Below are 144,179 nucleotides of genomic sequence, written 5' to 3' on the forward strand. Positions count from 1 at the left end.
GAGATATTGAATTAAGAACGGCAACCATATTCCATCTCCTCCCTCCCTCTAAAGGCAGATAAGCAACCAGGGATATACAACAAAACAAGACTCTGTTCAGGAGAGTTGCCTTAGGCACGAGAAAGGAATTTATCACTGGCAGAATAACAGTCATGTGAACTGGAAAAGCAATATGTTTAGTGTTAAGCTGAAACAAATTAAGCACTGCCCCACCCTGACTTTCCACTCTATTAGACCAAAGATTGGCTAAGCAGCATTCAACAGAATGAGTCACCCTCATTTCTTGACTCACAGAGATTCACGGCAAAATTTTGTGCAGGATAAGGCTGAACATGGTCTCACCAGTTCACTTTTGCCAGGTCACAAGGCGTTGCGACCATTTATTAAATTAGAATCGATGCAGACCACAATGCTCGAATCATTGCAGTGACTTTGAAACCTGCAGCTTTTTATCATGAGGGCAAATCTTTAATTCTTCCTGCTTGTAGGAAGGAAGCCATCGGTGACTCATCAGTGAAGTTGTACTGTGAGGCTACCCCAGCGGGGTGTTGCAGCTTGTGTCGTTTAAACATCTGTGACTGGTTAAGACTTCTTACGTCTGAGAACCGGAGCCAGGCTGACATAGAATTGACTTACAGCACAGAAGTTGGCACAACGTGACTGCGAGTGTTTATGCACCACACAAATCTCCTCTCGTCCAACATCACCGAATCTAGGGATTGGCAAATTTATTGACTAGGGCCATTTTCTTTTGCAAGAAATGTAACCAAAGGCAGACTGGGTGGGATATTCCAGCCCCACCGAAAGCGACCTCCCGCGGTGGTTCCCAGGCAACGGGGCAGGCGAGCCCCGTAAAAGACCATAGACCGAAGCTCCCATCGGCGGCCAGTGATGAGCCGTGCCCGCTGCCAGTAAACACGCCGCCACGGCTGGGCTGGAAAACCCTGCCCATCGTTATCTTATCTCAGACAGAGGGCGCGATCTGACGGGAAAGTTTCAAAGTGTGGTAGCGAGCGGAAATTGCCGGGTGTTTAACAACAGCCAACCCAGCGAGGCCGTCACTGGTATCTAATGTTAATTATGGTGCTCGGGCTTCACACCGGAAATGACTGTCCCGCTAGCTAATTCGCCTGGACAGCATTCATAGAATTATCATAGAATTTACAGTGCAGAAGGAGGCCATTCAGCCCATCGAGTCTGCACCGGCTCTTGGAAAGAGCACCCTACCCAAGGTTAACACTTCCACCCTATCCCCATAACCCAGTAACCCCACCCAACACTAAGGGCAATTTTGGACACTAAGGGCAATTTAGCATGGCCAATCCACCTAACCTGCACATCTTTGGACTGTGGGAGGGAATCGGAGCACCCGGAGGAAACCCACGCACACACGGGGAGGATGTGCAGACTCCGCACAGACAGTGCCCCAAGCCGGAATCGAACCTGGGACCCTGGAGATGTGAAGCGATTGTGCTATCCACAATGCCACCGTGCTGCTCCCTGCTAACAATTGGGAGGATGCACATTCTCCCCATGTTGGCGTGGGTTTCACCCGCACAACCCAAAGATGTGCAGGTTAGGTGGACTGGCCACGCTAAATAGCCCCTTACCCAGACAGCACGCACCCATGGCGCTGGTGCAGACCAGAACCACGTTTCGGTGATGCTGACCCAGCCCGATTGTTGGATGCAGTAATGTCCGTTTCCCCCAAGGGGGTTGGATAGTCAGCCACAGGGCAGTGTGCAGCCTGGGAGGCAGTGGCAGCAACCGCAGTACGGAGAGTGTCACAAGGAGGACCACCACCCAGTGCCGCATGAAGCTCAACAACCTCAACTGGGCCGCATGGGTAAGTTGGCATTGGACCCCTGACATCAGTCCTACCTGATACTCCCGGCTACCCCCTCCCCCCACCGCTAGAACGACGGCCCTGCGGTTGGCACCACACCACAGCCCCCGCCATAATACCGCGCCTGTGCCCTGGCACACATCTGCACACCCCACCCATGCCCAACGGTGTTGGCCACGCCAAATCCCCCTCCCCATCCCACCTATGTATGCCTTTACGGGGCTAGCCGAGGACAGATCGGTCACCGACATAGATCTTGGCCTGCGCCGCAGAGGTGAGTACCGACCAGCCCCCGTTACACCTGTGGTGTTCATGCCAGACATAATGATCCGTCCCTTCCACTGACCACATGTACATTCTGCCGCAGGATCTCCATCCAATGGTGCCGGTGCATCTGGCGTGCCCATCCCCTCCCCCGGCCCCCCAAGAGAATTCCAAGGGTGCCATTGTTGAGGCATCGCAGCTGTCTTCCCGAACATCCACCAGTGCAGAGACACAGGTTTCGGGTGGTGGAACCTCCATGGGTCCAACCCTCATCTGCTCCATAAAGATGTTCAATTCTCGTGCCATCCTGAGCAGTTACCTGTTGGATCTGTCCAATGTTGGGTTCTGAACACAGTTAAAGTTTCCCCCCCCCCATGATCAGTCGGTCAGTGTCCAAGTCCGGGATTTCAGCCAACATTTTCTTGACGAACTCTGCATCCTCCCAGTCTGGGGTGTATAGTTTTACCAAGACTACCGGGTCACGTCCAGGGTCCCGCTTTTGTGAGGGCCACGAAGAATCCAGAACGAGTTTTCAGGATACAAAGAAATAACATTTATTTACAATAACATATATATGCAGCAGCAGCAGCAACTTCCCTTGCTGCTCACTCCTCTCTCTCTGCTGGTTCCAAACTGGCCAGCTCTATTTATGCAGGGAGTCTGCTAATGATTTCTCCGCCCCCCTCATTGGGGAAGCTCATACTCCCATAGGATTGTGGGATTGTCATTAGTCCACAGCCAATGGTAAGCAGGCAGGTTATAACATCCCTCCCCCCCCAAAGTCCAAGGAATCCACCGAAGACCCTGCAAAGGAGGGCGTCGGACTTGTTTTGCCGCAGGCCGGACACCATTTGCACGAGGCGCTGGATCGGGCGGCGTGTAACGAGATGGAGACCGGCGCTTACATGATGAGCGGCGTAACGGTTGTACATCCATGGCCCGTGGGCCCAAGGATTCCCCCTCTGAGGTGTCTTGTGTCTCCATCTCGGAGTCAGAGTCTGCTACCTCCGTCATCTCGGCGTTTTTATCTCCATGCGGTTCTGTCACGACCTGCGCAGGCTTTGAGTGAGGCACCAGAGGAAGAATGTGAGGAATACGTTCCATTGTGTCTGGTCTCTGTGGTTGTAGAAATGAGCTCCTGGGGCGGGGAATCTTTGGAAGGGATAGTCTTCTGGACCGAACATGGTCTACATGTTTGCGGTGGAGACGACCCTGGGCTTGCCCTGGTAAGAGATAGGGCCCGTTTGGCGAACGATTACGCCAGGGACCCACTGGGCACCACCAGCAAAATTACGAACGAACACTGAGTCACCGGGCGCAAACTGCCGAATCGGCCGATGCCAAGAAAAACCATGTCCATACCGTTCTTGTGTGTGGCTTACTTTTGCGCCAATGTCCGGGAAAACCATGCTAAGGCGGGTGCGAAGTCTCCGGCCCATTAGGAGTTCTGCGGGAGCTACCTAAGTCACAGCATGGGGGGAGGTCTTATATGAAAACAAAAAACGAGCCAGTCTCGTGTCCATTGACCCGGAAGACTGCTTCTTTAGGCCTTGTTTGAATGTCTGCACTGCGCGCTCCGCCAACCCATTTGAAGCTATCGGCCGCTCGGCCCCGTTCTCCATCTTGTGGGACAGGACGGCCCCAATACCATACAGGGATGCATCACATGTGACGAGCAAAGGCTTTCCAGGATCATAGTGGGTTAGTAACCCAGACGACGACAATTGTTGTTTTACCCGCCGGAAAGCGGTTTCTTGCAGCTGACCCCAAACCCAGGTGTGATTCTTCTTTTGCAGAAGGTGCAACGGGGCCAGTGTAGTTGCCAGATTGGGGAGGAAGTTTCTGTAATAGTTTACGAGGCCGAGAAACGAACGACGATGCAAAGTGTCAGTCGGGGCAGGGACCTGTTGAATCGCGCGCACCTTCTCTGCGACGGGGTGCAAACCTTCGCGGTCCACCCAATAATCCAGGTAGACTACTTCCTTCGCCTGAAAGATGCACTTTGTGCGACGTAAATGGACTTCAACCTCCGAAAAGCGTCTAAGGACAGCCTCCAAATTTTCCAAATGTTCCTGCTCCAACGTCCCTGTGATCAAAACGTCATCTAAGTAGACAACAACACGCGGTAAACCTCTCAATATGCCCTCCATAACGTGTTGAAAATTAGCGCAGGCAGAGGATACTCCAAAGGGCAAACGTGTATATTCATACAGGCCCCGGTGTGTATTAATCATTACATATGGCCGGGAGGCATGGTCCAGCTCCAGCTGTAGGTAGGCGTGACTCATATCTAATTTTGTGAACGAGAGTCCGCCTGCAGCTTCACTTGGAGATCCTCTATGCGAGGCACTGGGTATCGGTCGAGTCGAGAAGCCATATTCACTGTAAGTTTATAGTCGCCGCACAAGCGAACTGTGGCATCTGGCTTCATTACAGGTACAATTGGTGCTGCCCAGTCAGCGAAACGGATGGTGATACCCAAAGTCTCCAAATGAGTGAGCTCCCCTTCTACCTTCTCGAGCAAGGCGTAAGGCACCGGGTGCGCCCGGAAATGGCGCGGCGTGGCTCCTGGTTCGACTTGGACACAGGCTACGGCCCCTTTTATTTTCCCCAAACCGGGTTGGAATACATCTGGGTATCGTCCTAGCACCTCAGTCAACCCTCCAGAAACTGTTTGGAGGATGTGCTGCCACTGCAAACGCAAATGGCACAACCAGTCCCGACCCAACAGGCTGGACCCATGGCCGCGCACCACGATAAGTAGGAATCGCCCCTCCTGGCGTCCCTAAACAACAAGGCTCATCGTAGTTCCTGCAATGTCCAATGGTTCCCCCGTGTAGGTGGCCAACCTGGCCTGTGTGTCTGTTAATGTAAGGGTATGTATACCCTACTTGATGCGGTCGAATGTCCTCTGGGCGATCACGGAGATCGCTGCGCCAGTGTCTAACTCCATCTCAAGCGGTGACCAATGAAATGAAAATGAAATGAAAATCGCTTATTGTCATGAGTAGGCTTCAATTAAGTTACTGTGAAAAGCCCCTAGTCGCCACATTCCGGCGCCTGTCCGGGGAGGTTGGTACGGGAATCGAACCGTGCTGCTGGCCTGCTTGGTCTGCTTTAAAAGCCAGCAATTTAGCCTGGTGAGCTAAACCAGCCCCTACTGACCCGTACTGTCACTTTAATGGGGGCCACATGGGGAGCTGCCACACAATGCAGCTGCAGGCAGTCATCCTCCGTCTCCACGTCCTCGGGAGTAGTCGCCGCAGGTTCATCCAAATGAAAGGTACTGGCCCCAGTTTCGGTCGGAACGACGGCCCCTCTGGCGCTCCCAGGACCGGCGTCCGCGACGGGGTCGGCACCTACAAGTCTGACACGGACATGGCTCCTCGTCCATTGGTTCTGGAGAAGGCTCCCTTTGGGGAGGAATGTCCGTCGGCCACGGGCGTCGATCGGACGTCGCCTCGCCCAAGATACCGCAGGGGGACGCTTTTGGACGGAAGGGGTTGCGCCCCAAGGCATACACCTCCATTCCTTGTAGCTCCTGCACTCCTCGTTCTGCGCTCTCTCGGGACAATACTATTTGAATGGCCTGTTGAAAAGTCAATGTTGGCTCGGCTAACAGTTTCTCTGGGTGGCCGCATTGTTAATACCGCAAACCAAATGGTCGTGTAACATTTCTGACAAGGTCTCACCATAGTCACAGTACTCCACAATCCTGCGTAGTCTGGATAGAAAGTCGGCAAGGGATTCTCCTGGGGTCCTCTCAGCGGTATTAAACCGGTAACGTTGGACTATCGTGGATGGGGTTAGGTTAAAATGTTGCCCCACTAATTTCATCAAACGTTTTGGTGTCCGGCGCAGCTCGGTAGGTAAGGCTCCTAATCACCCCAAACGTATGCGGGCCGCAGGCGGTGAGCAATATGACCACCTGGCGCTCGTTTTCGGTGATGTTGTTTACCCGGAAATAGTAACGCATCTGTTGTGTGTACTGGTTCCAGCTTTCCTGCGCAGGATCAAAAACATCCATACAGAGGCATGGTGTGATAGAAAACAACTTCCAACCTGTATCCAACAAAAATCCAGGGAGGCGGCTTCAGCAGTGCAGACAGCTATTCACTTTAACCCTTGTCGCCAGTTTTGTGAGGGCCGCGAAGAATCCAGCACGAGTTTTGAAGGATACAAAGAAATAACATTTATTTAGAATAACATAAATATATATATGTATATATATATACAGCAGCAGCAACTTCCCTTGCTGCTCACTTCTCTCTCTCTGCTGGTTCCAAACTGGCCAGCTCTATTTATGCAGGGAGTCTGCTCATGATTTCTCCGCCCCCCTCATTGGGGAAGCTCATACTCCTATAGGATTGTGGGATTATCATTAGTCCCCAGCCAATGGTAAGCAGGCAGGTTATAACACATACCACCCCCTGGGTCCAGCACAGTGACACTTGCCGTAAATGAGACTGTTCTGTTAGTTAATATAGCCAGCCCCTTGTCCTAGTGTCGAAACATGAGTGAAACACCCCATCCCGCCATGTCCGCATCTCTGCCTGCGTACATTCCTGCCCCTCCTGGCTCTCACAACTCGCCGTGCGTCGCTATTATTGCCTACCCAGACCATTATTCTGGACAAATTTGTTGGTGTCCTCTGGGGCGTCAAAATAATACTCTTTCCCCTGGTTTATGACCCAGGTGCCAAGCCGCATCTTGGTTTTGTTTCAGGAAGATTTTGCGCTGTTAAAATTGACTCGGTGGGTTAGCCCAGCTGCCTCACGGCGCCGAGGTCCCAGGTTCGATCCCGGCTCTGGGTCACTGTCCGTGTGGAGTTTGCACATTCTCCCCATGTTTGCGTGGGTTTCGCCCCCACAACCCAAAGCTGTGCAGGCTAGGTGGATTGGCCACGCTAAATTGCCCCTTAATTGGAAAAAATGAATTGGGTACTCTAAATGTAAAAAGGAAATTTGACTCGGCGCGTGGCCAGGTCTGCCCCAATGACTTGGTAGAAGTGGATGGAATGTACTTCCCTCTTGCACTATTCGCCCACCTCAGAATCCGCTCTTTCTCCTGATGCTTGTGGAACTTTACAATGATCATCCGTGGAGGTGCCCTGCCTGGGTCGCTGCCAAAGTGACCTGTGGGCACAATCCACCTCCGGAGGCTTGGCGAAGCCCTCCTCGCCGCCCAGTTTTCTGAGCATCGCCAATATGTATTCCGTGGGGTTCCTCCCGTCCTACCTTCTGGCAGCCCCACAATTCTTAGGTTTTGGCATCGAGACCAGTTCTCCTGGTCGTCTGTTTTTTCTTTTAGGCCCTTCTCAGTTGTGGTCAGGCTCGCCACCTCGGCTTTGAGTGCTGCGATCTAATTCCTTGGTCGGTGGTGACCATCTCCATTTTGGCCATAGTTTCCCATACGGAGGCCGTTGCCGCCTCCACTGCTGTCTCGGCCACTGCCAGGAGGCCTCTCTTCAGGATCCGCCCTGAGTCTTTGGAGCTCGGTGGTGATGAAGCCCATGAGTTTGTCCATCAGCGCTTGAGTCTGCGCTGAGAGCTCCGTGGAGTTAGTCCTTCCCGGTTCCGTGCCACCTCGTGTGGCTGCCGGTGTTCCCTCCCCTCGTCCTTGCTGGCTTTTCTGCTGGGCTGTTTTCGTGGATTCCATAAGAGAGCCACCTTACATGCGACCGCTCAGCTCATGGCTGCCACCGGAAGTCCCCACAAGCAGCAATTCTAGCTGATGATTTCGCCCACTGAGCGGACAGGGTCCGAGATTTAATACTCTTTAAAAATTCCACCAATTCCACGCGTCCTGGGTGGCACCACCACCACCTTCTCAAGGGTAATTAGGGATGGACAATAAATGTCGGCCTCACCAGCGAACCCCACATCTTATAGTAAAAAACCTTGACCAGTATACCAGCCTTAACCACTGTATAGGGCACAGAAAACGCATCTCCTCCACAACAAGCTCCACACTCCCAAAATGTCTTAATTTTCAACTCCAAATAACTAGGGTGCCAGCTAGTTACCAGCAACAGTAATTTATAGACTCTCTAAGAAAAAAAAAGAAAGTAAAAATTCAGCCTAATGGTGAATCGGAAAAATGGAGTTATTCCTTTCTGAGAGTTACCAAAGCAATGACTCTGTTTTATTGAAGCGTATCCATGTTAGATTGTGGGAGAGCACGGCTATTTTGGGCCCTCTCCTCTGGCACCGAGAAAGGCTCCACCTCACCTGGGTGCGGTCTGGCCGCCGTCCCGCCCAGTGAGCCACGCCAGCAACGGAGAAGGTTGAAGCAGGATTTTCCTGTTCTGCTTTTACTAAAACCGGGCGTCGGCTCTCCGAGTTTTAAACGGTAAGAGGCGACAGGGGAGGCTTTCCAATTGCAGGAGGGAGCTGTCACTCAGGCTGATTGACAGGGCTCTGGGTCAATCAGTGGGAAAATAAAAGTCCCTCAGAGGAAGTTTTTACATTGAGCATTTCTGCGCCTCGTATTTTGCGGGTTAAATAGTTGCACTTTTTAAAAAATCTTGTTGCAGAATGTTGCTTTTGAGGAGTTTCGTCTTTGTCTGCCTGACATTTGTTCCGGTGAGAGCGAACGGTAAGGATTTTTTAATCTCTCCCCTCCCTGCCATGTATGTAGACGTGTTGCTTTTTTTAAAGAAGTTTTTTTTACAAAGTATTTTCAGTGGCAGGGGTGGAAAAAAAAGTTTTATTCTATTACTTCCCCACCCCCGGAGCTTTAAGTTGTCAAAAGGAAAATCTGTCCTTCAGACAGAGCCGAGAGAGAAAGGGGGGGAGGATTCCGAATTGGGACATTCGCCAACAACTGCTGAACCGAATTTCGGGTCTGCAGCTCTGGTCATGCCATCTGTCAGGCAATTGGGTTTTCAGTCAGAACTGTCGCGACGGGCCGAATGGCCTCCTTCGCTGCTGTCAGCTCCTGAGGTCCTCCTCACCTGAGGGAGAATGAAGAGTTACTGCTTCAGTGGAAGCTGGGCAGGTTGAAAGGCTAAATTGCCTGAGGCAGAAAAGTGAGCGTGGTGGATAAAGAGCTTTCATCAAAAAGAGCTTTTGTCAAAGCTGGCAAAAGTTAAAGATGTGACTGGTTTAAGTAGGCGGGTGGAGGGGAAGGGGGGAAGGGGGGCGGGTGGAGGGGAAGGGGGGCGGGTGGAGGAGAAGGGCTTCACCGCGCCAGAAGCCCGGGTTCGATTACCGGCTTGGGTCACTGTGCAGAGTCTGCACGTTCTCCCCGTGTCTGCGTGGGTTTCTTCCGGGTGCTCCGGTTTCCCCCCACAAGTCCCAAATGACGTGTTTGTGAGGTGAATTGGACATTCTGAATTCTCCCTCTATGTACCCGAACAGGGGCCGGAATGTGGCAACTAGGGGATTTTCACAGTAACTTCATTGCAGTGTTAATGTAAACCCACTTGTGACAATAATGAAGATTATTATTATTATGAGAAGGAACTAAAGTGGAGGGAATGGGTTTCGTCATCTGCAGGTGAGGGATTTTGTGTGAAGGCAGGTTTCGACCTCACCGCCACAGGGGATACAGGATAAGGTAATTTCTAGATCCCCGCTGGTTTTGGAAATCTATAAAAAAACTTATGAGTGGGAGAGAACTCAGATAGGGGAGTTAAAATGTAATTGGGAGGATGTGTTCGGAAAGGAGTGAGAGGTGGGTCTGTGGGAGGATGCTCTGAGCAGAGTCAACATGTCCTCATCATGTGCCAGGCTCAACCTGATACAATTCAAAGTGGTCCACCGGGCACACATGATGGTGGCCCGGATGAGCAGGTTCTTTGCAGTAGAGGACAAGTATGTGAGGTGTGCAGGGGGGGCGCAAATCATGTCCACATGTAGAACATAGAACATAGAACATAGAACAGTACAGCACAGAACAGGCCCTTCGGCCCTCGATGTTGTGCCGAGCAATGATCACCCTACTTAAACCCCCGTAACCCAACAATCCCCCCATTAACCTTACACTATGGGCAATTTAGCATGGCCAATCCACCTAACCCGCACATCTTTGGACTGTGGGAGGAAACCGGAGCACCCGGAGGAAACCCACGCACACACGGGGAGGACGTGCAGACTCCACACAGACAGTGACCCAGCCGGGAATCGAACTTGGGACCCTGGAGCTGTGAAGCATTGATGCTAACCACCATGCTACCGTGAGGCCCCTATGTTTTGGACATGTCTGAAGCTTAGGGGATTTTGGCGGGGATTTGTCGATTCATGTCTACGATACCAAAAACGAGGGTGGCGCCTATCCGGAGATGGCGATGTTTGGAGTGTCGGAAGACCCGGAGTCCAGGGGGTGTGAGAGGCTGACGTTTTGGCCTTTGCCTCCTTGGTAGCCCAGAGACGGATCCTATTAGCGTGGAGGGACGCGAGTCCTCGAAAATGGGGGCAATGGTTAGCGACATGGCTGGGTTTTTCAGGCTTGAGAAAATTAAATTTACTCTGAGAGGATCAGTGTTCATTCAGAGGTGGCAGACGTTTATCGACTTCTTCGGGGAAAACTAAACTGCTAGCAGATACAATAAGTTCGGAGTGTTAGGGAATAAGGGGGGCAGGTGGAGTTAGTTTAGTTAGCTTAGTTTAGTTTTGGCGATAATGGTGAGAAGAGATGGAGGGACTTGGGGAGTTTTGTGTATAAGCCAAGTTGGCAGGGTATGGAGTTGGTTGGGGGAGTGTTACGCACTGAATTATGTTTACATTGTATTTGTATCTTTTGCTGTTTTGAAACAATAAATGCCTTCATAAAATGTTTGTTTTAAAAAAAAAGAAGGAACTGAAGGGAAGATCAGTGATCGGGTGGAAGCGTGGGAGAGGTTGCATAACAAAATGGGTTGTGGTAGTAAAAACAGAAAGTGCTGAAAAATCTCCAGAGGGAGACAGAGTTAATGGACGGAATTTACCCAGCAACTCGCCAGGTGTTTCGCAGAGGCGGAAGGTGGACCACCATTGGCCAGTTGCGGAATTGTCTGGTCCAGCCGTTGCCCCTTGAAGCCGGGAAACCCGCGACAAGGGGGTGGGTGTGCCATTATTGGAATCTTCCAGTCCCGCTGACATGAACTGCCGGAAAATCTCACCCAATGTTTCACGTCCAATGTAACCTCTTCTTCGGAACTGGATCAAAAATAGAAAATGCTAGAAAAACTCAACTTAAAAGCTCAGAAGAAGTTACATTGAACTTGACGCTTTAACTCCGCTTCTCTCTCCACAGACCCTGCCGGACCTGTTGAGTGTACCCAGCACTTTCCATTTTTATTTCAGCTCTGCAGTATTTTGCTTTTATTAAAGGGATGGTGATGCAAAGGGGAAAGACAAACTAAAGATGGCTCTAGAGAAGAAGTAAATGGGAGTAGCAGAATCTCCCGCTGACTGAAGGTTAGGACATGGAAATTATTGAACTCGATGTGGAGTCTGGAAGGTTGTGAAGTAGTCAATGCTATTGGGAGGATCCGAATGGTGGAGGGTTGTAGGATGTACATGCTGGGCTGTGTGGTTAGAGGAGATCACGGGTGGATTTGAAAGGCTGGATGAAAAGTGTGGGAAGAGGATCTGTTGAATCAAATAGAGTCAGTAGGCCATGAGGGCCCATGGTGTTCGAGGTGAGCTACTGGCATGGGTTGAGGATTGGCTGTCTGACAGAAGGCAGAGAGTTGGGATAAAAGGTTCTTTTTCGGAATGGCAGCCGGTGACCAGCGGTGTCCCACAGGGTTCAGTGTTGGGGCCACAGCTGTTCACCATATATATTAATGATCTGGATGAAGGGACTGGGGGCATTCTAGCGAAGTTTGCCGATGATACGAAGTTAGGTGGTCAGGCAGGTAGTGCTGAGGAAGTGGGGAGGCTGCAGAAGGATCTAGACAGTTTGGGAGAGTGGTGCAGGAAATGGCTGATGCAATTCAACGTGAGAAAATGTGAGGTCTTGCACTTTGGAAAAAAGAATCCAAGCATAGACTATTTTCTAAACGGTGAGAAAATTCATAATGCCAAAGTTCAAAGGGATCTGGGAGTGCTAGTCGAGGATTCCCTAAAGGTAAACATGCAGGTTGAATCTGTGATTAAGAAAGCGAATGCAATGTTGTCATTTATCTCAAGAGGGTTGGAATATAAAAGCAGCGATGTGCTACTGAGCCTTTATAAGGCTCTGGTTAGGCCCCATTTGGAGTACTGTGTCCAGTTTTGGGCCCCACATCTCAGGAAGGACATACTGGCACTGGAGCGTGTCCAGCGGAGATTCACACGGATGATCCCTGGAATGGCGGGTCTAACATATGATGAACGGCTGAGGATCCTGGGATTGTATTCATTGGAGTTTAGAAGGTTAAGGGGAGATCTAATAGAAACTTACAAGATAATACATGGCTTAGAAAGGGTGAACGCAAAGAAACTGTTTCCGTTAGGCAAGGAGACAAGGACCCGTGGGCACAGCCTTAGAATTAGAGGGGGTAAATTCAGAACAGAAATGCGGAGACATTTCTTCAGCCAGAGAGTGGTGGGCCTGTGGAATTCATTGCCGCGGAGTGCAGTGGAGGCCGGGACGCTAAATGGCTTCAAGGCAGAGATAGATAAATTCTTGATGTCGCGAGGAATTAAGGGCTACGGGGAGAATGCTGGTAGGTGGAGTTGAAATGCCCATCAGCCATGATTGAATGGCGGAGTGGACTCGATGGGCCGAATGGCCTTACTTCCACTCCTATGTCTTATGGTCTTATAGTAACCCTCGAGGGTGGCAGTGAGGTTAGGGGTGCCAACCCTCCCAGGAATTGCAGATCATTTTCTGGATAAACTTGAAGAAAAAAATCATAAGGGATTTTGTTTTGTCATTCTCCTTGAACACATTTCTTTACCAGAGTCAAAATCTTTGAAAATGGGCAGGGAGGGATATGGAGGCTGATAGTCTAATTTTTAAAAGTGCTCTCATGGGATAAGGGCATAATTGGCAAGGTCAGCTTTTTATTGCCCATCCCTAATTGCCCTTGAACCCAGCGGCTTACCAGGCCTCTTCAGAGGGCAATTAAAGTGCCGTGTGTCTGGAGTCACATGTAGGCCAGACCAGGTAATGAGGACAGATTTCCTTTCCTAAAGGATATGAATGAACCAGATGGATTTTTAATCAATGATAATTTTATGCTCAGCATTGCTGAGACTAGCTTTATATTCCAGATTTATCAATCCAATTTATATTTCACCAGCTGCAGTGGTAGGATTTGAACCCATGTCCTCGCAGTATTAGCTTCGGTCACCGGATTACTGAATCCATGAACATGACCACTCTTGCCATCATCTCCCCAATGAGACAGAATTGGGTAATGAGTCTTTTTGCTTTCCCATTGGTGTAGCAAAACAGTGCAAGGCTGGATGTGTTTTCTAAATGGGGAAAGGATTTGGAAATCTGTAGCACAAAGAGACTTGGGAGTCCTAGATCAGGATTCTCTTAAGATTAACAGGCAGGCTCAGTTGGTAGTTCGGAAGGCAATGTTAGCATTCATGTCGAGAGGGCTGCACTACAAGACCAGGGATGTACTGCTGAGGCTGTATAAGGCTCTGGTCAGACCCCATTGTGAGCAGTTTTGGACCCCGTAGCTAAGGAAGGATGTGTTAACCTTGGTCCAGGGGTGGTCCACACGAATGATCCCGGGAATAAAGGGCTTGTCATTTGAGGACTCTGGGTCTCTACTCGATGGAGTTTAGAAGGATGATGGGGAATCTCATTGAAACCTACAGAATACTAGGAGACCTAAATAGAGTGGATGTGGAGAGGATGTTTCTAATAGTAGGAGAGACTAGAACCCAAGGGCACAGCCTCAGACTGAGAGATAGCTGTGGGCCCAACACTGAAAACACCTTGTTGATATGCGAATAATGTAATGTTGCAAGATCCACCTGAAAAATGCAGCTGATGCCTCGGGTTGTAGTCTTTCCAAAAAGGCAGCACTGTACTGGAGAATCAATTCTAGAGTGGAGTTTAAATCCACACCCTTTTTGTTTATGGAATAAAGAAGGTTACCATTAAGTCAAGCTTCCTGCTAAAGCCTATCCAATCCCTTCAGATGGCTTCGACCAACGTTAATGTTTTAATAATGAAGAGCAAGGACTGAACAGTGACATCTGGGCTACACTGGATGTGACTGGATGAGGAATGAGTTTTAGGCATTTTTTGTGGCAGGTATAGAGAGGGATGGCCTGTAGGGTATCCTATACCCTCAATGTTAATGTATTCATTACCTCAGCTCTGGTGAAGGGGATGAATCTGGAAGGTGAATTAACACCTTCGCAGATACAGATGAATCTTCAATGGGTTTCCATATTTCCAGCGCTTGTAATATTTACCATTTAAAAAAAAAATAAAAAAATTTAGAGTACCCAATTCATTTTTTCTAATTAAGGAGCAGTTTAGCGTGGCCAATCCACCTACCCTGCACATCTTTGTGTTGTGGGGGCAAAATCTATGCACACATGGGGAGAATGTGCAAACTCCACACGGACAGTGACCCAGAGCCGGGATCGAATCTGGGACCTCGGCACTGGGAGGCAGCTGTGCTAACCACTGCGCTTCTGCGCTGCCTTATAATGTTTTCCATTTTATCCCATTTCATTGGAGGTGCTGGTAAACCTGCTCTGTGTATCCAGCATTCCTTATATTTTTAATGTTTACCCTATGTTCTACTTTTTAATGTACGGCTTTCTTTTTTTTTTTTCTTTTTTTTTATAAATTTAGAGTACCCAATTAATTTTTTCCAATTAAGGGGCAATTTAGCGTGGCCAATCCACCTACTCTGCACATCTTTGGGTTGTGGGGGCGAAACCCACGCAAACACGGGGAGAATGTGCAAACTCCACACAGACAGTGACCCAGAGCCGGGATCGAACCTGGGACCTCGGCGCCGTGAGGCAACAGGGCTAACCCACTGCGCCACCGTGCTGCCCAATGTACGGCTTTCTAATTGTGTGATTTATACTTGTTCTGGAGCTGTGATAACTAATCAGATAACTCTTTCAAAGGGCTGGTTTGAACACAGTGGGCAGAATGGCTCGATGATTCTATTTTCTGGGAAATGAAACTATTTTAAACAGAAATTTGTAGTCTTTATTTTGGTGGCGTGCTATTTCTTGAGATTCACTCACGTCAGTAAATATTGTAATGAGCAAGGTGCACAATATCTACTTCTTGAGGCTGGTTTGGTACATAGTTGGGGCAGGAATTCGGTGCCGATATGAGGGGGGTGGAAACAGTCGGGCCAGGAATTTCCCAATGCTGGTGGTTGTGCTATTACCCTGCCTCAGTCCTGACTCTCGGTCGTTTTCCTGAAGGGTTAGAGCATCCCTGAGGGCTAGAATTGTCCAGTTGACCAGTGGGAAGCTTCTTTCACTGCCTCTCCACCCCTCCCCCTGCCTCTGTGGCACCAGGAGCACAGCAGAGGCTAAGATTTGGCCAGCAGGCCGGGGAGAAGACGATCACTCCAGGACCACTTTGTTCAGGCCACGATTCCTACCTGGCCTCCACAATGGTGGTCCCACATCTGTAGCCATTTCATTTTGCAGAAAGCTCCGAGAGGTTACCTCGAGACAGAGGCACCAACCATCTCTTTCCCACCTGTATTGGAAGGCTTCCTATTGGCTCTCCAGGCTCGAAAGCCTGCTTGTCATCTTTTTCCCCCCTCCCCCCCCCCCCCCCCCCTCCAATTAAGGGACAATTTTAGCCCTCTTGTCCATTCATGGGCCTGCAAAAAGGTTGTCGGCTGACCATTGCTGACATGGCATGGGGTTGGGACCTAATGTCAGGGCAGCACGGTGGCACAGTGCTTTGCACTGCTGCCTCACAGTGCCAGGGACCCGGATTCGATTCTGGCCCTCGGTGATTGTGTGGAGTTTGCACTTTCTCCCCGTGTTTCCGGGTGGTCCGGTTTCCTCCCACAGTCCAAACATGTGTAGGTTAGGTGGGGTACGGCGATAGGGGCCGAATGGCCCCCCCTTCTGCACTGTAGGCATTCTACAGTTCCGATCCAAAAGGGAAGCCTTGTTCTCAGTTACAGTTAGTATTTTCTCTGATGTTGCGAGCAATAACATGGCACCAATTGAAACCGGTGTCTTTTCATTTCAACTTAACCCTCAAATACTTGTCGAGTACCTTTGTGTCAGAAAGTATCCTTTTTTTATTGCACTTTTTTTAGATAAAATATTACCTTTTTTAACAAGTTGGTTTGGTTGTCTCTCAGTATTCTGCCAATATTTGAAACCACAAGAGGAAACGCATGACAAGTTTGAGCTACAGTCGATTCTTTATTTTCTCCTCCTTTCTGTCTATGACTCAGTTCCCCACCCACCTCGCTTTCAACTTTGACCTATTTTGTGCGGCTCAATGTGTTCGGCGTGGCCGTAAGTGCTTAAATTGAGATACGTACTTCTGTGCAGTGCTGCAGTGCGGCGTTGTATCATCCCAGCTGCACTGGGGAATGTAGACTTACCAGCCCACATAGAGAGCCCGAGTGGCCCAGTTGGGAGTGCTTCAGCCTGCCTTTGAGCTGGAAGGTCCTGCTTTCAAGACCCCTCCCAGTTTTGTTGGCCATAAAATGAGCATTCATTCAAAGTGGGTTGTCAATCAGCCTACAAAATGCATCCAGCAATCTGTACCATTTTCCAAGGGGGTAAAGTATATGAAGGAGCATGGGGAACGTCGTGGGAAATTGCAAACGGAATGTCGCCTCAGTTGTAGTCAATCAATTGGTGAGACCACATATGGGCCTCATTTCTTCGCCCGTCAGGCGTGAGAAGCATTCCCGCCCGTGGTCGGCCCCGAGCCCGATTTCACGCTGGCTGGCCAGTTAAGGTTCAGTGCTGCCAGTGAGGATGGGTAGCAGGTGGACACCGCGAAAAAGGGGCACATGGGCCACGTTAAATTGAGTTCAATTGGTCCCTTTAATGGGCTATGTTGTCTGCTTGGCCACTCCGACACTTCCGACACTCGTGTGCGCCCACTGACTAAAATACTGTGTGTGTGTACGCGATGACGTCGAAGCACGGGCCCGAGTGATTTCACATGCATCGGGCAATCGCCCACCCAAGCAAAGCAAAATGCCCTTCGAATACTGTGCAATTTTGGTCTCCATGTTTAAGGAAGGATAGACTTGCACTAGAGGCTGCACAGTGAAGGTTTGCTGCATTGGTTGCTTGGACGAGAGGGTTGCCCTGTGTGGAAAACTGGTCCCATATTGCCTGGACTTTAGAAGAATGCTGTGGACTAGTCAAAACTTATGTGGGGCTTTACATTAGAGATACCGGGGGGCATCTAAAACCTGGCAAAATCCCAAAATAAGGGCCCCATCGTTTAGGACTGAGATGAGGAGAAAGTTCCTCACCAAAAAACTTGTGAATGTTTGGAATTCTCTACCGCTGAGAGTTGCGGATGCTCCATCATTGAATTTATTTAACGTTGAGACAGACTTTGGTCGCAGGATATGGGGAGTGAGATGAAAAACGACGTTGAATCAACCATAATCATATTGAATGGCGGAACAGGGTCTACTCCTGCTCATGCTCTTGTATTCCATAAAATTCCTACAGCACGGAAGGAAGGTATTCGGCCCATCAAGTCTGCGTCAACCCTCTGAAAGAGCGGGCTGTCTAGGCCCACTCCCCCACCAAAACTACACATCCTTGGACACTATGGGTAAATTTAGCATGGCTAATCCACCTAACCTGCACACCGTTGGACATTTCTATGGATTCTTCCACCAGACTGCCCCTGATTTTCAATCTGCAGCATCTTTTAACGTGCTGGCATTCTACGTTTCAGTCAGTCTACAGGTGAAGAAGGAGTACTGAAACAGTGGCCATACAGTCCGTTGATACGCTGATGCGCGATCAATAAGCATAGAAATGAAGGAGTAGTCCGAATCGAAGGCTTTAATCTACAAGAAGTGTGCCCAGCAGCGTGAGTACAGAAAGAACGATTCTTATACTCCGCCTCATGGGCGGAGCTAGCTTCATCTCGACCAATGGGAAAGCAACACTTGGGCCAATGGGCAGCGAGCCTACTCCACCAATAGCAGCTCACACTCCCAGGTACTGTAGTACCTCTAGTCATACTCCACATTCACCCCTTGTTGAGAAAGGAACCGGGGACGGCGTGTGCTTGTTGAGAAGCCGGGGGGGTGCATCCAGTGCGGGTGGGACAAGATACTGGTAGTATGGCTAGTGATATGGGATTATATCTCTCCAACGGTGGTTGCCCACTGGCCCGTAACTATATACAGAGATGTGTTATCACACGGCAAGTTATTTACAGAGTCGGGAAAACAAAGGTCCATTTAAAAAGTCATATTGACTCGATCAGACAATCAGGGGCCTTGGACATCCTCTGCGACCTGCGGAGCTTCATCGGAGATGTTGGAGATGCGGGCGTCCATGACTCCGGGAGCGATGATCCGGTCCTCGTGGAGGTTTCCACACCCCTAGACGGAGCTGGTGAGGGCCGGGCCGTGGGGGGGGGGGGGGGGGGGGGCGGCTAGTCCTCTAGGCGGTGCGGGTGAGGGGGTTGGTGGGCCAGGGAGGGGAGCGCCTGCGGGGAGCAGTTGCGGTTGGAGGGGGGTGGGTGCGGCTGGTGCTGGGGGCGATGGCGGGGATCCGACGGGCGCCAGGTTCCGTAGGGAGACCGTGTCCTGTTGGCCGTCGGGGTACTCCACATACACGTATTGCGGGTTAGCGTGGAGCAGCTGGACCCTCTCGACCAACAGTTCCGATTTATGCGCCCGCACCGGTTTCCGGAGCAGGATGGGCCCGGGGGCAGCCAGCCAGGTCGGGAGCAGGGTCCCTGAGGAAGACTTCCTGGAGAAGACTAGAAGGCGTTCAAAAGGTGTTTGATTGGTAGACGTGCAAAGCAGCGACCGGATGGAGTGGAGGGCGTCTGGGAGGACCTCCTGCCAGCGGGAGACTGGGAGATTTCTGGACCATAGGGCCAGCAGGACGGTCTTCCAGACCGTACCGTTCTTCCTCTCGCCTTGTCCGTTACCCCGGGGGCTATAACTGGTCGTCCTGCTTGAGGCAATGCCCTTGCTGAGCAGGAATTGACGCAGTTCGTCGGTTATAAAGGAGGACCCCCTATCGTGGAAAATGTAAGCGGGGAATTCGAAAAGGGAGAAAATGCTGTGGACGGCTTTTGTGATGGTGGGTGTGGTCATGTCGGGGCAGGGGATGGCGAACGGGAAGCGGGAGTACTCGTCAATCACATTGAGGAAGTACGTGTTGCGGTTGATAGAGGGGAGGGGACCTTTGAAGTCCATGCTGAGGCGTTCAAAGGGACGGGAAGCCTTTGTCAGATGCGCTTTTCCGGGGCGGCTTGCACTCCGCTCAGATGTGGCAGTTCCTAGTGACTGTCCTGACCTCCTCGATGGAGTAGGGCAGGTTGCGGGTCTTTACAAAATGAAAGAAGCGGATGACCCCCGGGTGGCAGAGGTCCATGTGGAGGGCTCGGAGGCGGTCCACTTGTGCGTTGGCACAGGTGCCGCGGGACAGGGCATCGGGAGGCTCGTTCAGCTTCCCAGGACGATACAAGATGTCGTAGTTGTAGGTGGATAACTCGATCCTCCACCTCAAAGATCTTGTCATTTTTTATCTTGCCCTTCTGTGCGTTGTCAAACATGAAAGCCACCGACCATTGGTCTGTGAGGAGCGTGAACCTCCTGCCGGCCAGATAATGCCTCCAGTGTCGCACAGCTTCTACTATGGCCTGAGCTTCCTTCTCGACCGATGAGTGGCGGATTTCGGAAGCATGGAGGGTATGGGAGAAGAAGGCCACGGGCCTGCCCGTTTGGTTGAAGGTGGCTACCAGAGCTACGTCGGACGCGTTGATCTGGAAGGGGAGGGACTCGTCGATAGCGCGGATTGTGGCCTTTGCGATATCCACATTGATGCGGCTGAAGGCCTGGCGGGCCTCCGCCGACAGGGGGAACTTGGCTGTTTGGATGAGCGGACGGGCTTTGTCGGCGTAGTTGGGGACCCACTGGGCGTAATATTGAGAAGAAGCCGAGGCAGCGCTTTAGGGTCTTGGGGAAGTGGGCAAGGGGGAGCTCCATCAGGGGGCGCATGCGTTCCGGGTCGGGGCCTATCACTCCATTTCACACTACGTAGCCGAGGATGGCTAGACGGTTGGTGCTAAACACGCATTTGTCCTTGCTGTAAGTCAGATTCAGGAGCTTTGAGGTTTGGAGGAATTTGCGGAGATTGGTGTCGTGGTCCTGCTGATCGTGGCCGCAGATGGTGACATTATCGAGATACGGGAAGGGTGCCCGTAAACCGTATCGGTCGACCATTCGGTCCATCTCCCTTTGGAAGATCGAGACCCTGTTTGTGACACCGAAGGGAACCCTTAAAATGTGGTAGAGCCGCCCGTCCGCTTTGAATGCAGTGTACTTGCGATCGCTCGCGCGGATGGGGAGCTGGTGGTAGGCGGACTTGAGGTCCACCATGGAGAAGACCTTGTACTGTGCGATCCTATTGACCAGGTCGGATATACGGGGGAGAGGGTACGCGTCCAGCTGTGTAAATCTGTTGATGGTCTGACTGTAGTCTATGACCATCCTATTCTTCTCCCCGGTCTTTACCACCAGAACTTGTGCTAGCCAGGGGCTGTTACTAGCCTTGATGACCCCTTCCTTCAGAAGCCGCTGGACCTCTGAACTGATGAAGATCCAGTCCTGGGCACTGTACCGTCAGCTCCTGGTGGCAATAGGTTTGCAATCCGGGGTGAGGTTTGCAAACAAGGACAGGGGATCGACCTCGAGGGTCGCGAGGCTGCAGACAGTGAGGGGAGGCATCGGGCCGCCAAATTTAAATGTTAGGCTCTGGAGGTTACACTGGAAGTCTAACCCCAGGAGTACGGCCGCGTAGAGGTGGGAGAGGACGCAGAGTCTGTAATTTTTATACTCCTTCCCCTGGACTGTGAGGTCCGCTATATAACACCCCGTGATCTCCACTGAATGGGAGCCAGAGGCCAGGGCGATTTTTTTTTTTTGCTTGACCAGGTAGACGGAGAGCGCAGCGTCTTACCGTGGTAGGGTGTACGAAACTCTGTGCTCCCGGAGTCCAGTAGGCAGGTCGTTTCGTGCCTGTTGAGCAGGACCTTAGTTGTTGACGTAGAGAGGGTGCGGGGTTGAGACTGGTCCACAGTGATTGAAGCGAGTCGTGGCAGATAGTCGGAATCTTCATCGGGCGGTGCGTAGTCACCCGCAGGGTCCTCGGAGCCGATCCAAGATGGCAGCGCCCATCGGTCGCACATTGTGGGGGGTGGACAAAATGGCGTCGAAGGCACCAAATGGCGGTGCCTGGAGGTCGAGCTTGGCGTTGGGGGATGGGAGCAGCGAGGTTCGGGGGCCGCACGGGGCCCCTGGAGAGAGAGAGAGAAGGGGGAGTCCCGCGGTCGCTGCCCGGGACAGCAGCGCCCGCCTTGGCAGACGGACACAAAGTGGCATTTCTTCCCGCAGCCCTTGCAGGTTGCAGATCGGGCTTGGCAACGTTGTCGGGGGTGTTTTGCCTGGCCGCAAAAATAGCAGCGGGGCCCCGCGGGTTTTTCAGGGCGTCCTGCGGCGCAGGCCTGGGGGGAGTCCGAGTCCGTGGGGGGAGAGAGGCTGAATTCCACGCTGCCCAGGGGGCCGCCGCACGGTCGGGGGCGTATGAGCGGGTGTTTCTGTTTGCGACATTCAGGGAGGTAGCGAGGGACCGTGCCTCCTTTCTTTTTTTAAAATAAATTTAGATTACCCAATTATTTTTTCCAATTAAGGGGCAATTTAGCGTGGCCAATCTACCTACTGTGCACATTTTTTGGGTTGTGGGGGCGAAACCCACGCAGACACGGGGAGAATGTGCAAACTCCACACGGACAGTGACCCAGAGCCGGGTCGAACCTGGGACCTCAGCGCCGTGAGGCGGTTGTGCTAACCACTAGGCCACCGTGCTGCCCGAGGTTTCCCTTTCTAATAGTCTCTGGTGGATCTGTGGGGACTGCATGCCTGCAATAAAGGCGTCTCGGATGAGGAGTTCAGTGTGCTCACTAGCCGACACTTGCGGGCAACCGCAGTTCCTCCCCAGTACGAGGAGGGCACGGTAAAAATCGTCCAACGACTCACCAGGGATCTGCTGCCTTCTGGCCAGTAAGTGCCGAGCGTAGACCTGATTCACCGGCCGGATGAAGTGGCCTTTGAGCAGTTCCATGGCCGCGTCATAGTCGGTCGTGTCCTCAATGAGCGTGTAGATGCCGGTGCCGACGCACGAGTGGAGGATGTGTAGCTTCTGCTCCCTCGTCGGTACGTTTTCCGCCGTGCTAAGGTAGCTGTTGAAACAAGCCAGCCAGTGCTTAAATGTGGCTGTTGCATTTGCTGCGTGGGGGCTGAGTCGTAGACACTCCAGCTTGATGCGGAGCTCCATCCTTTAAAAAGATTAAATTGATGCGCGATCAATAAGCACAGAAAGAAGGAATAGTCTGAATCGAAGGCTTTAATCTTAAAGAAGTGTGCCCAGCAGCTTGAGTACAGAAAGAACGATGGCTGCTGGGAAACACAGGTTCTTATACTCCGCTTCGTGGGCGGAGCTACCTTCATCTCGACCAATGGGAAAGCAACACTTGGGCTAATGGGCAGCGAGCCTTCTCCACCAATAGCAGCTCACACTCCCAGGTACCGTAGTGGTTATGACCTCCAGTCATACTACCAGATATGCTTTAAACTTAAACGGTGCCTTACACTTGGCAGCAGTGAAAGCTGCTTCGAGAGTAACCAGCAAGTGACTCGCTTCACCCTCAAAGGAAGAACTTGCGTTTGCACAATGTGCCTCACATCTTTAGGATGCCCCAAAGCGCTACACAGCCCAGAAAATACCTTTGACGTGTGGTCACCGTTGTGATGTTGGCAAAGCAGGACGTCCGGTTGTGCACAGCAGGTTCCTGCTAACCACAACGTGATAATGACCAGATAATCAGGTTCTTTAGCACTCGTTGGTTGAGGGATAGGGGAAAATTCTCCTGGTCTTCTTCGAAATAATGCCACGGGATAATTTATGTCCACCTGTGAACACAGCCGAGACCTCCGTTTAACGTCTCCTCCTAAGGTGGCACTTCCGGTAGTGCACCACTGAAGCCTGTTTGGGGCTGAAGCCTCCAGAGTAAGACTTAAAGCCACAACCTTCTGACCCAGAGGCACAGAACATAACCACTGAGGTACAAGCAAATTACTTCTGGATGCTCCAGTCTGAAACCAAAAGAGAAAATGCTGGAAAATCTGAGCTTTGACAAAGGGTCATCTGGACTCAAAGTTAGCCCTTTTCTCTCCCTACAGATGCTGCCAGACCTGCTGAGATTTTCCAGCATTTTCTCTTTTGATAACCACTGAGGCACCAGTTTCCATCATTTTTAAAAAATAAATTTAGAGTACCCAATTATTTTTTTCAATTAAGGGGCAATTTAGCGTGGCCAATCCACCTATCCTGCACATCTTTGGGTTGTGGGGGTGAAACCCACACAGACACGGGGAGAATGTGCAAACACCTCACGGACAGTGACCCAGAGCCGGGATTTGAACCCGGGCCCTCAGCGCCGTAGGCAGCAATGCTAACCACTGCGCCACCGTGCTGCCCACCAGTTTCCATCATGTTGGATGTTTGTAATCTCCGGCTGTAATTACGTTTAGCAGGCGTGTCCCTTTTAAGGCTGTTGCCAAGGCACTCGCAAAGGGTTTGTGATCTAAACAGAGACATGGTGAGTTTAAGTATTGCACTATTTGCTCATTGCCGCTTCTGTAGATTTGCAGATGTCCCTGGCTCCTGCCCCGAGGGATAGGTTATCAAGGTCAGAAAAATGACAGCAGGAACTGTCTCTCTAGTGTTTTTGATGTGACACCTGACGCAGAGAGCATGATCATCACAAACTGTGAAATAATTATAAAATTATATAGTTCTATTATTTCCTGCTGCACAGAATCATAAATATTTATGTAATTATGAGATCTAATGCTTCAAACCAGCAATCAAAGACTTTTTATCTGCAATGTATTCCACAATGTTATGGAAGCACATTGTTTGGAACACTGACCATACATCAGCATATCCAGAAAAAAAAGCCCCTTTGAACTGTAATTGCCCAATTACAGGTTGTTACAGTGCAGAAGGAGGCCATTCGGTCCATCGTGTCTGCTCCAGCTCTCCAAATGAGGATTTCACCCAGTGCCAATCTACTGCGTTCTGTCCATAACCCTGTTAATTGTCTCTTCAAATAATCATCCCATGCTCTCTTGAATGCCTCAATTGAACCTCCATCCACCGCCCTCTCGGACTGTGCATTCCAGACACCAACCACTCAGAGTGAAACCATTTGTTCTCGTATTGCTTTTGCTTCTTTTGCCAATGCACATACAAATGTACAAATTAGGAGCTGGACTAGGTCCCTCGAGCCTGCTCCACCATTCAATAATATCGTGGCTGATCAGATTGTAACCTCAACCCCACATTCTTGCCTACCCCCCATAATCTTTTGTTAATCAAGAATCCAACCTATCACCCCTTTGTTAATCAAGAATCCAACCTTTCGCCCTTTGTTAATCAAGAATCTGACCTTTCGTCTCCTTGTTAATCAAGAATCCAACCTTTCGGCCTTTGTTAATCAAGAATCTAACCTTTCGCCTCCTTGTTAATCAAGAATCCAACCTTTCGCCCTTTGTTAATCAAGAATCTAACCTTACACCTCCTTGTTAATCAAGAATCCAACCTTTCACCCCATTGTTAATCAAAAATCCAACCTTTCGCCCCCTTGTTAATCAAGAATCTAATCTTTCGCCCCCTTGCTAATCAAGAATCTGACCTTTCGTGTCCTTGTTAATCAAGAATCCAACCTTTCGGCCTTTGTTAATCAAGAATTTAACCTTTCGCCTCCTTGTTAATCAAGAATCCAACCTTTCGCCCTTTGTTAATCAAGAATCTAACCTTACACCTCCTTGTTAATCAAGAATCCAACCTTTCACCCCATTGTTAATCAAAAATCCAACCTTTCGCCCCCTTGTTAATCAAGAATCCAGCCTTTCGCCCCCTTGCTGATCAAGAATCCAACCTTTCGTCCACTTGTTAATTAATATTCCAACCTTTCGCCTCCTTGTTAATCTAGAATCTATCTGTCTTTGCCTGAAAAATGTTCAAACACTCTGCTTCCACTGCCTTTTGAGGAAGAGAGTTCCAGAGACTCACCACCCTCTGAGAGAAAGAAAAATCCTTATCTTTATTTTAAATGGGTGACCCCATATTTTTAAACTGTGACTCCTAGATCTAGATTCTCCCACACGAGGAAGCATCCTCCTCAAATCCGCCCTGTCCAGACCCTTCAGGATCTTATAGGTTTCAATCGAATCGCCTCTGACTCTTCCAAACACTCAGGGGTAGATTGGGTTGTATTTGTTTATTGTCACTTGTACCAAGGTACAGTGAAAAGTATTTTTCTGCGAGAAGCTCAACAGATCATTCGGTACATGGAGATCTTCCATTCCCGGGGGGAGGGCGGTCATACTTCAGAGGTTCCTGAGAAGATGTGCGGGGGGATTCCTCTGAAGTCCCCAGGCAAGGACTGCCTGGGAAATTTCAACTCTCTGGCAACTAACCTGTGTCTGGAATACCCCAATGTAAAGTCAGTACCTTTTAGATGGTTAGGACTTGCTTAGCAGAATAGTTATCCAGGAAAAGTTAGTTACCCAGGAGTTAGAAGTTGTTTTGTGGTACTGGCCCCTCCACCAAACTTCTCACTTAACTTGCACTCTTTTAAAAAATAAATTTAGAGTACCCAATTCATTTTTTCCAATTAAGGGGCAATTTTGCATGGCCACTCCACCTACCATGCACATCTTTGGGTTGTGGGGGCGAAACCTACACAAACACGGGAAGAATGTGCAACCTCCATACAGACAGTGACCCAGAGCAGGAATCGAACCCGGGACCTCGGCGTCGTAAGGCAGCAATGCTAACCACTGCGCCACCGTGCTGCCCTTAACTTGGACTCTTGCCTTCTCTCCTAACTTCTCAAAGTGACTGGGGCATTTAAACTTCCCGAAATGCAGCAGCTAGTGCTGTAAAAGGGGACAATAGAGTCAGAGGTTTACAGCATGGAAACAGGCCCTTCGGTCCAACTTGTCCATGCCGCCCAGTTTTTACCAGTAAGCTAGCCCCAATTGCCCGTATTTGGCCCATATCCTTCTCGACCCATCCTACCCATAAAACTGTCTAAATGCTTTTTAAAAGACAAAATTGTACCCGCCCCTACTACTGCCTTTGTCAGCTCATTTCAGACTCCAGGAGCCATTACGCTTCACATTTCCGAGCAGCCTCAGGCCAGAGGTCCAGGTAGCGTTCCAGTCGGGACGTGGGAAAATGGGAATGGAATGGCAATCCACAAAAGATTCAACCCCTATCAGTCATGCCCCAATCCCATGAGTGGTAAATAAAACACACTTAACAAAACCCCTCATGATTGTCAACAGTAAGAAATCTGCCTGTAATATTTTCTGATGTGCAAGAGAATGGCGCCAGCTTCTCTAATCTCTGCACAGAACTGAAGTCTTTCATCTCTGGTGCCATTCCAACAAACCTCATCCTGCGCCACCTCGAAAGGTCTTGACATCCTTCTCAAAGTGTGGGGCCCAAAAGTAGCCCAGGTTTGGGAAGAGGGAGAAAATGTATCCACGTTTGCAAACAAGAAACAAACGAAATGAATTGTGTAGAACAAAACAAATTGCAAAAGGCCCTTGGTTGTGGGAATGGATGAAACAGTGATCGATGCAGTGTGGAGGATACCGGACCAGACCTCAACATTTGTTAGGATGCCAGACAAGAACCCCAAATTTGTAAAACTGTGAGGAAAGGATACTTCACCCCAGATAGGTGTCTTTTATGTTAATACAAACTTTGATACTAACACCGAATTAACCATATTAACAGGAAAGAAAACAGCGTTATAATTATCAGTTAAACAGTTCTTAAACAAAAGGAAAAACATAAACTTACAATCCATACCTGCTACTCACTCCAATTAAGCGACCTAATACAGTTCAAATGCAACTTATAAATAAAGTTTTTAAAAAACGGATTACTTGCTTACCTGTGTAGAGACCTTTTGGAGAGAGAGAGACTCTTTCAGGAGCGGAACCAGTACACTTCTGCGCAACCTCGCAGCGTTTGGTGAAACTGCTGTTCAACTTGAATACCTCTGTCCTGTCAGACTTGAGTCCTATGGCAAACTGGAAAACTACAAACAGACCTGGCTCTTCCCATTAATTACATCATCTGTATCCCCTCTAAGATGTCACATGACCTGCTTAGCTAGGACTAAATATATGTTTTAAAAAAATATTTTTATTCTCCTTTTTCACATTTTCTTCCAAATTTACACCCACTAACAAGTAATAAACAGTAATGAATGCAATGTCAATCCTCTTATCAACACCAACAATTCCATCCTCCCACCAAACTCCCAAACAGCATCCCGCATGTTGACATCAACAAAAAACAAGAAGGAATCAGGAAACACCCATCGTCACCATTATCACATACAGTCCCCCTTACCCTAATCCTCTTAATCACCCCCCCCCCCAATGTTCGATGTAATCCAATTCTTAGTGCATAATGAATAACGCCCATGAATTGTACAACTCCTCCATCCTTCCCCTCAGTTCAAACTTAACCTTCTCAGGAGATAAGAATTCCAGCGAGTCCCCCTGCCACGCCAGGGCACAGGGTGGAGAGGTTGATTTCCATTCCAACAGAATCTGCCTTTGGGCGATCAACGAGGCGAAGGCTATAACATCTGCCTCCGCACCCGTTTCCAACCCCGGCTGGTTCGATACCCCAAATATGGCTTCCCGAGGGCACGGATCCAGTTTCTTAAAAACCTCATTCCATTAATCCTCCAGCTTTGGACAGGACCAAAACATATGAACGTGGTTTGCAGCCCCCCCCCCCCCCCCCCCCCCCCCCCCGCTTCCGGAACATTCACACACATCTACGACCCCCTCAAAGAGCCGGCTCATCCTCGCCCTTGTGAGGTGCGCTCTATAAACCATCTTCAGCTGTATCGGCCCCAACCTCGCGCACGATGTGGAGGCATTCACTCTCTGGAGCATCTCACACCAGAACCCCAACTCCATATCCTCTCCCAACTCTTCCTCCCACTTTGCTTTTATCCCTTCCAGCAGTGCCTTCCTCTCTCCCAAATTAGCCCCGTAAATCACCAACACTACCCCCTTCTCCAATCCCCCTGTAGCTAGGACTAAATATAACCCCTCATAAATTATCTACTCTCCAGGGAATCTCCAGAAATCATAACAATATCCCATTAGCCCTTTATCGGTACCAATTAACTAGTTGGAATGAACCATGACCTCATCTTTTACAGCTGCAGCAGACACACAGTCTGGATACCTTAACCTAGGTTCTTTAATAATATTACTGCCATAAATATTAAATGTGACATGTAACATTTTCTACATTCATCACAAGAGGAATGTAATAAAAAATATGAAGCTGAGCAGGAATTATTAATTGAGCTGGTTAAAATAAGGAGAGTTGGGAGGTAAATCGGGAGTGCGTCTCAGGTAAAGGCATCTTTAAATTCAATCGAACATGGTTAAAAGCAAAGGTTTGTTAGAACATTAAATCTGTTGGCCCGTAATGCTTTAAGTACCGAACAAACTGAAGTGTTTATAAAAGGAGATGGGGGTGTGGGTTTGTGGCGAAAGTAATAAATCTGATTTAACAAGATTGAGCTTTCAGGGTGAGCAGAATGGGTTGAATAGTCGACCCATGGTGTGGCTAACAACAGTGCTCTGTTGTGGTGAACATGACAAATGTAAGTCCTCTGCAAACGAGTATTGGTTTGTGAAGGAAAGGTCTGCAATACAAAAGGAAGTGAAATCGGAGAGATTTGCACTTACTCTGCTGTAATCACGCATTCTGCTGACTGTCATACAGAGACAAGCGCCTGACAATATTGCAGGCAACGCCACACTCGGTCAGGTGTAAGGAACAGTCACCAAAACACACGCAGGCTGGCTCACTCGATGTTTTGGTGCACATTATTCCAAAGTTTCATTCTATTGTCTTTTGCGCCATACAGTGGTGTGCATATGTCGCGTTTGATATTGAACTATTGATGCCATTAAGTTGTTGGCAGGTTGCTGATGGTGAGTATAAAAGCAGCAGACTGCTCAAAGGTATCGATAGGCACGAGTGGGCAGAAAAGTGGCAAATTGTGTTCAAAACCGAGAATAATGTGACAATGCGTTTGGGGAGATTAAGTGGACTAATTGTGGACTATAATGAGAACTCCACATGTAAAATGATGGTTTCAATGTTCCAACACTCCACGGTCTCAGTGAAGTGATTAAATGCTCACGGTGGCTCCTGTGCGTTACAAAAAGCTCCTGGGATATTGAAATAATTCCCGTTGACTGAGGCCACCAATGAGTTGGGAGGTTCTAGGCGGGCAGCTTAATGGGCTCAAAGCAATCAGAGTTCGACCCCGGACCGCTGTACGTCACGGCCCACTCCGGGTTAAATTTGTGAAGTGTTGGTCCTGAACCGAAGTGTGTCCTTGAAAAGAGGGATTTTTTTTCTCCAGATCGGAGACAACCCAATTAGATGCACGCATTCCAAAAAGGGAATAAACAATCATCTTCACAGCTGCAGGCATAGTGCAAGAATTCCCCCACGCATCAGAACTTGGGTGGAAGCCAGAGTGTGACCGGAGGCCTCATCCACATTGGCTTTCTGCACCGGGGACTTCAATGCTGAATCTGTTTTCAATGTGCATAGTTGGCATATATAAACCCACAATCAGCCCACTTGGGTGTTCCTGCAGCTTCCAATGAAAATCTGACAACTTGAGGAAATTGAAATGTTAAAGGCTTAAATAAAAATAAAGACAGTTGGACAACACTTTACCTGCCTTTTGGATGCGGTTTACAGTTCAGCAAGTACTGTTTAAAGGGCGGTGGTCCGGCCGAATACATTGGAGCCAAACGTTGGCAGGGAAAACAGTGGTTCAACAATGGGCAACCTTCAATGAAGAGATAATTCGGGCATGGGCAAGGTATAATCCCTCAAAAGGGAAAGGTCGGGCAAACTAATCCAGAGCTCCCTGGGTGAGGAGATCGAAAGGAGATAGAAATTAAAATAAAGAGAAGGTCGGCTTATGACTGGTAGAAAATACAATTGAAAACCATGCTGAATGTAAAAGTTTCAGCGGGCAGGTGAAGATGCAAATAAAAGAAGCAAAATAAAATAGGTGGCTAACATAAAAGCGAAACCCAAATCCCAAAGTCTTCTGTAGACATCTTGTTACAACCTGCACAAGACCTACAGGGATGGACCTATTCAGCTCCCCGTGAACCTCGTAGAATATGAACTTCCCCGTTGAGGGGCAGGGGCCCCTGTTGTGGACGGTGTCGGAAAAGCTGGCCACTAAACTGGCGACGAGAATACGCTTCAGGTCCTGACTTGGGCTATGCTGGCTTCCTATTTTAAGACCGAGCCCGTTACTCCGCTGCTGCCTCTGCCCCTCCGTGAGGAAGTTTGTTTTCTACGAGGTTCAGGGGGAAGCTAATTGGTCCATCACTGTAGGTCTTGTGCAGGTTATATCATGCATCAATAGTCAACGGAGGGGTAGAGCTGATTAGGGTCCAAAACAAGGATTTACACATGGAGGCAGGGGGCATTAAATGAGTACATTTGGCTTTACTAAGGAAGAAGATGCTACCCAGACCTTGGTAAAAGAAAAAGTAATCCAGATACGAGAAGGGTTTGTCATTGAAAAGTTGGAAGTACTGGAAAGGTTATCTGTACTTAAAGGTGATAAGGCACATGGACCAGATGAGATGTATCTAAGGATACTGTGGGATGTGAGAGTGAAAATTACAGAGGTACTGGCCAGAGTTTTTCAGTCTTCCTTAGACTCTGGGATGGTGCCAGAGGACTGGAGAATTGCAAATGTTACGCTTGTTCAAAAAAAGGGGGCTAATAATAAACTCAACAGCCACATGCCAGTCAGCTTGACTTTGATGGAGACTTATAGAAACAATAATTCATGTCGAAATTAATAGTCACGTGGACAAATGCAGGTTAATTAAGGGATGGATTTTTAAAGGGAGAATAATGTTGAATTAACTGACTGGAGTTTTTTTGAAGAGAGGAGAGGGTTGATGAGGGTACTATTGTGGATGTGATGGATATGGACTTCCAAAAGATACAGTGCCATACATTAGACTTGTGAACAAACCTACAGCTTTAAAATAGAATGGACAGTAGCAATGAGGATGGGGAATTGACTGAATAACAAGAATCAAAGAATAGTGGTCAATGGATGTTTTTTGAGCTGGAAGAAAGTTTGTAGTGGAGATCCCCTGGGGTCAGTGTTGGGCTCCTTGCTTTGTTTGATATATATTGGTGACACCGACCTTGGAGTACAGGCACAATTTCAAAGATTGCAGGTGGTGCAGAACTTGGAAGCACTGTGAACTGTGAGGAGAATAGTGCAGAACTTCAAAAGGACTCCGACAAATTGGTGCAATTGGCGGCAGGTGGCAGATGAAGTTCAGTGCAGACAAATACAAAGCGATTCATTTTGGCAGGAAGAACATGGGGACACAATGTAAAATAAAGGGTACAGAGAGACCTGGGTGTTTATGTGCACAGATCACTGAAGAGAGTGTTTTATCATCACATTGATATTGTAAGTTAAAGTAATAGTAAATGTTATCTATCAGAGAATGAGGACGGGTTCGATCTGAATGATGCTTTGAAAGATGATCCCACTGGTTTGTGATTTAGTGAGGGTTTGATTGGAATTTGCCAGTTCCAACAATATTTGACCAACATAGACCAGACTCGGGGTGGTTTCTGGGTGATCAAGGAAGCCATGGCCGCAGAACACATACATAACAAAGTGAATGCCACCGTCAACCCATTTTCCTCTCTCGATACTTTTCACCTCCCTAAATCTTGCCTTTGTTAGTCAAATAATAGTGGAGGTGTTACGCTCCCACTTGATGTTGTAACTAGATGGGAAGATCCCAGAATGGAACCATGGCTCAAAAGACTGTGGGCGGGATTCTCCGCCGTGCAGTGCGCCCCTAGGATTCTCCGTCTCGCCAGCTGGCCAATGGTGTTTCCCATTGTGGGTAGCCCCACGCTTTCGGGAATCCCACGGGCTGCTGCCGCAATGGAGAATCCCAACAGCGGAGAATCTAGCCCCGTAACTTTTTTTTAAATGTGGAGGAACAAGGTCGTGAGGTTGAACAAAAAAAGCATTTATTAATATGTAACAATTGGATTATGGTACACTACGCGTTTACTCCCCCCTTAACTTAAAAAAAAAATTTCCAATTAAGGGACAATTTAGCATGGCCAATCCACTTCCCCTGTATATATTTGGGTTGTGGGGGTGAGACTCATGCAGACTCTGGTAGAATGTGCAAACTCCACATGGACAGTGACCCAGGGTCAGGATTGAACCCGGGTCCTCAGCGCCGAGAGGCAAAAGTGCGAACCATTGTGCCACAACGCCGCCCCACTCCCCCCTTAACTTGATAGTTCACAGGTTTTAGGATTAACATGGATTACAAAGTACACCTTCATTGACAATGATCTCATTAATACAAAGTTCCATTTAAGCACACAAGGTGACTGTGGGCAAATACACTCCACTCTGAATCCCAAATGAAAGTTTGTGGATATCGAGTTTCCAAACACCACACCCAAAAACACGCTGTAAAACTTTCTTTCTCAATTATGCTTTTCCTTAACGGTTTGAATTCTGAATATCAGAACGGGTTTTCCAAATTACACCTTTAAATAAAGCTCCTATTCCACATTGAACAACGAATCAAGTCCAGGATTTTTCACCAACCCATTTAGGATCTCTTTCTATTGCCTGCTATGCAAATTGCTCACAATGGCTTTAACTCTCGAATCCCAGACTGTATTAAAATGGCATCTGATGGTTGCTTTACCTTTGAAGGCTGCTGTTCCACTTTAAATATGTTTGCTGCAATTGACTCTTTAAATCATCAATTTGTTTACTCTTTGAATTCTTCTGGATAATGTCTTGGCCTTTGTTCACTTGACTCCAGTAATTTTAAACATTCTTTCTGTCCCAATTTCCTGGTTATCTGAATTGAATCTTAGAATTGATAGAATCAGGGCAGCACGGTGGCCTAGTGGTTAGCACAACCGCCTCACGGCGCTGAGGTCCCAGGTTCGATCCCGGCTCTGGGTCACTGTCTGTGTGGAGTTTGTACATTCTCCCCGTGTCTGCGTGGGTTTCGCCCCCACAACCCAAAAAAAATGTGCAAGGTAGGTGGATTGGCCACGCTAAATTGCCCCTTAATTGGAAAAAATAATTGGGTAATCTAAATTTAAAAAAAAAAAAAAAAAAAGAATTGATAGAATCCCTCCAGTGCAGAAGGAGGCCATTTGGCCCATTGAGTCTGCACGACCCTCCAAAAGAGCTCTCTATCAAGGCCCGTTCCCCCACCGTATCCCTGTAACCCCTTGCATTGATCATGGCCAATCCTCCTAACGTGCACATCTTTGGACTGAGGGAGGAAACTAAAGCACAAGAGGAAACCCACGCAAACATGGGGAGAACATGCAAATTCCACGCAAGCAGTCACCCAAGACTAGAATCAAACCCGGGTCCCTGGCGCAGTGAGGAAGCAGTGCTAACCACTTGTTCGTTTCGAAGCTTGCATCTTTACAGCTCCCTTATCCTATCCAGATTCTCTTGCCAGTGTTGAGAGCCATTCACTCCCCAGTGTCCTGTCTCCCACTGCTCCCCAAACCCCCCACATGCTTATGCCTTTTATTTATCTTCACGCTGTAGCCCTCTCTAAACACAATTGTAACTTAACCATTTGGGGGCCTCACGGTAGCATGGTGGTTAGCATCAATGCTTCACAGCTCCAGGGTCCCAGGTTCGATTCCTGGCTGGGCCACTGTCTGTGTGGAGTCTGCACGTCCTCCCCGTGTGCGCGTGGGTTTCCTCCGGGTGCTCCGGTTTCCTCCCACAGTCCAAAGATGTGCGGGTTAGGTTGATTGGCCATGCTAAATTGCCCGTAGTGTAAGGTTAATGGGGGGGATTGTTGGGTTACGGGTATACGGGTTACGTGGGTTTAAGTGGGGTGATCATTGTTCGGCACAACATCGAGGGCCGAAGGGCCTGTTCTGTGCTGTACTGTTCTATGTTCTATTCCCATTTGTCCAGCATGAATATAACTGTAGGTATTAACCTTCCCGACACAGAAACAATAAAGTAAACACACCTTATTTACAATGTTTACCAATACAAATATAAATCCCTTAAAACGACTTTTGATTTCCTAACTGAAGTATGGACTTTAAATTGAAAGTATTTTGCCAGTTGGTTGGAAAGTGAACATTTGACTTGCGTTCTCCAGTGCTGAGGGCGCTGGTTAGCTCAGATGGCTAGCTGGCTACTGTGTGGTTCAGAATAATGCCAAAAACATGGGTTTGATTCCCATTACTGCTGTGGTAGACTTGGGATCTGTCTCCCTGCCCTACTCCTGAGAGTGAAAGGCAATGGCAGGACAGGTTGCAAGCACGGTTAATAAATCCCGGTGTTGAACAAGGAGGTTATTCACTAGTCTAGCCTTGGCTGGAATGCTGCGTCCAGTTCTGGGGGCTGCACTTTATGAAGGACATGAAGGCATTAGCGAGGGTTCAGAAAAGATTCACGCAAATGGTTCCAGGGATCAGGAGCTTCCGATATGAAGATGGTTTGGAGTAGTTAGGACTGTTTCTTTGAAGAAAATAAGACTGAGAGGGGATTTGGCTGAGATGTTCAAAGTCACGAGGTATCTGGACAGAGTAGATAGGTAGAAACTGTTCTCACTGGTGAAAGTATCGAGAACCTGAGGGCACAGATTTAAATTAATTAATAAAAGAAGCAAAAGTGATACGAGGAAAATGTTTCTCACGCAGAAGATGGTTAGGGTTTGGAATGCTCTTCCTGAAAGTATGGTGAAAAGAGATTCAATCGGAGTATTCAAAGAGGAATTAGACTCTTACCTGACGAGGAAGAATGTGTAGGATTACGGGGAAAATGATACTGGGTGAGTTGTTCAGTTGGGCAACCGGTGCAGATACATTGGGCCAAATGGCCTCCTTCTTTGCTAACAACACTTCTGTGATTCTGTAATGTGGGAACATAACACTCCATATACGCTCTGTAAACTCCCACAAACAAACAATGTGATAATGACCAGATTGACTGCTTTTTGTGAAGTTGATTGAGAGACGCGTACCTCCCAAGTTGCACCTGAAAGTTAAGTACGTTTTATTTTTGTCTTATTGCAATCATGTGAATGTCTTGGGGATGTTTTATTACATCAAAGGCACTATATAAAAGCATATTGTTGTCCGCTAACGTGACTGTAAATTTTATCTTTCAGCGAATGAGGACGAATTTGATCTGAATGATGCTTTGAATGATGACACCGCTGAACCCAGGGGTATGTAATGATGGGAAGGGATTTATTGAGGGTTTGTTTGGAATTTGCCAGTTCCATCAATATTTGACCAACATAGACCAGATTCAGGATGGCTTCTGGGTGATCAAGGAAGCCATGGCTTGCAGGGTATCAGCAGAACGCATACATAATGAAGTGAATGCCACCACTCAACTCATTTTCCCCTCTCAACAATTTCCACCGCCCTAAATCTTGCCTTGGTTGGTCAAATATTAGTGGAAGATTTAAATTGGAGGCATCCTGTCAGCTGGTTGGAAAGTAAACATTCGACTTTCATTGTCCACTGCTAAGGGGGCTGGTTAGCTCAGTTGGCTAGCTGGTTTAGAATAATGCCGACAGCACGGGTTTGATTCCCATTTTGGCCGTGGTAGACTTGGGAGCTGTCTCCTTGCCCTGTTCTCGAGATTGCTCCCTGCAATCTTCTGACTTCCTCGTAGCACAATATAATCAATTGGGTTCAAACAAGACATGACCAGAAGGCAAGGTGGACTCTTGAGTGGCAGATTAAAATAGAAAGTAGGATAAAGTATATTTAACAACACACAATAGACATATAGCTTCAAGCGAGCGATCAGGTCGCTGAAGAGTGAGGTTGTCCTCCTGTTCCTTCGTTGACAGCCATTCTTTTAAATTCACCCTCAGAAGCATCTAGTAAAGCAAAGATGTCATTTAAAACCTTTACTTTTTTATCCCCTTGTTGCTAATTGTGTGCTTTTACTTAATTGCTCTGTTTAATAACCTTTGCTCTAGAGTCGCCAGGTATCTTTCTGATACCACCACGAGGTTCAAAGCCAAGTGCTGATCAATAACTCAATACACCAGTTAGTAAGTTTCAAATCAAAACACATTTATTATACACACAGTCAATCACTACTCTCGCATAAAACTTTACTTACTAAACTATCACTACAGCTAAAGGCCTATACTTAGCTTTCAAATGGCCCATCAGGTCAGAGGAACAATGGCCTTTGTCCGGGTCTGAATCTGCTGGCTTCAAGCTGGTATAGAATAGTAGCTAGGAGCGACTATCTCGTAGCGTGCGTTGACTGGAGACTTACTTGGTTGGTGCAGCTGCTAGGCAGGTCTCTCCTTGCTAAGAGTCACGGTCAAGAGTTCTTCGAGAACTGCCAAGAGAGCGAACTGAACTTGTGGACTCTACTTTATAGTCCCCAGGGGTTTCGCCCTCGCGGGCGGACCCCAGACTTGATCCCAATCGATTGGGCCATGTCCCAATCGTTTTTATCGATTACCTCCAATACTGGAGTCGTTGGGCGGGCCCTATATGTCCGTTGGCCTGCCTTTGTCCTGGCTCCCGCTGGCGCCGGGGAGTCTGGTTTGGTCCCGATTGCTTCAATGTTTCTAATTGTTTCTGGGGATTGCTCATTAGTATGTAGATGGCTATTGGTTTCGGTTCTGTCTGGGTTCTGCAAATCTTAATACACAGGAAACCTTGCACCTGCTTGTTTTTCCTGTGGCTGGCCAATTTTCCCTGTATTCTTTGCGGGCATCCATTTTGGAATCGGGAAGTGGCCGCCCCAGGTGACTACACCCTAAATTATCAATACCTCATCTCGGACGTCTGCATAATTGGTTAATTTAATTGTTGGTTTGTTTTAATTGGACTTTGACTTCCTACATACGTCGTCTCGTGAAAGGACAATGTTTCTTTTGCAGTGTCTTGTTATTTGACTTTGCACAATTGTCTATTGTCCCTTTGGTCATGCCTTCTGTTGAGCTTAGCACAGCATATCTGATTGATACTCATCCAAAGCAGACATATCAAAACAGTGTTTCAACTTATAAAGTCTGAAATCCAGCTTTAATGGAGAAATTTGATTGAATCATTAATTGTTCCGATATAATTGAGGTACACTTTTGGTTGCCATCTGTTCCTGGATGGTTCTTAATTATGCAATAACCCTTAATTGCTACATTTTGAGCGATTTATAACGTCCAGAACACAAACTGGCTTCTTATCTGCTACCGCAAAAGGGTGTTTTAACTTTGTTAGCTTATTACAATGAATATAACTTGAAACTAATCGAAAAATGGTTGAGTTAAATTAAAACCTAGTACTGTATCACAGCTGAGCAATGCATGAATCCCCGGGCCTTCTGAAATCAAACCACTCATTAGAAATCAAACTATTATCATGTTGCTGTCAGTCATTGGGTGAAGCAAGTCAAGCACTGCTCCTTACTTTAGACACCTCTGCATTACAAATTGGCTAATATCACCAGTGGCACTTGGGTATCATTTTGACATGTCATAGTTACGGCATATTGGGTGCAGCAACCAGCAATGTGGTACTTTATGAGCAAGTTTGGCTGTGGGCCATGTTGCAGCTTGTGGCACAGCTCTTTCATAGTCTCGCTGATGAACCGTGCCCTTTGCAAGTCTTGCTTCTCTTAACAAGTTTATATACCCGTGGTGAATTATAAACACTAATAATCCACACTGTTTGTACAACATGTGTTGAGCCTGTACCTTGTACTAAATCATGTGTAGTTGCGTGGCTCTACCCATAGGGGAGATGAGGAGCTTGTACTGGGCTCCACCCTTGGCTCCGCCCATGGCTCCGCCCATGGCTCCTCCCCCTAACCGGAAGTATAAAGATTGCTGTTGTGAGCCTGTCTGCCAGTTCATCTAGAGTTCATCTCGTCACAGGCAGGCTCTGTTGTAAGACGATTAAAACCACTGTTCGCTTCTAACCACGTGTCGTGTGAATTGATGGTCTCATCAATTTAATCGTTTTAAGAAACAGTAAGGAATGACCATGGAATCAGCCCTCAAACCTGATCGACTGGAACTAGACCCACAGGATGCAGAGGCGAAAGAAATCCTTTCACACTGGCTCCGATGTTTTAAGGCCTACCTGGCTGAAGCAAGCACTACAGAAACTACGGAGGAGCAGAAACTCAGCCTACTGCACGCAAGGGTGAGCCATCATATATCTACTCAACATAATTGTACAGGCTCATATACAGAGGCCCTGGCCCTACTCGCCAGAATGTACGTGAGGCCCGTCAATGAGGTCTACGCGCGACACGTTTTTACTACTTGCCACCAGCGCCCCATAGAATAACTAGAAGAATTCCTAAGAGACTTAAAAACCTTATCCCGGGACTGTAATTATCAAGCTGTAAATGCTGCAGAACATAGGGAACTCGCTGTCCGCGATGTATTTGTTGCAGGCCTCAGATCCAATTACGTGCGTCAGCGGTTGCTTGAGAAGGGGTCCCAAAACTTAGAAGACACTGTAGAACTCGCCACTACTATGGAGGTCTTGTTCCGCATCCTCACCCCGTTCCCCGTGGACTCCGCGACCCCGTCCTGGGCCCCCGACCAGCGACTACCCCAGGCCTGCGCCGCGCGGCCACCCAGCCACTATGCTACTCCAGCCTGCCAGTTTTGTGGCCAGCCCCAGCACCCGCTGGGTAGCAGCACTACCCGACCTGACCTGCAACGCGACCTGCAGCAGCTGCGGTTGCAAAGGACACTATGCCAGAGTATGTCTGGCGAAGAGAGCTCCAGCCTCAAACCCTCCCGCAGCCCAGAGCACTCGCTCCCTGAATTCGCAGGCCCCGTAACGCTGCGGCCTATACTCCGACTTCACCCCCAACCGCCAGGTACGACCCATGGGGGCCGCCATCTTGGCAACCCCCCACCATGCGGCTGGCCACGTGCGACTCATGAGGGCCGCCATCTTGGACGCCATCTTCCTCGCCGCTCACCACGTGCGATCCACGGGGGCAACCATCTTGGGCTCCATCCTCTCCAAACTCAGCAACCCAGATCCAAGACTGCGACCTCAGCGGTCATTCATCATGGGGCCACTCCAGCACAGCTGATCGAGCCGCCGACTACCCACAACTCAGCGCAGTCACGTTGGACCAGTCGCGTCCGAAACACCTCCGCAACTCCACGATGGCCGTTAAAATCAACGGGTACAGTACACCGTGCCTCTTCGACTCTGGGAGCACCGAGAGCTTCGTACACCCAGATCTGGTAAGACGCCGTTCGCTCCCTGTTTTTCCTGCACGGCAAACTACCTCCCTCGCATCGGGTTCCTACTCTGTCCATATCCAAGGGTATACCGTCGCGACCCTAACGATCCAAGGCGCTAGCTACTCTAATTTTCAACTATACGTCCTGCCCGAACTCTGCGCCCCACTCTTACTGGGACTCGACTTCCAGTGTAACCTCAAAAGTCTCACCCTCAGCTTCGGCGGACCCCTACCCCCACTCACCATCTGCAGCCTAGCCATGCTGCGAATCTCCCCCCCTCCACTCTTTGCCAATCTCACTCCGGACTGTAAACCCGTAGCCACTTGCAGCAGGCGGTACAGCCTGCATGACAGGGTGTTTATCAGAACCGAGGTCCGGAGGTCCGAGGTCCAAGGTCCGGAGGCTCCTACGTGAGGGGATCATAGAGGCCAGTAACAGCCCCTGGAGAGCTCAGGTGGTGGTTGTCAAGACCGGGGAAAAATTCCACATGGTCGTGGACTATAGTCAGACCATTAATCGGTTAACGCCTCTCGAAGCGTACCCACTCCCCAGGATTGCAGACATGGTGAATCAGATCGGCCAGTATCGTATTTTCTCCACTGTGGATCTGAAGTCTGCATACCACCAGCTCCCAACCCGCCCGGAGGACCGCCACTTCACGGCGTTCGAGGCCGATGGCCGCCTCTTCCATTTCCTCCGGGTTTCCTTTGGCGTCACGAACGGGGTCTCGGTGTTCCAACGAGCAATGGACCGAATGGTGGACCAGTACGGGCTGCGGGCCACGGTTCCGTACTTGTATAACGTCACCATCTGCAGCTATGACCAGCAGGACCACGATGCCAACCTCCATCGATTTCTCCAGATGGCCCAGAAACTCAACCTCACTCACAACATGGAGAAATGCGTTTTCCCGCACGACCAGGCTAGCCATCCTCGGCTATGTTGTGGAAAACGGAGTCCTGGGCCCCGACCCGGACTCCCTCTCCCTCATATGCCCAGTGGGTCCCTCAATATGGGGACAAAGCCCGCCCACTATTTAAGGCCACACTTTTCCCCCTGTTAGCTGAGGCTCGCCAGGCCTTCAACTGCATCAAGGAGGACATCGCCAAAGTGGCCATGCGGGCAGTGGATGAATCCATCCCTTTTCAGGTTGAGAGCGATGCCTCAGAGGTCGCTCTTGCAGCCACATTGAATCAGGCAGGGAGACCAGTCGCATTTTTCTCCCGAACCCCCTCTGCTTCAGAACTTCGACACTCCCCGGTCGAAAAGGAAGCACAAGACATTGTGGAGGCTGTACGTCACTGAAGGCACTACCTCACAGGTAGAAGGTTCACCCTTATCAACGACCAAAGATCGGTTACCTTCATGTTTGACAACTCGCAAAGGGGCAAAATTAAAAATGATAAAATCCTGAGGTGGAGGATCGAACTCTCCACCTACAAATATGATATCATGTATCGACCGGGGAAGCTCAACGAGCCCCCAGATGCCCTGTCCCGCGGCACGTGCGCCAGTACGCAGAGCGACCGCCTGAAAGCCATCCACAATAACCTCTGCCACCCGGCTCGCCCAGTACGTCAAAGCCCGAAATCTACCTATCTCCACTGAGGATGTAAAAGCCATCACCAGGGACTGCCCGATCTTTGCGGAATGCAAACCGCACTTCTATAGACCAGACAGGGCCCACCTGGTCAAGGCTTCTCGGCCCTTTGAACGCCTCGCCATCGATTTCAAAGGGCCACTTCCCTCGAATAATCGGAATGTGTACTTCCTGAATGTCATCAACGAGTTCTCCCGCTTCCCTTTTGCTATCCCGTGCCCCGATATGACCTCCCACACAGTCATTAAGGCCCTGCATAGTATCTTCACCCTGTTTAGTTTCCCCAGCTACGTACACAGCGACCGGGGTTTGTCCTTCATGAGCAACGAGCTGCATCAGTACCTGCTCGACAAGGGCATCGCCTTGAGCAGGACTACCAGCTACAACCCCAGGGGGAACGGGCAGGTGGAGAGGGAGAATGCGACGGTCTGGAAGACCGTCCTACTGACCCTCCAGTCCAGGAATCTCCCGGTTTCCCATTGGCAGGATGTCCTCCCCGACGTGCTCCACGCGATTAGGTCCCTCCAAAGTACCGCCACCAACCAGACCCCTCACGAGCGGCTCTTTGTTTTTTCCAGGGGCACTACCATGGGGGCTTCGCTCCCAGCGTGGTTGAAGACGCCGGGCCCAGTACTCCTCCGGAAGCACGTCAGGGCACACAAAACTGACCCACTCGTAGAGAAAGTGCTTCTACTACACTCAAACCCCCACTACGCCTTCATAGAGTACCCTGACGGCCGTCAGGACACTGTATCCCTCCGGGACCTAGCGCCGGCAGGATCGAATCCCACCACTACCACCGCCAAGGTACCCCTCACACGACACCCCACCCAACTCGTCACGCCCCACGCCCCCGCACCTACCGGGTCACTACACATGTTCCGTGCACCCGCGCCCACAAGCTTCCAGCGCCCCCAGTCCCCAGTCGAACCAGATGGGTACGAAGCTCGGACAGAATCACCCCCGGAGTCCGCCATCGTACCCCAACCAACCGTGATCGTCCAGCCACCAGAAGAGGATGCAACCCCGGTGCTCCGCCGATCACAACGGACAACTCGACCACCGGACAGACTCAATTTGTAAGCCATCACTCCCGCCGGACTTTATTTTTTCACAGGGTGTGAATGTGGTGAATTATAAACACTAATAATCCATACTGTATTGTACAACATGTGTTGAGCCTATACCTTGCACTTGATCATGTGTAGTTGTGCGACTCTACCCATAGGGCGGGATGAGGAGCTTGTACTGGGCTTCACCCTTGGCTCCGCCCATGGCTCCGCCCATAGCTCCTCCCCCTAACCTTCCAGGGTCGGTGGGGGGTGAGCGGTGAAATAATTCAGGCCAGCAACAGCAACGTATTACTCAGTAAAAGTTGTTGAAACGTTTTTTTCAAAGTATCGTCTTGCCCGACTCCAAATAAATTTCAAATAGTCCCCAGCGACCCTGGAAGATTATTGTATATAGTTGGGTGGATGATTCAGTATTAAAAACGATAAACATTAGGGAAATTGTTTTGATGTCGTCAAAATAATGACATTAAGATCGTATAAACACATTGAACTGACACTCGTAGTTGAAATAGCTTCCTGTGCCCATTTAAGTTTCAAGAAATGGGACATGAGCATCATTTTCTGAGGAAGTAAGAGTGTGATTGGTTGTTGATGCTGTTGTTTGGTTACTTGTTGTTGGGTGGGTGAGTTTCAGTGGATGGCTGCTGATGGTAACTTTTTGAAATACTTTATCATGGGATGTGGTTCGACCAGCATTTTTGCCCACCCTTAATTGCATTTGAGAAAGGGGCTGTGAGTTGCCTTCTTGAACTGCTTTGTCTACATGGTTGTAACTACAGCCACAGCGCTGTTGGGGAAGGATTAAAGGGATTTTGACCCAGTGACAGTGAAAGAACAGCAATTATAGTTCCAAGTTAAAATGGTGTGTGCCTTGGAGGGAAACTTGCGGTTGGTGGTGTTCCCATGTTTCTGCTGCCCTTGCCCTTCCAGGTGGTAGAGGTTTGGGAGGCGCTGGCGCCTTGGCGAGTTGCTGGTGTACAAACATTGCGACCACTATGTGTGGGTGGCAAAGGCCATCAAGGAAAAACTCAACATGGTCCGGGGAAACCACATCATCTCGGGAATGTCAGAACCCTGGTGTCGGAAGTGCTGGTGTATCTTCATGGCTGGACAATCAGCTGTAGCATCATCCAGATGGCGTATTTATGGCTGATTTACCATTATTATAGAATTATAGAACAGTACAGCACAGAACAGGCCCTTCGGCCCTCGATGTTGTGCCGAGCAATGATCACCCTACTTAAACCCACGTAACCCGTATACCCGTAACCCAACAATCCCCCCATTAACCTTACACTACGGGCAATTTAGCATGGCCAATCCACCTAACCCGCACATCTTTGGACTGTGGGAGGAAACCGGAGCACCCGGAGGAAACCCACGCACACACGGGGAGGACGTGCAGACTCCACACAGACAGTGACCCAGCCGGGAATCGAACCTGGGACCCTGGAGCTGTGAAGCATTGATGCTAACCACCATGCTACCGTGAGGCCCCTATTGATTAGTATATTGTTTTTTTTAATAAACAATTTTATTGAGGTAGTTTTTGGCTTTGTGAACAGTTACAGACATCAATAGAAAGAAAGCAAAAAAGGCAAAAATGTGCAAACATCCATTTACTTTCAATACTTCAATCGTAACATACTGCACAAGCCCGCTCCTCTCCCACCGGTACTACCCACCAATTTATCCCTCCTACTCTACTCTACTCTACCCCCCCCCCCCCCCCCCCCCCCCCCCCCGCTGACGCTCTCTCTCCCGCAAAGAAGTCAATAAATGGTTGCCACCTCCGGGCGAACCCCTGTACAGATCCCCCTCAAGGCGAACTTAATTTTTTCCATACCCAGGAAACTCGACATGTCCGCAAGCCACAACTCAGTCTTCGGGGGCTTTGAGTCCCTCCACGCCAATAGTATTCGTCGTCGGGCTATCAGGGAAGCAAAGGCCAAAACATCGGCCTCGTTCTCCCCCTGGACTCCCGGGTCTTCCGAAACCCCAAAAATTGCCACCCCTGGACCCATCGCCACCCTTGTTTTTAGCAGCCGGGACATGACGCCCGCAAATCCCTCCCAGTACCCCCTAAGCTTAGGGCTTATGACATGTGAACGTGGTTCGCTGGTCCTCCCGCGCACCTAGCGCATTTGTCCTCTATCCCAAAGAATTTGCTCATCCAAGCCACCATCATATGGGCCCGGTGAACGACCTTAAATTGAATCAGCCCAAGCCTGGCACATGTCGCGGTCGAATTTACCCTACTCAGGGCCTCTGCCCACAGCCCGTCCTCCATTTCCCCGCCTAGCTCCTCCTCCCATTTAAGTTTCAGTTCCTCCGTCTGGGACCCTTCCTCCCTCATGAGCACCTTATAAATACCAGAGATTCTACCCTCCCCTTCTTCCCCCCTAGAGACTATTCTGTCTTGGATCCCCATTGGCGGGAGGCGTGGGAAAGATGGGACCTGTCTACGAACAAAGTTCCGCAACTGTAGGTACCTAAAATTTATTTCCCCTTACCAGCCCAAATTTCTCCTCCAAGCTCCTCAAACTCGCAAAGCTCCCTTTCAGGAACATATCGCCCACACTTCCCACCCCCGCCCGCCGCCATACTCCAAACCCCCCATCCATACTCCCGGGGGCAAACCGACGGTTGTCGCAGATTGGCGCCCAAACCGACGCCCCCGTCTCCCCTACATGCCTCCTCCACTGGCCCCATATCTGCAGGGTCGCCACCACTACCGGGCTGGTGGAGTACTTGGCCGGCGGCAGCGGTAGAGGAGCCGTGACCAGGGCTGCCAAGCTGGAGCCCCTGCACGAAGCCGCCTCCACCCGCTCCCAGATAGACCACGTACCCACCATCCACTTCCTTATCATAGCGATGTTGGCCGCCCAGTAATAATTAATCAGACTCGGCAAAGCCAGCCCTCCCTCGCTGCGGTTCCTCTCCAGCATCGCCTTCTTCACCCGCGGGGATTTTCCCGCCCAGACAAAGCTCATGATCATCCTGTTAACTCTTTTGAAGAAGGACTGTGGGACAAAGATCGGGAGGCACTGAAAAAGAAACAGAAATCTAGGGAGGATTGTCATCTTTACAGTCTGCACACTCCCTGCCAGCGACAGCGGGAGTGCATCCCATCTCCGAAACTCTCCCTTCATTTGTCCAGCACCCTGGCCAAAATTAACTTGTGCAGCCTAGCCCAGTCTCGTGCCACCTGGATTCCCAAATACCGGAAATTTTCCTCAACCAGCCTAAACGGTAGCCCTCTCAATCTGGTCTCCTGGCCCCTTGCCTGTACCACAAACATTTCCCTCTTGGCCGTATTTAATTTGTATCCTGAAAACTGGCCGAACTTCCTCAACATTCCCAGTATACTTCCCATCCCGGCCACTGGGTCCGACACGTACAGGAGCAGGTCATCTGCGTAACGAGAGACCCTATGTTCTATCCCGCCCCTCACCATCCCCTTCCATCCCTCTGCGGCTCTCAGCGCAATCGCCAGCGGCTCTATGGCCAGCGCAAACAGCAGCGGGGAGAGCGGGCAGCCCTGTCTGGTCCCTCGGTACAGCCTAAAGTACTCCGACACTTCTCTGTTGGTCCTAACGCTGGCCCTCGGGGCCTGATATAATAATTTGATCCAATCCACCAGTCCCTCCCCGAACCCAAACCGTCCGAGCACCTCCCATAGATAGTCCCACTCCACCCGGTCAAAGGCCTTCTCGGCGTCCATCGCCACCACTACATCCACCTCCCTGCCCACCGGGGGCATCATTATCCCATTAAGTAATCTTCTCAGGTTGGCCGCCAGCTGCCTACCTTTCACGAACCCAGTTTGGTCCTCCCCAATCACCTCCGGTACGCAGTCCTCCATTCTAACCGCCAGTACCTTTGCCAGGAGCTTGGCGTCAACATTAGTCAGGGAGATTGGCCGGTAGGGCCCGCACTCCTCCTCCGGGTCTTTACCCCGCTTCAATATCAGTGATGTAGTGGCTTGCGACATTGTCGGCGGCAGGGTCCATCTGCCCCTTACCTCATTGAAAACCCTCGCCAAGACCGGGCCCACCAGCTCAGAAAACTTCCTATAGACCTCTACTGGGTATCCATCCGGCCCCGGGGCTTTCCCCGACTGCATGGCCTTTAGGCCCCCCAATACCTCCTCCACTCTAATCGGGGCCCCCAGCTCTTCCACTCGCCCCCCACTTACTGTTGGGAATGTTAACCCATCCAGAAACCTTTTCATCTCCTCCGGTTCTTCCGGCGGCTCCGAAGTATACAGCTTGCGATAGAAGTCCCGGAATACCTTATTCAATCCTGCCGGGTCCTCCACTTTGCCCCCCTCCCCATCCATCACTCTACCTATTTCCCTGGCCGCCTCCCTCCTCCTGAGTTGCTGCGCTAACAGTCTGCTAGCCTTTTCCCCATGCTCATACACCACTCCCCTCACCTTCCTAAGCTGTTCCACGGCCCTACTCGTGGCTAGTGCCCCCAGTTCCGCCTGTAGTCTCTGCCTCTCCCTGAGTAAAACCTCCCCCGGGGACTCCGCGTGCTCTTCATCTATCCGACCCATTTCCCTGACCAATCTATCCATCTCTGCCCTGTCTGCCTTGGCTCTGTGGGCCCCAATTGAAATCAGCTCCCCCCCGCACTACTGCCTTTAGCGCCTCCCACAGGGTCGCAGCTGAGACCTCCCCCGTGTCATTCACCTGCAGGTAATTTTGCATACACCTCCGAAGCCTCTCACAGATCCCCTCCTCCGACAGCAGTCCCACGTCTAGCCTCCATTGCGGGCGTTGGTAGCTCGCCCCCCCCGATCTGCAGGTCTACCCAGTGCGGGGCATGGTCTGAGATAGTAATTGCCGAATATTCCGTGTTCTTTCCCTCCCCTATACAATCCCTGCTTAGTACGAAGAAATCTATCCTAGAATATACTTTATGGATGTGCGAGTAAAACGAGTAGCCCCTTCCTGTCGGCTGTCTATCTCTCCAGGGGTCCACTGCCCCCATTTGCTCCATAAACCCTTTCAGCTCCCTTGCCATTGCTGAGAGTCTACCCGTCCTGGGACACGGCGATCCAAAGTCGGGTCAAGGACCATGTCAAAGTCCCCCCCCCCCATTATTAGCCTGCGAGAGTCCAGGTCCGGGATCTTCCCCAGCACTCTTTTAATGAAGTCCACGTCATCCCAGTTCGGGGCATATATATTCACCAGCACCACTCTTCTCCCCTCCAGTCTGCCCCGTACCATCAGGTATCTGCCCCCCCTGTCTGCGGCTATGCCCTCCACCTCAAATTGCACCCGCTGCTTGATCATGATTGCCACCCCCCTGGACTTTGAGTCCAAGTCCGAGTGGAAGACCTGGCTAATCCAGCCCTTCCTTAGCCTGGTCTGGTCAGACACTTTCAGATGTGTCTCCTGCAACATAATTACATCTGCCCTCAGAGCCCGCAAGTGCGCGAACACCCACGCCGCCTTAACCGGCCCATTCAGTCCCCTGACGTTCCAGGTGATCAGCCTGGTCGGGGGGCACAACCCACCCCCCCCACCAGGCTGGTCAGCCATAGCCTTTCTCGGGCCGGCCCCCGGCCCGTGCGTTGCGCCATTCCTGGCCCGCCCGTTGGCTGCCTCCACCCTTAACCTCCTTTCGAGTGCCTATTTCAAGTCCCTCCCACGCCAGCAGAATACCCCCCCCCCCCCCCCCCCCCCCCCCCCCCCCCCCGGTGACTCAACACTCCGGCGCCTTCCTGTCTCATTCCCATTGTTTCCCCGTCCTCCTCCCCACACCCCGGCGCCCCATCCCCCTCTCCAACCCACTGGAGCAAACTCACTGGCACAGGAAAGCATGCACATCAACAAAACAAACAAAAAAAAAACCCCAAGAAAAACCCCCCCAACCCACGTCCTTGGCCCCCCTTGCTGACCGGCCCCCCTTCGTTACCGTGCCGGCTCCAGTGTCCTCTGCGAGCTGCACAAAAAGTACAAATCCGCCCAAAAATGAAAAAACAGAAAAAAGAGGAAAAAACAAAAACATAAGAGAAAAAACAAACAATAAAAAAACAAAAAAACCCCCAAACCAATGTCCATGAAACAAAGGAAAGAGTCCCAAATGTTCCGCTTGGCACCTTTGACCCAGCAAACCGTTGAACAGCAGTCCAGGCCCATTCGGCGTACCTTCCCACGGTAGTCCTCGGGCCCTAATTCGCGTCCGTGGGGCCTCTTTTTAGGACCAGCCCCTGATCCCTCGCAAAGTCCATCGCTTCTTCAGGCTCGGAGAAGTAGTGGTGTTGACCCTGGTGCGTAACCCATAGGCGAGCCGGGAACAGCAGACCAAACTTCATGTGCTACTTGAACAGCACCTCCTTGACTGTTTAAAGGCTGCTCGCCGCCGAACCACCTCCTGGCTTAGGTCCTGGTAAATGCGAAGGACACTGTTGTTCCACGTGCTGCTCCTGGCGCTCTTTGCCCACCGCAGCTTGTCCACGAACCTGTGGAACCTAATCACCATCGGCGGGGGAGGTCCGCCCGGCCGCCCCTGCCTAGCCTGCACTCTGTATGCCCCCTCCAGCTCCGGCGGTCGGTGAAAGGCTTCGGCCCCCATCAGCTGCATCAATAGGTCTGCTACAAACGCTGCGGCATCAGCTCCCTCAGCCCCCTCCGGGAGGCCGACCATCCTCAGGTTGTTCCTGTGGGCTCTATTCTCCAGCTCCTCCACTCTGTCCAGCAGTCTTCTCTGCCGCTCCTTCAGCCCGTCAACTTTTAGCGCCGCATCCGCCTGCTCTTCCACCGCCTCTCCCAGCTCCTTAACTTTAACATCTTGCGCATCCAGTCTCTGGTTCAGCTGATCCACCCCTCTCTGGATTGGGTCCAAGCTGTCCTGCTTCAGCGCTTCAAAACTGGACTTCATTACCTGTAACATGTTATCCAGCGCCTGCTGGATTGCTGAGTCTGGGGTCCGTGTGTCCGCCATCTTAGGTTCCAGGTAAGTTTCTTCAGGTCCTTGCCTCTGTCCCTTTTTCTCTCTTTTCTTCTGCCTCCTGGACTCTCGCTGTTCCATGTGCCGCAGCCCGCTCCTCAGCACTTTCACTGCCGCCTTCCTTCAGGTCCGTGGTCCCGCTATCGTGGGCAATCAGCCCCTAAACGCCCGCCGGAGTGAGAGCCGGCCGAATGTGCGGCTCACTCGGACATCGCCGCCACCGGAAGTGATTAGTATATTGTTGTTGCTACTCTACATCTTTGTGACAATTGGCACATGGGTGTTTTCGCCCAGGTCCACCCATTAGGTATGGATGGAGTGCCAATTAAGCAGATGTGCTGCTGGTTTATGGTTTACCCGTCAGGTACTTGTGGATGAATATATGAAGCTGAGGGCAAGCCTGACTAACGTTCGAAGGCCTTATCTATAATTGCTGCTGTTCTACTGGGTAATTAAATCAGTAAATTGAAAGAACTCTACCCATTTATTTTCCAGATCACAATGATGGGTTTGATCTCAATGATGCTCTCAAAGACCATTCCACTAAACGCTCTGGTATGTATTCATGAGGATTGCTTTTATAGAAGGATTTGATTGCACATAGATGATGACTAATACTCATTTGTTGAAGGTTGTTTTATGGTCAAACATATCTTTTTTTATAAATTTAGAATACCCAATTCATTTTTTCCAATTAAGGGGCAATTTAGGGCAGCACGGTGGCCTAGTGGTTAGCACAACCGCCTCACGGCGCTGAGGTCCCAGGTTCAATCCCGGCTCTGGGTCACTGTCCGTGTGGAGTTTGCACATTCTCCCCGTGTCTGCGTGGGTTTCGCCCCCACAACCCAAAAATGTGCAGAGTAGGTGGATTGGCCATGCTAAATTGCCCCTTAATTGGAAAAAATAATTGGGTAATCTAAATTTTTAAAAAAAAACACAAAAAAAAAAAAAAAAAAAAATTAAGGGGCAATTTAGCATGGCCAATCCACCTACTCTGCACATCTTTGGGTCGTGGAGGCGAAACCCACGCAGACACGGTGAGAATGTGCAAACTCCACACGGACAGTGGCCCAGATCTGGGACCGAACCTGGGACCTTGGCGCTGTGAGGCAGCAATGCTAACCACTGCGCCACTGTGCTGCCTCATGGTCCAACATATCTAACCTGGGGCGACATTCTCCCCTACCCAGCGTGACGGAGGGTCCCGGAGGAGGGGAGTGGCGCCAACCACTCGGGTCGCGCCTCCCCAAAGGTGGGGAATTCTCCCCACTATTGGGGGCCAGCCCCGCGCCGGAGCGGTTAGCACCAGAAGACCGGCGCAAAAAACCGGCGCCCTTGGTGCGGAGCTGGCCGAAAGGCTTTCGCCGGTCCACGCATGCGCCGGCAGTGACGTCAGCGGCAGCTGGCCGCTGACGTCACTGCCGGCGCATGCGCGATGTGGGGTTCTCTTCCGCTTCCGCCATGGCGGAGGCCGTGGCGGCGCGGAAGGAGAAAGAGTGCAGCCAAGGCACTGGCCCGCAGTCTGAGCGGGGGGCCCCGATCGCGGTCCAGGCCACCGTGGGGGCACCCCCCGTGGTTCGATCGCCCCCCCGCCCCCCCCAGGACCCTGGGGGCCTGCTCGTGCCGCTGATCCTGCTGTTCCAGAGGTCGTTTAAACCTCGGCGGCGGGAGAGGCCTCCCAGCGGCGGGACTTCGGCCCATCCGGGCCGGAGAATCGCCGCAGGGGCGTCTCCGATCGGCGGGGCGAGATTCCTGCCCCCGCCACTTCCCGGGTGGCGGAGAATCTCTGCCACGGCGGGGGCGGGATTTTAGGCGCCCCCAGGCGATTCTCCGACCCTGCGTGGGGTTGGAGAATATCGCCCCTGTTTTGCACATTAAGCTAATTTTTGAAGTTCTGTCGGCGGAATTCTCTCTCCCCACCCCCACGCCGGGTGGGAGAATCTCTGGGGCACCGGGCGAGTCCCGCCGTCCCGGCACCCACACACGATTCTCCCAACACCCCCAAACTGGCGCGGTGAGATTTACGGCTGGCCGCTCGGAGAATCGCCCCTCGCCGTTTATAACGGGCGAGCGTCGATTCTCCGGCCCGGATGGCCGAGCGGCCTGCCCATTACGACGGGTTCCCGCCGCCGCCGTCCACACCTGGTCGCTGCCGGTGGGAACAGCGCGGGCGGGAATGCTGGGGGGGGGGGGGGGGCCTGTTTCAGGAGGGGTGGAATCCAGCACTTGGCGGGGGGCCTCAAAAGGGGTCTGGCCCGCGATCGGTGCCCACCGATCGGCGGGCTGGCCTCTCTGAAGGACGAACTCCTTTCCTCTGCCGCCCCGCAAGATCCATCCGACATTTCTTGCGGGGCGGCCGCGGGGAGGACGACAACCGCGCATGCGTAATTTACGCGGCGCAGCTTTTACGCGGCCGCAAGGCCTGGCACACATAAATGATGCAGCGCCGCTCCTGGCCCCCTGAGGGTGAGCGAATAGGGGGCGAGGAGCGGCCTCCGGCGCTGGAGTGAAACACTCTGGTTTTCACTCCGGCGCCGGGACTGTGGCCGAGATTTTCCACAAATGCGGAGAATCGTAAAGGCTGCCGTGGGACAGGCTGTGACCCACGGCAGCCTTCACGCCCACTTCCTGGGCCGATTCTCCCCCCCGGGCGGGGCTAGGAGCGCGGCCCCGTGCGTCACGGGGGCGCGGCCTTGACGACGGTCGTCAAGGCCGCACGTCAAGCGTCACGCCAGCTGACGCGGCCGATGACGTTAGCCGCACATGCGCAGGTTGGACAACGCCAACCCGCACATGCGCAGTTGCCGTCTTTTCCCTCAGCCGCCCCGCAAGACGTTAAAATTAAAAAGAATAAAATCCTGAGGTGGAGGATCGAACTCTCCACCTACAAATACGATATCATGTATCGACCGGGGAAGCTCAACGAGCCCCCCAGATGCCCTGTCCCCGCGGCACGTGCGCCAGCGCGCAGATCGACCGCCTGAAAGCCATCCACAATGACCTCTGCCACCCGGACACCCGGCTCGCCCACTACGTCAAAGCCCGAAATCTACCTTTCTCCACTGAGGATGTAAAAGCCATCACCAGGGATTGCCTGATCTGTGCAGAGTGCAAACCGCACTTCTATAGACCAGACAGGGCCCACCTGGTCAAGGCTTCTCGGCCCTTTGAACGCCTCGCCATCGATTTCAAAGGGCCACTTCCCTCGAATAATCGGAATGTGTACTTCCTGAATGTCATCGACGAGCTCTCCCGCTTCCCTTTTGCTATCCCGTGCCCCAATATGACGTCCCACATAGTCATTAGGGCCCTGCACAGTATCTTCACCCTGTTTGGTGTCCCTAGCTACGTACACAGCAACCGGGGTTCGTCCTTCATGAGCGACGAGCTGCATCAATACCTGCTCGACAAGGGCATCGCCTTGAGCAGGACTACCAGCTATAACCCCAGGGGGAACGGGCAGGTGGAGAGGGAGAATGCGACGGTCTGGAAGACCGTCCTACTGACTCTCCAGTCCAGGAATCTCCCGGTTTCCCATTGGCAGGATGTCCTCCCCGACGTGCTCCACGCTATTAGGTCCCTCCAAAGTACCGCCACCAACCAGACCCCTCATGAGCGGCTCTTTGTTTTTTCCAGGGGCACTACCATGGGGGCTTCACTCCCAGCATGGTTGAAGACGCCGGGCTCGGTACTCCTCTGGAAGCACGTCAGGGCACACAAAACTGACCCACTCGTAGAGAAAGTGCTTCTACTACACTCAAACCCCCAATACGCCTTCATAGAGTACCCTGATGGCCGTCAGGACACTGTATCCCTCCGGGACCTAGCGCCGGCAGGATCGAATCCCACCACTACCACCGCCGAGGTACCCCTCACACTACACGCCACCCAACTTGTCGCGCCCCACGCCCCCGCACCTACTCGATCGCTACACATGTCCCGCGCACCCGCGCCCACAAGCTTCCAGCGCCCCCAGTCGATCAAGATGGGTACGAAGCTCGGACAGAATCATTCCCGGAGTCCGCCATCGTACCCCAACCAACTGTGATCGTCCAGCCACCAGAAGAGGCTGCAACCCCGGTGCTCCGCCGATCACAACGGACAACTCGACCACCGGACAGACTCAATTTGTAAGCCATCACTCCCGCCGGACTTTATTTTTTCACAGGGTGTGAATGTGGTGAATTATAAACACTAATAATCCACACTGTATTGTACAACATGTGTTGAGCCTATACCTTGTACTAGATCATGTGTAGTTGCGCGGCTCTACCCATAGGGGGAGATGAGGAGCTTGTATTGGGCTCCACCATGGCTCCGCCGATGGCTCCGCCCATAGCTCCTCCCCCTAACCGGAAGTATAAAGGTTACTGTTGTGAGCCTGCCTGCCAGTTCATCTGGAGTTCATCTCGTCACAGGCAGGCTCAGTTGTAAGACGATTAAAACGACTGTTCGCTTCTAACCACGTGTCGCGTGAATTGATGGTCTCATCAATGCCTCTGCATGGAAATATGGCTACGGAGTTCTCAGAAGCTGTACCTCCTCTGCTCCACAACCAGCTTTCCCACCTATCCCAACAACTTCCTCCCCCCTTCCTCCAAAGAAACCCTATGTTGATTGAATTCTCACAAATGATGGCATTATTGTAACTACTTGTGGGTCGGTGGGGGGTGAGCGGTGAAATAATTCAGGCCAGCAACAGCAACGTATTACTCAGTAAAAGTTGTTGAAACGTGTTTTTCAAAGGATCGTCTTGCCCGACTCCAAATAAATTTCAAATAGTCCCCAGCGACCCTGGAAGATTATTGTATATAGTTGGGTGGATGATTCAATATTAAAAACGATAAACATTAGGGAAATTTTTTGGATGTCGTCAAAATAATGACATTAAGATAGTATAAACACATTGAACTGACACTCGTAGTTGAAATAGCTTCCTGTGCCCATTTAAGTTTCAAGAAATGGGACATGTGCATCATTTTCTAAGGAAGCAAGAGTGTGATTGGTTGTTGATGCTGTTGTTTGGTTACTTGTTGTTGGGTGGGTGAGTTTCAGTGGATGGCTGCTGATGGTAACTTTTTGAAATACTTTATCATGGGATGTGGTTCGGCCAGCATTTTTGCCCATCCTTAATTGCATTTGAGAAAGGGGCTATGAGTCGCCTTCTTGAACTGCTTTGTCTGCATGGTTGTAACTACAGCCACAGCGCTGTTGGGGAAGGATTAAAGGGATTTTGACCCAGTGACAGTGAAAGAACAGCAATTATAGTTCCAAGTCAAAATGGTGTATGCCTTGAAGGGAAACTTGCGTTTGGTGGTGTTCCCATGTTTCTGCTGCCCTTGCCCTTCCAGGTGGTAGAGGTTTGGGAGGTGCTGGCACCTTGGCGAGTTGCTGGTGTACAAACACTGCGACCACTATGCGTGGGTGGCGAAGGCCATCAAGGAAAAACTCAACATGGTCCAGGGAAACCACATCATCTCGGGAATGTCAGAACCCTAGTGTCGGAAGTGCTGGTGTATCTTCATGGCAACACCATCAATCAGCTGTAGCATCATCCAGATGGAGTATTTATGGCTGATTTACCATTATTGATTAGTTTCTTGTTGTTGCTACTCTACATCTTTGTGACAATTGGCACATGGGTGTTTTCGCCCAGGTCCACCCATTAGGTATGGATGGAGTGCCAATCAAGCAGATGTGCTGCTGGTTTATGGTTTACCCTTCAGGTACTTGTGGATGAATATATGAAGCTGAGGGCAAGCCTGACTAACGTTCGAAGGCCTTATCTATAATTGCTGCTGTTCTACTGGGTAATTAAATCAGTAAATTGAAAGAACTCTACCCATTTATTTTCCAGATCACAATGATGGGTTTGATCTCAATGATGCTCTCAAAGACCATTCCACTAAACGCTCTGGTACGCATTCATGAGGATTGCTTTTATAGAAGGATTTGATTGCACATAGATGATGACTAATACTCATTTGTTGAAGGTTGTTTTATGGTCAAACATATCTTTTTTTATAAATTTAGAATACCCAATTCATTTTTTCAATTAAGGGGCAATTTATCGTGGCCAATCCACCTACTCTGTACACCTTTGGGTCGTGGGGATGAAACCCACGCAAACACGGTGAGAATGTGCAAACTCCACACGGACAGTGGCCCAGAGCTGGGGATCGAACCTGGGACCTTGGTGCTGTTAGGCAGCAATGCTAACCACTGCGCCACCGTGCTGCCTCATGGTCAAACATATCTTTTAAAAAAAAAAAAATTTTTTTTAGAGTACTCAATTCATTTTTCCAATTAAGGGAAATTTAGCGTAGCCAATCAACCTACCCTGCACATCTTTGGGTTGTGGGGGTGAAACCCACGCAAACACGGGGAGAATGTGCAAACTCCACACGGACATGACTCAGAGCCGGGATCGAACCTGGGACCTCAGCGCCGTGAGGCGGCAGGGGTAACCACTGTGCCACCGTGCTGCCCTGGTCAAACATATCTAACCTGTTTTGCACATTAAGCTAATTTTGAAGTTCTGCCGGCGGAATTCTCCCCCCACCCCCCACGCCGGGTGGGAGAATCGCTGGGGCACCGGGTGAATCCAGCCACGCCGCCCCGGCACCCGCATGCGATTCTCCCGCCCCCCCCCCCCCCACCCCAAACCGGCGTGGCGAGATTTACGGCTGGCCGCTCGGAGAATCGCCCGTCGCCGTTTGTAAAGGGGGAGCACACCTGGTCGCTGCCGGTGGGAACAGCGCGGGAATGCTGGGGGGCGGAGGGGGCATCCAGCACTGGGGGGGGGGGGGGGGGGTCTGGCCCGCGATCGGTGCCAACCGATCGGCGGGCTGGCCTCTCTGAAGGATGAACTCCTTCCCTCTGCCACCCCGCAAGATCCATCCGACATTTCTTGTGGGGCGGCCGCGGGGAGGACGGCAATCGCGCATGCGTAATTTACGCGGCGCTGCTTTTACGCGGCTCCAAGGCCCGGCGCGCGTAAATGACGCGGCGCCGCTCCTGACCCCCTATGGGGGGGAGAATAGGGGGCAAGGAGCGGCCTCCGACGCCGGAGTGAAACACTCCGGTTTTCACTCCGGCGTCGGGACTTCGTCTCCCGATGGGAGAATCTCGTCCTGTGCCTTTTATGGAAAAGTATTTCGAAATTAATGAGTAGACAACGGGGAATGTTTGATGGAGATTTTATTCCGAAGCATTCATGCTTGCTGACCGACCCTGTTGAAGTTTTATTCAGAGGTCAAGCCAAAAAGGGAAAGACTTCTAGGAATGCCCTATCCGGAAAATTACATTTCTGCATCAAAGATTGAAAGTCAAAGTAACTGTCTTGATATTTCAAAAGGCATACAGAAAGTTGTGAGGAGCTCATTGGAATATTTATTTTCCAGGTAACGATGATGGGTTTGACCTTCGCGATGCTCTCAATGATGATCCCATTAAGCCCGCAGGTGTGTATTGAGGAGCCATCTTTTTATTAGAAGGATTTGTTTACGTATGGAAATACTGTGATGCACCATCAATTGGACATGAGACGAGGATGAGATTCAAACGATAGGCTTTAATGCACAAGCTATGTGCCCGGCAGCAGACTTACAGAAGAAAGGCCGACTGCAGGACAGTACGGGTTCTTATACCCCGCCTTGTAGGCGGAGCTACCTACCTCTCAGCCAATCGGCTGAGAGGCACATGACTTCCCCAACCAATCGGCAGAGAGGCACATGACTTACCCGGGCCAATGGGCAGCGAGTCTTCTGCACCAATAGCAGCTCGCTTCCAAGGTACCGTAATATCCCTAGTCATACTACCACATACTGCGTGTGGGTATTTTGCACAAAGGAGGACAAATGGAAATTTCGAATGAGCAGTTACTGCGGATAGTATTTCACCACTGAGATGGGAAGCTCGAGTCTGGGATGTCTGTACACACAAACATATGAATTAAGGGCAGCAGTTGGCCATTTAGCTCCTCGAACCTGCTTCACCATTTCAACAAGATCATGGCCTCAACCCCACATTCCCACCTCCACATGATAACCTTTGACTCCCTTGTTAGTCAAGAAGCTATCAACTCTACCTTAAAAATATTCAGTAACTCCTCCTCCACTGACTTTTGCGTTACGGAAGACTCAGGAGCTTTTGCGGGAAAAACATTTCTCTGCATCACCAATTTAAATGGGAGACCCCTTATTTAAGGGATTGCCTAGTTTGAGTCTGCCCCAAAAGGGGAAACATCCTCACCCACATCCACTCGTCAAGTTCCCTCAGGATCTTATATGTTTCAATTCGATCACCTCTCATTTTCCTAAACACTAATGGATAAAGGTCCAACTTGATTAACCTTCCCACATAAGATACCTCAGAGCCTCCCTCCTCGCGGGACAGGATATACCCAGGGATGGTGATGATCGTGTCCGGGACATTATCTGTAAAGTATGATTCAGCGAGTATGACTCCGTGAGTATGACTATGTCAGGCTGTTGCTTGACTAACCTGTGGAACAGCGCTTCCAATTTTGCCTCAAGCTCCCAGGTGTTAAGGAGGGCTTTGCAGGGCCATTCGGGTTGGGGTGTGCCGTTGTCGTTTCTGGTAGCCAGATCCACGACAGGTGCTCCATTTGGTTTCATTCCTTTTCGACTAAGTAGTGGTTTGATACAACTGAGTGGCATGCGGGCTATTTTCAAAAGGTGTTTTAAGAGTCAACCACATTTGCTGTGTGGGGTCTGGAGTCACATATAGGCCAGACCAGGTAAGGATGGCAGATTTCCTTCCCAAAGGAGATTGATGAACCAGATGGGTTTTTACAACAACCGACAATGGTTTTGTGGTCACCAGTAGACTAGGTTTTAATTCCAGATGTATCAATTGAATTTGATTTCCACCAGCTGCTGTAAATACTTGAAGGGAACACGTTTACTGAGTTGTGGGGATTGATCAGCAATTGGAAATACTTTGGTTACATTCTCAGAGTCAGCACAGGTACGGTAGGTTGAATGGCCTTCTCCTAGATACTATCTTTTTCTTCAACATTCGCTCCCACTTTGTTGCAGACACATTTACACCAATGGTAGCAATTCAATAACAACTGGAGCCAAAGTTAGTCAAATCAGCTGAGAGCTGGGATCTCTTATCCATCGAATCCATCCATCCATAGAATCCCGACAGTGCAGAAGAAGGCCATTTGGCCCATTGAGTCGGCACCAACCCCTCCCAGAAGAGCACCTTACCTAGGTTCACGATCCCACCCTATCCCCGTAACCGCACCTACTCTTTTGGACACTCAGGAGCAATTTAGAATGGCCACTTCATTTATCCCACGCATCTTTGAACTGTGGGAGGAGACTAGAGCACCCGCAGGAAACCCATGCAGACATGGGAAGAATGTGCAAACTCCAGACAGGTAGTCACCCAAGGTCGGAATCGAACCTGAGTCCTTGGCGCTGTGAGGGAGCAGTGTTAATCGTCGTGCCGCCACCGTACTGCCCTATCTTGCTGGCGTAGAAACTGTGTCTTCATACCAGATTGCTCATGCGGGATGGTAGCATAGCGGTGATGTTACTGGACGAGTAATCCCGAGACCCTAATGCCCCAGACGCACCAGTTCAAATCCTATCAAGGCAGGTGGGGGAATTTAAATTCAATTAATTAATAAGTCTGGAACGAAATGCTTGTCTCGTTAATAATGGCCATTGTATAACCAGATTGTCGTTTCTTAAAAAAATCGAAACACCTGGGCTACTTGTGTCCTTCGGGGCGGAAATCTGCCACCGTTACCCGGTCTGGCCTACGTTAACTTAAGACTCACTGTAATATGGTTGACTCTTAACCGTTTAGAAAATGGCCCATTTGAGGCACACCATTGTAGAAAATCACTACAGAAAGATTTGGCCTTCTACAGGGCAATTACGAATAGTCCAAAGATGTACAGGTTAGGTGGATTGACTATGATCAATACGAGGGGTCTCGTGGGTGTGGGGGGGTGGGAGGGGTAGGTAGGGTGCTCGTTCGAAGGGTCGGTGCAGACTCGATGGAGAGAATGGATTTTGTGGGAAAACTGGGCAGGGGTTAAGTTTCTACATCAAAGATTGAAAGTGTACGTAACTCTCTCTTAATATTTCAAAGGGCATGCAGAAAGTTGTGAGGAGCTCATTGGAATAACTATAAATATTTACATTCCAGGTAACGATGATGATTTTGATCTTAGCGATGCTCTCAATGGTGATCCCATTAAGCCCGCAGGTGTGTATTGAGGGGCCATTTTTTAAATAGAAGAATTTGTTCACGTATGGAAACACTGCGTGCGGCTATTTTGCACAAAGGAAGATGAATGGAAATTTCAAATGAGCAGTTACTGTGGACAATATTTCACCACTGAGATGGGAAGCTCGAGTCTGGAAATCTCCACATGTCTGATTTTTGTTACGAGGGGTGGTGCGGCCAGGGGTGTGATCGATTTTGGACCTTCTGCCTCACACCATAGTTCACAGAAGCAAATAAATGCTGAGGTGGGCTGGTTAGGAGGCTCATTTCAGTTCTCTGAGATTTCCTAAAAGTCCCTCATCCCACCTCCATAGCCATTTATCCAGTATCCATTATGGGCAGACCTCAGGAGCAATGTGGAGGTGAAAAGAAAATACTTCTAACAATCAAAGAGAACTCTCATGCACACTGAAAAAGTAAAAATAAGAGGGCGGCACGGTGATGCAGTGGTTAGCACTGCTGCCTCACGGCGCCAAAAACCTAGGTCCAATCCCCCGCCCGGGTTACTGCCCATATCTGTGTGGGTCTCACCCCCACAACCCAAAAATGTGCAGGGTCAGTGAATTGGGCACACTAATTTGCCCTTTAATTGGAAAAAAATAAATTGGGTAGTCTAAATCTATTTTTTTTAAAGTAAAAACAAATTTTGACTTACTAACCAGATCAAAGACCGCTCATCCTTTAATAGCCTCTTAAAACGGTCAAAATTTGAACTCTACCCTTCTGTTGAGATAATGATTTTGGGAGCTTTTGAAACTCAGCACAGCATTCATAATGGCACTCCAGCAACAGGTATCTTTTTTTACTTCAACTGAAAGCTGCAGTCTCCTGTTTCATTTATAGAGCTAGGGAATTAGACAACTTCAGATCAGAACCTTCAACAGACATTCTCCGCCCTTCGTGAGTATTTATGACTCTTCCATACATTTGTGATCCCCACACCAGTCAAGGCCCTTGGAACAGTGAAAATAGTGTCCGTTTGAACTTAGATAATTGTGGTTTCCAGCCTGTGTGTTTCACACAGCTGGTAAAAATGGAAAATGTGCCTGCAAGGGTCTCATCCCCACAACCCAAAAAGATATGCAAGCTACTTGGATTGATTACGTCCCTTAATTGTAAAAAAAAAAGAATTAGGTACTTTAAATAGTTTTTTAAACAGGAAAAAAAAATAACACTGCGGGAAATGGGAAATGCTGGAATTAGGGGTGGGACATCCATATCGGGGTCCCAGTCACCATCTTTAAAGGCCTCCAGAGTTGGCCCAATTGCAGGTGTATATTTTAGCTGCATTGGTTGAAAATGAATGTTGGCCAGAACACTCCCTGTGTTCTTTCAAAGTAATATCCATAGATCTTGCTTTGGTTTAATGTTTTCTCTATGAATAGTGGTCTGTTCTGACACATCAGCAGTTCCTTAGTGTTGTACTGGAGCGCCAGTCCAGATTATGAGCTCAAGACTTGTAGTGGCACTGTCAAAAGCTACCGACTCTGAACATGGAACATTGAACATACAGTGCAGAAGGAGGCCATTCAGCCCATTGAGTCTGCACCGACCCACTTAAGCCCTCACTTCCACACTATCCCCGTAACCCAATAACCCCATCTAACCTTTTTGGTCACTAAGGGGAATTTATCATGGCCAATCCACCTAATCTGCACGTCTCTGGACTATGGGAGGAAACGGGAGCACCCGGAGGAAACCCACGCAGACACGGGAGAACGTGCAGACTCCGCACAGTTAATGATCCAGTGGGGAATCGAACCTGGGACCCTGGCGCTATGAAGCCACAGTGCTATCCACTTGTGCTACCGTGCTGCCCAATGTTGTTATGATATGAGTGTTATCAATGAGCCAGGCTTAGGTTTTCCTACTGAGTATAAGTTCGACCCTGAACATTTCATGGACTCCATACCTGCACTGATCCAATAGAAATTTCCTAAAAGCTTTCAGGAGACTCTGACTATGGCCGCAGAGGTACTTGAAGGCGGACAGGCCCTGGCCACCCACGGTCCAACTACTGCGAACTCTCGAACCCAAGAGGCGCGTGCGTGCACACGCGCACACAGCAGCCAGCCACCCCATGGATTCCCATTGTTGAGGTAATGCTTGAAAAAAAAAACATCAGACTATTGATAGGAGTGCATTTAACGGGGAAGCAAAACAATGAGCCTGGCTTTCTGTTCATTTGCTGAACTTACTTCAGAACAACTGGATGTTGAGCAGGCAACGGCTCACTCTAATCATAGGAAGTGATGACTCATTTCAGGTCTTACATTACATTCACCCACAGGATATGAGTGTCACTGGCATGCCAGCAATTATTGTCAATGCCAGTCACCCTTGAGAAGATGGGGATGAGCAGTCTTCTTGAATACAACTGATTAGCTTGCCAGGCCATTTCAGATGGGGCAGTTAAAAATCAACCACACAGGGCAGCACAGTGGGTTAGCCCTGCTGCCTCACGGCGCCGAGGTCCCAGGTTCGATCCTGGCTCTGGGTCACTGTCCGTGTGGAGTTTGCACATTCTCCCCGTGTCTGCGTGGGTTTCGTCCCCACCACCCAAAGATGTGCAGGGTAGGTGGTTTGAACACGCTAAATTGCCCCTTAATTGGAAAATAAATGAATTGGGTACTCTAAATTTAAAAAAAAATCAACCACACTGCTGTGGGCCTGGAGTCACATGTAGGCCAGACTGGGTAAGGACGGTAGATTTCCCTTTAGGGAATAAAGGACATCAGTGAACCGATGGTGGGCGGCACGGTAGCACCATGGTTAGCACTGTTGCCTCATAGTGCCAGGGACCCGGGATCGATTCCTGGCCTGGTGTCACTGTCTGTGTGGAGTCTGCAGGTTCTCCCCGTGTCTGCATGGGTTTCCTCTGGGTGCTCCAGTTTCCTCCCACAAGTCACGAAAGATGTGCTGTTAGGTGAATTGGACATTCTGAATTCTCCCTCTGTGTACCCAAACAGGCACCGGAGTGTGGCGACTAGGGGGTTTTCACAGTAACCTCATTGCAATGTTAATGAAAGCCTACTTGTGACACTAATAAAGATAATAATTATTATTATAATTTTACAACCGTCTGCTAGTTTCATGGGCACTGTTCTTTCTCGCTCTTTATTCAATCAAAATTAAATTTCCCAGTTGCTGTGATGGGATTATTAGTTCACATTTCCACGTAGGCGCTGGATTAATTCAGTATTTTAACCATTAAGCTACTGTACCTTAAACACTGGTCTGAAACTCCAAGTTAGAGAAGAAATATTTGCACTAGTAGCTCAAAATTGTAGAACTTAATTTAATCCCTTTTACTCCAGTAATGTTCAAATTTTTTATATTTTAATGTGGCAGCTGGCGGTTTTGATGATTCGGATCTTCAGGATGTTGTAAATGGTGACTATAAACCTGACAAGACCAATTCTAAAGGTAAGCCTTTATTTCAGCACTTTATCTTCTCATGGTCGCAAAGGAGCCAAACAGCATGTCAGAATGTGTTATTGAAGAAATGGTAATGAGTGGGCGGCACAGGGACCCTGGTTAAATTCCGGCCTTGTGTGACTGTCTGTGTGGAATTTGCATTTACTCCCCGTGTCTGCGTGGGTTTGTAAAGTGGATGCCAATGCTTCATAAAAAAAACACTTTCCTCCAGGTGCTCCGATTTCCTTGCACAGTCCAGATATGCGAAGGTTGGGTGGATTGGCCATGCTAAATTGTCCCTTAAGTGTTCAGGGTGACGGGAATAGGTCGGGGGAGTGGGCCAAGGTCGGGTGCTCTTTCGGAGGGTTGGTGCAGACTTGATGCGCAGAATGGCTTCCTTCTGCACTGTAGGGCTTCTATGGATCTATGGAAGTTTCCACTCTTGATGAGAGGCCAGCTGATACAATTTTAAAAAATAAATAAATTTAGTGTACCAATTAACTTTTTTCCAATTAAGGGGCAATTTAGCGTGTACAATCCACCTACCTTGCACATCTTTGGGTTGTGGCAGCCAAACCCACGCAAACCCACACAGACAATGACCCAGAGCCGGGATTGAACCTGGGACCTTGGCGCCGTGAGGCAGCAGGGCTAACCCACTGCGCCACCGTGCTGCCCTCAGCTGATACAATTTAATATTCGCCTCACCAAGGCCTTCTTCTGGCCATTGGGCTGGTTTAGCTCACTGGGCTAAATCGCTGGCTTTTAAAGCAGACCCAGGCAGACCAGCAGCACGGTTCGATTCCCGTACCAGCCTCCCCGAACAGGTGCCGGAATGTGGCGACTAGAGGCTTTTCACAGTAACTTCATTGAAGCCTACTCGTTACAATAAGCGATTTTCATTTTCATCTTTTGAACTTGGAAGTTGTAATTTGGCCAATTTTTAGCAAGCACGCATTTTGTTCCACATGAAGGAGTTAAACCCCCCCCCCCCATTAATTCCTTTCCGAACCTTAGCAGAAAGTAAAATCGGTAGCATCTGTAGAGGGTACAGCAACCTAGGTATTGTTTTCATCTTAATCAGAGCTATCCTGTCCACCCATGATATAGGCTGAGAAGACCAGCGAATTGGTCCCATTTTATAGATTAAAGTAACGGTGTAAGTTTGCTTTATACAACTGATGGAATGAAGGGCTGGTTTAGCTCACTGGGCTAAATCGCTGGCTTTTAAAGCAGACCAAGCAGGCCAGCAGCACGGCTCAATTCTCGTACCAGCCTCCCCGAACAGGCGCCGGACTGTGGAGACTAGGGGCTTTTCACAGTAACTTAATTGAAGCCTACTCGTGACAATAAGCGATTTTCATTTTTCATTAATAGAAACACCAATAGGTAACTAGGTAAACCCTGAAAGGGACCACCTGAAGAGGAAGGGAACAAGGAGAGGAGGTCTCCCTCTAAACCTTCTCAATAGCACAGCCTCACATGTAGCAAAAGTTTATTTTATAGCCTGAAAATGAACCAAACTGACCCACATCATCCGGAACAGAGATTTCTGGCTTGGACAGAAATAATAACACTTTTATGCGCATTTAAAGTCATCTTAATCTGCTTTCGACCACCAGCTAAGCTGAATGCCGAAGCGTTATGCCAAATTGCCTTGGCTAAGGACTTGATAACAATTGCAAACAACAACAGGGACAGCGGACACCACTGCCGGGTGTCCACTCAAGTCTAAAATTGTTGGATCTTTAATCATCAGTGAGAACTGATGCAAATGGGTTTTTAAAACCCATTTGTATCCACTTTACAAACTCCTCTCAATCTCAAATTTCTGTAGAATAAATATTTCCACTCAACCCGATCAAATGCTCTCTCTCCATCTAATGAGATCGGTAAGCTGTCCATCGCTTGTTTTTGAGAAACCGGAAGAATATTTAATAATCTCCTGACACTGTTACATGAATTTCGGCCTTTTATAACCCACACTGGATGATCAAGGGAAGATTTTTCTTTCCAGATGCAATGCCAGTATTTTAGATGATCATTTCAAATCTACGTTTAAGAGTGAGATTGATCCAGAGGATGCCGACTCCTCTGGACCCTTGTGTGCTTCGTAAATCAAAGAGAAAGTCGCTTCTCTAAGCACCCTGATCTGTTCAAGCTCGGCAGCAGGAAATCTCTCTAAATGCAACCTCGGTGGAGAGAATCCCCCCCCCCGGTGGAGAGAACCCCCCCCCCGAGGCCAAAACAAATCGCTGAGTGTTTCTCGGTGCTGCTAAACGTTCCGTTCAGCGGACTAACTCCAGTCTGCTGAATCGCGGCCATTATATAGTTGTTTGAGTAAATTAGACTTGTTCGTAACCTTACAGAAACACCAGTTACCAACTAACGATTCTTTTTCAAAACATTTAGAGTACCCAACTGTTTTTCCAATTAAGGGGCAATTTAGCGTGGTCAGTCCACCTACGCTGCACATCTTTTTGGGTTGTGGGGGGTGAGACCCGTGCAGATGCGAGGAGAATGTGCAAACGCCACATGAACAGTGACGCATGGCCGGGATTGAACCCGGGTCCTTGGCGCTGTGAGGCAGCAGTGCTAACCACTGTGCCGTCTACTAACCATTCTTTCAATCCAAAGTAAAACAACACTCAAGAACCATTCCCAACCAGAAAGAGAAAGCAAATGATCCTAAGCCAATAACGCTTGGGGTTTTTCTCACCAAATGTGAGGCCTATTTGTACTGTGCAAACACATCTTCCATAACTATGCCAAGGAGCCTTTCTCTTCAAGAGGAGCAAACTGCAATATGAGGAGGAAGAGAACATGTTCTCTGTAGTCTAACCTCGTCTATTGAGACTGAGGTCACACACCCACCATCTAGCAGTGGCGCACTCCTGATTATCGAGATAAGAACGAAGGATACCATAAGACGTAGACAGTTTTGTAAGTGTATTTATAAAAAGGAAAGAAGGATATTTCTCATACAGCCCCAGTGTCGTACGGCCTGTAACAAGTATTCCTTAACTCAAAAGAACATGCTGACGAATATTATTTATCAAAGGCAAGTACAATTCTTTTTTTAAAAATAAATTTAGAGTACCCAATTATTTTTTCCAATTAAGGGGCAATTTAGACTGGCCAATCTACCTATCCTGCACATCTTTGGGTTGTGTGGGTGAAACCCACGCAGACTCGGGGAGAATGTGCAAACTCCACACGGACAGTGACCCAGGGCCAGGATTCGAACCCGGGTCCTCAGCGCCGTAGGCAGCAATGCTAACCACTGTGCCACCATGCTGCCCGCAAGTGCAATTCTTGTCGTAGTGCTCAGTTACTGGGCTAACCCTATCAGAGTGATAAGTACCAACCGAGAACAAAAGAAAGTTAGAATAAAAAGGGACAAAATCCAGACTTTATAATCAACTGCAATCTGTTACCAATGATATTTAGCTGAGGGATCGGAGTTGGTGCCTTCCGCGGAGTTCACGAAAGTCATGGCTTTAGTAGGGGTATCAAATGTTTTTATAGAATTGTTGAATGTCACCCTCAATATCTCAGAATACAATAGGGCATATTGTACTCCTTTGGCCTTCAGTCATCTTCTAACTTCATCACAACTCCTGCACCCTTGCTGTATCGCCTCTGAAAAGTCTTGAAAGAAAGAGGCCTTCACTCCATCAAAGAGCCAGACCCCACTACGTCCAGCTGCCTCCCATCACATTTTGGCGATTATTGAAGGTATGACAATGGATAATTAAGGGTTGGGGCCATTTTTTATCTCGAAGCTTCAAAGCAAGCGGACGGTGCGCCCTTTCTTCTTTAATGTGCCCGGCTTTCATTTCTATGTTGAGAAAACGTGGCAGCAGTTCTCAAAACAGACCGAGTTTCTCATCAATGACTTAGCTAATATTAGCAGTCGTCAGTTGTAACTCATTTGAAAGTGCCGGATCGAGGTCTGGCTCACTCACCCAGTCGCCATGTCGAGGCGTCGACTCCGCCCCAGTTGCCTCCGACAACCCTTTCTTGTCGTTGGTTTTCTTTATATTTCCCGGCATTTTGTCAGCAAAGTTTGACCAGTCTGAAGTCTTTGTTCTTTGTCCTTTCCCTGCTCTTCATTTTCCAGTTGTTATTAGGACTTCCTTATTTCCAATCTTCAATTTATGATTAAGACTCTGTCCCCAAAACCTTTCTCTTTTCAGATGCCAAGAGACCAGTGAAAGTTTTCCTTATCCCTTCAGTGCAGACGTTTTAAAATTAGGAAAACATTTTTTTAATAGTTATGATACAGAGAAACCCATCCCTCTGCAGCAGCAATCTTAAAATGAGACGTCGGCCATTTAACGCGAAAACACAAATGGTAGTGGAAATATGGTGTTCTCTTTCCCCGAGAAAGATTGATATGATTTTGCTAGACAAGGATGTACAGGAATAGGGAGCAAAGGATTGTAAATAGGATTGAAATGCCAATCGGCCGTTATCTAATTCAACGGCAGAACAGAACAGATGGGCAGAATGGCCCATTCCTATGCTTCTTTGTTCCTAGTTCTGATGCTTTCTTCTCTCCCTCTGCCAGTTGTACATGTAGGGCCTGGGCAGCGTGGTGGCACAGTGGTTAGCATTGCTGCCTACGGCGCTGAGGACCCGGGTTCGAATCCCGGCCCTGGGTCATTGTCCGTGTGGAGTTTGCACATTCTCCCCGTGTCTGCGTGGGTTTCACCCCCACAACCCAAAGATGTGCAGGATAGGTAGATTGGCCTATCTAAATTGCCCCTTAATTGGAAAAAATAATTGGGTACTCTAAATTTATTAGAAAAAAAAAAGTACATGTAGGGCCTGCTGCTGTCATCTCGTTATTTCGCTGACAATATATATCGAATGCATTCTATGCTGTCGTGTATGTGACAGTAAATTCTGGGGCTGGATTCTCCGGTTCCCCCGACAGCGTGTTCCTTGGTGGCGCACTATTCACTGGTGGCGGGATTCTCTGTTCCTGCCACTTGTCAGTGGGATTTCCCATGAAGTCACCCCACTCAGCCGGGAATCCCGCGGGCGGGGGTGCACTGCCGACAGGAAGAGAGAATACCAACGGCCGGAGGTACAAAAGGTGAAGTCACACAGGATCAGGGGTGAGCTGGCAAGATGGACACAGAACTGAATCGGTCACAGAAGGCAGAGAGCAGCAATGGAAGGGTGCTTTTCTGATTGGAGGGCTATGACTAGTGGTGTTCCGCAGGGATCTGTGCTGGGACCTTTGCTGTTCGTAGTATATCTTAATGATTTGGAGGAAAATGTAACTGGTCTGATTAGTAAGTTTGCAGACGACACAAAGGTTGGTGGAATTGTGGATAGTGATGAGGACTGTCAGAGAATACAGCAAGATTTAGATCGTTTGTAGACTTGGGCGGAGAGATGGCAGATGGAGTTTAATCCGGACAAATGTGAGGTAATACATTTTGGAAGCTCTAAAACAGGTATTGAATATACAGTGAATAGTAGAACTCTCAAGAGTATTGACAGTTAGAGAGATCTAGGTGTACAGGTCCACAGGTCACTGAAAGAGGCAACACAGATGGAGAAGGTAGTCAAGAAGGCATATGGCATGCTTGCCTTCATTGGCTGGGGAATTGAGTATAAAAATTGGCAAGTCATGTTGCAGCTGTATAGAACCTTAGTTAGGCTACACTTGGAGTATAGTGTTCAATTCTGGTTGCCACACTACCAGAAGGATGTGGAGGCTTTAGAGAGGGTGCACAAGAGATTTGCCAGGATGTTGCCTGGTATGGAGGGCATTAGCTATGAGGAGAGGTTGTATAAACTTGGTTCGTTCTCACTGGAACGAAGGAGGTTGAGGGGCAACCTGATAGAGGTCTACAAAATTATGAGGGGCATAAACAGATGATGTGTTGGGTATGCTGGGACTGCGAGGACTGCATTTACCATAGCAATGAGAGAGACAGGCTTCCAACACTTGGGAAATGCAACTCTATTTTATTGAACTACTAACTATTAAACGTACTTTAACTGTGGGTTGACACTATGCTGAGTTGACTGGAGACCTGAGGCTAACCTGACCAGACTATCTTACTACCACATGGTGGAAGTTCAAGTTGTTGCTCACAGGCTCTGACTGTCTTAGAGGCTGGATCCAGAGAGAGCGGGAAAACTAGTGCCCTCTGGCTTTATAGTGGCCGTGTCCAGTCTGGTAATTGGCTGCTGTGTTTTGTGTATTCATTGGTCATCCTGTGTGTCAACCAATGTCTGTCTGTGCACCATCATATACTTGTGTGTATATTATGACAACAGAGTGGATAGTCAGAGACTTTTTCCCAGGGTAGAGGAGTCAATTACTAGGGGGCATAAGTTTAAGGTGAGAGGGGCAAGGTTTAGAGGAGATGTATGAGGGAAGTGGGTGCCTGGAACTTGCTGCCGGCGGAGGTGGTGGAAGCAGGGACGTGATGGAACCATCAATTCACCAGACACGTGTTTCCGATGTGAATCTAGGCTTTAATCGACTTACTTCAGAGCCAGCCTGTTATCTGTCGATGAACTCTTAGTGACACAGGCTGACTCTGGACACGGGTACTTATACAGCTGCACCAGGGGGAGGAGTCGTGGGCGGAACCAAGGGTGGAGCCCATTTCTCCTTGTTGTACGTGAGATTCAGTTTCTGTGCCGTCTGGAGAAAACGGTGGAGGTTGGCGTCGTGGTCCTGCTGGTCATAGCCGCAGATGGTGACATTGTCCAAGTATGGAAACGTGGCCCACAGCCCGTACTGGTCCACCATTCGGTCCATTGCTCGTTGGAATACCGAGACCCCATTAGTGACGCCGAAAGGGACCCGGAGGAAATGGAAGAGGCGGCCATCGGCCTCGAATGCCGTGTCCGGGCGGATTGGGAGCTGGTGGTATGCAGACTTCAGATCCACCGTGGAAAAGAACCGGTACTGGGCGATCTGGTTTACCATGTCTGCAATCCTGGGGAGGGAATACGTGTTGAGGAGCGTAAATCTATTTATAGTCTGACTGTAGTCGACCACCATACGGAATTTTTCCCCAGTCTTAACGACCACCACCTGAGCTCTCCAGGGACTATTGCTGGCCTCTATAACCCCCTCACTGAGTAGCCTTCGGACCTCTGCTCTGCCAAATACCCTATCCTGCAGGCTATACCGCCTGCTACGAGTGGCTACGTGTTTACAGTCCTTAGTGAGATTGGCAAAGAGAGTAGGGGGAGAATTCGCAGCGTAGCGAGGCTGCAGATCGTGAGTGGGGGCAGGGTCCCTCCGAAGCTGAGGGTGAGGCTCTTGAGGTTGCATTGGAAGTCCAGGCCTAATAAGAGTGGCGTGCAGAGTTCGGGCAAAACGTAGAGTTTGAATTTCGAGTAACTAGCGCCTCGGATTGTGAGTGTCGCGGCGGTGCACCCCTGGATCTGGACTGAGTGGGAGCCTGAAGCGAGCGAGATAGTTTGCTGCACGGGGAAAACGGAGAGCGAACAGCATCTTACCAGGTCTGGATGTATGAAGCTCTCTGTGCTCCCGGAGTCGAAGAGGCATGGCGTGCTGTACCCGTTGATATGGACCTCTGCCATAGAGTTTCATAGATTCTTTGGTCGTGATTGGTCCAGGGTGACTGCGCTGAGTTGCGGGTAGACGGTGGCTCGATCAGCTGTGCTGGAGTGGCCCCGTGATGACTGCCGTCTGAGTTCATTGTTTAGTTCGAATTCCTCCGCTGAGTTGTCCGAGCGCGGAGATGCCGATCGGGCCCGTGGATCGCACGTGGCGGGCGGCGAGGAAGATAGCATCCAAGATGGCGGCCCCCATGAGTCGCACGTGGTCGGCCGCATGGTGGAGGTTTTCCAAGATGGCGGCCCCCATGGATCGCACGTGGCTGGAGGGGGCGGAGTCGGGGCATTGGCCGCAGCGTTTCGGGCCCCGCGGGGCTGCGAGTGAGGGGAGCGGTTACTGTGAGTCGCTGGGGAGTTGGAAGCTGGGGCCCTTTTAGCGAGGCACACTCTTGCGTAATGCCCTTTTCGCCCGCAGCTGCTGCAGGTCGCGTTGCGGGGCGGGCAGTGCTGCCGCGGGTGCTGATTCTGGCCGCAGAAATGGCAGCCTGGAGCAGCATAGTGGCTGGCTGGGGCAGCATGGTGGCTGGGCAGCCGCGTAGCACAGGCCTGGGGGAGTCGCTGGTCGGGGGCCCATGATTGGGTCGCGGGATCCGTGGGGAACGAGTTAAGGCTGCGGAAGGAGACCTCCATCGTGGTCGCAGCTTCCACAATCGTTTCTAAGTCCTGGGCCCCCTTTTCCAGCAGTCGTTGGCACACATAGTTAGACCTGAGGCCCGCTACAAAAACATTGCGTACCGCCAATTCCCTGTGTTCAGCCGCGGTAACCGCTTGGTAATTACAGTCATTGGACAAATTGTTAAGTTCTCTTAGGAATTCGGCGAGTGATTCCGTAGGCCGCTGACGGCGAGTCGTAAACACATGGCGAGCGTAAACTTCATTAATGGGCCTTACATACATTTTTTTGAGAACTGCTAGCGCCGCAGTATATGAACTGGCCGAGTTTTGTTGCGTCGAGATTCTATGGCTCACCCTCGCGTGCAGTAGACTTAGCTTCTGATCCTCTGTAGTTTCGGCTGTGCTCGCTTCAGCCAGGTAGGCCATGAAGCACCGGATCCAGTGGGAGAAGATTTCTTTAGCCTCTGCATCCTGCGGGTTGAGTTCCAGGCGTCCAGGCTTGAGGGCCAATTCCATAATCGATCTTTTACTGTTCTTAAGTCGATTAAATTGATGGAACCATCAATTCACCAGACACGTGTTTCCGATGTGAATCTTGGCTTTAATCGACTTACTTCAGAGCCAGCCTGTTACCTGTCGATGAACTCATAGTGACCCAGGCTGACTCTGGACACGGGTACTTATACAGCTGCACCAGGGGGAGGAGTCGTGGGCGGAACCAAGGGTGGAGCCCAGTACAAGTTCCTAGGTGCTCCCAGCTCTACTCCCCCTGGTGGTAGGACAGCGCTACTGCGCTTACAACAACAGTGTGAATTAACATATATATTAACATATATTACATTCACCACAGGACGATAGTGACGTTTCAGGGGCATCTTGACAAATACATGAAAAGGATGGGAATAGAGGGATACGGACCCCCGGAACTGTAGAAGATTTTAGTTTAGACGGGCAGCATGATGGGCGCAGGCTTGGAGGGCCGAAGGGCCTGTTCCTGGGCTGTACTTTTCTTCGTTCTCTTTGTTCTTTGTTGTCGTGACAATATGTGACATCGTTCAAATCTTTTCCAGGTCAGGACCCTCGCTCAGCGATTGACCTCGTCAGTGAACTGGTGGTGGCTTTAATAGGTGGAACAACTGAACAAGTGAAGAGATTGTGCTTCAGTTTGCTGGGTAAGATTATTGCGGGTTTCCCGACGGCGTGGGGGCGGCCACAATGGGAAACCCCATTGGCCGGCTGCGGGAGCTGAGAATCCTGCTGCTGGCAGGAGTGCGCCGCGTTGGAAAACGCGGCTGGTGGACCGGACAATCCGGCCCGTTGTGTTGCTTGTTCATAAGTAGGACTTTATTCCAGTGTCTGACAAGAAAGTGACACATTTTGTCAGGCGACATTAATATGGTGCGGTGAATGTCAATACCGTACCAGCGTACAGTATGATAACGTACCCGATGATATTAACATGTAACAATTCAGGGGGAGGATAACTGATGAAAAAGTTACAGGGATGTAAAATTCTGGGCGGGATTCCACCCCCCCCCCCCCCCCCCCCCCTCACCCCCACAGCCGGTTTCCGGTGAAGGCTCCCCATCGGCCACCAACAGGAAATTTCTGTCCTGCCGATGTATATCGCATCCCACCCACTTGCAAACTCACCTCGGGGAACACCTTCTGTGGGATCGGAAGATCCCGCCGGCAGGAAGGGCGCGTAAACCCCGCTCCTTATTTCATTGAATGGCCTATGGGGAATGGGCGGCACGGTAGCACAGTGGTTAGCACAGTTGCTTCACAGTGCCAGGGTGCAAGGTTCAATTCCCAGCTTGGGTCACTCTGTGCGGAGTTTGCACGCTCTCCCCGTGTCAGCGTGGGCTTCCTCCAGGTGCTCCGCTTTCCTCCCCCAAGTCCCGAAAGATGTGCTTGTTAAGCAAATTGGACATTCTGAATTCTCCCTCCGTGTACCCGAACAGGCGCCGGAATGTTGCAACTCGGGGCTTTTCACAGTAACTTCATTGCAGTGTTAATGTAAGCCAACTTGTGACAATAAAGATTATAAAAACAGGAAGTGCACTGACTGAGTCATTAATTGGTTTTCTCTTTGTTATCAGACATGTTCACCGACCAGTACAGCAACGCAAAGGAGCTGTGAGAGGGTGCTCAATGGTATGTATAGAGTCTCAAACGTAACAGGCTTTTTCCAACAGAATTGCTTTCAGATTAAGCACGATCCCAAAAACCCTATTTGACGTTAAAAACACGAAATGCTGGAAACACTCGTCAGGTCAGGCAGCGTCTGTGGAGAGCGAAAGAGTGAATGTTTCAGGCCGATGACCTTTCATCGACGGTGGAAAATGTTAGAGAGGAAGCTATGGATGTATGCTGCGGCTCTCACACACCAGCCACTCCCAGTTCAGAGTTTTAGACCTGAAAGACTTGGGAGTATTTATTTATTTATTGGGATGTGAGCGTCACTGGCAAGTGCAGGCACCTTGAAGTGCTGATGTCGGTGCACCCATTGTGCTGTTAGAGTGAGTTCCAGTACTTTGACCCAGCGACAGCACGGTAGCATAGTGGTTAGCACAGTTGTTTCACAGCTTAAGGGTCCCAGGTTCGATTCCCCGCTGGGTCACTGTCTGTGCGGAATCTGCACATTCTCCCCGTGTCTGCGTGGGTTTCCTCCGGGTGCTCCGGTTTCCTCCCACAGTCCAAAGATATGCGGGTTAGATAGATTGGCCATGCTAAATTGCCATTAGTGTCCAAAAATTGTTAAGTGGTGATTACTGCGTTACGGGGATAGGGTAGATTCGTGGGCTTCAGTAGGGTGCTCTTTGTAAGGGCTGGTGCAGACTCGATGGGCCGATTGGCCTCCTTCTGCACTGTAAATTCTGTGATTCCATGACCGTGAAGGATGCTGAGTAACTTGGAGGGGGAACTTGCAGGTGGCGGTGTTCCCATGTTTCTGTTGGCCTTGTTCTTCTAGGAGGTAGAGGACGTGAGTTAGGAATGTGCTGCCTTGGTGAGTTGCTGCTTTGCAGATAGTAAATACCGCTGCCCTTGTGCGCTGGTGATGGAGGGAATGAATGTTAAACGTGGTGGATGGGGTTCTGATCAAACAAGCTGCTTTACCCTGGTTGGTGCCGAGCTTCTTGACTGTTGCTGGGGCTGCGCTTGCCCAAGCAAGTGGGGAGTATTCCATCTCACTCCTCCCTCTTGCTTAATGGACAGAGTTTGGGGAGTCAGGTGGTGAGTTACTTGCTGCAGGATTCCCAGCCTCTGGCCTGCTCTAGTATTAATACAACAGCAGCAGTTCGTCAATGGTAACCTGGAGGATATGATGGTGGGAGATTCAACAATGGTAATATTGTTGACCGCCAAGGGAGACTGAAAAATGCTCCTTCTGTAACCAGAGGAGAGCGCTATTCTACAATCCTGCGACCTCTGAGGAGGTGCCTCACTGGTAGAGGCATGAATCTGAGATAGGACCACAATAGGGGTAGTCGTGGCTCTGACCACGGGACTGCAGAGATTGCAGGATTTGATCGCTAATCCTGGTGTGCTATAAACAGTTCATTTATTTTCTGTTATGCAACTGTTCCTGCTCAATTTCCCCCTTGAGGAATTTGCTTGGCATTAGAAAGAAAGATCTATATTTATTGAGCGCCTTTCACAATCATAGAATCCATACAGTGCAGGAGGCCATTCAGCCCATCGAGTGCAACGATCCTCTGAAAGAGCACTCTTCCCAGGTCAGTGCCCTGCCCACCCCACCCTATCCACATAACCGATCCTGCACATCCCTGGACACTAAAGGGCATTTTAGCATGGTCAATCACAGCGTCTGACGGTGCGGCATTCCCTCAGTGTCTGACGGTGCGACATTCCCTCAGCTTCTGACGGTGCGACATTCCCTCAGCCCCTGACGGTGCGGCATTCCCTCAGCCCCTGACGGTGCAGCATTCCCTCAGCCTCTGACGGTATGTCATTACCTCAGTACAGCCAGCTGATCCTGACTGTAGCCAGCCACATTAAGGAATGGGTAACAGACCAAGAATTTGCAGGAGGTGCTTGTTTGAACTGTAAATGCCTCCTGAGCCAACTAGCATTAGTCCCGGGCTGTGGGACGTCTTGTGATTTACCTTGGCAGATTTTAAATTCTGGAGGACCAATCCTAACGATGAAAACCCATCAACCTGGGCTGTGAGACCAGGAACTCTGGCTGGAGTCCCCCATCCCGCTGCCCACCTAGCCCAAGATTGCTTCTGGCCAATCATAATGCTGTGTTCTTTGCAATGGCCTGTTGCACAATGTGGGTCAAAGACTATCAATGGTTTCTCATTTCTGTGTGTTCTTCACCCCTGCCCCTCTTCCAGCTTGCCGTACTCTCCTGCCAATAGACCTGTCCGGTGGAACTAGGAACGATCGTCGTAAAGAGACTGGAAGCAGATGGTTGCTGTTCAACTTGAGACATTTTGGATCCTGCTTCAGGTTTCTTTCCTTGGGCACTCGTTATGGTTCACACCTGTTTTTAACTTCTTGTCAAACCTGTTTTTGTTGGTTTGGGAACCATTGGGAGACCTGTCTTGATGAGGATTTTCCTGTATGTCTTCGTTTTTGAAAACTTTAATTTTCAAACTATATTCTTCACAAAGAAATGATGGAACAGTAGCTGTAAGTAGTCCCAAATAGAAATTCAGAATTGTGCACAACCACTGTACTCCCGTTAACGGCTGTATACATGATACATATTAATGTACTTGGGAGAGCTTTACAGAAATGTTGAATCTTGAAATACCTGTGTTTAATTATTTTCGCTCCTACAGGAAGTACTCAGTGTGTGGTGAATGTTGCTGAACACCACAGAATAGATGACAGTGAATAGTTGATGAAATGCGTTGAACACGTTGAACAAGGCTTTCAAAGTTCATCATGCACAGCTACTGGCTGTCCAAAGAATCAAACTTTAGGGGAGGGAGGCTGCTCATTATCCTCGTGTGTGGACAATTATTTCAATTGTATCACTTTTGCTCTATCAGTGGAGGTGTTTTTTCAACAGCAACAACTTATACGCTGCCTTTTAACACTGTCAAATCTTACCACGGCGCTTCACAAGACTGCTTCACAGGTGCTGGAAAGTGGGATGAAAGTGAGCAGCTAGTTTCTTTTGTCTCTCTTTTATTTGTGACCGCCGCAGACACGGTAGGTTGAATGGCCTCGTCCCGCACCGTGATTTTTCTGTGGTTCAAAGATAATGTGGCAGACAAAATTTGACCCTGAGCCATGTGGGCTATCAGGACCGGTAACCTCCAAAGCTTTGTAAGGACATCCCTTAAACCTCTTTTACCGAGAGGGGTGAGAGTGGAATGACCGAGTTGGGGCCTTGGGCAGCTGCAGGCATGGTCACCGAAGGTGGTGCGAAGGGAGTTGGGTTCCACCAAGGAACAGAATCCGTTAAATCCATTACTTCTTCTGCGAACAGAACAGACCAAAGAATGTCAAGTGGTTTAAGTGTTTATATAATGGCAGGAAGACCTCTGACAGGTCCTTGGTGTTTTTAAATTGTGAACATTTATAAATCTCATTCAAACTGTTTCCATAAGGTTTCACGAGACTTACAGCGGCACATCTTTTGATGTAGCAATAGAGTAGAAATGTTTTGGGGGAATTAGGTGTGTTTGTTTTTTTTTGAGGATTAAAGACTTATTTTCTCCTTCGTAAAGTTCGATGAGGTTTGCTTACTCATTAGAGAGGGGGAGAAATGTGGGGCGTATTCTGGCTCTTTCTGCAGTGTGAGGGGGAAGGGCAAGAGGAGTTCTTATTAAATGACATGAACGTATTAGGAGATAGGGTAAATTGATGGAATCCATCCAGCTTCCATAAGTTAAGAGCTTTTTTTAGTTTTTAAAAACCCTCCTAATTCCCTCCTGTCATTTGATTTGGAAGAATAAGTGTCTTGAGGGAGGAATGCTGTCAGATTTTATTGCATTACTGGTTTAATTTGCCACAAATGCCGGCAGCCTTGGGGCCCAGTCATTGCACTAGTCCCTAATTCACAGGATGTAACTCGTGTGATGGTCACGTTTCAATTCACAAAAACAAAACATGTTTCGATATTTATTGATGCCATTTTTAGAACCGGGAATTATTGTTATTACTTAAATATGAGTTTACACTGAGCACAGCCTGTCGAACTTGTCTGAATGGCTTGAAACCATGCAAATAAAGTGGCTTTGAATTTTTATTCTTTTCGGGTGCCATTAATTTTAAAGAAATATCTAACAGGTAGGTAGTTTAATTACACTTGTGTCAGAAAGAGAGAGAGAAGCCATAATCAGTTCCATGCAGTGAGGGGAAACCGCACGAGTGGCCCTCCTACATGTCGGCGGGGCACGTGATCAAAGTGGGACATGTGCACCAACCATGACCCGATTAAACACATTTAATACATGCCGAATATTTCATAATGAGTTACAGAAACGCTTACTCATTCATATATTAAAAGAACTTCAAATGGTAAGAAAAAACAAAATAAATATTTAATGCTCACCGTATACGCTCCAGAGGATAATTGTTAATGGATCAGCACGGGTCAACAATAAAGGATCATTGCTTTAATCGGGGAGACAATAGGCTCAGTACCACAGCAGTGAGGGATGCCCGAGTGACAGACAGTGTCACCTACCCCAGCTCTGTGAGCCACAGTATTACAAAAAGACGGATCTGCTGTTTTGGAGTACCGATATTGCGAGTGGCGGGGCCATAATAATGGAAAATGTAATAATCCTTATGAGGTCCAAGGGGAAAATCGCTGATTGATCGTAGAATCCCTACAGTGCCGAAGGAGGCCATTCGGCCCATCGGGTCTTCACCAACCCACTGAAAGACCACCCTACCTAGGCCTAATCCCCCATCCTATTCCTGCCACCCCACCCTGAGGGGGAATTTAGCACGGCCAATCCACCTAACGTTCACATCTTTGGACTGTGGGAGGAAACAGGAGCACCTGGAGGAAACCCACGCAAACACGGGGTGAATGTGCAGACACCGCACAGTCACCTGAGGTCGGAATTGAACCCGGGTCCCTGAAGTTATGAGGCAACAGTGCTAACCACTGTGCCCACATGCTGCCCACTATGGGGATGCAGGAATTCTGAACGGTGCCACCATGCTGCCCTGATCTTCCTGTGGGCTTCGTAGAATACGTGTTCCCGTGGTGAGGGGGCGGAGGCCGACCCAGCTGGAGCTCGTCAGCAGGACCTTTAACTGCAGCTCGCAGAACCGGACCGGCCGTTCCTGATAGTCTCGGACTGGGACGTTTGTTATAGGTCGCGTGGTAACGGCTTTATTTTCAGTTTGAAATAAACCAGTTTGGCCTTTCACTCCGCGCCTCCTGAAATTATTACGGAAAACTAGAGCGACTGAGCTCAAAATACAAAATGTCTCGTGGGTTGAACTCCGAACCATCAGGCAGAGGGTACAGAAGTCTGAAGACTCCCAGACATAGGAACAGCTTCTTCCCCACAGCTAGAAGACTCCTCAACGACTCCCCCTCGGACTGATCTGTTCCCTGTAAGAACACTATTCATGACACCCTATGCCACTCTTGCTCATGTGTTTGCTTTGTTTGGCCCCTTGTTCCGCACATTAACCAATCACTGTTTGTCGATATACCATTTGTTGATGACTCTTTTGTCGTCTACTATGTATGTACTGTGTACGTTCCCTTGAACGCAGAAAAATACTTTTCATTGTACTTTGATTTGGTTTATTGTCACATGTACCAATCAATCAATCAATCCAAAAAGGTGTTTATCCATTTATTTTTAGAACGATCTGGAAAGAGACCCAATCCATGGAAGTCCACTGATATATTTCTCTGGTCAATATTTGCATGAACCATTTTCTAAGTTGTCGAGCGACTCGGGCTGACTTGAAATTCAGAGCCAGACTTGCCTATCGGGCTAGGCTTGGTGTTGGGTAAAGAAAGCCTATCTTGAGAAGTCTGAGTTGGGTTTGTTGATAAAGTGTTGATAAAGTGAGGCAAACACCATTCATCTCTTTATTTCTATATATAGCTAAATTATGAATAAGGGAAAAAAATGTTTTCTGTAAAGAATGTTATATAAAAAGGTCAAATGTTTAACTTTTGACACGTAGATTTGCAAGTGTAAAAAAAATCTAGCACGTTTTAACCCCAACGCATCCGGAGATAAAAATGTTCCAGAGATGAAATGGGGTAGAAATTCCACAAATGTTCTCCTGGTGACTCGCCATAACGTGAGCGGAAACCTGGAACCGATGAACAAAGCCATTTACAGTTTTCCCGCCGAGCTTAGACCATGGGCGGGATTCTCCGGTCCGAGTTCGCTCTGCCATCGCTGCCACCGAGAACAGAGAATTTGGGCAAATCCATTCACTGCAGCGGAACCGGAGAATCCCACCTGCGTGAACCAACGGAGAAGTCCAGCCCATATTCAGAGTACCATGACTAGTTCTGAGGCGGGATTCTCCGGAATCGGCGCAATAGCCCGCGCTGGCGTCATAAAAGGCGTGAAATTGGCGTCGGGCCGACCGGAAGGAGCGGAATCCTCCGTACTTAGGTGGACGCTGGAGGGTCCGCGCGAGTCCGACGTATTCTGGCACATGCGCAAGGGGGTGTCTTCTCCACGCTGGACATGGTGGAGCCCTACAGGGGCCGGCGCGGAAAGGAGTGCCCCCACAGCACAAGCCCGCCCGCAGATCGGTGGGGCCCAATCAAGGGCCAGGCCACCGTGGGTTACCCCCCCCTCCCGGGGTCGGATCCCCCCGAGGACCACCCCAGTCGACTTACACGCCAGGTACGCCATGTGGGACGATGTCTAACCTACGCCAGCGGGACTGGCCAAAAACCGGCTGCCAATGGCCCCCGTCAGGCTTGAACCCTGCCCGAAAACTGGCGCCGGAGAATACGGCGGCGGGGCGGGATTCGTGCCGTCCCCCAGGGATTCTCCCGCCCAATTTCCACCTTATAAGCCAATGTAGAGGAACTGGTGAAGATGCAAAATTATTTGAGAGGGATGATACCAGAACTAAGAGATTATACCGGCAAGAAAGATTGAACATTCTGGGGCTTTATTTTTCTCTGCAAAAGAGATGTTAGGGGTGATCAAAAAGGGAATCTTTAATATCATAAAAAGGTTTGACTAGGTTAGATGGAGAGAAGAGGTGGCGGTGTGGTGGCGCAGTGGCCGCCGAGGACCCAGGTTTGATCTCAGCCCTGGGTCACTATCTGTGTGGAGTTTGCACATTCTCCCCGGGTCTGTGTGGGTCTCACCCACACAACCCCAAATGATGTGCAGGGTAGGTGGATTGGCCACACTAAATTGGGCCTTAATTGGGAAAAAAAAGAATTGGGTACTCTAAAGTAATTTTTAAAAATGTAGGGAAGAGGGAAAGGAAATCTGAAACTCTGAGTCTTCAATATACAATAGTGACTGATAAATCCATTAAGAATTCAGCAAGGGCAGCACGGTGACGCAGTGGGTTAGCCCTGCAGCCTCACGGCGCCGAGGTCCCAGGTTCGATCCCGGCTCTGGGTCACTGTGTGGAGTTTGCACATTCTCCCCGTGTTTGCGTGGGTTTCGCCCCCACACCCAAAAGACGTGCAGGGTAGGTGGATTGGCCACGCTAAATGAAATGAAAATCGCTTATTGTCACGAGTAGGCTTCAATGAAGTTACTGTGAAAAGCCCCTAGTCGCCACATTCCGGCGCCTGTTCGGGGAGGCTGTTACAGGAATCGAACCGTGCTGCTGGCCTACCTTGGTCTGCTTTCAAAGCCAGTGATTTAGCCCAGTGTGCTAAACAGCCCCTGTGCTAAATTGCCCCTTAATTGGAAAAAATGAATTGGATACTCTGCTGAATTATTTTTAAAAATAGATTTAGAGAGTGGTTGGAATGTGGAACTCGCCGTAGTTAAAGCGAATGGCATATATGTATTTAAGGAAGGCGAAATGGACACAGGAGTGAGAAATGAATAGAAGGATATGCTGATGGGGTTCGATGAAGAGGAGTGCGAAGGCACAGATGGGTGCAGTAGTGCAGTGGCTGTGTAACAAATCTAGTAATCCATGACAATTGGTTGGAAAAATCAGTGCAACCTCAAGTGATGTGTCAAAGTAGCCATTCCTCACACGGCATTCTCAACAGTCAGTGTCGACATTCTATTTAACTGCAGGGGATTGCAGTCCAGTCCAACTTTGTCCTCACCAGATAATTATCTCTCGTTCACCTGCGAACAACTTCATTGCAGACCATCAGGAATAAAATTAGGAGATGATTTAACCTTCTTTATTTCAACAGCTCACTGCACAACAGGAATGGGATCTTCCTGGTATCCGTATCCAAATGCATTGTTATTAAAGAAAGATTTCATTGACATCACAGCCGAAACATCGCTTCTGTAAAATAGCAAACAATGTAATCCCCATAATATTATGGGCTTGCTCACTGCCAAACACCCACTGAGATGAATGACCAGAAAATCTGCTTTAAAGAAAATAGGCTTGGCAACACATAATCACACTTTCTTCCTTTCTAATCTTTTCATCCTTGTTTAATGACTTGCACTCTTGGCACTAAACCTTCACTTTATTTGTATTGCTCAGTTTGTGTTGTCAGAGACTGCTGGAGTTTGCCAAAGCCGAACGAGTGATTCCATCAAACTGTAAACTTGGATAAATCTGTCTTGCTATATTTTCCTCAGTGTGAAAACACTCAAGGAATTATACTGGACCCACGCTTTCCTGCAGTAAGGAGCACCAGAATACTGTAGCGGTGCGTTCTTTCTGTAAAATTTCATGTCACGTCATGTAAGTACTGTTTCATTTTACATTGATACAGCCAATTGCACGAGCAAGGTGTTGAAGCCTTGTTTTTGACAAAAAATGCTTTGAAGGGGTTGCAATTTTTCTTTTTTTTTACAGATACATTTAAAGTACCCAATTCATTTTTTTTTCCCGATTTAAGGTGCAATTTAGCATGGCCGATCCACCTACCCTGCACATCTTTGGGTTGTGGGGGTGAGACTCAAGCAGACAATGGGAGAACATGCAAACTCCAGAGAGACAGTGACTCGGGCCGGGATCGAACCCGGGTCCATGGCGCCGTGAGGCAGCAATGCTAACCACTTTTACATTCACATTGCAGAAGCAACAGAAGATCGCACTTTCCTTGGGTTTTACAAAATGTTCTTCTCTCCCTTCCTTCCCTGAAGTGCCTTGCCCATTAGGCTGTGGTACGATAACCACAGGTGGCAGACACCATCTGCTACCTCAGCCAGCTTGACAGACTTGGCATGGGAGCCTGGCCAGAGAACATCGCTCACAGGAGCAATACAGCTGAACCTGGAAGCTAATACAGCACCAACCATTGAACAGCTCGCAAAGAAGGGGAACACTTGACGATCTTTCTTTCTACTGTCGAAGGCTGCTGAGAATAAACGCAGTGCCTAAGCTGCTGCTGCTTTAGTTAATGGAGGCCTAGTACCTTATCTCCTCACACCCACACTGACTGAGTGGTGCCCCTCCAGCTATATATAACAAATAGTCTCTCTATAATGGAGATGCCTTTGTTCCTTTGTGGACTATGGCCACTTATCCTAAAAATCATCTGTTTTGCCACAATCAAATTAATTCAGCTGTAGATCTGGAATTAAACTTGGCTCCTTCCTGCCTGCAAAGCTTAATCACCAGAGCCTGAGTTCAAACTGAACTAGAAATGTAGCTAGAAATATAAAATCAGTTCTAACTTTTTTTAAACTGGAAAGAAAAAGCCTGCATATTGCTGAAAAGAGGCAGGTTGCTGAAGTTTTATTTCTTGCACTCATTAGCACAAATGCAAGAATGCCAAATTTCAAACAATCACCACAATTCATACCACAGGCGTAAAGGGTGGTGGTTGGTTGGTAGTGATTGGCTGAGGAATTGCCTTGGAGAAAGTAATGGAGGACTGACTATAGGCTCCCAAGCCCCCAGGCAAGCCGTGAACATATTCCTATTGTTTGCAAAGAACGGGTCTCTGTGTATGAATGTACGTCACTGCGAGTAAGTGTAAATGAGCTACATTTGCAAATTTGACTGATTAACTTAAATTGGTTGTTAGTGTAGCTATTAATGCACTCATTGTTCAATAAAGAGTGCAAGAGGACATGCCAGGAGCAGCACCAGGCTTCCCTGTAAATGAGGGGTCAAGCTGATAAGGTTCCAACAGAGGACTGCGATAGACACAGCTACGGGATTCTACAACTAATGAATCAGATCCAAATTCTGCAGTCCTGCCACATCCAGTCATGAATGTTGGTTGACAATTAAGCACTTTGCTGCAGGAGGAGGCTCCACAAACATCGCCATCCTCAATGAAGGGGGAACCTACAACTGTGTAAAAGATAAGGCTGAAACATTTGTGACAATCTTCAGCCAGAAGTGCCAAGTGGACGATCCATCTTGGCCTCCCCCAAGGTCTACATCACAGATTCTAGTCTTCAACCAATTTGATTCATTCCACATGATACCAAGAAACTACTGAAAGCAATGGGTATTGTAAAGACTATGGGCTGGATTCTCCGCCAGTGGGATGCTCCATTTTGCCGGCAGCCCAGGGGTTTCCCGACAGCGTGGGGCTGCCCCACACCAGGGGCTGGTTTAGCACAGGGCTAAATAGCTGGCTTTTAAAGCAGACCAAGGCAGGCCAGCAGGGGGGGGTTCAATTCCCGTACTAGCCTCCCCGAAGAGACGCTGGAATGTGGTGACTAGGGCCTTTTCACAGTAACTTCATTTGAAGCCTATTTGTGACGATAAGCGATTTTCTTTTCATTTTTTCACAATGGGAAACCCCATTGACCAACTGGCATAACGGAGCATCCCACGGGGGGGGGGGGGGGGGGGGGAGACAGAAACGTGGCGTGGCAGAGAATCTAGTCCTATGTGCCTTGACAACATTCCAGCAGTAGTACTGAAGGCTTGTTCTCCAGATCTAGCCAAGCTATTCTAGTACAGCTATAATAGTGACATCTACCTGGCAATGTGGATATTACCCAGGTATGTCCTGTGCACAAGAAGGAGGATTAATCCAACCCAGCCAATTATTGCCCCATCAGTCTACTCTCAACCATCAGTAAAGTGAAGGAAGGTACTGTTGAAAGTGCTACCAGCAGCATTTGTCCAGCAATGACCTGCTCATGATGCTCAATTTGGGCTTCACCAAAGCAACTTGACACCTGACCAAACATGGAGAAAATTCAAGAGGTAAGGTGACAGTGACGGCCCTTGACATCAACACAGCATTTGGCCAAGTGTGACATCAAGGACCGTCAGCAAAACTGGAGTCAATGGGAATCAGGGGGGAAATTCTCCATTGGTTTGGGTCGCACCTGGCACAAAGGAAGATGGTTGTGGTTTTTGGAGATCCATTATCTCAGTTCCAGGGCATCACTGCAGGAGATCCTCAGGGAAGTGTCCAACCAGGCCCAACCATCTTCCGCTGCTTCATCAAAGATCTCCTTTCCAACATAAAGTCAGGAGTGGGGATGTTCATAGGTGACTGCACAATGTTCACCATTCTCAATTCCTCAGGTACTGAAGTAGTCCATGTCAGCATTCATCTAATAGGTGGCAAGTAACATTAGTGTCACACAAGTGCCAACAATAAAAATCTCCACCAAGAGAGAATCCAATCATCTCCCCATGGCATTCAATGTTATTACCATTTCTGAATTCCCCACTATCAACATCCTGGATGTTGGCATTGACCAGAAACTGAACTGGACCATCCATTTAAATGCGACAAGAGCAAGTTAGAGGCCAGGAATCCTGAGGTGAGTAATTCACCGTCTGGCTCTCCAAAACCTATCCACCATCTGCGAGACACAAATCAAGAGAGTGATGGAATAATCTCCACTGCCTGTTTGCCCGCAACTCCAACATCACTCAAAAATCTCAACACCATTGAGGACAAAGCAGCCTCCTGCATGGCTGGCACCCCATCCACCACCTTCAACATTTGTCCCATCCACCACCAACACACAAAACACCATCTACAAAATTCACTGCAGAAACTCGTTGAGGTTCGTACAACAGCATCTTCCTAACCAGAGACCTCTTCTATCCTAGATTAATTTGTTCTTAATCTAGGACAAATGTTTGGCACAACATCGTGGGCCGAAGGGCCTGTTGTGTGCTGTATTTTTCTATGTTCTATGTTTGAAGAAAAAGAGCAGCGGATGCCTGCGTGTTCCCCATCAAGCCACACACCATCCCGACTTCAAAATATCACCATTCCTTCGCCGACACTGGGTCAGCACACCCCCATCCCATGAAAGAATATTTTAAAAAATCATCAGGACTGTTCAGCATGTGCTCCCAATCATGGAATCTCATTGAACAGTGACATTTTGATTTGGGGTTTTGCAAGCGCAGGCTGATTGAGTACAGCATGTATCCTGCCTAACATGAATAATTGAAGCAACATGCTCTTTCATTTGATCAATCAATCAATGGGTCATCGAGCCTATATATCAGGCATAACACCTGCGCTGAAATTCATACCTGACTTTGCACAATTATGTGGTAGGCAGGACATCTTTCTGGACTGACAGCGGCTCCTTGTTGGTGGAAAATATGACTAATTTTCCCTCATGGATTATTTTCCTTTCCTGGGTAATTTGAGGTGGAAGTGGTGGCCTTTGGCTCACTTGCAAGTTTGCGTAATACACAATGATCAATGGTCTGATTAGGATAGCCATTGGTGGAATAGCTGTGCACTCTTTTCGGCATCAAGTTTGCAAGGTGATCAAATGTCTTGGGCCCTATGCGTGAGAGTGCTGATCAGGCCAATCTGATAGTGCGTGGAGCTATGGGTGGGATTTTCAGACCCTTTCTGGTTGAGGGATCTTTCAGTCCCGCTGAAGTAAGCTCCTCATGGCAGATTCCCTGCTGGCGGGGAGGGTGAGCCATGCAAAATCCCCTGGACTTTGACAGGGCTAGCGTATCCTGCTGACTTGCCGCATATGCCAGGGAATATCTGCTGCCGGGTTGGTGGGGTCTGGAAAGTCTCAGCCTATATACATCCCAATATTTATATTGACCGGTGAATTTAGCCTTTTAGTGGAGAACCCTGCAGTGAATTTCTCAAGGCAAGGGAGATCATTGGATTGCTCCATCTCTAAAGTGAATATCAGTATAGGATGGAACACATTATGTAGTGTAAGGAAATCCTGTAGATTCAAAGGTCATGAGCACATCATCTATCTACCTGTAACATGCACACAGTAGGACGTTGGGGATCATTCCATCAAAAACATGTTTTTTCTGGAATAAGGCACGTTAGCGAATGCTGGATCTTGAGGGGCTCCCAGAACGAAACCATCCATCTAGACATGCATTGTGTCATTAAAACTGAACTCGACTGAGCAGCACGGTGGCGCAGTGGGTAGCACTGCTGCCTCACGGCGCCGAGGTTCGATCCCGGCTCTTGGTCATCGTCCATGTGGAGGTTGCACATTCTCCCCGTGTTTGCGTGGGTTTTGCCCCACAACCCAAAGATGTGCAGGCTCGGTAGATTGGCCACGCTAAATTGCCCCTTAATTGGAAAAAATTAATTGGGTACTAAATATATTTTTTGAAGAACTGAACTCGACTGTGCGTGTTGCCAAGTTCATAAGTTCAGTGAATACAGATTCAGAAAATGGCGGCACGTCTAGATTTCCTGCAATCAGGCAACTCAGAATAAATCATGAAGGCTTTCTTTAGTGGAACACCTGACTATTCATTGCAGTTTGTAATATGTTTGATTCTTGAGGCAGATTATGGTTGACAACAGTTTAATCTCATGAGATGAAGTCCAGATATGCACAATATCTTTAAGCAGCAGACGTACAAAGAAATAAAATAATTCTACTGCCTTTTCTTTCCAAATAATCATACCCTTCTTCTTGTTCTTTCCTACACAAAATCTCTCTGCCACCTGTTCAGAAAAGCTTTTGATCTTTACAGTCTGATTCCCTGAAAGGCTTGCAATTTATAATTGATTATGACATGCCGAGCATTATTGTGGACAAGAGGTTCAGAGTGATGCATTTTTATCAAAACAAAAGAGGCCAACTTGCTCTGAATTCTGTTCTCCCATCGTTCCATTCCTTATCTCAAAATTGCCTTGGCTAACCGATTCCCAATGAAAGCAGGAAAGCTAGTTAGGAGGAATCCGACATCCAAACAGCTAAACAAGGGTGTCAGCCTAGTCAAAATTTAACATATTAAAGCCTAAAACATCATGGCAATGAGCAATTTCTAACCATTTCATTATATAAAAAGAAACCAAAAAGCTTTAATCATGAGCAGTTAGATCATATCCCAATCTTATTTTTCAAAGAAGGGACAATTTAGCACGTCCAAACCACCTACCCTGTACAGTTTTGGGTTGTGGGGGTGAGACCCACGCAAACACGGGGAGAATGTGCAAACTCCACATGGACAATGACTCGGGGCCGGGATCGAACCCAGGACCTCGGCACCGTGAGGCAGCAGTGCTAACCATTGTGCCACCATGACGCCCCGATCATATCCCAATCCTATGTGCATACAACCTTCGTGATTTAGATACACCCCCAAGTTGGGAGTGGCCTGCCAAATCACTCTGCCATCTCTCAGAGCAAAACATCCTCTGGATCTTCCATGTTGGAGAGAAGGCTCGGCCACTTGAGCTGTCAATCAATCACTGATTGAGATGCCAATTACTTAATGGAATCTCCAAGCTCTTGAATGTCTGTTTTGCCAAGTTTAGCCATGTCCTGCTCCATTTAGATGAGACAAAACCATTCCATCATCATGACAATTATTTCTTAAAGTCATACACATCGGGTAACATTTGCTATGAAACAGCTGTGATTCTGAGATTGAGAGAAGCTGCTTGCTGAACAGGGTGGTCGAATAGAATGACATTTTATATTGGTTTCTGTGAGTTCACATTTTAAAATATATGTATTATTTTTTTATAAGGTGTGGGCATCAGTAGCAAGACAGGAATTTATTGCTCATCCCTAATTGCCCTTGAGGGGGCAGTTCAGAGTCAACCAAATTGCCGTGGTTCTGGAGTCACATGTAGGCCAGACCAGGTAAGGATGGCAGATTTCCTTCCCTAAAGGACATTCGTGAACCAGATGGGTTTCTAATCAGCTTTCATGCTCATTATTCGTCTTGTGCTTCCAGAGTTTTATTTTTATGTTTTTATATAAATTTAGAGTATCCGAGGAGGATCCGAAGGGGCGGCAGAGAGCAGAGTCTCACTCTATGCAGATGACCTGCTCCTCTACATCTCGGACCTACAAAGCAGCATGGACGGAATCATCGCGCTCCTGAAAGAGTTTGGCGCCATCTCGGGCTACAAACTTAACATGAGCAAAAGCAAGATCGTCACGGTACACCCACAAGTAGGTGGGGCAGCACTAAAGGGGCTGCCGTTTAAACAAGCCCGACACAAATTCCGCTACCTGGGGATCCAAATAGCCCATGACTGGAAAGGGATCCACAAATGGAACCTCACCAGTCCGACAGAGGAAGTAAAAAAGGACCTGCAAAGATGGAACACACTCCCACTCTCCCTCGCGGGGAGAGTACAGACGATCAAAATGAACCTGCTGCCCAGGTACCTCTTCCTATTCAGAGCCATCCCGATCTACATACCCAAGGCCTTTTTACAAGCAGTAGACAAACTAATCATGGCTATCTTTTGGGGCATGGGGAAGAATGCTAGGATCACAAAGAAGGTCTTACAAAAAATGGGGCAGCACGGTAGCATAGTGGTTAGCATCAATGCTTCACAGCTCCAGGGTCCCAGGTTCGATTCCCGGATGGGTCACTGTCTGTGTGGAGTCTGCACGTTCTCCCCGTGTGTGCGTGGGTTTCCTCCGGGTGCTCCGGTTTCCTCCCACAGTCCAAAGATGTGCGGGTTAGGTGGATTGGCCATGCTAAATTGCCCGTAGTGGCCTAAAAAAGTAAGGTTAAGGGGGATTTGTTGGGTTACGGGTATAGGGTGGATACGTGAGTTTGAGTAGGGTGATCATTGCTCGGCACAACATCGAGGGCCGAAGGGCCTGTTCTGTGCTGTACTGTTCTAAAAACAAAAAAACAAAATCAAGGGGAGGGCTAGCCCTCCCAAACCTACAATTCTACCACTGGGTGGCGACGGGCGAGCGAGTAAGGTGATGGATCAAGGAGCCAGAAGCCAATTTGGTGAGCGCGGAGGAGGCCCCCGTGGTTCATCTTTCCTTCCTCTTAGAATGAGTTGTCCCCACCTCCCTCTCCCATTCTATTTCCCCCTCTCATGCCTTGGTTGCTTTCCCCAGGCACTCCCATCCCCACCCAAAAAACACTCCAGCAGCCCGGTGGTGATAGCCACCCGCCAGTCCTGGAACCAGCTACGGCAGCAATTTGGCCTGACCAACATGTCAGACAAAGCTCCCATCTGCAACAACCATAGGTCCCCACCAGCACTGACTGACGCCGCTTTCAAAAGGTGGAGACAGGACGAGGGGGCACTGACAGTCAGGGACCTGTATACCGACGGCAGGGTTGTGACTCTGGACGAACTGACGGAGAAATTCCAGCTGACCAGGGGGAACAAGCTAAGGTACCTGCAGCTCAGAAACTTCCTATGAAAGAAGACAAGGACTTACCCACAACCGCTATGACAGACATTACTGAAAGAGTTACTGGACGCAAGCATATTAGAGAGAGGAAACTGTAGTGACATGTACGACCGACTGGTAGAAGGGGCCGACACCGTATTGGACACAACAAGAAGGAAATGGGAGGAGGTCCTGGGGATCGAGATAGGGTGGGGACTCTGGAGCGAAGCACTGCATAGAGTCAACTCCACCTGCGCAAGGCTCAGCCTAACGCAACTAAAAGTGGTACATAGAGCCCACTTAACAAGAACCCATATGAGTAGGTTCTTCCCGGAGGTGGAGGACAGATGTAAATTGTGCCAAGGAGGCCCGGCCAACCACACTCACATGTTCTGGTCCTGCCCCAGACTTGTGGAGTACTGGACTGCCTTCTTCGAGGCAATTTCCAAAGTGGTGGGGGTGAGGGTGAAGCCATGCCCGATAGTGGCGGTCTTCGGGTTTTCAGACCAGCCAGATCTATTCCTGGGGAGGAGGGCAGACGCCCTTGCCTTTCCTTCCCTGATCGCCCGCCGTAGAATCCTGTTCGGCTGGCGGTCAGCAGCACCACCCAAAGCTGCAGACTGGCTGTCCGACCTCTCGGAATCTCTCCAAATGGAGAAAATCAAATTCGCCATCCGAGGGTCGGACGACGGCTTCCACAGAACGTGGGAGCCATTCACCTGATTGTTTCGGGACTTGTTTGTGACCAACAAACAAGGAGAAGAATAGCCAGGAACCGGGGAAAGCAACCAAGGCATGAGAGGGGGAGATAGAACGGGAGAGAGGGGTGGGGACAACTCATTCTTAGAGGAAGGAAAGGCGAACCACGGGGGGGGAGGGAAGAGATAGGGAATAATAGGGGAAAGCCAGGGGGGGGGGGGGGGGGGGGGGGGGGGGGGGGGGAGCAGGGAAACGTTGACCAACCTGACATCCACAGGAACAGAGAAAACGGAGAACACAGGCGGAGGATGGGAGGGCCGGCTGAAGCGGCAGCATGCACGAGAAAACAACAGCGGCAAAATCTGACCGGCAGAAGCGAGGGGAAATATCGGCACCAAACCCACTCGAGGATTGCATTCTGCAAGTGCCTCGCCGGCATGAACGGAGGCCTACTTATGTATATATAGACATATCATATCCTGTGTAAATAACAGCAAAATATACTCTGTGCAAAAATCCAATAAAAAACATTTTTAAAAAAAATTTAGATTACCCAATTATTTTTTTTCAATTAAGGGACAATTTAGCATGGCCAATCCACCTACCATGAACATATTTTTGGGTTGTGGGGGGTGTGACCCACGCAAACACGGAAAGAATGTGCAAACTCCACACAGACAGTGACCCAGGGCCGTGAGCGAACCCAGGTCCTCGGTGGCGTGAGGCAGCAGTGCTAACCATTGTGCCGCCCTATATTGGGCAGCATTTAACACCTCCCACCCTCCTTGGCCTGAGGGGGAAATAATGAGGTGGGAAGACTCAGGGGTGAAGAACGTATTGCCCAATTCTACTTGATTAAGTCCAGGACAGGAATGGTCAAGAATGGCCTTTGTACAAAATTGGAGAGCAATTGGGGCCTTAAAGTGGCCAATTACGAGATACTCAACGCAACCGCGCAACGCAGCCCCGACGCCGTCGCGCAATTCTCCGAGCTGCAGAGAATCAGCACCATTTGCGCTGGCGCGTTTGGCGCAGCATCGGTCGCGGGCAGCCGCGCGGAAAAAGCAGAGTCCCGCCGGCGCCGTCCACATCTGGTCGCTGCTGGCGGGAACTCTGCACGAAGGCTCCGTCCCCGGGGGGGCCTCCGATGGCGTCTGGCCCGCGATCGGGGCCCACCGATCGATGGGCCGGCCTCTCCCCCCCCCCCCCCCCCCCGCCCCCCCGGGCCTGCTTTGTTGCGCGGCCAGCCCTTGAACCCCCACGCCATGTTGCGTCAGGGCCTGCGCGCTGAAAAAGTCACCCGCGCATGCGCGGGTTGGCGCGGCACCCATTTGGCGCTGGGAAGGGAGGCTGGAGCTCCAGCGCTGTGCTAGCCCCCTGTGGGGGCCAGAACCGGTAGTCCCCGCGCCCGCTTCGCGCCATCATGAAACACAATGGCGCGAACACTCTGTCTCCATTTCGGAGAATCGCGCCCCCAGTCTGCCATTGATGGCATTCTACGAATAGCACAGGAGGCCAATGCCATATGCGCAAGTCACCGGGTGTATCCTGCTGGGCCTGCCAGTGTCTTAGGGGTTGGGCGGGTGCCTCCTGCTTGCCCCCTGTGCCCAATGGAGGATCCAGCTGATGGCTGGGGCTGTCCCCACATGAAGACAATCCTTGCCCTGCAAACTGACCCCTCGTCCCCTCCATTGCAGGAACCAGCCAGGCAGGCCCTTATGGGCCAACCCATTTACCTGGGTTCTGGTGTTCAACGGGTCCTCCTGGGACCCACTGCAGTGGCCACCACTCCTGATGATTAGTGACACAGAAGAGCTGCTGGCCTAATAATATCATGACTTGGCACCATTGAGCCTAGGCAGTTGAAAGCACAAGAGCAAATCGTAAAACAATGCAATCCAGTGAAGTGCAGTAGGTCAGAATTGGAGCGCAGAGATCTCATAGGTTGTCGGGCTGGAGGAAGTTACCAAAATAGGAAAGGGTGGGATTAAAATAGGAAATGACGAGGTCATGAAGTGATTTGAAAAGAAACTAAAGTGTACGTTCCATGCAAGTTGCCCATGTTAAGTTTATCTACTTCTGACAATAAGGGAATATTATTATTATTATTATTATTAATGATTGCGTCACTGAAGTAGCCTCTTGCACCATATTCTGGACACCTGATGGTATGACTGCCGTGTGGTATAATCTTTATCCCTCAATAAGTGCCATAAATGTAGACAATTTCGTAATTTATTGATTGGCCTTTGTGTGATCTTGCTGTGCTCAAATTGGCTGCTGCTTTTACTGCATTACGGTTTTGCCTTCAATGGTTGTGAAACCACTTAGGACATCAACCCAAGGTTTGAAAGGTGTTCTATAAATGCAAGACTGATCTTTTCTTACAAAATCAGTCAAATGTGCTATTTATTTTAAAAAACTGCAGTTTGGGACGCAGTGCAGAAACTGGATCGTAGCGGTTGCTGTTTACCATTCTCCTGCCAACTCCCTCGCTGCTATTTTAGTGGAGAATTAGCCTGTTTATTTTCAATACTGCCATTAGAATAGCAGTAGGAATAGGAATATAGGGCAAGCGCTTTCAAGATTTGCATCATAATCTCAGCAATGGCTAGTGAAATGTGTGCACTTGGAAACTGTCCAATTTGTGAGTTTTTATCGAAAAGAATTCCTGTCACTTTACTTCTGTGGAGGACAATATTTCACATCCCAGAACTTTCATCCCGGGTGACAGCTCCTTCATCTAATTTCTCATGGGAACTAATGACATTGGAAAAGGTTGTCTGGAACAATTTGACTACAGTTGGATTGTCTGAACGATGAGGCTAATGAAGAATAAAAATTAGTTTTCTTTGAGCTTATGAGGGGAGGAAAATTGGCAACGATAAAAACTTACATTTGCATAGCGCCCTTAATGTAGCAAAACTGTCCCAGGCACTTCACAGGCAACGGCATCAAACAAAGCTTTGACAAACTGCGTAAGGGGATTTTAGGACAGGTGGTCATAAAGTTGGCAAAAGAGATAGGTTTGAAGCGGGCAGAATGAGGCACCTGTCGAAGGACCAGGAATTCCAGCATTTAGCTTGTAGGCAGCTGAAGGCAGAATGGTCGAACAAATAACGTTGATGATGTGCCCCATACCAGATCACAGGAGCGCAGACATCTCAGGATGTTATCCCAGAAGAGCACGGCCACGACAGGATTAGGAAACAAGGATGGGAACAAGGATGAGAGTATGAAAATCGTTGAGTCGGGGGGCCAATGCGGGTCAGTGAACATGGATGATGGGTGAATGGGGATGTGGTGCAAGTTGGAACATGGGCAGCAGAGATCTGGACAGCGTCAAGTTTGTGGAATGTTGGAGGGGGAGGCAGCCAGCGAGCATTGGAATGGTTGGGCCCACAGGTTACAAAGGCATAGGTGGGGATTTCAGAGGCTGATAGCAGATTCTGTGGCATAGGCCGGTGATATGATGGAGGTGGGAATAGGCGGTGATGGAGCAGATCTGGGATCAGAATAAAATATGACACCAAGATTGCAAATGGTAAAAGGAGTTGCAAGCATTCCCTCAACTACCGGAATATACATTATTGAAGTAACTGCTGCCCCCTGATGACCTGGGTGAAGACAGGATTGAGGACATATATGGGATGGTTGGGGGAGCAGGGAAAGGCACAGGTGGTAAGGATAAAGTGTAAGTGGGAGGAGGAGTTGTTGAGGGAGATAGGATGGGGACTCTGGTCTGAGGCGAGGCGGTGAGTGAACCCAACCTTCTCCATGATTGGGGCTAGGATGAGTGGGTTCTTTCAGGGGGTAACAGATGGGTGTGAGTAGTGTGGGCAGGGGCCCGAGAATCATGTTCACCTGGTTTGAGGCTGGAGAGAGATTTTGGAAGGCGGTGTTCAGGACGTTATCCAGGATAGTGGGGGCCGAGGTTAAGCCAGACCCTATGGTGGCAATCTTTGGGATCTCGGAGGAGCCGGAGCTGCTGGAGCGGAAGGGGACCGATGTTGTGACCTTCGCCCATCTGATTGCCAGGCGAAAAATCCTTTTAAATGGATGTCAGATACCCTACTGGGGGTGGGCGGGGGGTGGGGGGGGGGGGGGGGCAGCAGATTGACTGGGGGACTTGTTTGACTTTCTCTGGTTGGAGAGGATTGTTTGCTCTCCGGGGGCCGGAAGAGGATTTTGAAGTGCGGAGGAGGCCGTTCTTGACTTTAGTTGAGGAACTGTTCATTGCAGAGGGGAGGGGAGATTAAAAGGGGAAAAATTGTACAGACTGTCATTGTCATAGAACATACAGTGCAAAAGGAGGCCATTTGGCCCATCGAGTCTGCACTGACCCATTTAAACCTTCACTTCCACCCAATCCATGTAACCCAATTACCCCTCCTAAACTTTTTTTGGTCACTAAGGGCAATTTATCAAGGCCAATCCAACTAACCTGCACGTCTTTGGACTGTGGGAGGAAACCGGAGCACCCGGAGGAAACCCACGCACACACGGGGAGAACGTGCAAACTCCGCACAGTGACCCATCAGGGAATCGAACCTGGGACCCTGGCGCTGTGAAGCCACAGTGCTATCCACTTGTGCTCCTGTGCTGCCCATTACTGTTAATTATGTCTTGTTGGTCTGTTGTTTTTGTTTATGTTTGGAATAAAATCTATTTTTTTTTAAATTGTAAACGGTTTGATTCAGCTTCAGACAGTTGCCAGGAGAGTCAGTGGATAAAGAAAGCAGTGTGTCAAAGGCAATGGCATCAAACTTCTGAATATTTAGCGGGGAGAAATTCCTGCACATCCAGTACTGGATGTCAGGCAAGCAGCATGATAGATCAGAGAATGATGGCCTTGAGGTAGGACTGGCTGTCAACAATGTTCCATTGGAAGCTGACTTGCTTTTCATTGATGTCACTGAAGGGCAGCACCAGAATCGGATATTGAAGTGGCCACAGATTGATCCTTGGGGAATACCAGAGGTGACCGTACAGGAAGAGAAGCCATTGCAGAGAGGATTATTTGGCTACAATTGGATGGAGAAGAATAAAACCAGGCAGGAGCAGTCCCACTTGGTGAGGTGTTGGAGGAGGATGGCATGGTAAACCATGTTAAAGATTGCGTGCAGATCAAGAAGGGCGAGGAATATTCTTTTCATCATTTCATGGAATGTGGGTGTCGATGGCTGGGCCAGCATTTATTGCCCATCCCTACTTGCCTTTGAGAAGGTTGTGATGTGCTGCCTTCTGGATCCGCTATAGTTCATGTGCCGTAGGTACACCCACAGTGCTGTTAGGGAGGGAGCTCCAGGGTTTTGACCCAGTGGCAGTGAGGGAACGGTGATGTAATTCCAAGTCAAGGTGGTGTGTGGTTTGGAGAGGAACTTGCAACTGGTGGTGTTTCCACATACCTGCTACCCTTGTCCATCTTAGCAGTGAAGGATGCTGTCGATGATATGGTCATTTGTGACTTAGAAAAGGGGAGTTTCAGTGCTATGGAAACCTAATTGGAGGGATTCAAATACAGCGATGAAGAAAAATTAGGCATGGATTGGAGAATCGACAACACATTCAAGTTCGAAGATGAAAGGGGAGTGACAGATGGAACTGTAGTTTGGAAAGGCCGAATAATTAAGGGGAAGTTTTTGAGATGGAGCGGAGAACAGTACCTAAGGAATACAACAGAACATTTAAAAAATAGCTATATTGATAAAAACCCAATATGGACCAATGGCTAAGGGACCCAGTGTATGATACCGCCAAAGCTTCACTCATCTGATGAAGGAGCTACCCTCTGACAGCTAGTGATTCCAAATAAACCTGTTGGACTTTAGCCTGGTGTAAGACCTCTTACTGTGCCCACCAAAATAAGACAGAGTTGATTGGAATAAACAACAAATCGCATGGACTGCAGCGGTTCAAGAAGGCCACCACCGTCTCAAGGGAAATTAGGGATGGCCAATAAATGCTGACCCAGCCAGTGACGTCCACATCCCAGAAAGAAAAAAAATCTGCTGGAAAATATCAGCTGGTCTGGCAGCATCTGTGGAATGAGAAACAAAGTTAGTATTTTGATTCCATATGACTTTAAGGTAGGCATGCCAAGTGTGATTTTATAGAGTCATATAGAGTCAGAGAGTTTTGCAGAGCAGAAGGAGACCTTTCGGCCCATTGGGTCCGCTTCGGCCATCAAGTACCTGATTATTCATTCCATTTTCTCACACGATCCATAGTCCTGTATGCTATGGCATTTCAAGTGCTCATCTGAATTTTGTGGCTCCATTAACCTACCAATTTTACGTGAATCTTTAAGAATTCCAGCCATCAAAGGTTGAGCTATATCCGGAGCTTAGGTCAAGACTATTATGTCGACAGGAGTTTTGCAATAGAGAAGTATTTAGAACTCAACTCGTCTTTCAAATTAATTATGGCCCTATGATGCTGCAGAAAACATTCAGTCATTCTAACTGGGATTCCGAGATAACATGTGGAAAACTACATCCAACTAGAGCTGAACCTAGTCTATTGTCCAGTTCCCAGCACAGCTTTTTCCCTGATAAACATAAGATTCATGAACTTGCTGTCTCGGAATGATAAAACAATCAATGTGTTTGCTCTTCCACTCACAAAACCCTTGAAATGATTTAGTTCAATATGACCTCATTATCACTGTAATGATTACTTGCTCAGTAACAAAATCCATTGAATGTTTACCAAGGTTCAACTGAAAAATACATCAAATGATTAACTGGGTAGCGAAAAGCCCTCAGGTTATATTCACCCCATGTCACTGAATAACGGCCACTTACTGAGGCTGTGTTTTAGAATTCATTCTTGGCGTCATTGGCAAGGCCAACATGTATTGGCCACCCCTAAATTGCCGTTCAGAAGGTGGTGGTGAGCCGTCCACTCGAACTGCTGACGTCTATGTTGCTCAGACATTTTTGCTGTTGTGGTTTGATACAACCGACGTGTTGGACATTTCAGAGGGCAATTAAGAGTCAAGCACATTGCTGTAGGTGTGGAGTCATGTGTAGGCCAGACCGGAGAAGGACATTAATAATCCATACGCGTTTTTACGACAGTCTGATAGTTTAATGGTCATTATAAGCATTTTAGGCCAGATTTATTAATTAATTGGGCTGGATTCTCCATTTCTGAGGCGAAGTGCCGACGCCAACGGAGGATCCGCGGTGTTTAACGACGAGAAAACCGGTGCGGTGAGGGGCTAGCACCTGTGGAATGCGTGGAAAATGGCCAGAGAATCACAGGGTCCCAGGCCGCACATGCACAGGGCTGACAAGCTGCAGCGGCGCAAGCCTACATCCCTCACACACGCACCGATCGTGTCGGAAAACATGGCGCCGGCCGTGCTGCACCGTGTACCCGCCCACTACGACCCCACAGCCTACCTCCTGACCACCCCCACCCCTAACGGAAGTTCCACGGCCAGCGGCATGGATCTCGGCCGAATGTGGTGGCGTTGGACACTGTCTGCAGCCGGCACACTAGATTCCCGATGACTGGAACCATGCATGGCTCGCGCCATCGGGAGCTTGACCCAGAGCATCCCGGGTGGGCTGGCCAATGACGCTCAAACGGCCTTGCGACTGCGCGCGCTGCAGGTCCCGATGACACCGATTTGGTGGGGGCGGAGAATCGCGAACCAACGTCAAATCGGCGCCTGCCCTGATTTCGGTGTGGGGAGCCATTCTCTGCGATTTCGCCGTGGGGCTACGGAGAATCCTGTCCATTGAATTTAAATTTCCTCTGCGGCTGGGGTTTGAACTAATGTCACAGGAGCGCACGTCTTGGCCTCTGCATCACTAGTCCAGTGACATCAACACTATGGTACCATCTCCCTAATCACAGAATCACTGAAAAATACAGTGCAGAAAAGGCCGATCGGCCCACCGAGTCTGTACTGCCGCGATTGACCAAGGCAAGTGCACCGTATGCCTTTTTCACCAGCCTACTAACCTGCCCTTCTGACTTCAGTGGCCTATTTACAAACACATCAAGGTCTCTTTGTTCCTCAGCACTTTCCAGCGTGGTGTCATTCATTGAAAATTTCCTGGTCACATTGCTCCTTCCAAAGTGTAACACCCCACACCTTTCAGGATTAAATGCTATCTGCCACTTTTCAGCCCATTTGACCATCCCGTCTATACCTTCCTGTAACCCAAGACTCTCAACCTCACTGTTAACCACCCAGTTAATCTTTGCGTCATCTGCAAACTTACTGACCCTACCCCCCAACATAGTCATCTATGTTGTTTATATAAAAGGGCAATAATAGGGGACCCAGCAGAAACCTGTGATACGCCACTGGTCACTGGCTTCCTCTTACTGAAGCAGCCAACTATCATCACCCTATGTTTCCTACAGCTCAGCCACCTTATCAAGTTGCCCTTTTCTAATCAAGTTGCCCTTTTCTAATCTATTTCTCCTACTTGAGCGCTTCAATTATGCTGACACTGAATTTTTAAAAAGGTTCTGCATTTAAATATTGCTTACATGATGATCTCAGGACCTCTCAAAACGCTTCATCGCTAATGATATATTTTTCAAACAAGGCAATTGTTGGAATGTAGGAAATGCGGCAGCCAATTTGCACGCAGCAAGATCCCAGAGAAAGGAATTGAGATAATGGCTCTATTATCTGCTTTATTGATATTGGTTGAAGGAAAATTATTGCTCAAGGAACTGGGGAGAACTCCCCCCTACTCCCGTTCTTTAAAATTTCTCAAGGGGTTTCTTAACTCTACCTGAGAGAGCAGAAGGGGCCTTGGCTTTAACGCATCATCTGAAAGCCAGTTCTGACAGTACAGAACACCCCACCCAGTACCACAAAGGAGTGCAATAGTCTAATACAGTAAGAGGGGTTGTATGGCACAGTCCTTTCAGGTGAAATTTTATTTTTTAGCTTTGTTGTAAAGATATACGTTCAGAGACTTTTATTGAAAGATATTTATTAATTAGAATTTGGGAGCTGTAGCCAGCTCCCAAATGTCACTTTGCCGAAGAGCCTCTCTCACCACAGGGTGAATCCACACTCTGGGTCGCGATTGATCATACAGGTCAGGTGACCCTTACTCTGCTGTGTTGCCCTTAAAGGGATGATGACGACAATATCCACTTCTTCAGCAGTATGTTATTATTTGCAGAGCAGTGGTCATCACCTTGTTTCTGATTGTGGAATCTTGCTCTGCAACACCTACATTTAAACCATTGCTGCCCCTCATCATATGTAAAGCAATCGGAAACATTTGTGAGTAATTTGATAAGCAATAATAGCCGGCACGGGGCCTACGGGCTAGGAATGATTATCTTTCCCGTGGTCCTTCGGAATTCGAGCTGGGGCCGGGGATCTTTATTAACCTTTGCATAAAAGTAAGGTAGCAAGCAGAACAGGAACCCGGTAAGGTTTTACCTGACAGTGTATATATTGTGTTGTAAATAAAATTATTTTACTTGGTGTGGACTGCCAGTGTCCTTATTAAACAGGATACAAATGCATGTCTTTCCTTTCCTTTTCCTCCCTGTAACAACTGACCTTGGAATAACGATACATCAATTCTCCTACAGTTAAGGTGGTGTGTTGGTTTGAGCTGCCTTTATTCTGCTAAAATGCTTCGACTGATATCCTCAACAATGATGGGATCACAATCAGAGTTCCTACAACTCTGGGAACAAATGGCTGAGCAGCGTGCGCCTTGTTATCACGGCTCGGTTTTATCTACTTTCGTGTTGTAAAAATGAGAATGTAGGATTTTCTTATTTTCATTTGGAACTGACTTAATCTTGGTCTGAATCTAATCATAAATTTCATTCAAATAATTTTGTTTTATAGCTGTTTTTTTTAGCTCACTGGGCTAAATCGCTGGCTTTTAAAGCAGACCAAGCAGGCCAGCAGCAAGGTTCGATTCCCATACCAGCCTCCCCGGACAGGCGCTGGAATGTGGCAACTAGGGGCTTTTCACAGTAACTTCATTGAAGCCTACTCGTGACAATAAGCGATTTTCATTTTTCATTTCATTTCATTTCATTTTCATTTCATTTTCATTCGTTTCATTTCATTTTCATTTCATTTTCTCTCAACTCAGGATCAGTGTGCAAATGCATTTTGTAAAGGATAACAGATGGTGAGATCTGGGCCGTCTCAGCTTCATCTTTATTTTCTGTCAGGGTAGATGGTGGACTGGAAAAAGAATTACAAGAGTGTGTGCTGCTCTTTGCTCCCCACAGTGACTGCACTGGCAAGTGTGCGTCTGTACATAAGTGTACATTTTTTCAAAACTTTGTTCATGAGATGTGGGCATTGCTGGCTGGGCCAGCACTTACTGCACATCCCTAATTGTCCTGGCTTGCAATTTTTAAGAGGTAACCACATTGCTGCAGATCTGGAGTGACGTGGAGGCCAGACAAGGTTAGGATGGGAAATTTCCTTTGCTAAACAACATTAGTGACCCAGATGGGTTTTTATAGCAATCGACAGTGGTGATCATTCCAGATTTTTAAAAATTTAATTCAAACCCGACCATCTGCTGTGACGGGATTTGAAGCCAGGTCCCCCTGTTTGCCCTGAGTCTGTGCGTGTGTGTGTACGCTTAGGGTGACGGCAATATCAAGATTAGGGGGCGACTTCATTGCAGTGTGGACTCACACTAATCTATCCGAACTTCTCCAATCTACCTCCATAACTCATGTGTCACATCCCAGGAACGATTCTTGTGAATTTATCCCTCAACCATTATGAAAAAAGCAGATTATCTGTTTATTCGCACGTTGCTGGCTGTGGAAAGTTGCAACACACAAACTAACTGCTACTTTTTCTACAATGGTGAATGTAAAAGGTGTTTGGCACAGTCTAAGGTCGCGGAAGGTGTGATATAATTGCAAGGCTTTATTTTATAAAAATCAAAAATCTAGATTTATAAAATGCGTCAGTTTCCTACAACAAGAATGATCTTATTTGATTGTGACGCCAGTCTGACAATGAGCTATTGTTAATTCTCATCTCCAACCTACATCCAATGTGAATTGATCGCATGCCCATGTCGATTTGTGACATCATAATTCTGCTCTGTGCTCATCGACATCACAATTACCTCCCGCGTTGCTCGCTAAACATGCAAACCTTCTTTATTTTCACCCTGTTTAATTTTAAACAGCGCCCAACTGACGCTTACCTAAGAGATGTTCACCATCCTGTACGTCAAAGTTCCACGAAGCTTGCGGAAAACCATCCAGAACTCTCTTCCTTTGTTGGCGAGAGGTCAACGTGTTGAAATGTTGCCCCTGATTGTTGTGTCCCATGGCTCCCCTGATCAGACAAATAGAATACGAGGATGTGGTTGTAATAAATATTTATTCTTGACACACAGAAAGTTGACCATGTAATTCTATGTGCAAACAACTATGTTTACATTACTGTGAAGCTAAGGTGAGATGCGATTGTCTCGTTGCTCATCCCAGATGCCCCTGTCTCATCCATTCCTCCAGTATATAGAACATAGAACATAGAACAGTACAGCATAGACAGGCCCTTCGACCCTTGATGTTGTGCCGAGCAATGATCACCCTACTTAAACCCACGTATCCACCCTATACCCGTAACCCAACAACTCCTCCCCTTAACCTTACTATTAGGACACTACGGGCAATTTAGCATGGCCAATCCACCTAACCCGCACATCTTTGGACTGTGGGAGGAAACCGGAGCACCCGGAGGAAACCCACGCACACACGGGGAGGATGTGCAGACTCCACACAGACAGTGACCCAGCCGGGAATCGAACATGGGACCCTGGAGCTGTGAAGCATTTGTGCTAACCACCATGCTACCGTGCTGCCCCCATATGTCTCTTGGGTGTCTGGTTCCATCTATTGGCAGGAGGTCATGACTGTCACTACATATATTGATTGGTGGCTACATACACTGGCACTGTTACATACAAATATATACATTGGTGCAGCTATGTACAATTATACACAGGTATGCCTAAGTGCATATCACCACATCCCCCTTCCTTTGGAGAAACATGTATTTACACTCAAATTTCTCAAACGTTCTCTTTACAACCACATTTTTGAGCATTCAGTCACAGGTTCAGTCTATCAGGCTTTCGCCTAACTCTGGTTGACTGTCTGGAGACCAGCTGGGCTGGTGAGTGTACCCCATCTGTATCATTCACTGGCCTTTCCCCGGCACCACTGCAGAAGCATCGGTTACGCCAGGATGTGATGGACTCTCTGTGCCTGTTTCCATCTTAGGAGTGTACCCAGGCTCGTCTGCTGGGTTGAGGAAAAAAGGATGCTGCACCTTGAGGAGGGCCCTTCGGTTTGGGCGCAGATCCATCCTCAGTAAGCACCCTAAATGAGTGCGGGTCCGCAAACTGAACAACTGTTGCTAGTCTTGTCCATCCTTTGCCATTGACGATTCTGACTGTGTCTCATATTCGCGAAGGCTGGAGTGCCCTTGCAGATCTGTCATAGGTTTCCTTCTGCTTTTGTTTCTGCAAAACGAGCTTCCTCTGGAGCTTTCGATTGACCGTGGGGGCCACCATGGAGGTCAGGGTTGTCAGCAGCTGCCTGTTCACCTACAGTTGTGCTGGTGACAGGCCATTTACCAGTGGGGTTGCCCGGTAGCTGAGCAGGGTGCTTTCCTGGCTGTCCAGAGCCTTCGTCAGCAGCTGTTTAACTATGTATACACCCTTCTCCGTCTTCCCTTTCGACTGTGGATAGAGTGGGCTTGATGTGACATGCATCACATGCAAACGTAGTCTATTCATGATTGATGAAGCAAGGGCCATTGTCTGACATGACAATGGATGGTATGTCATGCCGGGCAAAGATTGATTGGATCTGCTGGATTACACAGCCAGTTGTTGCGTTGTGCAGCTGCGTAACCTCTTGGTAATTGGGGAAGTAGTCAATGACAACCAGGTAATCTCCCCCTTGAAAGTGGAACAAGTCCATACTGACTTTATACCACAAATTGGCAACAATGTCTTCCACTTGCATGGGCTCCTTGCTCTGCCTGCAGTGAAAGTTTTGACAGATATCGTATTGCACCACTGCTATGTCCTGGGTAATGCCTGGTCAGAATATGGTCTCCCAGGCTCTGCGCTTGCATTTTTCAACCCCCCAACCCGTAACACCCCCCCCCCCCCCCCCCCCCCCCGCCCCGGACAGACTTTCTTTACGGACGCATCTCTTGAGAGTGTGTCAGCGACAGCCAGAAATTTGCCTGGTGTGTAAATCAAGGTGAAGTCAAACCGCTGGAGCTTCATCATGAGCCGTTGTATGCGCGGTGAAACTTTCGAGCCCCGTAACAAGTCCCAGACATCCTTCTCGATTTGCACATATCAGCGCTCTGTGTCCGCCATGGCCCTCGCAGCATACGCCACAGGCAGCCAATCCCATTCGCACTCTGTTGCAGCAGTACCGCCCCGATCCCATCCTCAGGTGCATCCATGGAGATTTTTGTCTCCTTGGCCGGGTTGAAAAAAGCCTGGATGGGCACCGTCATTAGAGAAACACAGAGCGTTCTCCATTCCTGCTCATGCTTCAGTGACCACTGAAAGACACCATCCTTCTTCATGGACTCCCTGAGCTGTGAGGTCTTACAGGCAAGGTTGGGAATGAACTTTCCCGGAAAGTTGATCATGCCCAAAATTCGCAGGACACCCTTTTTATCCATGGGCCTCGGCATCTTGATGGTCCTTCTTCATGGACTCCAGTTGTATCCTATCTCCTGAGAAGGTGATGGTATCCCGCCAGCTTGGCATTTCGGCTGATTGAGTTTGAGGCCATTTTTACTGACCCTTTGGAGCACTTGAAAGAGGCGTGCATTATGCTCCTCATGCGTGGACCACAGATTATGATGTCATCCGCATATATACAGACACCCGGCAGTCCTTCCACTATGTGTTCCATGGCCCGATTAAATATGTCCGATGCAGAGATAATACCAAATGGCATCTGTCGGAAACAGTGCCGGCCAAAGGGCGTGTTGAAAGTGTGCAGTCTTGTCCTTTCTTCATTCAGCTTGAGCTGCCAGAAGCCCTGCAATGCATCCAGCTTGCTGAAGCATTTCGCCCCAGCCACCTCGCACACAATTTCCTCCTTTCTTGGGATGGGGTAGTGCTCCCTTTTGATGCTCGTGTTAAGGTCCTTGGGGTCCATGCAAATTCTCAGGTCTCCATTCCATTTCTTTCCAGCCAATAAGGAAGAGGCACCGTGTCATATCCACACAAGCACTATTTCACAACAGAACACTTCTGTAAATGCAAAGCCAAAACAGTGCATTTATACAAAGAAAAACCAAATACACGTTGACCATTAAACAGGGGACAGTACAATAAATTACGTCAGTAATTTGCAAATTAGCAAGAGCATATTTGCAACATCCTCATCAAGTTCATGAGGATGTCCTCCTCATTCCCCGCACCTCTCCGCACCAGTTGGCAGTAGATCAGGAGCGTGGGATTGAAGTGCAAACAAATTGCACATTGATTTTTTGTGCCAACATCCTGGACAGAGCCCAAACACCACTGGACGAGACCAGACGGAAATGGAAAGTCGGACTGTGGACAGAAGCCGGGTGGGACCCTGGAGCAAAGCACTGAGAAGGGCTAACTCCACCTCCTCCTGCGTAAGGCTCAGCCTCATGCGGTTCAAAGTGGTGCACAGAGCAAACCTGACCAGAACCCGAATGAGCAGGTTCTTCCCGGAGGTGGAGGACAAATGTGAACGATGCCAGAGGGGCCCGGCCAACCACACCCACATGTCCCAAACTTGCTGGGTTCTGGACAGCCTTCTCCGAGGCAATGTCCAAGGTTGTGGGGGTGAGGGTGAAGCCATGCCCAATAGTGGCAATCTTCGGGTTATCGGAGCAGCCAGAGTTACACATGGGGAAAAGGCCGACACCCTCGCTTTCGCTTCCCTAATCGAACGCCGGAGAATCCTGCTCGGCTGGCGATCGGCAGCACCACCCAAAGCTGCAGACTGGCTCGCTGACCTCTCGGAATTTCTCCCCGGAGAAGATAAAATACACCATCCGAGGGTCAGAGAATGGCTTCCCTACTGGATGGGGGCAATTTGTAGGTCTGTTCCAAAACCTGTTCGAGGCCAACAACAGTCAATAGAGAGGGAAACTGGAAGGAGTAGAAAGGGGAATAAAAGACAAGGAGGAATGTCAGGGAAGCACAATCCGGGGTGCAGGGGTTTGGGGGGAGAAGAACACTGAGAGGGACAAAGAGAAGCAATGCAGAGAGAGGGAGGGAGGGGGAATGGGGGCTATCCCTCTGCCCCATCCACAGAAAAGACTCTTTTCCTTTAGATATGAATGCCGACATTCCATTTGCTTTTTTTTTTAGTTGACACACTGCCTGTACGTATTTTAAACCAGGGTTTATGAACATTACTGCAATAAAATATTAAAAATATTAAGTATTTCTACATTTATCACACTTATAATCATAAAGTTGGAATAAAATGGAATGGGTGGCAGGTTTCTGTATGCAATATTCTATTTCTTTTTTTTAATGTTTTGAATTTTTGAAGCTTTATTGAATTAGTGAAATATTACCCGACTGCAAATCCCTCTGCTCTCCCCTGCCTCCCCCTCTCCCCATATGCACTGGGAGAATGCTTTCTAAACATATTCACACAGAAACTTTAATATTTGATCTTATTGTTACAATTTTAGTACAGACCAGTAACAAGAAAGAAATAAGAAATCTCAGTTATTTACTAAGGGAATGAAACCACAAAAGCAAAGAATTTGTACCGTAAAAGAGTCAACAAAACTAACATTTGATAGTGTCTATCCTCTGCTGTAACATCCAGAATTAATGAGTGAAACATTAATTAACAGGCAAATTGTGCGTGAATTTAAACTAGAAATTGTTCTGTGTCTGACAAATATCACAAAGATGTGGAGATGCTGGCGTTGGACTGGGGTGAGCACAGTAAGAAGTCTTACAACACCAGGTTAAAGTCCAACAGGTTTGTTTCAAATCACGGCATTTGGAGCACTGCTCCATCCTCAGGTAAATGAAGAGGCATGTTCCAGAAACATCTATATAGACAAAGTCAAATACGCAAGACAATACTTTGAATACGAGCATTTGCAAGTAATTAAGTCTTTACAGATCCAGAGAGAGGGGTAATCCCAGGTTAAAGAGGTGTGAATTGACTCAAGCCAGGACAGTTATTAAGATTTCGCAGGGGGGGGGGGGGGGGGGGGGGGGGAATGTAATGTGACATGAATCCAAGGTCCCGGTTGAAGCCGCACTCATGTGCGCGGAACTTGGCTATAGGCTTCTGCTCTGCTCAGCGATTCTGCGTTGTCACGCGTCCTGAAGGCCGCCTTGGAGAATGCTTACCCGAAGATCAGAGACTGATGCCCTTGACTGCTAAAGTGTTCCCTGACTGGAAGGGAACATTCCTGCCTGGCGATTGTCATGTGATGTCCATTCATCAGTTGTCGCAGCATCTGTTGTCGACAATTTACCACGCATCGGGACATCCTTTCCTGCAGCGTATGAGGTAGACAACGTTGGCCGAGTCGCACGAGTATGTATCATGTACCTGATAGGTGGTGTTCTCACGTGTAATGGTGGTACCCATGTCGATGATCTGGCACGTCTTGCAGAGATTTCCATGGCAGGGTTGTGAGGTGTCGTGGTCGCTGGTCTGAAGGCTGGAAACAATAGTCTGCTTGAGGTTGCACGGTTGTTTGAAGGCAAGTAGTGGAGGTGTGGGGATGACCTTGGCAAGATGGCTGTCTTCATCGATGACGTATTGGTGGCTGCGAAGAAGATGTCGTAGTATCTCCGCTCTGGGGACGTACTGGACGACGAATGGTACTCTGTGGTTGCATCCCATGTTTGTCTTCTGAGGAGGTTGGTACGGTTTTTGCTGTGGCACGTTGGAACTGTTGATCGATGAGTCGAGCGCCATATCCTGTTCGTACGAGGGCATCTTTCAGCGTCTGCAGGTGTCTGTTACGCTTCTCCTCGTCTGAGCAGAGTAAGGCCTCAACCGGGACCTTGGATTCATGTTGCATCACATTCACCCCCCCACTATCTGGCCTGGGCTTGCAAAATCCTAATAACTGTCCTGGCTTGAGACAATTCACATCTCTTTAACCTGTGATTATCCCTGTCTCCAGTTGCTCCACCTGGACCTGTAAAGACTTAATTACCTGCAAAGACTCGCATTCAAAGTATCGTCTTGCATCTTTTTTTTAAAATTTAGATTAGCCAATTATTTTTTCCAATTAAGGGGCAATTTAGCGTGGCCAATCCACCTACCCTGCACATTTTTGGGTTGTGGGGGCGAAACCCACGCAGACACGGGGAGAACGTGCAAACTCCACACGGACAGTGACCCAGAGCCGGGATCGAACCTGGGACCTCAGCGCCGTGAGGCGGTTGTGCTAACCACTAGGCCACCGTGCTGCCCTGCGTCTTGCATCTTTGACTTTGTCCATACATATGTTTCTGGAACCCACCTCTTCATTCGCCTGAGGATGGAGCAGTGCTCCGAAAACTAGTGATTCGAAACAAACCTTTTGGACTTTAACCAGATATCACAAAGGCAGATCTGGTTAATTAATGCAGCAATCCACTTGGATTTTAGTGATCACACTGTCACAAAGCCTTTCAAACTCTGTCGTCCTCGTAAAGAATTTCAGCTCTGCTCCTTCTAGAAGCTTGTCTGATCTCCAGCCAACGACAGTACAAAAGCAATCTTGTTCCAAGGCATGGTCTTCACCAGACATGTCACATGTCCGCAGAACCTGCTCCACTCAGTCTGGATAGTCGAGAATAATCCATCACTGTTTTGTTGACAGCTGCAGAAACTTTATATTCTCTTTATTCTCAGCTTCTGAATCTCGTCTTTTCTTCATCATCTTCAGCTTGTCTGTTCTACTCCAGTGGACTCAACAACTGCTGCTGAGCAGCTTGGACTGATCTGTGTCCTTTTATATCTTTCACCAAGGTTATGGCTTCAATTTTCCAACCTCCGCTTACTCCTGATTTCCTTGTGACTGGGAAGATTTATTTGTGTTCCCCTTATCTACTTCCCCATTCAGTTGCATTTCCAATTCAGTTTCTATTTTGAGCTGGGGTCTGCCTCAAAAGCATAAATGTAACAATTTTGATTCCCTCACTATATTCTGCAGATGTATATGTGGGTGTTCCACGCTGTTCTAATTCCATGTTATTTTCTTCTGCAGCTGTGGATCCTGGCTTTCCTGATGTTGGTAAGTTATTTTTATGCCTTTTTGTACAGGAATAACTTGATTTGAATGGGCGCAATTCTCCCATTGGGCGGTTAAGTCTCGACGCCGGCGTGAAAATGGGAGTGTTTTTCTCCGGCGTCCGCGCCCGTTCTGAGACCCGATTCTCCGGGCCACAGTGGGTTAGCACGGCACTGGAGCGGCCCACACCGCTGCAGGGTGTGGTGCTGCAGGGTCCGCGCATGCGTAGTTGGCCAGGCGCCAACTAGCGCATGCGCAGTGGCCTTCTTCCCCACGCCGGCCCCGACGCCAAATGGCGCAGGGCTACAGGAGCCGGCACGGAGGAAAGGAGGCCCCCAGCCAGAGAGGCCAATCGGTGGGCCCCGATCGCAGGCCAGGCCACTACGGAGGCCCCCCTTGGGATCGGACCCCCCCTAACCCGCCACAGGCCGCCCCTGGATCCTTCAACAGCGAGTTCCCGCCGGCTCAGAGGATGTTAGAATGGCGCCAGTGGGACTCGGCTTTTTGTTGACGGCCGCTCGGCCCATACGGGCCAGCGAATCGGCGAGGGGGGGGGGTTGGAGAATTCCGCCCATTGTTTTTCAGATGACGGTTCTACACAATAGGTTAATTCAAAGATATTAGAATGTTTCAACCAAATATTGGAACCAAACCGAACATATTCTATTCTTGAGTGAGTATCATTTTCAGTATTTAAAGTAAAATTACTTGTAACGAGGTTGTCTCAAACATTAATTAGCAGTTGGATAATGTAGTCCTTATTGCCTATTGTGGACCTGTTGGTGCTGACACTATTGCATTAATTTTAGAATTTTTTGGAGTTAACAATTTGAATTAAATGCTGCTTATTTTTCTACAAAAGTGCTAAACATTTCGTATTAAAGATTTAGATCCATCCAATTGCATAAGAATCAAAACCCATCACAAATTATTAGCTGCACCTCCTATCACTGCCGCATTCTCTTATCTTTTTAGTGCCCAAGCTTCGCCGGAGCGAGTGGGCCCGACCAGCCACACACAAAGCCGTCCCTCACTGGGGAGTGGCTGGATGGCGTTCCTTTCAAGAGCGCTGAAGGAGCACGGACACGAGACAAAAACGGACATCCAGACAGCGATGAAGGGCGCGGTAGCCGAAGCTGTGGCACACATGCAGCTGGCCTTGGACAAAGCTGAAAAGAGACAGGAGGCCCAGGAGGCAACGATCACAGACCTGAAATGGGCCGCAATGGACCAGAGTGACCAGAGCTTTGCCCTGGAAAAAGAGGTGGCGAGGCTGGTCGCGAAACAGGGCAGCCTAAAAGGAAAGGTTAAGGACCAAGAAAATCCGTCGAGGAGGCAAAATTTATGGATTGTGGGCCTGCCGCAGCGCATCGAAGGTAGGGACCCCACAGACTATGTGGCCCAAATGCTGGGTAACCTGATGGGAAGGGAGACGTTCCCCAAGCCACCAGAAATAGAGCACACCGGTCGCTATGACTAAAACCGAAATCCAGGGACAGCCAAGGGCGACGATAGCGAAACTGCACCAGTACCAAGACCAGGAGAGAATCCTGCGCTGGGCCAGGCAGTCCAAAAACTGCAGCTGGGAAGAACATAAGATGAGAATTTACCAGGACATTGGGGCTGACTTGGCCAAGCATCAGGCCGAGTTCAACAAGGCAACTATACAAGAGCGATGTCCGATTTGGTAGACTTACCCAGCCAAGCTCTGGGTTACATACTAGGGCAAAGAACATTTCTTTACAGTCCCTGTGGAGGGGAATAGGTTTGTCGCGGAATGCGGGCTGGAGAAACTGTAACAGGGACGGCGATGAGGAGCTCATGGGAAGAAACGGCAACGCTGCGATGGGTTGACATGCGGGGTGGGGGAGGGGGGGTGCAGAGAAGAACCTTCCCCCCCTTACTACAAACTGTACGACCAACAGCAAGCCATCGCCAAAGAGACTGCAGAGAAGCACCTTTCCCCCCAACTACTACAAACTGTACGACCAATAGCAAGCCATCGCCAAAGAGACTGCTTTACGCGGGAGAACGTGGCCTCATTCTGAACAACGAGGGTGGCGACATAGGGAAGGCTGAGTGGCGCCCAGTAAAGTACAGGGTAAGACAGGGGATAGAACTGGTAGGAATTCCAGAGAGAAGGCGAGGAAAGGAAAGACAGTAACTCCCGAGAGGGGAGCCACCACACTAGCAGGATAGCTAGCGCAGGGACCCATGCAAAGTGTGGTGATATACATCCCTGTAAATACACAAGGGGTTAATGTAGGTACACTGCAACTATGTAAACACTAGAGGGTCCATCAGAGACATCATGACACACAGACATTCAACCAATAGGTCAGTAAGATAGGACACGACCAATGGGCAGTCAAGACTCACACAGAGGTGACACTACCACAGGGGGCAACCCATATAAAAGGACAGGGCATACATGCTCTTTCTCTTTCCATAGGCGAGACTCAGAGAGACAGGGGCAGATCGGAAGCATCACACCCACCGCATGGATTAGAGCAGACTGGTTAGTTAGATCGAGTTACTATAGTAAGATCAGGAGGAGAGTCGAACTCAAGTAGGAGCAATGTGAACTGTTCAATAAATGTGTTAAACCTATCTCCAAGTCTGAACCTTCCTTTGTCAGAGTGTACATCAAGGAAGCAGCTTACGCAACATGAAGAAGCATAACGCAACACAAAGAACAGAGGCCGTGGCGCGCCCTCGGCATGGGGGACAGCGCCTGGCAGGAGGGGAAAGGCGGGGTTAGCAGGGAGAGAAGCAGGGGGAAAGGGGATAGAGGGGAGCTGGCTATGGGAAGGGGGGAAAGGGGATGGGGGAGCACGGGAAAATAGAAACAGACAAGGGCAGATTGATAACAGCAGTATGGCTACAATGGGCCGCAACCAAGGACTTGGAACGAAGTGGCACTGGAAGCAACCACCTAGAACGGTCCCTGGGCGTAGGGAGACCCCGGAGTGCCAGAGCATATCCACGTGGCGGACGCACTGTTGGCGGCCATGTTGGAAAAGCCCCTGGACTAAGGGAAACCCCAGAGCACAAGGGCTAGACCACATGTGGAGAACAGTGACTGTGGCCATCTTGGACGGCCCCCCAACAAAGGGAAACCCCGGAGTGCAGGGGCACGTCCACCAAGTAAGTATGGTGAATCCCAAAGAGCGGGGGGGGGGGGGGGACAAAATAAATATACCAGGATAGTCTCCAGGAATGTCAAGGGACTTAACAGCCCAGTGAAAAGATCCAGAGTCTTCACCCACCTGAGAAACATGAAAGCCGACATTGTCTTCCTCCAAGAGACACACCTGAGGGAGGAGGACCGACTGTGGGTAAGGAAGGGCTGGGTGGGACAGACCTACCATTCCTGTAACAGGATGTGGGCCAGAGGGGTAACCATACTAATCAATAAGAGGACAGTGTTCACGGCGACAAGGACGGTTACGGATCTGGGGGGGGGAACAGAAGGTCATTGTCAGCAGTGTCCTCGACGGGCACCGGTAGTACTCATTAACAATGTATGCTCCCAACTGGGACTCCCCCGGCATAGAAACGCACCGACTGATCATGACAGGGGGCTTTAACTGCGTACACAACCTCCGGATGGACAGGTCGATCCCCAAAATGGGATGGCAAAGGAACATGGTCTCTTTATGGAGCAGATGGGGGCGGTAGACCCATGGCGATTCTCCCACCCAGGGGAGAAGGAGTTCTCCTTCTTCTCCCCACTGCATAATGTATACTCAAGGATGTTTTCTTTGTATATAGAACATACAGTGGGGAAATCGGTGCTTCCGGGGCTGGTTAGGGCAGAATACTCCATAAGCGTAATCTCTGACCATGCTCCACATTATGTGGATGTGAAGTTGGAGACAGTGAGTGTTCAACGCCCCACATGGAGGTTGAACACACCTTACTGGCCAATAAGGCCTTCTGTGAGAGAATAGTACAGGCCATAGACAAATATACAAATAACAACCAGAACAGGGAGGTCTCACCCCCCACTTTCTGGGAGGCGCTAAAGGCTGTGATCAGGTGAGAAATGATCGCTTTTAAAGCACAAAGGGACAGGGAGGAGAGGGTGACTGGGCAACAGCTAGTTGACTCCATACTGGAGATGGGCCAACAATACTCCGAGGCCCCGACCGTAGAGCTCCTGCCGGAGAGGAAAATGCTACAGATGGACTTTGACCTGCTCTCCGTGAGGAGAGCGGTGCAACCACTCCGCCAAGCATGGGGTCTGTGGCCTCCAGATAGGTGTCATCAACCATGACCGCAGCCAAGACCCGCTACAACAACGCCCATGCAGCAACCAGGAGCGTGATCGAGTGGTGCTGTTCCCTCCTGAAGATGCGATTCAGGTGCCTGGACCGCCCTGGAGGGGCCCGCCAGTATGATGCTGAGGGGGTCACCTGCATCGTGGCGGCCTGCTGCGTCCTCCACAACATCGCGCAGCAGAGGGGCGACGTGCTGCAGGAGGAGGACGAACAACAGGCCTCCTCTGGCGAGGACAATGGGGGGGAGGGGGAGGATGGGTAGAACATGGTGCCCAGGCAGGCACTGGAGGCTGCACGACGTGTGCTCCAGGGCCGCCAGGCACGGGACTCTCTGAACGCTTCCAGGTTCACCAACTGGTGGGGGGGAGGAAAACTGGCCAAGGGCATGGACACCGCAACACACCCTCACATGCAGCCCCCGCCCCCCGTGGCCAACCCAGATCAGACCACCCTTCACACCCAGCTGACAGAGCACCGAGGCAGGTTGTAACATTGTGAACAGGTGTTTAATGTGACAACGTATACACAGATTTGCGCCCTAGCCCCTATCACTAAACTGTGCCCTGCACCTGTGCAAACTTCTTTAAAAAAAAATGTTTTAATTCTCCTCCTTCTTCACATTTTCTCTCAAATTTACACCCAACAATAAACAACAATCAGTAACGAATGCAATGTAAATCCCCATATCAATAACAACAATCCCATTCTGCCACTAAACCCCCAAACAGCAGCCCGCATGTTAACATAAACAAATAACAGAAAGGAATCAGGAATCACCCATAGTCACCATTTTAAAAAAATATAAATTTAGAGTGCCCAATTAATTTTTTCCAATTAAGGGGCAATTTAGTGAGGTCACTCCAACTACCCTGTACATCTTTGTGTTGTGGGGGCGAAACCCACGCAAACACGGGGAGAATGTGCAAACTCCACACGGACAGTGACCCAGAGCCGGGATCGAACCTGGGACCTCGGCGCCGTGAGGCAGCAGGGCTAACCCTCTGCGCCGCTGCTCTGCCCTTCATAGTCACCATTAACACATACAGTCCCTCTCCCCCCAACACTCCCAACCCCCCCCCCCCTTAATGTTCGATATAATCCGATTTTCGAAATTGCATAATGAATAACGCCCATGAATTGGAGAACCCCTCCATCCTTCCACTCAGTTCAAATTTGACCTTCTCAAGAGTCAAGAATTCCAGCAGTTTCCCCTGGTGGAGAGGTTGATCTCCATCCCAACAGGATGCGCCTTCGGGCGATCAACGAGGCGGAGGCTACAACATCTGCCTCCGCACCCGTTTCCAACCCCGGCTGGTCCAACACCCCGAATATGGCCTCCCGAGGGCCCAGGTCCAGTTTCACGTGCACCACTTTAGAGATTACCCTGAAAACCTCCTTCCAGTAATCTTCCAGTTTTGGACAGGACAAAAACATATGAATGTGGTTTGCGCCCCCCCCCCCCCCCCCCCCCCCCCCGTAATGTTCACACACGTCGACCCCCTCAAAGAGACGGCTCTTCCTCGCCCTTGTAAGGTGCGCTCTATACACCACCTTCAGCTGTATCAGCTCCAATCTCACACACGAGGTGGAGGCGTTCACCTTCTGGAGCACCTCATACCAGAACCCCGCCCCCATATCCTCTCCCAACTCTTCCTCCCACTTTGCCTTGATCCCTTCCAGCGGCGCCTTATCCTCTTCCAAAATAGACCTGTAAACCGCCAATACTACCCCCTTCTCCAGTCCCCCTGTCATCAGCACCTCCTCCAGCAATGTGGAAGCCGGCTCTACTGGGAAGCTCTGTATCTCCTATCTGGCAAAGTCTTGAATCTGCATATATCTAAATATTTCCCCCTGCTCCAGCCCATACTTCGCTCCCAGCTCCTTCAATCCTGCAAACCGACCCCCAAGAAACAAATCTTTTCGTGTCCTACTTCCTTTCTCCTCCCATCTCCAAAAATTTCCATCCCACTTCCCTGGCTCAAATCTATGGTTCCCCCGAATCGGCATTTCCCTTGACCCCACCCCCCAATCCGAAAGGCTGTCGAAACTGCCTCCAAATTCTCAACAAAGCTATTACTACCGGACTCCCTGAGTATCTGCACCTGTGCCAACTTAACTAGTGTCTAACATTCTGGCCTTACATCATAGTGGATCCCCAGATGATACATCAGGAGTGGGAGCGGTCTGCTGTGCCTCCCGCCCTGCGATCTGGGTCCCCGTTGGAGGCTGTATTATGGGACGACTGGGCCTGGATGGGCGCGACTGCTGCTCGGGTATCCCAGGTGGCGTGGTGCCACCCTGTTCTGCCCACCAGATGTGCCAGGGACATGAGGGGCAGAGTCCGAGGTGCTGCGGTGTTCCAGCATCTCCCCTGCGGGAGTCACCACCACAGGCCCCATCACCACCTTCTCTAATCGGGGTGCCCGGTGTCATAATATCCACTCATGTATATCATGAGATGCAGACAGCCAGTGATTGACACACAGGATAACCATGACCACACACGACACAGAACAACCAATCACCAGACAGGACACCACCACTATAAAGCCCACAGGGCATTAAGGCTCTCCCTCTCTCACAGGACACGGCCATGGAGATAGTCGCAGTGCACAGGCCAATGAACATCATCACCATGTGATCGAGAGCTAGTCTGGTCAAGCCAGTAGGAGGTTATCAGTTAGGTTAATAGAGTGTCAACCCACAGCAGATTATGTACAGCAATCAACAGGTTCAATAAAACAGTGTTGGACCATCTCCTGTGTCGGAAGCCTGTTTCTCTTTTTACTGCATCCAGTTGCAGTTGATGTTAGACCAACACAGATAACACATCACCCGGTGGCCCCAGGGCTATCCCATGGGATGGGGGTGTAAGTGGTTATCTCCTGAGGCTCCCCCGCTACCTGGCACTACCAGTCCTGGAGGCCCACTCTGATCCCGACCAGGGCCCGCACAAGGAGTGGACCAGCTCTGTATGGAACTGTGCCACATCACCCATTGACTGTGCCACCACCTTCTGGGTCTGTGTAACATCAGCCAGTGACTGTGCCATCTCCCTCTGGGACTGGACCATGTCCCTCTTGTCTGCACCATGTTGGCCACGCCTGTGTAATGCTGCTGATGTCCCCCATTGTCTGGGCCATGCTCAGAAGCGTCGCTGCAATTTCCTACTGGCTATGGCATTTAGCTTCCTGTGAGGCTGGGAAACTCCACACTGGGCCTCGGCCAGCACCTGTACAGAACGCCTCAGGCCTTGGACATGATGATCTATATCTAACCCCCAATGCCTCCACCACGGACGCCACCCGTGGTTCTGTGACTGCATCTCCACAATTGATCGGACTGCCCATTACTAGGGCGGGATTCTCCCCTACCCGGCGGGGTGGGGGGTCCCGGCGTAGCGGAGTGGCGCCAACCACTCCGGCGTCGGGCCTCCCCAAAGGTGCGGAATTCTCCGCACCTTTGGGGGCCAAGCCCTCACATTGAGGGGCTAGGCCCGTGCCGGAGCGGTTGGCACCACGCCGACTGGCGGCAAAACCGGCACAATGGCCTTTGACGCCCGCCGCCTGGCGCCGGGGCTGGCCGAAAGGCCTTCGCCGGTTCGCGCATGCGCCGGTGCGTCAGCTGCCGCTGACTCACCACCGGCGCGTGCGCGCTGGGGGATTCTCTTCCACCTCCGCCATGGTGGAGGCCGTGGCGGCGACGGAAGGAAAAGAGTGCCCCTACGGCACTGGCCCGCCCGCCGATCGGTGGGCCCCAATCGCGGGCCTGGCCACCGTGGGGGCACCCCCCCCGGGGTCCGATCGTCCCGCGCCAGGACCCCGGGGGCCCGCTCGCGCGGCCGATCCCGCCGCCACCAGAGGTGGTTGAAACCACGGCGGCGGGAAAGGCCTCTCAGTGGCGGGACTTTGGCCCATTGTGGGCCGGAGAATCGCCGCAGGGGGCTCGCCGCTCGACGCAGTGCAATTCCCGCCCCTGCCAATTCCCGGGTGGCAGATAATTTCTGCCACGGCGGGGGCGGGATTTTCGGTGGCCCTGGGCGATTCTCCGACCCTGCGGGGGGGTCGGAGAATTTCGCCCTAGAAGTCTGAAACCCGTCTGGACGACAGCTAGGTCCTAGGGTCGGCCCGCCCTTGGACCACCCGCCCCCTCGGAAGTTCATACCTCCATCTGATGTACCGGATCAGCCGTGTGATGCGCACCAGATCGTATCCCAGGAGCCTCTTCACCAAAGTGCCCAACTGACGTGAGTGTCTCTGGAAAGGTGGACGGATGTTGGAGACAGCAGTGACAGAAAGGGGGTGGGGTGGGCTCTGGATGTGGCACTGACTGGGGGTGCACCCGCCCCATCACCAGCAGGTCCTACAGGACAGAAAACAAAACGCATCATTACACCGCAGGCCGGGGGCGGGGGTCGGGGGGGGGGGGGGGGGGGGGGGGGGAGGTTGGTGTGGGGTTGGTGTGGTGGTGAGGGTGGCGGTTGGGGTGAGGTTGAGGATAAGGTTCGTGTGGAGGAGAGGGAGAGAGTGGTGTTGGGGGGGGGGGGTGGTTGACACACGTGTCACGAAGAACCACTACTCAGCTGGCACTCACTGCCTTACCTGTGGCCAATCTCCACCCCGGTGACCTCTCTTTCCTCTGGCCTGCCGACCACGTCCAGGGCCCTCTCCTCTGCCACGGTGAGGGGCTGCAGGTCGGGCGGTTCCCCCTCCAGTTTTCTCCCACTCCCGGCGGTTATGAGCGGCCTTCTCCTGGGGGTAGGGAAACAGAAAATGACAGTGTTAGAGAGTCCGCCGCATGCAGCCCAGGGAGTGGGTAGCGGGAGGAGGTTGTGCAGTTTTTTACGGCACTGCTGGCCAGTCTGGATGGTAATGCTCACGCCGCTGGCCGCCTCTGCCACCTGCGGCCCAGGCATGGTGAACAGTGGCGGCTGGCAGCCTCCTTCCCTGGCCGGGGTATAGGGTCAACCGCCTCTACTCCACTGCATCCAGGAGGATCTCCCGCTCACCGTCCGCCAAACGGGGTGCCTGCTCTTCTCGCTGCCATCTTGTTGACTGGGATGAGTGTGTGTGGGAGGTGAAGTGTGAATATGTGGCTGCAGCCTGTCAGCCTCCTCATGGACCCGGCGAATCTGGCACCATTTCTCACTGGAATCGATTGCGTTCCACATGGCGGCGGTGCTAACCCCTTAACAGTAGCTGAATCGGTCCAGGTGCGGAGCTAGTTCTGCTGCCCTGGAAGTCCACAAATCCTGCGCCGGCGTCTACACTCAGTCTCCGAAATGGAGAACCCTGCTGAAGAACTTTCCCTGTTTACAGTCACTACCATATCTCTCACAACATGACACTCTCAATAAATTACTTTGAAAAGTAAAATATAAATGTAAATCTCTTTTCTTCAGTTTTGGAGTTTCAATTTAACCATCAGGAATTTCATTTATTTTTGATTGCTGGAGGTAGAGAAGACAGAAATGTACAGGGTAGATGGATAATGTTTAGCAAAGCCTATTTATCACTGAATAATGGCCCAGAGAAGCACCCGTAGAAGCAGTGAAAAGATTTATGAATCCTTCAGTTCATTTATTTGGTATTTGAGAAGGCAGTAGCTTTATCATTGTAATAGCCACTAAGAGAGTTCCTTCTTTCAGAACGCAGCTGCCGAGGGCTTCTCCCTCTATCGAGGAGTTAATAGCCTGACTGTGGTGCTGTTACTGGAGCAGCAAGTAACCTGGAGCTGATGAACACCAGGTAATTGAGGGACAGATTAAAACATGTTGACCCTTCTGTGATGTTTTTGTGTGTTGTTTATACTCAGGATGGATTTATAGTGTACACAAAGACGACAAAAAGTTAAGTCAAATAAAAAAAGTTACATTAATTACATCACTTATTATAGAGTTCGAACACTATTCCTAAAGCAAGCAATATTCTAACTAAACTAAAATCTGCACTCTACTCACACGTGTCTCATGCTCACTATCTTAAATTGTACCCTGCTCTGCTTCTTTTCTCTCTAACCTATTCTCGCCTTCTGTACAGTCTCTCCCAGAAGCCGGAGAGACATTACTTTTTATAGATCTGCTCCCCAGCTCCATCTTGTGGCCAATTATGATATTACATTAACCCTCTATGTACTAGACATTTTACATAATGTCACATCCCCCTTTCTTTGAACATGTTTGAAACATTTTCAAACATTTCATACATACATACATACATGAATATGTATATGGCATTTACAATGTCATGTCAATGAGCATAATATAATGAGCTTTTCACAGTAACCTCATTGAAACCTACTTGTGACAATAAGCTATTATTATTTGCACTGGGACAATTGATGCATCTGGCAGACACTACAACCTTGAACAAAATTGTCTACATCCTTATTTATGCCTGGCCAATAGACTGATTGCAATACACGTCTTTTGCATTTTTCCATGCCCTGATTTCCAAGCTAGGATACATCTTCGCATGCAGGATGGAATGACAGTTCTATCCCTTTCCAGCAGAAAACCATTTACATCAGTTAGGTGATCCTTTACACTTCTGAAACAGTTGCAGCTGCTATTGTTCCATCTTTCTGTCATGTGGTTCATCACACATTGAAGGATTGCATCTTTTGCTGCTCCTTCCCGAATTAGGCTAAGTTGTGCATCAGACACTGGTCGCATGTCTGCTATGAACTTGGCTTGGGTTTCCACATGTAAGATCTGACGTTGTTTCATCGGTGTAAGTACTGGCACGTGACAGAGGACAGAGGACAGAGGACAGAGACCTGCCAGGACAAGGGGCGGGATTCTCCGCGAACAGGCGGGGTGGGCCACTCCGGCGCCGAGGAGTGGCGTGAACCACTCCGGCATCGGGCCGCCCCAAAGGTGCGGAATCCTCCACACCTTCAGGGGCTAGGCCGGCACCGGAGTGTTTGGTGCCGCACCGCACCAGCCGGCGTGGAAGGGCTTGGCGCCACGCCAACCGGTGCTGAAGGGCCTCCGTCGGCCTGCCCGAGTTGGCGCAGGTGCGGGAGCACCAGCCTGTGCTGGCATCATCCCAGTGCACACGCAGGGGCAGCAGGGTAGCATGGTGGTTAGCATAAATGCTTCACAGCTCCAGGGTCCCAGGTTCGATTCCCAGCTGGGTCACTGTCTGTGTGGAGTCTGCACGTCCTCCCCCTGTGTGCGTGGGTTTCCTCCGGGTGCTCCGGTTTCCTCCCACAGTCCAAAGATGTGCGGGTTAGGTGGATTGGCCATGCTAAATTGCCCGTAGTGTCCTAATAAAAGTAAGGTTAAGGGGGGGGTTGTTGGGTTACGGGTATAGGGTGGACACGTGGGTTTGAGTAGGGTGATCATGGCTCGGCACAACATTGAGGGCCGAAGGGCCTGTTCTGTGCTGTACTGTTCTATGTTCTATGTTCTCTGCACTGGCCATGGCGGAGGTTGACAGCGGTCGTTGCAGAGGGAAAGAGTCCCCCCCAAGGCACAGGCCCGCCCGCGGATCGGTGGGCCCGCACCCCCCCGGGGCCAAATCTTCCCGTGCCCCCCCCCCCCCCTCCCCCCCCCAAGGACTCTGCAGGTCGCCCGTGGAGCCAGGTCCCGTCGGTAAGGACCTTTTGTGATTTACGTCGGCAATTTCCGCCCCCGCCAAAACCCCGGCGCCGGAGAAATCGGCAGCCGGCGGGGGCGGGATACACGTCGCCCCCCCCCCCAGCGATTCTCCGACCCGGCAGGGGGTCGGAGAATCCCGCCCAAGATCTTTGCCTGGAGTATACGATAACGTAAAACCATATCTACGCAGCTTCATCATCATCTTTTGTAGTCGTAGTGACGTGTTGTTTAGATCTTTTCTAATTATGCTCACTAAAGGACGGCGATCTGTTTCAACTGTGGTTGGCCAAACACATAATCGTGGAATTTGCTAATGCCAGTGTGTAAACCCAGACATTCTTTTTCTATTTGTGCATATCTCCGTTCTGATGCATATGCAACAGGTTTCTAGGGATCGTCCTCAGATTTCTGAAGTGATACAGCTCCAATCGGATTCTGACTGGCATCAGTTGAGATCTTGGTTTCTTTGGTCGAATCAAACAACGCCAAAACCCCGGCGGCAGAGAATTCGGCAGCTGGCGGGGGTGGGATTCGCGTCTCTTTCATTTCAGGCCATACCGATTTAACTCTTGTCATGACTTTTATGAGTCTCGAACAATGTTCTTTAGGAGAATTTGACCATCTAATCACGTCATCAACATAGACTCGAACACCAGGTATCCCTTCAGTTATTGTCTCCATCGCTCCGTGGAACATTTCCGAAGCCAATATTATGCCAAATGGTAGCCTGCTAAAACAGTACCTTCCAAATGGAGTATTAAATGTGCACAGCTTTCTACTGTTACTATCTAACTGTAGCTGCCCAAATCCTCTCAAGGCGTCCAGTTTCGGAAAGTATTTGGCATGAGCCATTTCTACCGTGATTCCTTCTCTATTCGGGGTTGGCTAGCGTTCCCATTTGATATTGTTAATGAGATCTTTTGGATCAATGCATATGCGTAAGTCACCATTTGGTTTGCGAACACATACCATTGAGCTCACCCAGTCAGTTGGTTAAGTTACCTTTGATATGATTTTGCACTGCAACATCCTGCCCAATTCATCCTTCAGACGGTATCTTCAAGGTGCAGGCACCCTACAAGGTGTATGTATCACAGGCTTAGCATTGCTCTTTAGCTGAGTGCTATAAGTGAACGGTAACATACCCATTCCACTGAATACATTCGGGAATTTGCTCAGGATCTCTTCTCTTTCATCACTGAGGGAACCAGTGAATGTGCTGGCAATATGGACTCTCTGAACCAAATTTAGTTGTATGCAAGCATCCACACCCATCAATGACCATTTTGTGGAGTCACCTATTTCAAACTCCAAGTGAATGCATAACTCACAGTTCTTTACTGTGAGGCAGCAGGAATCTCGATTTGCAATTGCATTTTCTTCAACACCTTTGTAACACTCGGTACTTTCTTATTCACTCTGTATGATTTTTTAGAGTCTTTCACTGGTTTCGCTGACGTTGAACGACATTGGGAGGCAAAATGATTTGATTTCCGCATTGGGAGCATATTTTTCCATATGCAGGGCAGTGTTTTCTAAAGTGAGCGTGTCCACAATGCATACATGTCATCCCGCTGCTTGCGTCATGTTCAAAATGCCTTCAGTGGTGCGCTGACTTCTAAACTGCATCACTGAGTTAATGGCGTCGGCCACATTTTCCGAATTCGTGCCCTTTGCTTGAGCCTGAAACTCTGCATATAGATTTGTAGCCTGTTCGCCAGCTTTACAGAGATTAAAAGCTTCATCTAAGTACAGAATTGCTCGTCGAAGTAAACGTTCACGCAACCACACATCATTAACGCCAAAAACGATTTGATCACGGATTAGTGAATTCGTTCCGGGTGAAAAATTACAAGACTGAGCTCGGAGTCTGAGACTAGTAACAAATGAATCAATCTTGCAGCTGCGTCCTTTTCTTAAACATGTAGCGCTCATAAGTTTCATTCACTTGTGCTTTTCAATGGATGTCGAACTTGTTCATTCTCAGCACATAATTCTTTGTATCCTCACTGCCTTCAAATTGGAAAGAATTAGGCAACTCGATTGCTTGCGGTCCAGCTACATTTAGGTGAAGCGCTGATCAGGAGCTGATTCTAGTGTGGAGGCAGATAAAAAAACCTCAAACAGTTGTTTGAAACTTTTCCAATTTAGATCGAGTTTACTAGTCGTCTGGAAGTACCTTGGCTTTTGCAGACTTCCATCTCATAGGCTGGAACTCGGTGCTGACCTCGAGATCTGTTCAGTACAGAAGCAGATGGTTCTTCTTGTCTTTAAAAATAATCTGACTAACTAAACTATTTGCTATGCTTTTAAGAAACACGCCTGGTACAGTGTGGCTTTTCCACTCCTGAGTACCTTGTGGTGTTCTTTGTGTTGCTTATACTCAGGATGGATTTGTAGTGAACACAAAGACTACAAAAAGCTAAGTCAAATAAACAAAGTTAAATTTATGACACTACTTATATACAGTTCGAACACTATTCCTAAAGCAAGCAATAATCTAACTAGATTACATTCTACACTATACTAACACTTGTTTCATGCTCACTATCTTAAATTGTACTCTGTTGTGCTCCTTGTCTCATTAACCAACTCTCGCCTTCTCTACACTCTCTCCCAGAAGCCTGAGAGACATTACTTTATATAGGTCTGCTCCCCCGCTCCATCTAGTGGCCAATTATGAGATTACATTAACCCCTTATGTACTAGACATTCTACATAATGTCACACCTTCTATCTTGCTTTTGTTTGACTACTGTGCGGGTCTCCCTGGCTATTGCAATTACAGTCGTGGTCAGAAATGAGAGGCATGGTTTGCTTGTGTGCATTTATTTTTCCTCCAGTCCATTCGAGAAATTTTTCCTACGAGACACATTTTTGATATCACAAGAGTGGCAGCTTCCCAATAAGAGAAAAGTGTAATTTCAAAAATAATGCACAGCAAGTCTAATGCGCTTGTTCGCCCCACCTTATATGTCTGTGCAGAATCTCCCGTGACTTGCGACGGATGAGTGCTGAGGGGCCAAAATGGTTTGCAGTCATGTGATGTTTCGGCCAAGTCTTGATTTGCATAACCCATTGACTTTATATGCAGTGTTTACAATGTTGGATGGAGGCTTTGGCTTTGTACTTATGTAGCTCAGTAGAAACGCTTTGCTTGTCGGACTCCTAGAAGAGTTGCTTTGTATGTCAATAGGCAGCTTATCCAGCCTCTGATTCGTTAAACATTTGGGGTGTGCTGACGTATATTTCTTTCCTTCTGTGATATCTACTTGTTGAGGGGGATCAATCTGCTTCTGCTCTGAACTCAAGAATATGAATGGAGCAGATGGCCTAAACAAACGGCACTGTTTGAGGATGTCTCGGTGCATTATTATCTGTTCTTGGGCAGTGATGGATTACAAACACTAAACTGTAGTTTTACTTTTTTAAACATACTCCAACGAAGCGTCCTCAGCAGCAGCCACTAAAGGGTGATCCAGGTAATGGCACAAGCCTTTGATCAAGTGTCTATGTGGGTGTGCGTGTTTATGGTAATTGTAGAAAAATTGTGTTGCCAAGTGATCAAATGTTCTTAACCAAGAGGGAAGTGAGTGCTGTTGCCTAATGTGAGAATCAGAACGCCCCCCAGCCAGATATAGCATCAGAGTAACAAAGTGTGTCCCTGACCCTGATGGCATTTCCATTTCCCTTCCATTTCTCTTGGCAATCAGCCTGTGGTTTTCTTCCGGAAGTTACTGTTGAGATTTAACAAAGGAAATAGGAGTAGGCAATTCAACCATTTTGAGCCTGCTCCGCGAATCGTGGCTGCCTCCACAGGAGAAATGTGCAGGGCAATATCTGTACAGAGGAGTGTGAAACATTGACTTGTAAATTGCACCACTGTTCCTTATAAGAGTTCTGACATCATTCTTCAAGTTTAATCGGTATGTCAGAGATTGTTTTAACTTATTCTTATTACCTAGTCTGGTTACCCCTCGCCTATTTGTGACAGGTTGTTGCCAAAAGGCGCCATAGACATAGACATAGAACATACAGTGCAGAAGAAGGCCATTCGGCCCATCGAGTCTGCACCGACCCACTTAAGCCCTCACGTCCACCCTAAGCCCGTAACCCAATAACCCCTCCTAACCTGAATAAGATGAATAAGAGATGAATAAAACTTGCTGTAGACTTCAGTGTCGGTGTTCCCTCATTCTCTATTAATGAGTTCCTCACCTTGACTCATTTTCATTTGTCAGATCGTCAGTTTGGGGATGATGATCTCGTACATGCTGCCGGAGATAGTTACAACCCTGACAGACCCAATGCTAAAGGTAACACTTTGTCTTTTAGAATCGTTATCTGGTTCCTTTTCAATGTGCAAACCGTGTACCTTGGTGTGTTATTGAAAAAATGGCCTAATATGTATTACGATTCTTGTTGACACCAATGACATTTAACAATAGATTTCAATTCTCTTTGTCTGACTCAAGGATCTCACAATTTTTATTGAAGTTTTTCATTTTAACAAGCAACCAAACAAAACCACAGGAATGGTACAGCTTAGCACAAGAAGTCTCAACACATCTGGATACAGTGGGGAACAGGAGAACAGCAATATAATTGGCTCAGTACAATCAATAGACTCAACTTGGTGTCTTGCTGCCTCTATACGCACCACCAGAGGAGAGGGGAAGGGAAGAAGGCCATGAAAACGTGGTAAAACATGCACAGCCTCCCACGCGGCCATCGTCCGTGCCGACCACGAGAGTTCAGGCTAAGTATTTTGCGCCATGGTTGGGTGCAAAACTGCACATGCTGTAACCTGCTCCCCCAGATGTAAGATCCATCTGTATCCCTGCAAGAATCAATCGCGGATTCTTAAACCCCACAGGAACAAAAATACAGAGACAATAGGCGAGAGTACCCAATTATTTTTTTTCCAATTAAGGGACAATTTCAAACTTACCTGAGTTGTGGGGGTGAGACCCAAGCAGACATGGGGAGAATGTGCTAACTCCACATGGACAGTGAGCCAGGATCGAACCCAGGTCCTCAGCGCTGTGAGGCAGCAGTGCTAACCACTGCACCACCATGCCGCCCCCTGAGAGGATGTTTTACATGTGCCATGCAATGCCACCTTATCCCAACCTCAGACACACTATTGAACGATCATCATTCCCCATATTTATACAGACAGGACCAACAGCTCTAAATAACGCTTCCAAACGCATATTAAGCAAGGCAGGATAAAAAAGGAAGAGCTACAAGGGGCAAAAGGTCTTGGGATAAGAGGACCAAGATACCAACCATAAGTCCGTATTCCCCTGGCGCACGCCCACCCCAAGGGTGAAGAAGAATAAAAACTGCTTGTTCAAGTAAGCAAATGTCCCAAACACAGCGCAGGACCCGGCTCAGCCCTACACCCTCATGCACTGAGTCAATAAAGCAGGGATTTTCAAATGCCTAAATAACTCAGCCTCTTGGAATGTTCCTAATAAGTGCCTTCAAGAAAGGACGTCTCAAGCATAAGGGAGCAACAGGATATCAATCACAGCACGAGGCTTGGCCCAATCCAACACACTCGAGACATGATTTCACATTTTTAGAACCTTTACTGTGATAAAGACGCTATAATCAACCTCGCCGAATATTACGTAGAACGGTCATTTTCAAACCCAGGGTCGCAACCCAGGGGTTAGTCGTGGGCGGGTGTCGGGAGGGTCGCGGGGTCATGCGTCGTGGCATTCTCTATCGTGGGAAGAAGTGCCCAATGGCGCGAACGGCTTTTAAAAATGCTGGCCACGGCCAGCTTTCAGAATGCCAGCCATTTCGCACATGCGTGCTCCCTCAGCAGCCGCAGGCCCGGAGCTCAGCTGGGCAAAACACCTCCTCCTGATGTCAGCGTGCTGACCCAGGAGCAGATTATTTTTTAAATCGCTGGAGTCTTCCTGTCTGGAGAGATGGCAGAGAGCAGGACACGAGCAGGTACACTGACATCACATGTTCTGGGCGCAAGAGAGGTTCCTCCATTTTGCAGCTGCCAGCAGTGCTGGTGTGAACTCCTGGGCCTCTGGTGAACAACCCATGACGAAGAAGCTGAAAACAGGAACAAAGCAGCATAAAGATGATTACTTGAGATGTGGGTTATTAATTATGGCACTGCAAATCAGGATTCAAAGTTCATGTGTGTTATATGCAGGGAACCACTGGCAAATTGAAGTTTAATACCTTCAAAACATCAAAGACATTTGAAGACCATGCATAGCGAGATTGAGGACAAACCTCTTTATTTTGTACAATAGATGCAGGGAGATCTTAAATCGTCAGCTGAAGTCATTATCAGAAATGTAACATTGAATGACAAAGCAAGTGAGATCGTGAGGATCAAGCTGGCTCACCTGCAAATTGAAGGTAAGTGAAAATGGTGGAGCAGCATGGGCCATGAAGGTCAGCCAGCATGGGTACCGAAGAATGGCCATAGATACATAGATACATAGAAGATAGCAGGAGGAGGCCTTTTGGCCCTTCGAGCCTACTCCACCATTCATCACGATCATGGCTGATCATCCAACTCAATAGCCTAATCCTGCTTTCTCCCCATAGCCTTTGATCCCATTCTCCCCAAGTGCTATATCCAGCCGCCTCTTGAATATATTCAAAGTTTTAGCATCAACTACTTCCTGTGGTAATGAATTCCACAGGCTCACCACTCTGTGTGAAGAAACGTCTCCTTATCTCTGTCTGAAATAGTTTATCCTGAATCCTCAGGCTGTGACCCCTGGTTCTGGACACACCCATCATTGGTAACATCTTCCCTGCATCTACCCTGTCTAGTCCTGTTAGAATTTTATAAGTCTCTATGAGATCCCCCCTCATTCATCTGAACTCCAGCGAAAACAATCCCAATCTAGTAAATCTCTCCTCATGACAGTCCCGCCATCCCTGGAATCAGTCTGGTAACCTTCGCTGTACTCCCTCGAGAGCAAGAACATCCTTCCTCAGAGAAGGAGACCAAAACTGCACACAATACTCCAAGTGTGGCCTCGTCAAGGTCCCGTACAATTGTAGCAACACATCCCTTCTTCTATACTCGAAACCTCTTGCAATGAAGGCCAACATACCATTAGCCTTCTTTACCGCCTGCTGCACCTGCATGCTTACCTTCAGCGAATGGTGCACAAGGACACCCAGGTCCCGCTGCACACTCCCCTCTCCCAATTTACAACCATTCAGGTAGTAATCTGCCTTCCTGTTTTTGCTTCCAAAATGAATGACCTCACACTTATCCAAATTATACTGCATCTGCCATTAGTTTGCCCACTCTCCCAACCTGTCCAGATCTTGTTGTAGGATCCCTGCATCCTCGTCACAATTCACCCTCCCACTTAATTTGGTATCATCTGCAAACTTTGAGATGTTACGTTTTGTTCCCTCGTCCAAATCATTAATATATATTATGAATGGCTGGGGTCCCAGCACCGATCCCTGTGGTACCCCACTGGTTACTGCCTGCCAATTTGAAAAGGATCCATTAATCCCTACTCTTTGTTGCCTCTCCGCCAACCAGTTTTCTACCCACCTCAATACATTTCCCCCAATCCCATGCGCTTTAATTTTGCGCAATAATCTCTTATGCGGGACTTTGTCAAATGCCTTCTGAAAGTCCAAATACACCACATCGACTGGTGTCGACTGTACCGGTTACCTCTTCAAAGAATTCCAACAGATTTGCCAAGCATGATTTTCCCTTCATAAATCCATGTTGACTCTGACTGATCCTGCAACTGCTTTCTAAATGTTCCGCTACAAAGTCCTTAATGGATTCAGGCATTTTCCCCACTACCGATGTTAGGCTTACTGTTCTATAATTGCCTGCTTTCTCTCTACCTCCCTTTTTTGAATATTGGAGTGATGTGAGATACCCTCCAATCTGAAGGGACAGTTCCAGAGTCTATAGAATCCCGGAAGATGATCACCAATGCATCCACTATTTCCAGAGCCACCTCCTTAAGCAATCTGGGATGCAGATTCTCAGGCCCTGGGGATTTATCCACCTTCAATCCCATCAGTTGATAAAAATAGGACCTGGGCAAAAAACTTTGAAAAACACTGACTTAGAAGGCAATTAACATTCAGCAATGTTTAGTTAAGGTGTGTTTGTTATTAATACATTGTAGTGCTATGTAATTAATACACCAGCTACAGAAAAACCCTTAAACTTTTAACACACCAGAATATCCAAGGCCACGTTTATACATTATGTTGTGTTCATAGAATTTACAGTGCAGAAGGAGGCCATTCGGCCCATTGAGTCTGCACCGGCTCCTGGAAAGAGCACGTTACCCAAGGTTAACACCTCCACCCTATCCCTATAACCCACTAACCCCACCCAACACTAAGGGCAATTTTGGACACTAAGGGCAATTTATCATGTCCAATCCACCTAACTTGCACATCTTTGGACTGTGGGAGGAAACCGGAGCACCCGGAGGAAACCCACGCACACACGGGGAGGATGTGCAGACTCCTCACAGACAGTGACCCAAGCCGGAATCGAACCTGGGACCCTGGAGCTGTGAAGCGATTGTGCTATCCACAATGCTACCGTGCTTCCCATTCTCTGTAGAACTGTCAGCTTTACAGAATCCAGTCCCAAGTTACCCCCAGCAACTAACAGAATCACTTCCCCCCATTCTGCTGACTTTTAGCATGTGTCTATCAAATGTAGTTTCCCTTCTGTCTTCTGGAGGTTCCCGAATCGACTTCCGACAGCCAAGGTTCGCTCCAGCCAATCCTCTCAACCATGCCACGGTGAATTTTCTTGTGTCCTTAAGTCTCCATAGATCCTGTCACTTTGATCAGAGAATAAACTTCCACCACCATTCTTCCTGGTGACCAATAGAACACCAGCCTTCTCCCCCTCCGCTGTCCAAATCAGTTTCTGTTTCCCCTGTCTCTATCTGAGACCCTCTCCCCAGACCAGGTCACCAGGATAGGGAATTTTCCAGCAGAAAGAATAGCTACCTTTCCCGAGTTAGATCTGGCACTTGCTTTCAGTCGAGCTTTACCTTGGCCTCAGCCCCCACGACAACCAGGTCACTTTGGCTTGTCACCAGGAAGAACTATTAGGAGGTCACATGTCCTTCTCCAGTTACTCTATTTGACTTGAAATATTCCTTCCATTTTCCTTTTCAGGCCAAGTAAATTTGAATTTCTGGAACTAATCTTCTGCAATAAAGCTATCCATTTGATTGGCACCCCTTCCACCACCTTCAACATTTACTCCCCTCACCACGGAGTGTGCACCATCTAGAAGATGCACTGCAGCACCTCCTCAAGGATCCTTTCAACGGCATCCTCCAAACCCACAACCTCTGCCACCAAGAAGGACAAGGGCAGCCGATGCAGGAGAACACCACCACCCCCAAGTTCCCCTCCAAGTCGCGCACAATCCTGACTTGGATCTATATTACTATCCCTTTACTGTGGCAGGGTCAAAATCCTGGAACTCCTTTTCTCTCAGCACGTGAATGCTGGGGTCCAAGAAGATGCTCACTGCCATCAGCTCGAGGGAAATTAGGGATGGGCAATAAATTCATGTCTCGTCAGCGAAGCCCACATCCCATGAACGAATAAATACATTTTTAAAAACTGTCTTTATGTTGTAGATCCTTCATTCTAGATCTATGCTAGGCGAATCCTCCAGCCTCCTTTAAATCCTCACAAAATCTTTCTTCACTCTGCGTATGAACTCCCACCTTGTGACCATGGCTTGTTTGTCCTGCCTGTTTTGTCACTGGAATCACAGAATAATACCGCGCAGAAGAGGCCCTTTGGCCCATCGCGTCTGCAACGACGCATGGAAACACCTGGCCTCCCTATCGAATCCCATTTGCCAGCACCTGGCCTATAGGCTTGAATGTTATGACGTGCCAAGTGCTCATCCAGGATATGAGGTAACCCACCTCAATAAAACAAAATCAGGAGTTAGAAGTCTAATGATGACCAGGAAACCATTGTCGATTGTCGTAAAAATCCATCTGGTTCTCCTTTATGGAAGGCAATCTGCCGCCCTTACCCGGTCTGGCCTACATGTGACTCCAGACCCACAGCAATGTGGTTGACTCTTAACTGTCCCCTCAAGGGCAATTAGGGATGGGCAATAAATGCTGCCACAGCCTGCGACGCCCACGTTGCATGAACGAATTTCATAAAACTCAGGATTGCCATAAAACATACGGTCTTTATCTTGAGGCACCGCGAGAGGGAAAACTACTATTGTGCTTGCACGTGCTGCCACCTTGTGGATCGTGCACTCTCCTACATGAAGGTGTTGGCTTCAAAAGTGATCAGAGATCACTGAGGTTATAGAGATGCTGAAAATAGGCAGAATCTTTTTGAGCAGAATTAATTTTATTGTCTCATCCCCCCCCACCCAACATTTTTTTTAGAAGGTTGTATCTTCGAAGGTTCCCTCGCTGGTATCATCTCCGGTGTGCTGCTGGCTTTGGGAGGTGCCGTATCGAGTTACGTCCTTTACCAAAAGAAGAAACTGTGTTTCTCTATGTCAGGTAAGATTAGTTCTAAGTTGCACATTAATCGGGGGCTAATTGATTCTCCGAAATCAATTTTGAGAGGGGTCGGAAGAGCAGCAGAACTGCCATAAGACAATTATCCCAGGGATTTGGAAATATGAATTAATTGGGGGAGGGGTCTCCAAGGGTCATTTATCTCCCAGCCACATCTTTTGGCTTTTATTATCGAACACCTCTGACTGTATAATCAAGAAGCCGTTGAGGTTTGATTTTTGTTTTATTTCCTGGCTGTTATTTTCCAGGCAGGGAGCAGGTGAAAATGGGAATTTTTTTTTTCTTGAGGGCCGTAATTCCATGGTGCTCTCTTTCACAAAAGGTGGTGGAAGCAGAGATCTCCATTATTTTTAAGTCGGTGGTAGATTGATTCAGGGCATGAAAAGTTATTGGGGGGGGGGGGGAGGGGGGATTGCTGGGGTGAGGTTACAAATCACATCAGCGGGCAGCACGGTGGCCTAGTGGTTAGCACAACTGCCTCACGGCGCTGAGGTCCCAGGTTCGATCCCGGCTCTGGGTCACTGTCCGTGTGGAGTTTGCACGTTCTCCCCGTTTCTGCGTGGGTTTCGCCCCCACAACCCAAAAAAATGTGCAAAGTAGGTGGATTGGCCACGCTAAATTGCCCCTTAATTGGAAAAAAATAATTGGCTAATCTAAATTAAAAAAATAAATAAATCACATCAGCCATGAACATATTGAATGGCGGAGAAGGGCCGAGTGGCCTACTCCTGATCCTAATTCATATGTTCAGATGCAAACACATGACATTGGAAGACATATTTGCTGGTGTCCACAGTAAATGGACCTCAGTGCTCGCACTCTTGGGTATAGGGGTGATTAAGGGCAGGCAAAAAAAGCACTGGAGTATCAAAAGGTTAGCAATGTTTTTGAAATGAAAATCGCTTATTGTCACAAGTAGGCTACAAACAAAGTAACTGTGAAAAGCCCCTAGTCGCCACATTCCGGCACCTGTCCGGGGAGGCTGGTACGGGAATCGAACCATGCTGTTGACCTGCTTGGTCTGCTTTAAAAGCCAGCAATTTTGCCCTGTGAGCTAAACCAGCCCCAGTGAGGGGGCTTTCAAAAGCAGGCTGGATATTGTAACCAGAAGGGACAGTCTAGTTACTAAGATCATGAAAGCAGTGGCTGCTACACATCCTTGTTTACTTTCGGCTTCAAGCCCTTTGTAAAAGGTGTTCCAGCACCGAGAGTGACCTGCACCCTCCGATATTGGGTAAGTTTGGTTCCTGTCAGCAAAGGTTAGCTTGAGTGTCCAGCTACAAGGCTCAGGATGGGAGATTCAGTCCCACTGTTTTCACTAGCGACAAAATTTTTTTTTTTTAAGTGCCTCAATGAAATGGAGCCGGGTCAAATTCAAACTTTGCAAATACATTGTTGGTACGATGCCTGCTAACTGGGGAGAGAACTGACTGAAGTGATGCAGTCATGTCCAGGGTGTTACACTTAGCTGCCCCTTAGTTTAGGGGACACCCTCCTGTTGGATTCCAGCTTCCTGGGTGCACTGTTGGCAGCTTTGGTGCGAAACCAAACCATAGCACTCTTTTGTATAAATGAAATGAAAGTCACCATAGTCCCCCAGGGCCATTGGCCGTGATCTTCTATTGAGAGAGAGCTGGCTGGTGGTGATTTAACCTGAGGGTCGTCACAGTTCAGGCAAGGGGCCTTCATGGATAACCTCAGTCGGTACTGGAATTGAACCCACGCTGTTGGAATCATTCCGCATCACGAACCAGCCACCCTGTCAATTACTGATCCCCAGTGTATCAATACACCCTGCGGGATTGCAGTTTTTACTTTCCAAGGCTGTTTCCCCACAGATGCCTTTGCTAAATAATATTTTGGGGCCAGGCGAATGATGGCACCGTTGATATGGTTGGGCTGAAGGGCCTGTTTTCATGCTGTAAACCGCTATGACTCTGTGATGACCCAGCGTGGGACACCCACGCTGGGTACAGTTAGATCCCCAGCTGGAGTTATTGAACTGGTGCCTCCTCCACTCACCGGAATCCCTCCTAACCTTCAGCCAAGCCCAGGTGGGGGGTGGAGAGATTTAGGTTGGGAACTTTGGTTTTAAGTTGGCTTCAGGACAGAAACAAACTGCTGTGTCAGAGCGGCCAGAACATTTATAGAAAGCAAGAGCAGGAGACATGAAGGTTCCATGAAGTTGTTTTGTCACCAAGTGCTTTCAACAATGGCAGCATATTCAAAGGGGGCAATGGCGTCAATACATTTAATCGAAAACGTCCATAGTCGTTTCCCATCCCCCAAAACAAATTGAGTTTAGTTGACTTTGTGGGGGTAGGTGCCTCCTTTATTGCCTTTACCTTGACTTTCATGGCCTGAATAACTGTTAGCTTATAATCACCTAAAATGTGGATGATCTTGTCTGGTTTCAATACTGGGACTGTAGGTGCTGCCCATTGTAAGAACTGAACTGGCTGGATAATGCTGAGTTTTCCAATCTGTTTAACTCAGTATCCACATTCCCTCGTAAGGCATATGGTAATGAGGCACCGTCTCTGGATCCACATAAACCTTCACTTAGAGCCCTTTGATTTTACCTAATACATCACAGAAGACACTCTTGTATTTTCAGATCAGTTTGGGCAGTTCCCCTTCCCGCACTTAAAAACCTCGGCCCAATTTAACTTGATTTCTTTCAGCCAGTCGTGACCGAGATGTCTTGGTCCTTCACTCATCACCATTAACACTACTTTAGACAAAGACGTATTTGCATTTCACTTCCGATCATGCAAAGTGCTATAATCCTCCGATCCTTCAAGCTACAGTAACTTTGCCACTTGGCGTTATAACGTGCACACTATTCCATGTCACAAAAGATTTTCAGAACATAGGAACAGGAGTAGGCCAGTCAGCCCCTCGAGCCTGTTCTGTCATTCAGTGAGATCATGGCTGATCTATGACCGAACTCCATGGGCGCAATTCTCACAAAAGGGGAGAAAGTCCCCAAGTGAGTACATTTAGCCGTGCGTTTCCCGGCACTCGCAGTGACTCACCACTTATAAATGGCGTCCTGACCTCGAAGGCCCTCGACCTCCCCCAGCCCGAATGGAATATGGAGGATTCCAGGCCCCTCCCAACACCCATGGCAGGCAACGCCGGCCCAATCGCGTACGTCCGCCTGGGGGGTGTCTGCCATATTGCATTCAGGGGAAGGTCGGGGATTCTTTTGAGTGCCTCGGAGATCGGCACACCCTTTTTAAATGGCGTCCCGATCTCTCGCAACAATGGGGGCTTCTGGAAAGGGGAGCTCCCCGTTGTAAAAAACGGGCCCTGTGTGGCCCTCAGCCGCGCATTCCCCGTTAAGGCCCCTTATTCAACGGCAATCCCCCGAGGGAGAGACTGTGGAGACAGTGAATGGGAAGGATTGGAAAGCTGAAGATGTTGTGTGCTCAATCTGGTGAATCAACACAATATCTGCAAATTTATACTGAAGTGTGTTTATGGACGTAATGTGGCAATATAAGTTTGGCGCCGGTTATCGCTCCCTTTGTTTTTTTCACGGTGCCAAGAATGGCTCTGGAGGCAAACAGTTCAATCTCCTGCCTGTCACCATCCTCCCTCTCCTGACTGAGTGGGAAAGTTGAGTGACTGCCACCAGCTTTGTCGGTTGTGCATGTATGGTTGGCAACATGCATTCGACACAAGGCAGTTGCCAACTGTGACTCAGTGGGTAGGGCTCTAGCCCATTTTTTGGAAGGGAGTGTGTTCATAATCCTGCTCCAGGGACTTCAGCACCAAATGCACGCTGGCATTTGGAGAGGTGGGGGGTGGAGATGGTCGGATGGTTAAACCAAGTCCCCATTCAGCCCTTTCAGGTGAACCCGAATAATTCCATGGTGCTATTCTGAAGGAGAGCGGGAGGGGTGTGAAAGCAAAATACTGTAAATGCTGCAAATGCGTGGCCTGACCGACTCAGCATTTCCAGAATTTCCTGGTTTTATTTCAGAGTTCCACCCGGTGCTCGGGCCAATATTTCTCACTCAATCGACATCACAAAATTAGATTGTCTGGTCATTATTACATCGGGGTTTCTGGGACCTTGCTGTGCTCAGATTGGCGGTCATGGGGCTGGTTTAGCACAGCAGGCTAAGTAGCTGGCTTGCAATGCAGAACAATGCCATTAGCGCCGGTTCAATTCCCATCCCGGCCTCCCCGAACAGCCGCCGGAATGTGGCGACTAGGAGCTTTTCACAGTAACTTCATTTGAAGCCGACTTGTGACAATAGGCTATTATTATTATTATGTTTCTTGCACAACAACAGTGCTGGTTAATTGGCCGTAAAGTGCTTTTGGGATGTCTTAGGGTCATCACAGTCATGATCAAAATGATTTTTTTTTCTTTTCCGTTGACGAGGGCAGCCTCTGAATCCACTTCACTTTAAACAGGGGTTGAGTTCGGCATAATCAAAATCTGGTTTTATCATGCCTTATGATTTGAATGGTGGTATTAAAAGGCTGCGAGCTACTTTGCTTCATCCAGTCGCAAGCTATGACAATCAGGGGACCACTTACAGCCAGTCTGCTTTCCTTTTAATCACCGTGAAAGTTTTCAGCTCCTCTGGCCCGGCCAACCTGTGGCTGTTTGCCACATTCCAAACGGGTTGCCATGATGTCTACTTTCCCTGCTGAGAACTGTTAGGTGAACGATTGCCAGCCTGTTCCTGGACAAAGCCCCTTAGGTCCACTCGGTAAAAAAAAACTCAAATCAGAGGGAGCAAGGCGTTTCCGCGGGAAATGTGAGGCAGCAGAACTTCGATATATCTCCCCCCCCCCCCCCCGAGTTCTCAGCAGGCTAAAAGATGCCGTGGCAACCAGCAGGCCTGAGCCAGCCAGTCAGCACATTGTCATGATCACGGAGCTGCTGCAGCTGTGATAGAACCATCACAGCGCTGCAACCACAAATGATGTCACAACTGGGCGGGAAGATCCCAGAATGGAACCCAGGCTCAGAAGCCGTAACTTTTACTTTTTGTTTATAAAACGTGGAGGAACAGAGTCACCGGACCGCTGATTAGTTTTAACAACAATTTTAAAAAATTAATAGACTTGAAAAAATTGATTATGATACAATACTCCTTTCACCCCCTCAGCTTATACATATTTCAAGGATACCACGGATCACAAAATATATCTTAAGTGTCAATGGTCTCATTAACATACAAAGTCCCTTTTAAGCACACAAGATGACTGTGGGAAGACACACTCCTCTCTGAAGGCAAGGAATTTCTGTGGATCTCTCCTCAAAATCCCCCAGATCATTCTTATACCATGACCATGTTATCTCACTGAACTCCAGCTTCCACAAGAGACATTTCAAATTCCGTTCTCACAAGCCACTCATTCGAATCTTCTTTTAAATTATGCTTTCCCTCTGCTGCTTCCATCAAGGTTTCGGTTTCAGGTTTAACACCTCCCCCTTCAGGTTTCCTTAGTCTTAAAGGTTTGTCGACACCGATTTCCACAATTATTTTGAATGAAGTCTCCCAAACAGAGACGGCAGTGTGTAGCATATACATGATGCACTGCTGCAATTCAACAAGCGTCCTTCAACAGCACCTCCCAGACCCGCAGGACAAAGCAGTAAGTAGATGCATGGAAAAGCCACCGCTCTGCCACTCACCACCCTGACTGGGGAATATATCGCCGTTCCTTCACTGTCGCCAGGTCGAAATCCTGGAACTCCCTCCCTAGCGCCACTGTGGGTGTACCTGTACCACATGGACCACAGCAGTTCAAGAAGGTGGCTCGCCACTGCAATAAAGGCGGGGGGGGGGGGGCAAAAACCGCTGACTTTGGAAGCAAAGCCCACACCCCATGAACAAACTTTAAAAATCAGAGTTTGCAGCAATAGGGAGGAGCGAAGCCGTAGAGGGTTTTGAAAACAAGGTTGGGGATTTTAAAAGTGAGATATTGCTGTGCCGGGGCACCCGTAAGAGTTGATGTTTGATTATCATCCCTGTTATCACGAGGCCAGTGTCAATGATGGGATGCATTCCCTCCGGCTAACTGTATGGATTAAATGATTGCGGAAAACCAGTCAGTGTTTGTGATTCCTCTCTAATGATCTTTGATAGGAATGGGCTGTTGAACAGAGGATAACACAGGATAGAATTGTCGCATGCAGGACCGAAAGAAGCCATTCGGCCCACCTTGCCTGCGCTAACCCATTGAAAGAGCTGTACAATTAGTGCCAGCCTCCTGAGCTGACACCATTGCACTGCAAATTGGATTTGGCCTTTCCAGAACCGGTATGAAATCTGGAAACTCTACAGTGAACTTCTGCCACAGATATCTGCTGATGGCTGATTTGATAAGTGCACCTGGGCGGCATGGTGGCACAGTGGTCAGCACTGCTGCCTCACAGCGTCAGTGACCCGGGTTCGATTCTCGGCTTGGTTTACTGAATGGGTGGAGTTTGCAATTTCTCCCATGGCTCTTCGCAGGAGCGTTACCAGACAACATCTGACACTGCGCCACATGAGGAGGTATTGAAACAAAGGACCGAGTGATTTAAAGGTGAAAACTGAGGTAGGCAAATGGAGAGATGTAGCGAGGGAGGTGGAGAGGTGCAGGGGATTGGATAGAGGGCTGTCGGAAGAGAGGTGGGGATATGTGGATAGAGAGGTAGAGAGGTGTAGGGAGAGAGGTGGAGACATGTGTCATAGAATCCTTACTGTTCAGAAGAATGCCATTCAGTTGTACCTTCAGAAAGAGCACCCCACCACGGCCCCTTCCTCTGCCCAGCCTGTCCTGTGCCTGTAACCAAGCCCGCACATCTTTGGGTACTAAAGGTCAATTGAACATGACCAATCCACCTAACCTGCACATCTTTGGACTGTGGGAGGAAACCGGAGCATCCGGTGGAAACCCACGCAGATACAGAGAGAACGTGCGTACTCCATACAGTTAGATGTTTAGTTGCTGTTGTATAAAGAGTCAAAGGCCCTGCTCCTTTTCACAAACACCTTTATATTACTTCAACAGACTCTGCACAAACCTCTATCATCACATCACCTGACACAAAGTGCCACCTGAAGCCCCTTTATATAGCCGTGTCAATTATTGGATACTTAACATAAATGAGACAACTAATTGGAATGTCTCTTAACCCATTACTTAACGTCAGTCACCCAAGGCCGGAATTGAACTGGGGTCCCTGGCGCTCTGAGGCATCAGTGCTAACCACTGTGCCACTGTGCTGTCCATAAGAAGCGCTTTCCAGAACTTGGGGCCTTGGCAATCGTGGGCATGTTTGAGTGAATGAAATGGCGGATGCCCAGTGGGAAGAATTATAAGAGTGTATATATTGCAGAGGGCTGTGGGGGTGAAGGAGGTTATGGAGACAGAAGGATAAGGTCACAGAGGAAGTTGAAAACACAGAGGAGGATTTTAAAATTAAGACAATGCCCATGTGGGCAAGTGCAGAGGATGATAGTAGAACAAGACTTGATGCAAAGTAGGACACAGATGGCAGTGCTTTGGATGATTCAGTCTTGAGTGAACAAACGCATGAACGAAGGTTGCAACAGCAGCTAAACTGAAGCAAGGGGGTGGGTGTCAGACGATGTTACGGAGGTGGAAATAGCAATTTTAGTGATGGCAGTGACACAGTCGGAAGTTCCTTTTAGGGTTTGAAAAGTCTGGTTCAGTCTCAGATAGTTGCCAAGGAGAGAGGCATGGCTTCGGTTGGTACAGAAGAGATTTACAGATGTGTGCACTGGACAAAGGGCCAAGGACTGGCCAGTTGGGAGTTTGAAACTGCAGCTGCAAATTGGGAGGGAGCATTTTTCCATGGGTGGATACAGAAGGAAGTAGGGTTGGGGTTGGGGTTGGGGGAATGTGGACAGAGAGCATTGCAAGGGAGGGATTAGAGATGGCCCGATCTGTGATTAATCATGATGAGATGGCAAGGCCAAGGCAGTGTCAGGAATATGTTGTGGGGAATTCCCATGGGGGGGAGAGATTAAGTGAGGATAGGAAAGCAGTGAACTCAGGAGAGATTTAGATTTATTGTCATGTGTACCGAAGTACTGTGAAAAGCATTTTTCTGCGTACAAAAAACAAAGGGAACAAAGAACAATACAGCACAGGAACAGGCCCTTCGGCCCTCCTGTATCAGACACAATACCACCCTTGGCCAAACCCTCAGCACTACCTAGTGCCGTATCCCTCCATACCCATCCTATCCATGTACTTGTTGAGATGCCTTTTGAACACCGTTAATGCATCTGCATCTGTGATGGATATCATGTTCGCTGCAGAATTCGGTTTGAAATAAGGCAACAGAAATTAATACATCAAGTATTTTAATTCAAAGTAGAATAAAACCACTTCAGCTAAGGTCGTCCAGAAGTCAACATTTGTTGAAATAAACTTTTAGCTGACCCCAGGATCATTAGGACATTCCAAACAAATACAGGCTAAGGAAATGCTTGCATTGACACACCGTAAATTCTCTAAATCACCCCCTTACAATTATAATTATCCAAACCATGAAGACAGGAACATTCTTCAGATAAACAAGACAACAAATCTTTCCTTAACTATATAACTCTCTTGAAACTTAGAAGAATAACACCCTCAAAGAAGTGTCTGTTTGACAATCTATGTATCTAAGAAACATGACAACATTGAACAGAGACAGATCTCGTATGCAAGTCCCTCTTTGCCAATATATCTTAAGACACCTGACATTCACGCAGACACAAAGATCATTAAAACATATATTGATGATAATACATCAAATTAGCCATTTGGCCAAAGGTAATTAACCTACAATAATTGATAAGGTAACAGAAAACGTCCTTGACCAAATAGAAAATTTTATGTATATAAGGAGGAGGCACTTTAGCAAAAGTTACTCTCTCTTCTCCTTCAGTACTACTGAAGGGAGTAAAGCTCTGTTCAAACCAGCTTGCCCCATCAGACAACAACCTCGTGGTTTTTTAAAGTATGTTTTTGTTAAACGGCTTAGAAATGCATTAGAAATTGATAGGAGATACTTTAGGATTTTCTATGTTTTCGATATCTCATTCTCTTAAGAGAAGTTAGAGTATTAGCAGATAACAAAGGACTGTTGACGGGTTTTTATATTATTAACAGGTAACTAAAGACTGTTAATCAATTTATATTTTTAACTGCAATTCTGTATGTATCAATTGAGAGTATCTTACAATAAAAACACTTTTATTAAAAATTATACTGTATAGACTTACTCTCAAAGTTTAAAATCTTAGACACTCATTTAGGAAGTCTTAAATGACTGGGACTGAAGACGACAGAGGTAACGATTTAGTTATGAGTGACGCATCTCAGCTTTTCCCATAAAAAGTAACTGAGATTCTATTTAACTGTCTGAGACCTGGAAAAGCATTCTCCCTTTGTGAGATCTATTTTGAGTCATGGCAGAGAAATGGACTTCCCTCTTTTGATGGTTTAACCCAAATCATAGGCTAATAATAAAGTATTATCAGGGCCGGAATAACGTAAATCCATCACACGTCCACAACCATCCCTGGCAATGCTTTCCATGCACTCACCACCCTCTGTGAAAAAAACCTGCCTCGCACATCTCCTCTAAACTTTGCCCTATGGACCTTAAACCTATGCTCCCTTGTGACTGACCCCTCCACCCTGGGAAAGAGTGCCTGCCCATCCACTCTATCCATGCCCCTCAAAATCATGTAGACCTTGATAAGATCATCCCTCAACCTATTGAAACCTCTAATGAAAACAGTCCGAGTCTATTCAGCCTCTCCGCATAGCTAACACCCTCCAGACTAGCAACATCCTGGTAAACCTTATCTGCACCCTCTCCAAAGCCTCCATATCCTTCTGGTAGTGTGGTGACCAGAATTCTGCACAATATTCCAAGTGCGGCCTTACCAAGGTTCTATACAATCCATATAGATCACTATAAATACATGAGGATACATTAAAAAAAAAATCAATTTAGAGTACCCAATTCATTTTTTTTTCCAATTAGGGGGCAATTTAGTGTGGCCAATCCACCTACCCTGCACATCTTTGAGTTGTAGGACGAAACCCACGCAAACACGGAGAGAATGTGCAAACCCCACACGGACAGTGAGCCAGAGCCAGGATCGAACCTGGGACCTTAGTGTCATGAGGCAGCAGGGCTAACCCACTGTGCCACCGTGCTGCCCTACATGAGGATACATAATGAAAATACATAAACATAGACAGCGGGTGAATTATACAGCATATATTGCTACATCTGTAGAGAAGATGTGTAGGAAGATCAGTTCAGTCCATAGATCAGTTCAGACACCAAGAGGGTAATTCAGGAGTCCGGTAACAGCAGGAAAGAAGCTGTTTTTGAATCCATTGGTGCATGTTCTCAAACTTTTGTATCTTCTGCCTGATGGAAGAGGTTGGAAGAGAGAATAACCCGGGTGGGAAAGGTCTTTGATTATGCTGCCCACTTTCCCAAGGCAGTGGGAGGTGTAGATGGAGTCAATGGATGGGAGGCAGGTTTGTGTGATGGACTGGGCTTTGTTCACAACTCTCTGTAGTTTTTTTAGGTCTTGGGCCGAGCAGTTGCCATACCAGGCTGTGATGCAGCCAGATGGGATGCTTTCTATGGTGCATCTATAGAAATTGGTAAGAGTCAATGTGGAAATGCCGAATTTCCTTAGTTTCCTGAGGAAGTTAATAATAATCTTTATTGTCACAAGTAGGCTTACATCAACGCTGCAATGAAGTTATTGTGAAAAACCCCTAGTCGCCACAGTCCGGCGCCTGTTCGGGTACACAGAGGGAGAATTCAGAATATCCAAATGACCTAACAGCACATCTTTTGGGACTTGTGGGAGGAAACCGGAGCACCTGGAGGAAACCGGAGCACCTGGAGGAAACAGACAGTGACCCAAGCCAGGAATCGAACTTGGAACCTTGGTGCTGTGAAGCAACAGTGCTAACCACTGTGCTACCGTCCCGCCCACAGATATGGGTGCTGTTGTGCATTCTTGGTTGTCGTGTCAACGTGGGTGGACCAGGACAGATTGTTGGTGATGTGCACACCTAGGAATTTGAAGCTGTCAACCATTTCCACCTCGGCACCATTGATGCAGACAGGGGTGTGTTCACTTCCTGAAGTCCTGAATGACCAGCTCTTTAGTTTTGCTAACATTGAGGGAGAGATTCTTATCGTTACACCACACTACTAGGTTCTCTATCACCCTCCTGTACTCTGACTCATCGTTGTTTGAGATCTGACCCACTTCGGTTGTGTCATCCGCAAACTTGTAGATGGAGTTTGAGCCGAATTTTGCCACACAGTCATGAGAATGGTGGATTGAGTTGGAAGTTCAAACCGACATCCCCAGCTGACATTCACATCCGTGTGCTTTTAACATGGATCGACCAGTGCCAGGCAGGAACCTAAATCCTGGCTGATCCCAGCTCTCCTGTCTGAACTCATTGCTCCCAACCCTCTCTGCAGCTGATTCCAGCCAGCACAATCCAGGCTGCATCCCAAACCTGCAAATGTTCCTGGTCTGCACAGCTCAAAATAGGAATAAGATTTGCTCTGCTGTTTTTCATGGTCTTGTGAATGTCTCAAATCTCGTTAACACCCATTGAAACATTTTTGAAACGCAGCCATTACTGCAATGGGGAGAGCATAGCAGCCACTTTCTGCAATGCAAGTTCCCACAAACAGCAATGAGATAACGGCCGATCAGTCTGATTTGGTCATGTTGGTTCAGGGACAAATATTGGCCAGGACATCTTCGATTCACCTGCAAAGCCAGGCAGGAGATTGGTTTAACATTTCCTCTCTCAGCACTGCACTGAAGTGGGAGCCTAGATGTTGTGCTCAGGTATCTGGAGTGGCATTAAAATTCACATTCGCCTGACTGAGACGAGGATACTGCAGACTGAGCCACTTAATAATCAGAAAAGCAATCATAAGAAGAAACGATTGTAATCATAAATGATAGTAAAGTTAATCACTTGTGCTTTACGAACAGAAACCCCCACTAATTTACCACTAAACCATTTAATAAACATGTCAACAGCTCCCTCTGGTGGGCTACTCCTGTTAGATTCTGTGCTGCAGTTTAAGCAACCGGGAAGGCCGAAGCTGTTGGCCCCTGTGGCAAACTCCATTCCAATACGAGTCGTGCGAAGCAGGCTCCCCCCACCCCTCCCCCTCTCTCTCTCTCTCTCTCTCCCCCCCCCCCCCCCCCCCCCCCCCCCCACCCCTCTCCCCACCGACCCCTGTCTCAGGGCTGGCAAGATTGTTCACAGAATGAAGGAAGGTTGTTCCTGATGGCAGGAGAGTCCAGAACCAAGGATTATAGCCTAAGGATACAGATGTGGAGATGCCGGCGTTGGACTGGGGTGAGCAGGGGTTAACCTGGTGTTGTAAGACTTCTCACTAAGGATACAGAATAAACCATTTAGAACTGAGATGAGGAATAATGTCTTCACCCAGGGAATGGCTGAAGCCAAAGCATTGTATATTTTCAAGACGGAGTTAGATATAGCTCTTGGGGCTGTAGGGAGTCTGGAATTCGCTGCCCTAGTTGTTGGTGGAGGCAGAGACCCTAAACGCTTTTAAAAAGTACCTTGATCTGCACCGGGGGTGCAGGAAGGGGGGATTAGAAAGGGCACCTGGGTGTTCTTGGGCTGACATGGATAAGTTGGGCAAAATGGCCTCCTTCTGTGCTGTAACATTTCAAAAGATCAAAGGATACGGGGGAAAGTAGGAACAGGTTACTGAGTTGATGATCATAATGAATGGCGGAGCAGGCTTGAAGGCCCA

At 48.9% G+C, this 144,179-nt stretch overlaps 1 protein-coding gene across 4 annotated transcripts; it reads left to right on the forward strand.

Moving 5' to 3' along the window:
- Positions 1 to 8,506: 8,506 nt before the first annotated feature.
- On the forward strand, positions 8,507 to 77,496 carry LOC119977495 (CD99 antigen-like protein 2). 4 transcript variants are annotated; one of them, XM_038818527.1, is made up of 10 exons: positions 8,507 to 8,707; positions 35,616 to 35,675; positions 49,833 to 49,892; positions 55,195 to 55,254; positions 56,741 to 56,800; positions 59,529 to 59,588; positions 62,961 to 63,035; positions 72,335 to 72,436; positions 73,367 to 73,421; positions 75,629 to 77,496. In XM_038818527.1, exons 1-9 carry the CDS (start codon positions 8,647 to 8,649, stop codon positions 73,405 to 73,407), a joined length of 579 nt encoding a protein of 192 aa, XP_038674455.1. In that variant the 5' UTR covers positions 8,507 to 8,646; the 3' UTR covers positions 73,408 to 73,421; positions 75,629 to 77,496. The 4 variants fall into 4 exon arrangements, with proteins under 4 accessions (XP_038674455.1, XP_038674457.1, XP_038674456.1 ...); XM_038818529.1 differs by lacking the exon at positions 59,529 to 59,588; XM_038818528.1 differs by lacking the exon at positions 55,195 to 55,254.
- Positions 77,497 to 144,179: the final 66,683 nt, after the last annotated feature.

The sequence above is a fragment of the Scyliorhinus canicula genome, chromosome 14 (assembly GCF_902713615.1).
Source record: "Scyliorhinus canicula chromosome 14, sScyCan1.1, whole genome shotgun sequence".
Lineage (NCBI taxonomy): Eukaryota > Metazoa > Chordata > Chondrichthyes > Carcharhiniformes > Scyliorhinidae > Scyliorhinus > Scyliorhinus canicula.

Coding starts and splice junctions, on each gene's coding strand:
- LOC119977495 (XM_038818527.1), top strand. CDS start 8,647: ATGTTGCTTTTGAGGAGTTTCGTCTTTGTCTGCCTGACATTTGTTCCG. Junction 63,036..72,334: donor TGACAAGACCAATTCTAAAG/GTAAGCCTTTAT, acceptor AATCTTTTCCAG/GTCAGGACCCTCGCTCAGCG. Junction 72,437..73,366: donor ATTGTGCTTCAGTTTGCTGG/GTAAGATTATTG, acceptor CTTTGTTATCAG/ACATGTTCACCGACCAGTAC.